Below are 119,395 nucleotides of genomic sequence, written 5' to 3'. Positions count from 1 at the left end.
AAAATAATTTTAATTTACTTTTTTCAAATTCAGAAAATGATAATACAAACAGAGGAAGTTCAGTCAGTGAACTGACCTGAGAGCCTCCAGTCTGCAGTTTGGACTCTTCAGTCCAGAACTCAGCAGCTCCACTCCTGAATCCTTCAGATCGTTGACACTCAGGTCCAGATCTCTCAGATGGGAGGGTCAGACTTCAGAGCTGAGGCCACGACTTCATAGTGAGTCTCTGAGAGTCCACAGTTAGCAAGTCTATAATAACACATATATTACAACGTGTGTTAAAAAAGAGGAAACATAATAACCTCAAGCATTTTATGGAAAACATATTTGACATGTTGTGATTGAGATTTGCTGTTAGTCCATTTTATATATAATAATATATGATAATAGAGTTAATGTGTTGTCAGTGTGATCTGATCACATGTCTGTGCTCCTGCTGTCACTGACTGTTACCAAGGAAACAGAAATTAAATAAATCACTTGACAATATTAGAGATGTACATATTTAAATTTTAATTCATATTTAGATGTTAATGAATATTTAGATGTGAATGATGGGCTTCTCTGAGCATCTGGAAATGTATTGCGCACACAAACACAGTTAACAAACCAATAAAGTTTCAATATTTTAAACTGAATACCATCAGATGTTCTCACTGTATGAGCATTAAGACATAACTCTGGTATTGGTGGGATAAGATATAGATCTGATTTTAAACTCTAAAACATTGTGATAAAAACGTGTGTGTGTTTAATGATAAAGAAACTACTACAAAGTAATAATAACTGATAACTGTAAGTCCTGCTGTGTGGTGTGATCACATGCTGAGAAAGCTCTAAAGTCCTTCATGTGTTTGACATGTCGCCTCCATCACTCAATATGAAGAGAGGAACGCTTCAGTTTAACTATTATTATAAATAAATAGAAGAACAGTGTTGGTTTATTTTGCTCTCAGTATTTAAACAGCAGAAATGTTATAGTGTTTATTTTAATAATTAAAATTCTGATCCACATTAGTTTATAAAGTTAATCACATCTGGACTTACTCAGCCTTCCTGCAGTTCCTCACAGCTGGGATCAGTCTCTGTTTTCCTTCATCTGATGTTTTGTACTTGTTCAGGTCTAACTCATCCAGAACCTCCTCTGACATCTGCAGCATGTAGGCCAGAGCAGAGCAGTGGATCACAGAGAGTTCCTTCTCTGATCTGTTCTCTGACTTCAGGAACTCTGTGATCTCCTGATGTACTGAGAGGTCCTTCATCTCTGTCAGACAGTGGAAGATGTTGATGCTCCTGTCAGGAGAGATTGTTGTTCTCATCTCCTTCAGGTTGCTGATGGCTCTCTGGATGGTTTCTGGTCTGTTGTCTGTGCGACCCAGCAGGCCTCCTAACAGTCTCTGGATGGTTCCTGGTCTGTTGTATGTGCGACCCAGCAGGCCTCCTAACAGTCTCTGGTTGGACTCCAGAGAGAGGCCGTGGAGAAAGCGGACAAACAGGTCCAGGTGGCCATTTCTACTTCTGAGGGATTTCTCCATGGCTCCCTTTAGGAAGACATCCAGGGATGGGTAATCCTGATCACTGTTATTACTGTTCTCATAGTCCCAGTCTCCCTGCAGGAAGTCCTTCAGTACCTCTGTGTCTCTGTTGGTGTAACAGTGGAATATGTAGACTGCAGCCAGAAACTCCTGAATGCTCAGATGAACAAAGCAGTAGACTGTTTTCTGGAAGATCACTCTCTCTCTTTTGAATATCTGTGTACAAACTCCTGAGTGCACCAAGGCCTCGGTGACACCAAGACCACAGCGCTGCAGGTCTTCTTGGTAGAACATGATGTCTCCTTTCTCCAGATGTTCAAACGCCAGCTTCCCCAGCTTCAGAAGAAGCTCCCTGTCAGCCTCCGTCAGATGCTGTGGACTCGTCTCATGTCCCTCTTCATACTTCTGCTTCTTCCTCTTGGTCTGGACCAGCAGGAAGTGTGAGTACATGTCAGTGAGGGTCTGGGGCAGCTCTCCTCTCTGGTCTGTAGTCAACATGTGGTCCAGAACTGCAGCAGTGATCCAGCAGAAGACCGGGATCAGACACATGATGTGGAGGCTCCTGGAGCTCTTGATGTGAGAGATGATTCTGCTGGACAGGTCTTCATCACTCCATCTCCTCCTGAAGTACTCCTCCTTCTGGGCGTCAGTGAAGCCTCGTACTTCTGTCACCCTGTCCACACACTCAGGAGGGATCTGATTGGCCGCTGCAGGTCTGGAAGTTATCCAGACGAGAGCCGAGGGAAGCAGCTTCCCCCTGATGAGGTTTGTCAGCAGCACGTTGACTGAGGACTGCTGAGAGACATCAGACACAACCTCATTGTTTCTGAAGTCCAGAGAAAGTCTGCTTTCATCCAGGCCGTCAAAGATGAGCAGCACTTTGCAGACAGCCAGCTGCTCTGCTGTGAGCTTCTGTAAGGTTGGATGGAAAACATGGAGCAGCCTGAGAAGACTGTACTGCTCACCTTTGATCAGGTTCAGCTCCCTGAAGGAGAGCGGGATCACCAGACTGACATCTTGGTTTCCCAAACCCTCGGCCCAGTCCAGAGTAAACTTCTGCACTGAGAAGGTTTTTCCAACTCCAGCGACTCCGTTGGTCAGGACCGCTCTGATGAGAGTCTGTTGGTCAGGTGAGGCTTTAAAGATGTCCTGGCACTTGATTGGAGTGTCATGGAGGGTCTCCTTCTTGGAAGCTGTCTCCAGCTGCCTCACCTCATGTTGGGTATTAACCTCTTCACTCTGGCCTTGTGTGATGTAGAGCTCAGTGAAGATGCTGTTGAGGAGGGTTTCACTTTGATCAGTTCCTTCAGTCACACGTTCACATCTCCTCCTCAGACTGAGCCTGTGTTCATCTAGAACCTCCTGCAGACCACTATCTGCTGGAAGAGAAGGAAACAGGAGAGAATCAGGAAATGCTTTTGAGAATATAACAATAAAACTAATAAAAACAGACTGAGTTTAAATGTTTTATAAACATTTTAATGTCTTTGTTCTTCAACAGAATACCTGATAAAAAACAAATGAACCAGGAAGAGGAATAAGACGCTGCATGAGTTCGGCCTCTCACCTCGTACAGAGCTGCTCTGACTGGCTGTCTGCAGGCCGGCTCTGGTTCTCGATCTTTCTCCACACTGGGGACAGGAGGGGTCTCCTGATGGAGGGCTGTGCTCCCAGTATGAGGTGATGCACTGTCTGCAGAACCAGTGTCCACAGCTGGTAGAGACTGGATCCTTCAGGACGTCCTGACACAGAGCACAGCTGGACAGCTGCTCCTCCACAGGAACATAACTCTTCCTCTTCCCTCTGTGGAGAGGAACACATCCTTTACAGCACTTTACTTCAGAGGGGCTGATTCTCACCAAAGCTACAACAAGGGGGCACATTCTAGTTTGATCTTTAAAAAAAGGTCTATATAATATATCCCCTTGTGATCAGGTAGATAGCTTACAATTCACATGATCATGAAACCAGAGAGCATCCTCTCTGGATTCATGACCCAGAGGAGCACATGTTCCCTGAATCTACACACAGCTGTATTAACCTGGTTCACTATAAACCCAACTTGCATAGAATCTGCTGTGAATGAATAGAAATAAACAAATGGAAAGGATGCCTAAATAACAACAGAATGAGACTGATTTGTAAAAAGCCTGATTTAATGCTTTGTCAGGTCTGTCTCCAACACAACGAGCATAATTTATTTTGGTTTTTTTCTGAAGAGATTGGTTTGATTAAAGCTAGGCTAACATTAGCTGCTCCATCAGCACTCAGAGTAACTTCATGAAGTCATACGTACAGCAGTCACTATATTGTAAGCACCACAGACAGTCTCTGGTTAATACAGGAACATGAATAACCCTGATTGAATATGAGCTGCTGTAGAGCTCTGTTCTCCTCTCTGATTCCCCTCAGACCGTCAGAGACCACAGGAGCACAATCTCAACACTGACAGCTTTTTGTAACGGAGCGTCACAAACTTTACACTCAAGTTGAAATGTGTCACGCTGCACGAATACGCAGGTGACATGAATTTAACATCTTCACTTCCTTCGTGTTGCCAGGCACGGATCTGGGTCTTTGCATTGACTCTACATGTGATTTCACAAAACACTGTTTTATCTGCTAATGCTAAACACAACCAGCTCACCAGGTTATCACTATTATTAATAAACATCTTAAAAAGACATATCATAGATATGCCCAAGTAGTTCAATAATGTTTTGGACAATATATATAGTTTTTAAATCAGTATTTATCAACATTGTTGCTATTTAAAACCATTTTATACACAGATACAATGATAATATAATTGCATATTGAAATATCCTTAGATAATGTTAGCTTACTCTGCTGCGTTTTCCCTTTACAAACTGCTCACATGATATCATTAAAGAACAGTTTAATATATTAGATTACATCAAAACTGGATCCTCTTCAGGTCAGTTTACAGTAGAGACTCTTACTTTGTCTCTGAGGGTCCAGGTTCATTACTGAAGACTGGAAGACGACCCATAGACCGGTTACTCTTCAGAGACAGACAGCTGGAGACTGAAGATGTGTCCTCTTCCTCATCTTTTAAATCATTCATCTTCTCCAGTCTGAGAGATAAACCAGTAACACACACAAACACACACACACACACACACACACACACACACACACACACACACACACACACACACACACACACACACAGTTAAAATACATTAAATCAGTCAGGCTTCAGACAGGCCGCTCTCCTTTTTGACTGCGCTGGGCTGTCACATGTTATGTAACTCTAATGAATCAGAAAACAGGAAATAATAAAAGTGTACAACACTTGCAGAAGTCTCATTGGACTCTAGGACGCAGATTGTTAACCAATAAGTTATTTTCTGACATCCAGTTTGACAGAGTAAATAATAAATGTGTTAACACTCACCCTGTTGTTCTCCTCGTGTCGAGCTGTAAAATGGCGTCTGGCAGTCTGACAAGTCTGACTTCATACTTTCACTTTCAACTTCCCTCCCTGTCTGCAGCTCCTCCTCTGATTCATAACCAGCCCCCACAGGAGGGCTCCAGGGAGCGCATCACCCGACATGAGCACAGTGCATTAACAGTAGAAAATACGATGAGTAAAGGCAAATCAATTGATTTAAAGTTCAGGGAGGCTCCACACCAGACACAGGCACATTCCTACATCCCAACAATAGTGACACTGATGGTTTAAAGTTGTTTCTGCGGGAAAAAGAGTGCTAAAAGTCTGATTGTTTCAGAGACCCATAGTTATGATACAATAAACCATTTACATCTAAAAGTATTGATAACAATTCATTTTTTAATGGGGAAAAGTGCAGATGAGGTATTTTTGGTATTTTGGGCAAAACACAGGGTTGTACATTAGCCAAGTACATTAAATAGCTGATGTGATTTAATCATATTATATCATATTTAAAATAAGTCTTAATCTTTCTGTACTAATAAAACAATATGTTTTTTAAATGAACAACAGCATGTTGTATAGATCGATTCTAAACAATATTAGTTTTCTAATCTTATTAGCTGTGATTATAATAGTTTATATTCTCCTTCTTCCCCTAAAGCAGCCCAGATGATGTCCTACTGACCCCAGGTCAGCCCCTCCAGGTCCAGCAGCTCCGTGACCCCCCGCTCTGCTGAAATACACAATCAAACATTTTCTATAGCCTATTTTTTGTATTAATATGTTCAAACATCATTTAAGACAGTTTAATGACCTAGAGATATCCTATTATTCCACTGCTTATGGACACATGTTGTAAATAATGGTTAAAACCTCAGTAAATGAAATAAACAATGTGTTTAACAATTAATATTTTAATTCAATTTTGTATTTTCATCTAATCACAAAGTAGAGGTCAGAATATATCCATCCTCTCTCTGCAGCTTCATGTCTTCTATTATGAGAACTTTCATCGTTGAGACAAAGGAAATCAGTCGTGCCATTTAACATCAACAGCAGTAAGCTATAATCATTAAATATCTATTAAAAGAAAGGACACAGAAAAAATCTAATTCTGAAACTAAGACACAGAAAAGTGCAAGATAAAATATAGATAAATATAAACAAACACAATTTAGATTAAGTAATATAACCTTAATTCTAGATTAAATAAATTAACTGTTAACAGCAATGTAATAAGTATATACAGTATATGCAAAATGAGATGTTATGTATGGCACACAGATGAAAAATGTTAATCTGAAGTAAAAGTATGTAAGGCTGAAGTGGCAGCAGTGTTGAGCTCTACAGTTCTGCTCTCATACGTCTGGAGGACGGCGGTAAGCAGAGGTTTGGGTGGAGGATGTTCCTGATCGCCGTTTTGCTTTCTCCAGCACCACGGGGGGTCCAGGTGGATAGCAGCTCTGTCCTGATGATCTGACGTGCACCTTTCAGATCTATTTCTCCAGAATTGTCCTAATCACAGAGAAAAAGAAAAATGAATGAATTAAACACAGGGTTGCAAAATTATTATTGCAAAATGTAACTCCAAGCATTTCAGACGAACAATCCCTAAAGGATTATTTAAAATGATACTGTTTTGGTTTTAAAAACTAAAGAGATGAAGTGACAATCACACTTGCATCCCTTTGACAGCACTGCACAAACAAACATCAAGCAAAAGGCTGCTGTCCATTTGTGATTGTCTTATTATTATTATTATTATTATTATTATTATTATTATTATGGGTTTAGGATACATTAAATAAACTTTAACCTAAATAAAAGATGATAAAATCTGTTGGAAATATTTCAAATAGGCTTTTTTTTGCCCTACCTCAAAGCAGCATGAGCTGAACACAAAGGGTGTAATGTTGACCCAAAGTTTAATAAACAGTAAAACATTGCAAAATGTAAGAGAAATAAATAAAGCAAACAGCAGCTACACGTCAGGGTAGCATTTTATAAATCCCGCCGTGCTGTAGGCTATACCGGTCTAAATGTTTCACTTTGGTCTATTTATAGATGTCATATCAAGTATAACTTATCTACAACAGAGCCTCTGTATGACTTTAGTAAACTTCTGAATTGAATTAAAAGTAAGTGTAAAACAACAGTGCAGCACATCCAGCTCAAAGTAAAAGGTATTGATATAATCTGCTTTATTGTATGCATTACCTCTCTGTGAACATTTGGGCCAAATTTGACATTCTGATAATTAATTCCAGAGATACATGGGGTAAGGCCAACACGGCCCCCTTCAGAGGAGCCCACATTTTCACTTTTTTCGGTTATGGGAAAGTTCCAAACATCAACCAAAAATATTTGTATACAACCATCCGTTTCATAAAGTAGACATATTAAAGTAATGAAAAAACATGGTTGTGCTTTGTTCTACCTCGGGTAGGGGTACCTCGATAACTAAAGCCTTTTGGGGGGTTTGTTCCTCCACTATTAGTTCTGAAGAGAGAAACCTCAGTGGAAAATAAATGTGGCTCCTGATAAATCGCCCTAATCAATTAAAATAAAAAGAATCCTACCTGGGAAAAGCTGACTGCGTTGCAGGTGAAGACTACAACTCCCATGATCCCACGTTACCTCAAAACGTCACCAAACTCTGTCCAGGGTTCTTACACCTTTTCCAAAGTCAAATTCAAGCACTTTCAAGCATTTTCAAGGTGCATTTCAAGCTTATCAAGAATCTTACAGCTGTTGTAAATGACATATTTATATACACATACTTATCCTCAAATGATTATTTCAAAATGAGTGACCCATCTGTAAGTAGACTGGGCCTCCCATATGACCTGGCTGAGCCAATATACAACAATCAGCAATATAACTTCTCAATACATTCCTTATTAACGTGTTGGAGGTCCTTAGGTTGGCAGTGAACATAAGGCTCTCCCAGGTTAGGCCAAAGGGGGCATTATATGCACCAGGCCCGGCTCCAGGATGAAATGACTGAGGGGGCTGTTAAAAAATCAGAGGGGGTGATTTTTTTTCACAACAACGAAAAACACTGGCAATGTAATGAATTGACACACCAAGCTTTTTTCCTTCTCACTGCTTTACAATCTCTTTGCTTCTTTATTTTTATTCTGGATTTACCCCTCTCATTCTGTTATTTTCCTCAGGGGCCGTATTCACAAAGCATTTTATCTTTCCGCTAGGAGTGCTCCTAACTCGCGCTAAAACATTTTACGTAGGAGTTTTTTCTTAAAAGTTATTCACAAAGCCGCTGAGACCTACTCATACTAAGGATAAATCACTAAGAGTGAACTAAGAGTGACGCGCCGTTGCTATGGATTACGTCGATTCTCGTGCATGAGTTTAGAAGCGGTCAGTACGGTGATTGGTTGTTCAGAGCAGGCGGTCTCGGTGAAACTCATCCGCAACATCCCACAAACGAGCCCACTAAAACAAGGAAATAGCCTAGGCTAGAAATGTATTCCTATCAAATAGTTATGGACAGTGCAGGTAGCAGAATACACGCATGATGACAAGTTTGTGCAGACCACGATAATGACGTTGTATATGCACGTCAAAGAGAGAGAGCAAACAATAAAAATAGGTAAATTGCATTAAATCGAGGAGGCAATCAAAAGCACCCTGCAAACTATTATCCAATGAGCATATTTCCAGCACTTAAACACTTTCAATAACAGCCCATACCGCCGTTCAATTCCCCCTATTATGATGAATGAAAGTGAAGACAAAGTTAAACGCAAGTGACACCCAACTGGTACATGGTGCCTCTCAAAAAGCTGCCTCAGACCGCTCTCCATTAAAATACGCAAATCATGGGTAGATCCAGGCCACTTTGCAACAACATCAAGAATGTTAAAAGTTGCATCAAAAACAATCTGCGTGTTGATGGAATGTACTTTCTTTCTATTGACGAACACGTCCTCATCTTTTGATGGCGCAATTATTTGTATGTGCGTCCCGTCAATAGCACCGACCACACCGGGCATACCTGCAATTGCCATGAAGTTGGCTTTGATCCTGTGTAGTTGTTGATTGTCCAAAGGAAACCGGATAAACTGTTGGATGATATGTGGTCTAGAGAGCGCGTTGATGGTTTGGTTTATGGCACGGCTGACTGATGGTTGCGATATTCCTAAATCGTCGGCATTGCAAAGTTGCATTTTCCCTGTTGCTAAATATCGTAGTGTTGCCCAACATTTTATTTCCGGACTAATCGGGTTATTTCTGTTAGTCAGGGATGTTATTGCATCCCGCACTAATTCCACAACGAGTTTGATACCCTCACGATTTAGCTTATACCTCTTGATCAATTCACAGTCTTCCATTGTCTCCAAAACATTTCATCTCGCAGCCATTTTCAGATTCTTTGTGAATAGGTCTTACTGAGTTAGGAGTCCTCTCGAGGACTTTTAAGTTGTCCTAAACTTAGGTGCTACATTTAGGCCTAAAATATTTTGTGAATTGCTCTTAGTGAATAAAATTAGGAGTCCTAAATTTAAGACCGACACGCCCATTATGTTTAGGAGTTTCTCCTAAATTCGCCAGTTAGGAGCTACTTTTAGCCCTAAGATCCTTTGTGAATACGGCCCCAGATCTTTAATAACAGATAGTAGATATTTGATAGATAGATACCTTCACTTTGGTTAACAGACTAACATTGATTTCCTCAATTTATAAATGGACAGGCTCTGTACTTATACCATAACCTTTTCTCCTCTATCCCTTAACTCGTCTTCCTATACAGATTTACTTACTTACTATCCACTCTAGTCAGGTCAGGATTAAAAAAACATTAATGTGGTTGATTTTTTATTTTCAGGATTGAATGTTCAAATCAAGGCCTAAAACCTGGCATTTCATAAGAAAGTGACTAATATATAAACCAAATGTAATATTGGATCTAATATTGGATCAAATGGACAGACACAGATTAAAAATAAAAATAAAGTCCCCTGGTTTGTCTCTAGTCTAACTGCCATGAGAAAAATCTAATCAATGTTCCAAAATCCATCACTAGATGTCGCTCATTGTACCAATACGGTTTATAGAATACATAACATATCATTATTCTAGTAAAAGGGCTCGCTTTGGGGCAGTATGATCCATACAGGCAGCCCTAAGTAACCATCATGTGTGGTGCTATCTGTAGTTGTCTGTCTTATTTTTTGTTGATGTCAAACAACATGGATTTCAAGTCAATATACAAAAGTAAATCAAGAAATGAAGTAAACAAGCTGATCTTCAAGTTCCTCAAAAACACTGGTCTGAGGACAAGGATTTAATATAAACATTTAATAAATCAACAGTAGGTGGCGATATATGCTCCAAGGGGAAGCGATTTGCCATTAAAGACAAAGGAAGAAGAAGTAGTAGTAGAAGAAGAAATACGCTAACGCTACAAACAAGCACAACACTGTTACTCTGTTTTTACTGACATTTAACATTTGATTTCACCTTGCTCTATTTTTTTTAACACACGTTCAAAAACGGGAACATTTTCGGGAGTTTCAACCGGGTACCAGCCACCGAAAACGGGGACTCTGCCCGGAAAACGGGGACGTTTTGGTCACCCATCCGACTGTGTTTACACGCTAACATTAAGACTACAAGCTCACTTGGGGCTGAGGCTTTTTTACACGTTGCTTGACTGCCTGCTGTCAGAAATTAAAATCAATGTTTTGATGGTATAATGTAGCTTAAACATACCGTCAGTTTAAACGCTCTTTTATACTGAAAAACCAGAAATTCTTGTGCACAAGCAGTTAAGCTTTTATTCTGAAAATCCTTCATCTACGGTTAGCATTTAGCATGCGGCTAATATACGATTTCCTAAAGAGGTGAATTGAGTAGCGAAATGACATGGAGTGGTGCAAACCGAAACCTACTGATTTAACACTACAACTATAGATGTCGAGATACTACCATGCTGAATATTAAATGAAAGTAAAGTTTATTTGAATACACTATTGTTTACAGACGAGAGTAGCATGTGACAACATCCGGAATGACCGGAAACCAAACCAGCCGTGAAGCATTTTCTGTATTTTTTAGAGTATTGATTACAGCGTTTAGAATGTGTTACATGAAAAGTGATGAAAGAGAATATGAGGAGAAAAGGCGTGTTAAGCATATGTTGAAGGTGAAAAGTACCAATCCTCTGTTTAAATGCAACAACGGACATTAGAGGCGAGGCGAGCCGGCTGGCGGGGAGGAGCCAGCAGAGGATATATAACGGCACCGAACGGGGGATTCGCGCTTCTCTTCTTGCTCAGGAGAGCCAGTTCACAGCTGTTTTCTGCCGGAACAATATTCTGTCTGTAACACTACCGCGCCTTTTTTAATTAAAGTATCCCATTTTAATCTTTTCAGAGACTCCATTTAGTCTCATTTTAAAGCTTCTCTCCTGGACGCGAGAATAAAGAACATATTTAACACTGCCCACATATCTTATCCAAACATAGTAACGTGTGTTGGGGGAAAATAATGATTTAAAGTTATTTAATAATTGTGACATGTATTGTACTTTTTGATGGATGAATGATGCTCAAAGTGAGGGGGCAAAGAATACAACTGAGGGGGCAATGTCCCCTTTTGCCCCCTCGTGGCGCCGGGCCCGATATGCACACATATACTGTATCAACTCAAAGGTGAATTTTCCGTCACATTGAATCAGCAATCAGAAATTATGCAAATCAAATCAACTTTCAATCAGTCTTTGAGCTCCTTGAGTTGAAAAAACAAACAGAAAACCTTCACAGAACACTGCACTGAGTCATTCAAGGTAAGGCTGAACAGCATACGGCCTGTTAGGGAGGGTCTTTCAGTTCCTTGAGTTTGTCCGTTAGCTGTCTCTCCAAAGTCTCCAGATGTCTTTCCTTTTCCTTAGCAGCTCTTCCAAGGCCATTGGGCTTGGAGATGAAGCTTAGTTTTCTTTTTATGCAACTGTGTACTACTTCTACTCCACTACAGTTCAGAGGTAGATGGTGTACTTTTCCTCCACTACATGTATTTAATCCCTTTAGTTACTTTACAGATCTGGATGAATGATGTGAAATATAATCAAGTCTTAAATCAGACTTTAGTTCCACCTGGAGTAAATCCACAAGCTACCCTGCAGAATACAAAGTTATTCAAACTAGCTGCACCTTTACCAGCTTTGAGAACACTTTCATGATCAATCATTATAAAACATATCATATATATTATTCTGAAATGGAGCCTCAGTGACCTTTGAGATATCACCCTCTTTCAATCCCAAGAAAACATTCCCCTTCAAAGACACGTTCACCTCCGACAGACTTTCCCTTGTGGACTAGAGTTATCCTGTGGATGAACTCAAGAAACACTATCTCCGCCTACGAGGCCTTCCCTTTCCCTCTTTTCCAAAGTGCAGCCTCTCCTAGACCCTCCAGAAAAACGCGATCCTGCGATCGCAGAATTTACCGCATAATCAGCAAAATGGCGCAGATTTCGAAAAGGCCGCATATTTATCAAAAGGCCGAATATTTATCAAGAGGCTGCATAATCCCTGCATTTTTCCACACAAAGTTGAGGAAAAAAAAGTTAACTCGTCTTGACGTGAAGTAGTGATGATGATGACGTGACATCATCAGCTCGCGCATCACAGAAGGTAAACAACACCGTAGAGTGAACGTGTGGAACTCACACGACGAACATTTCTGCTAAAGACTGGGCAAAGCAGAACCCCGATGTCTTTCACGAAAGTGGGGGGAAACTATTCTGCACCCGTGCAACTGTGTGTTGGAGCATACGTCTTAGAGAAAGTCGACGGTGACGACCCACTTTGATTCATTCAAACATTCGAAAATGCTTTCTGCTGCTGCGGACAAGAAAGCCAAACAACTCACGTTCACCGAAGCATCAACCTCCAAAACTCTTTGGAGGGCTACAAGAAACGAGGTGAGTAGCCTACAAGATTGAAGCTGGTCAGATAACTAACGAGTAAATGAAAACAGAATGAGGCGGAGAAGTGTGTGTGTGTGTGTGTGTGTGTGTGTGTGTGTGTGTGTGTGTGTGTGTGTGTGTGTGTGTGTGTGTGTGTGTGTGTGTGTGTGTGTGAGAGAGAGAGAGAGAGAGAGTGTGATTAAAATAGCCCCATTGCTTTTACAATAAATAAACATTGAATGTGTTTAATTGAATAGGAAAAGGGTTTAACGTTAGTGGCAGGTTGTGTGTGAGAGAGAATAAATAAGACAGCCCAATATTTAAAAAAAATAATATTATTTTTCGCAACTTCCCGCAATTTCACCGCATAAAATCACAATCAAACCCTGCATGTTTAATCGCATAATCAAGGATTTTTTGCCCGCGGGTCTAAGGTGCAGATAACTTTCACCTCATTACCCCAACCAAAAGAGTCTCTTTGGGTCCACAGGGGGCACCAATAGCCCTCCAGCTAGGTTCAAATACAAGATCTCACTCCTCGCCAGTGTTGGGACTAACGCGTTACAAAGTTACTGTAACGCCGTTAGTTTTGGCAGTAAATAGTACTCCAACGCGTTATTTTTTAAATTCAGTAACTCAGTTATCGTTACTACATGGTGCGTTACTCCGTTATTTTTTGTATATAGTCTCGGCTCCCAGACGTTGGTGAGCGGCGCCAACAGCGAGGCGAACAGAGATGAGAACTGTGCTTAAGTACTTGAGTAAATGTACTGAGATACTTCCTGTGTCACATGCGGAGACGCGCTGTGGGCGTGTTTGTGTTTACTAACAAGACTATCGTGGCGGCAGCGGAGCTCAAGTCGAGTTCCTCCGCCTGGAGATTGTTATGTATGTGTCACATCAGGTGTGACTGTGCCTTTAAGATGGCACCGGGAGTTTTTGGGATGTGTGAACCGGATACAGTTGTGTTGTTGTGGTGTTGTCATAGGAGCGTATGCAACAACGTGTTCAATAAACGGTCAACCGAAATTTCGTAGTCTTATATATTCACAACAGAGATATTCTCACTATTTCACTTTTGTCGAGCACAAAGAAAAGAACGTTCTAGTTAAATGTAAGTTGTGTCTTGGCGGGTCAAAGATCCTATCTACTGCCCAAAACAGCAATTCAAATCTGTTGAAACATCTGCAGAAACAACATGCTGGGACGAAGCTAGTAGCTAAGACCACAGACCCAGACTCATCCGACGCCACCCCTCCTCCACCTGAGCAACAGCGGCTGGATTTTAACGGAGGGACTGCTAGCCAGGGAAAAGTTGATAAAGCCATTGCACGGTATGTTGTAGAACACATGCAGGCTATTTCTACTATTCCTATTTCTTGATCAACAGATTGTATTATTCTCCAATGCAATAACAGTACTGAAATGAAGGCTATAAGGGCATTAATGGGAGCCCTTTTTTTAAGTAACTAATGCATTACTGTTCACAGCTGTTTGATATAAGTAATCAGTAAAGTAACTGAGTTACTTTTGAAAAGGAGTAACTAGTAATGGTAACTAGTTACTGGTTTTCAGTAACTAGCACAACACTGCTCCTCTCCCATCAGGGCATCCACGGGAACGCTCCTTCATACCTCAAGGAACTACTCTCCTCACAAACCTCCACACCCAACCTCCATTCTACAACCAACCATCTGCTTCCCCCCCCAGGACCAAACTCCGCACCATGGGGGGGCTTTCTGTTCACCTGTGGAATTCCCTCCCAGACAAACTGAGGACTCCACAAACCACTGATTCCTTTAAGAAGAGCCTAAAACCCTTTCTTTTTTTTAAAGCCTTTTATTAAACTTGTGTTTCTTTAAAAAAAAAAAAGAAGTATATTTTGCCCCTTGTAGCACTTTGAGATTACTTTTAGCAATGAAAGGTGCTTTACAAATAAAATGCATTATTATTATTCTTATCATTAGGTTGGACACTCCAAGGGCCCCCCCTATTCAGGAGCCATCGGATGCCCCCCAGAGTCTCTCCTCCCCAACTGGAACCCCCGATGCCGAACTCAGTCCTCAGGTGGAAGAACTATGGCAGATAGGTGTCCTCCCCTTTCAGGAAGAGCAAGGCATCACCAGATCCAAGCGCCCCTCCAGTCCAGTGGACCCCCTTCCAGCAGCTCATTGACCGGGTCCTGCGTCCCACTGTCAGTATGCAGATATCCGGATGACAACATCGTTCAAAGTGAGATGTTGGGGCAGGTAAAGGCGGGGCTCCAAGCTAACCTGAAGAAGAGTGAGTTGGGGTATCTGGGGTCGATGGAGTCTCCTCTTTGGTGCCGGGATGGGTGGGAGGTGGTGGTAGGTAGCAGCAGGAGTATGTGCAACACATCTTTCTTCTTAACAAAAGCTTTTGATTGTTTTTGTTCATTTAATATTGAGGAGAGCTAACAGGAAGTCTCTCATCAGCTGCAGCCTTCTTCTTTGTTTTCCAAAATGCCTCCACGCTCCTCTGTACGTCTCAAACTCGCCCCGTGATGAAGAAACTGAGAACAAATCAAACCTGAGCTTGCAGATTTCTCTGGAACACCAGAAAAACGTGTTGAAACCTCAATAAATAAACTTCACACGGTACGACCTCTCACCTTTCTGTGTGTCTCCACTTCCTGTCACCTGAGAGGGGAAGGAGAGAGAGAGAGAATAATGATGATGATGATGAAACAAAGAGAAACAGCTCAAATGATAAAGAGAGAAAGAAGAGTGTTGTTTTCCTCTGAGGTCACGCTCCATTAAAGAGTTTCATATCTTGATGAATGGAGGATATGGTTTCAGTACTCACAGGTCTTCTGGATCGTGGTTCTGATCGTCTCATCATTGATCCTGTAGAGACGAACACAATCCAACAGTTTGAGATCCAGTTTAAAATAAGTGTTTGTTCTTTGAGTCAGCTTCAGAGTCCTGATCTCATGCTTTCCATCCCATCATATCTTCTCTGCAAACACTACGACTGCCTGCCACAGCTCTCAGCTGCATGACAGGAAGTAACCAGTCATTGGTCTAGAACAGGGGGGTCCAAACTGTTTCACCGAGGGCCGTATACAGAAAAATATATAAAGGTCTGGGCCGCTCTCTAGAGCAGTGCTTCTCAAAGTGTGGTCCGCGGACCACTGGTGGTCCGTGAGTATATTGGTAACATTTCACATTTAAAATAAATAAATACATTTAAGTTTTCCGCACTCTCGCGGGAATATCTCCGCAATGGAGCTAGGTTAAGTTTCACTCTCGATTGCATGATATAGCCCAGCGCAACACCTTCATCACACATGTTGCCACTTGTTTGTACCATTTTCAGGCGATTTGTAATCTGTTCTAGAAAAACGATGTGTTTTTTGATATTTCTGGAGTTACGTGGTCCGCGAGTGTTTTTTTATTGGTTAAGTGGTCATTGGTATGAAAAAGTTTGAGAAACACTGCTCTAGAGGTATGTTGCCTCATAAGTTCAGTTATAAGTCAGGAAACTCAATCAAATGAAGGAAAGGATGCTTGTTACTTGAAGATGCTTTAAGAAACAAACAGCTCTCAGCTCTCCAGAGGGTTTACTTTATTCTGTCAGCAGCTCATTCCTTAAAGCAGGAGCTTCAGATTGATTATAATTACAGGAAATATGAAGGGTTTATTTCACGCTTGTTATAACAATAAGTTATTGGGCTTTTTTCTTATCAAGTTAGATTTGTTAGAAAATGTTTTCAGCTTCAATTGACTGAATCTATTTTAAAGGTGGGCTCATTAACACATGAATACTACTGTGTAATAAATGTTTACATATATATTTAAGAAGTACAAGACAAGCAGAAGTTTCATGTGTGGGCCGTATTTCATTATACTTTCAGAATTTGCTGAGGGCCGATTCCGAGGGCCGCATTTGGCCCCCGGGCCGCAGTTTGGACACCCCTGGGCTAGAAACTAAAAGCATCCCATTAGAACAGACTACCTTTCCCGCTCTTCTGTAAAATCCCATATGTCTGTTAGAGAGTCGATTACTAAAGTGTGGCTTTGCATTTCCAGCTGGCCTTCTATAGTTGATGGAAGAATGAAAGAGCCTGCAGTCAGTGGGTAACATCTCTGATCTGTTTCCCCAGTGAGAGAAACACCTCCCTGTGTTTAATACAATACTGCTGAACCAGCAGAGACCCCTCACTGACCAGAGAGTCTCCAGTCTGCAGTCTGGACTCTCCAGAAGATCTCTCAGCAGCTTCTCTGAATCCTTCAGATCGTTGTCCCACAGGTTCAGAACTCTCAGATGGATGTTGGACTTCAGAGCTGAGGCCAGAGCAGAACAGCTGATCTCTGACAAACTGCAGTCCCTCAGTCTGAATAAAGAAAACATGATGAGGATAACAATCAGTTTATAATCAGATGTGTTACTCAACATTGAAATGAATGGGAACAAAAACATGTCTTCTTCAGAAAGTTAACTTTATCCTGTAAAACTAATATTACTTCAGATGAACTTTATTCAGACGTTATCGTTTACTAAACATTAAAAACATAGATTTACTTTTAACAACTAACATCTATTACAGTTCCTTTAAGAATCAGTCAACATGTATCTCTGCAGTTCTTACTGTAGTACCTTCAAATGAAAGTATGAATAAAAGAACATTTACAACTTAATGGATGTAAGTTAATGATGTAGAAGAATCAGGTTGAATAACTAATGAAACATGAGATCTCCAGCAGTAACAGAGAGTCAGTGAACTGACCTGAGAGTCTCCAGTCTGCAGTCTGGACTCTCCAGAAGATCTCTCAGCAGCTTCACTCCTGAATCCTGCAGAGCGTTCCAACTCAGGTCCAGATCTCTCAGATGGGAGGAGTTGGACTTCAGAGCTGAGATCAGAGCAGAACAGCTGATCTCTGACAAACTGCAGCTCCTCAGTCTGAATAAAGAAAACATGATGTAACTTTAGAAAACTATGTTCCCGTTTGAAATGACTCCAGGTTTAATAATCTGTTCAGAGTTAAACAGGGTTTTAAAGGTCTCATATCATGCTGTCTTTAGGCATATATTATGGGTCTCACATATATACAAATATATAAAAACATGTCTATGATGTGTTTTGCTCAAAATACCAACCAGATCATGCATTTTAGGAATCCCTCATATCCCTCTGTTTCAGCTGCTTCTTCACACACATACTCTCTCCAGTACAGGTTAGCTTTGAGTGTTAGCATGCTAATATAAACACAGATCATTACTTCCAGAGCACGTTTCATTGTTTCTAACAGCAACTTTTCTGATTGGCCAGTTGGTGTAAAGCCCGCCCACATTTTAGTAATGCCGTCATGACGCAGCAAATCTGGATCAGCTCCGTTGTTCCCCCGTTTTTAGAGATGTGGGCAATGGCGAACGGCCCATAGGGGCGCTAGGGGCGCCGCCCCCCCTCTTCCCACATGTTTGATTGTCATTAAAAATTAAAAAATATATATATTTAAAAATAATAATGTTTTTTATTTTATTTTTAATGAACAAGGTAAATATTATGTAGTTGGTATCAGTAAAATGTATAATCTACAATAAAATCTCGTTTAAAATTGTTTTACGATGTCTAAGGTTATTGATAAGTCACATGTTTCCTGCCTGGCCGCAGCGTGTATCATTACCCTCTCTCATCCGGGCGGTAGAAAGGAGCCCTCAGCCAGAGCAGCAGCAGCCAACAAGCTGACTGTTGCTATCTGTAAACTATGCCGCCCAAACATAATTTCAGCCAATCAGCGTCGTCAGATCTGATGCTCAAAAGGCGCCCTGTCAGCTACAGTAGTTGTCGAGGATGGCTGCGTCTGCAGGTGGAGACTCCGGTGCTAGTGGATCGCCGGAGCTTTAGATTAACATTGACATGCTTATTGTAGTTGTAAGGGCAATGCCTGTAGCACCATGGAGCATATGTGTGGGCTGGACCTGTATTTTATTTCGACAGACGGTCCAGTTGTCGATTCTTGCTCAGTTTTCTCCCGCGAAAATCGGTGGGGTTGGCAAGTAACACACACACGCGAGTGTTCCCAAAGCACCAGTGTTCTGCAGTTTGTGTGGGCATACTGTACTGTTGCACACAGTTTTGGAAGCTTCATAGCTAACCACACTGAAGATTATGGATTATCTCATATTTTTAAGCCTTAATTTGTCCCCCCCCCCCGAGGGGTTTGTTTCCTGACACTTTGTGAGTCTCCTGACACCGGGGACACATGGTGATGTAGAGAAGACATCAGAAAGTGACTTTTGCATGATAGGTCCCCTTTAATGTCAGAGATGATGTAGAAACAATCCACTGATAATCTGGAACTTTAACTTTGATCAGATGTTCAACAACTCCTTCATCTCCCTCACAGCTCATCAGTACTGACAGCATCTCCACTGACTCATGGAGTACATTGTGAGTCTGAGGAAGCTCAAACTCTCTCCCTCACACATTCACCTTCTCTTTGTTACTCTGATCAATATTCAGTCCTTAGAAAAAATTGAACAATAATTTTAATGTATTTTTTTCAAATTCAGAAAATGATAAACACAAACAGAGGAAGTTCAGTCAGTGAACTGACCTGAGAGCCTCCAGTCTGCAGTTTGGACTCTTTAGTCCAGAACTCAGCAGCTCCACTCCTGAATCCTTCAGATCGTTGTAACCCAGGTTCAGATCTCTCAGATGGGAGGGGTCGGACTTCAGAGCTGAGGCCACGACTTCATAGTGAGTCTCTGAGAGTCCACAGCTAGCAAGTCTATAATAACACATATATTACAACATGTGTTAAAAAAGAGGAAACATAATGACCTCAAGCATTTGATGAAAAACATATTTGACATATGTTCTGATTGAGATTTGCTGTTAGTCCATTTTATATATAATACTATATGATAATAGAGTGTAATGTGTTGTCAGTGTGATCTGATCACATTTCTGTGCTCCTGCTGTCACTGACTGTTACCAAGGAAACAGAAATTAAATAAATCACGTGACAATATTAGAGATGTACATATTTAAATGTTCATTCATATTTAGATGTGAATGATGGATGTTTTGGCTTCTCTGAGCATCTGGAAATGTATTGTGCACACAAACACAGTTAACAAACCAATAAAGTTTCAATATTTTAAACTGAATACCATCAGATATTCTCACTGTATGAGTATTAAGACATAACTCTGGTATTGGTGGGATATGATATAGATCTGATTTTAAACTCTAAAACATTGTGATAAAAACGTGTGTGTGTTTAAAATAAAGAAGCTACTAGAAAGTAATAATAACTGATAACTGTAAGTCCTGCTGTGTGGTGTGATCACATGCTGAGGAACCTCTAGAGTCCTTCATGTGTTTGACATGTCGCCTCCATCACTCAATATGAAGAGAGAAACGCTTCAGTTTAACTATTATTATAAATAAATAGAAGAACAGTGTTGGTTTATTTTGCTCTCTCAGTATTTAAACAGCAGAAATGTTATAGTGTTTATTTGAATAATTAAACTTCTGATCCACATTAGTTTATAAAGTTGATCACATCTGGACTTACTCAGCCTTCCTGCAGTTCCTCACAGCTGGAAGCAGTCTCAGTCGTCCCTCAGCTGATGTGTTGTACTCCATCAGGTCCAACTCATCCAGAACCTCTTCTGACATCTGCAGCATGTAGGCCAGAACAGAGCAGTGGATCACAGAGAGTTCCTTCTCTGATCTGTTCTCTGACTTCAGGAACTCTGTGATCTCCTGATGTACTGAGAGGTCCTTCATCTCTGTCAGACAGTGGAAGATGTTGATGCTCCTATCAGGAGAGATTGTTGTTCTCATCTTCTTCAGGTTGCTGATGGCTCTCTGGATGGTTCCTGGTCTGTTGTATGTGCGACCCAGCAGGCCTCCTAACAGTCTCTGGTTGGACTCCAGAGGGAGGCCGTGGAGAAAGCGGACAAACAGGTCCAGGTGGCCATTTTCACTTCTGAGGGATTTCTCCATGGCTCCCTTTAGGAAGACATCCAGGGATGGGTAATCCTGATCTCTGTTTTTACTGTTCTTATAGTCCCAGTCTCCCTGCAGGAAGTCCTTCAGTACCTCTGTGTCTCTGTTGGTGTAACAGTAGAACATGTAGACTGCAGCCAGAAACTCCTGAATGCTCAGATGAACAAAGCAGTAGACTGTTTTCTGGAAGATCACACTCTCTCTTTTGAAGATCTCTGTCCAAACTCCTGAGTGCACCAAGGCCTCGTTGGCATCAAGACCACAGCGCTGCAGGTCTTCTTGGTAGAACATGATGTCTCCTTTCTCCAGATGTTCAAACGCCAGCCTCCCCAGCTTCAGAAGAAGCTCCCTGTCAGCCTCCGTCAGCTGCTGTGGACTCGTCTCATGTCCCTCTTCATACTTCTGCTTCTTCCTCTTGGTCTGGACCAGCAGGAAGTGTGAGTACATGTCAGTGAGGGTCTGGGGCAGCTCTCCTCTTTGGTCTGTAGTCAACATGTTGTCCAGAACTGCAGTAGTGATCCAGCAGAAGACTGGGATCTGACACATGATGTGGAGGCTCCTGGAGCTCTTGATGTGAGAGATGATTCTGCTGGACAGGTCTTCATCACTCCATCTCCTCCTGAAGTACTCCTCCTTCTGGGCGTCAGTGAAGCCTCGTACTTCTGTTACCCTGTCCACACACTCAGGAGGGATCTGATTGGCCGCTGCAGGTCTGGAAGTTATCCAGACGAGAGCCGAGGGAAGCAGCTTCCCCCTGATGAGGTTTGTCAGCAGCACGTTGACTGAGGACTGCTGAGAGACATCAGACACAACCTCATTGTTTCTGAAGTCCAGAGAAAGTCTGCTTTCATCCAGGCCGTCAAAGATGAGCAGCACTTTGCAGACAGCCAGCTGCTCTGCTGTGAGCTTCTGTAAGGTTGGATGGAAAACATGGAGCAGCCTGAGAAGACTGTACTGCTCACCTTTGATCAGGTTCAGCTCCCTGAAGGAGAGCGGGATCACCAAACTGACATCTTGGTTTCCCAAACCCTCGGCCCAGTCCAGAGTGAACTTCTGCACTGAGAAGGTTTTTCCAACTCCAGCGACTCCGTTGGTCAGGACCGCTCTGATGAGAGTCTGTTGGTCAGGTGAGGCTTTAAAGATGTCCTGGCACTTGATTGGAGTGTCATGGAGGGTCTCCTTCTTGGAAGCTGTCTCCAGCTGCCTCACCTCATGTTGGGTATTAACCTCTTCACTCAGGCCTTGTGTGATGTAGAGCTCAGTGAAGATGCTGTTGAGGAGGGTTTCACTTTGATCAGTTCCTTCAGTCACACGTTCACATCTCCTCCTCAGACTGAGCCTGTGTTCATCTAGAACCTCCTGCAGACCACTATCTGCTGGAAGAGAAGGAAACAGGAGAGAATCAGGAAATGCTTTTGAGAATATAACAATAAAACTAATAAAACAGACTGAGTTTAAATGTTTTATAAATACTTTAATGTCTTTGTTCTTCAACAGAATACCTAATAAAAAACAAATGAACCAGGAAGAGGAATAAGACGCTGCATGAGTTCGGCCTCTCACCTCGTACAGAGCTGCTCTGACTGGCTGTCTGCAGGCCAGCTCTGGTTCTGGGTCTTTTTCCACACTGGGGACAGGAGGGGTCTCCTGATGGAGGGCTGTGCTCCCAGTATGAGGTGATGCACTGTCTGCAGAACCAGTGTCCACAGCTGGTAGAGACTGGATCCTTCAGGACGTCCTGACACAGAGCACAGCTGGACAGCTGCTCCTCCACAGGAACATATCTTTTCCTCTTCCCTCTGTGGAGAGGAACACGTCCTTTACAGCACTTTACTTCAGAGGGGCTGATTCTCACCAAAGCTACAACAAGGGGGCACATTCTAGTTTGATCTTTAAAAAAGATCTATATAATATATCCCCTTGTGATCAGGTAGATAGCTTACAATTCACATGATCATGAAACCAGAGAGCCTCCTCTCTGGATTCATGACCCAGAGGAGCACATGTTCCCTGAATCTACACACAGCTGTATTAACCTGGTTTGTTAAATTAACTTAACAAATTGTGAACAAAATTAACATTGCTTTTTTATTTAAATTAAATAAATAATATTTCACATCAAAAGAAACAACAATGTTTTAACAAATCGTATTAAATAATCTGCTGACAGAACTGTAAACAGAATAGCTGAAACTTTAACAAAATAAAGAGTAACTCTGTTACCTCTAATCATTAACCCATGTTTGTATCATTGTGTTAACTGCGTGTGTTGCTGACGTGGAAACGTTACTCGTGGACGGGGGCGGGGCTACAGAGCTTCTAGAAAGACAGTCGAACCCGGTGCATTCGTCTGAATGTGGAGCACTTTTGCTAAATGTTTAGAAAAATTGCTCGTGTTACCGCCCTTACATGCTAAACAATCTTGGCAAAGAGCATTGTCCACCTCAAGACGGGTAACATTTAACCACACCTTGGAGTGTGTGTGTGTGTGTGTAAACTGCCCCGCCCCCTCGCACACAGACGGGGGAGAGAGAGATCTCGTCTCGATTGGATAGATCGAAAATACACCGACCATAGATGTATTTGTTTGTCTTTTTGCATGTTAGAAACGAGTTGGCGACACTAAGACTGCGAGATAATGTTTTTGTAGCAATAATACACAACCTTTCTCTTTCTCAACTCGCTACTCGGAGGGAAGTCGCTGTCATATGCCTTGTGAACGCTCCGATAATGCCTCTCCACCAGGGCCGTCCCTAGACTTTTGGGGGCCCTAAGCGAGCTTTGGCTTAGGGGCCCCCCTCGCTCTAGCGCATTCTCACTTCACACAACACGGAACCGACTTTTGTCTTATGATGTTAGTATAAGCACACATATTGTATAAATAAGATTATAAACACCTTGGACCTAACATCCTCTAGGGGGGTCCTCACCTCCTCTTGGGGGGTCCGGGGGCATGCTCCCCCGGTAAGATTTTTTTTTAAATATTGAAGTTAAAAGCATCAATCCGGTGCCCTTTGAGAGCAAAATTAAGAGATCTATGGATACATCTCTCAACACCCATATGAAACAGAACTGTAAAAATATTTTTCTTTATGGATATTTTACAAATCACTCCCCTTTCAAACTGTATTCTTGCTTTGTCATATAGTATTTCATAACTGTTTTTCATTTATTCTCTCTGGCTGTACATCTCATAATGTTCACATAAAAACTAGCTGTCAATAGGAATATCATTCAGAAGAATTATAATCTCATGCAAAAATCTGTCACAAAAAGAGGTTGCACATTTACATTCAGGTGTTGTTATGGCAACGTCAGTGGCCAAACAGCCACATTTACGTCTGCAAATACGTTCAAACATGCTGTCGATACGTAAAGCAGTGGCAACTATGCCACCATTTCAGCTGACTTTTTCACAACACTGTCACATAAGATCCATATATTTCAGTGCTAGGTTGATGCTTAGCTAAGCTAACTATGAAACACTTTAACTGACAGGACTCAGGATCAACTGTGTACTGTAAGGCAGAGTCCTGCACGGGTCTGATTTTCAAGACCCGCTCCCGCCCCGCACCCGCGACGTGCAATACCGAACCCGCCCCGCTACCCGCACATATTGCCAATTAGTTCCGCAACCCGACCCGACCCGCCGGCCCAAGATCCGCAACCCGACCCGAACCCGCATATATATAAGCAGTGAAAACGTGCAATTATTAACACACGCAGTTGCATATTTGGCTCAAAAAGCCTGGGATGTTGGTTATTTTCTGCATCTAGGAGGACACCAAAAGCCTCCCAGACGTTGGATTTCGCTCTTGAGGAAGAGTTATTGAAAATGCTGTATTCTCCGCTAGAGAGCTTCACCTCAACCATTCAGAATGTGTTCAACTAGTGTTCATTTAGTTGACTAAAACTATGACGAAATATGTTCGTCAACGACCTTTTTTTCCATGACGAAAACGAGACGATGACGAGCCGGTGTTACAGTATAAGTTGAGTCATGACAACTGGCGACATTCTATTATTTTCGTAATAGGAATCCGGGGCGTGTACATTGAGGACCCATTGTTGACTTACCAGGAAAGAAACATCGTTTGTCGTTTACGTTCATCTTTTGCTATATCTGCCTCCATAGGATCACTTTGATGCACATTCAGTACTCGGATGTGAGGTTGTGGGGCAGAGGCCGATATCGTGACGCTTACTGGGAGGTATCGAACATTTCAAAGTAGGTGACTGTGTGGATGCCTGTTCAAAACATTGCAAACTTCAATAAATCATTTAAATTATATATTTGTGTCCGACTTTCATTTGTTCATCGTTCTTAATGTGATGTATAGTAGCTTTGATAGCTGTCCATACCTTCAGACAGCCTAAAAGTAAAACACAAGTTGTTTATTCACAGCCTGAACGCTCATCGAGATGACTGGATCAGTCATGACAACTTGTGATCAGCTCCGATTAAATTGTGATATCAATTCTGTAGCTAACCTCCAGGGAGCACGTTTATTTTATGAAATACCTGTATCCCTCTCATCACAACACGACTCTACACTGTGCAGGAAAAACAATTACATACATGAAAATAATCTTGATGCATGGGAATTAAACACACAAACTAACAGATAAATCATCAGAAGAAGGCAGAGAGGAAGTAAATAACAAAAGGAACACGGAAGGCAGACAGAATTGCTTAGACACGGGTGTCACATGAAATTTAAAGGTTCTGGAAAGTTCCTTATACAGATTCCTCATGAGATTTTTCTATCTCATGAAGTCCCTAAGTGACACACACTGAACAGTCTGGGGTCATGGTCCTTGTCATTTGCTTTTGTCTTCCCATAACAACATGTCCAAGATGTCCATGTGTCAGGCTAAAACATGTGACAGAACTAGCTAGATTTGGAAAGGTTTTTTGTTGCTAAAGTTAATATTCAAGCCATTTAAGAATAAAAATGCTTACATGAGATGTCATTTGTTAAACATTAAGCTGTCTTCGGCTCTTTTCTGCTGTAACAAATGTAAATTTCCCCTCTGTGGGACGAATAAAGGTATTCTGATTCTGATTACATTTAACCTGTTGTGGAAACATTTCTTGATGAAATTGATATGAAACAAATGCCATAAATATTGCTGTGACACATGGTGTCACATCGGGACTTTAACCCTAAACATTCACAGTAAACCCGGAGTGACATATATGCACAATTAGAAATATGAGTATGGTCTGGTCAGTTAATTTAGCTGATTCAATTATATTTAGTTAACATATGCTTTATTCTTCAATTCATAGTATGTTCAAACAAATGCAAACCAAAACATCATCCTTGTTAATTAAGTTATAAATAAGAGTTACTTTACCATTAAAGCCCAGATATTTGACACTAGGGGGGGTTACTTGTCAGAAATGTGTCTATTTAGTCTAAATGACGTTCCCCTTAATTTCCCCAAAAGTAGAAATGGGTCCTGGTTCTTATGGGTTAAACGTATAGGCTTAAAGGCATAATAGAACTACCGTATTATATGTATTCAACTTGTGCCCCGCTGGACTTATTTTTCTGTGGTTTACCGTTACTGTGACATATCAGTATAGCCACGGAAGATAGTTTGTGTGTTTAATTCCCATGCATCAAGGTTATTGTCATGTATGTAATTGTTTTTCCTGCACAGTGTAGAGTCTTGTTGTGATGAGAGGGATACAGGTATTTCATAAAATAAACGTGATCCCTGGAGGTTAGCTACAGAATTGATATCACAATTTAATCGGAGCTGAACACAAGTTGTCATGACTGATCCAGTCATCTTGATGAGCGTTCAGGCTGTGAATAAACAACTTGTGTTTTACTTTTAGGCTGTCTGAAGGTATGGACAGCTATCAAAGCTAATATACATCACATTAAGAACGATGAACAAATGAAAGTCGGACACAAATATATAATTTAAATGATTTATTGAAGTTTGCAATGTTTTGAACAGGCATCCACACAGTCACCTACTTTGAAATGTTCGATACCTCCCAGTAAGCGTCACGATATCGGCCTCTGCCCCACAACCTCACATACGAGTACTGAATGTGCAGCAAATGGATCTTAGGAAGGCAGATATAGCAAAAGATGAACGTAAACGACAAACGATGTTTCTTTCCTGGTAAGTCAACAATGGGTCCTCAATGTACACGCCCCGGATTCCTATGACGAAAATAATAGAATGTCCCATAGCACTCAGTAGTAATGATTTTATGTGCTTTTTTAACGATAAAATTGTTACTCTTAGAAACAAAATCAATGACCTCTTGCCTTTGACCAGTATAGTGTTATCAACAGCTCCCGGAAACGTAAGTTCTAATAATATTACACTAGATAGTAAACTAGAATGCTTTTCAGCCATAAACCTTGAACAATTAAATTCAATGATTCTCTCTTCTAAACCATCAACGTGTATCTTAGACCCGATTCCAACTAAGCTGTTAAAAGAAGTTTTTCCATTAATTAGCACTTCTTTATTAAATATTATGAATATGTCTTTATTATCAGGCTATGTTCCAAAATCATTCAAAGTCACAGTGATAAAACCGCTTCTTAAAAAGCACAACCTCGATCCAGAGGTTTTAGCCAACTATAGACCTATTTCTAATCTTCCGTTCCTCTCAAAAATTCTTGAGAAAGCAGTCGCAAAACAGCTGTGTGATTACTTAAGAAACTATGATTTATTTGAAGATTTTCAGTCTGGCTTTAGAACACAACATAGCACAGAGACAGCTCTGGTTAAAGTCACAAATGACATTCTAATAGCCTCTGACAAGGGACTTGTCTCTATTCTTGTCTTACTCGATCTTAGTGCTGCATTTGATACTATCGACCATGATATCCTATTGCAAAGACTAGAGCACTTAGTTGGCATACAGGGAACTGCTTTAGGCTGGTTTAGGTCTTATCTATCTGAACGCTCTCAGTTTGTACGTGTCAACGATGAATCTTCCATGCAAACCAAAGTTAGCCATGGAGTGCCACAGGGCTCAGTGCTTGGACCTATTTTGTTCACCCTATATATGCTTCCGTTAGGCAATATTATAAGGAATCATTCTGTAAACTTTCATTGTTATGCGGATGATACTCAACTATATTTATCAATCAAGCCTGATGAAATTAATCATCTAAATAAAATTCAAGACTGCCTCAAGGACTTAAAAACGTGGATGACCTTAAATTTTTTGATGTTAAACACGACCAAAACTGAAGTTATTGTACTTGGCCCGAAGAATCTACGAAACAAATTATCTAAAGATATATTAACTATGGATGGCATTAATTTGGCCTCCAGTGAGACTGTAAGGAATCTTGGTGTTATATTTGATCAGGATTTATCCTTTAACGCCCACATAAAATCAATTTCAAGGACCGCCTACTTCCATCTACGTAACATTGCAAAAATCAGGCATATCTTGCCTCAAAACGATGCAGAGAAACTAGTCCATGCATTTGTTACTTCAAGGCTGGATTATTGTAACTCCTTATTATCAGGGTGTACCAAGAAGTCAGTCAAGTCGCTTCAGCTGATTCAAAATGCTGCAGCTCGTGTACTAACCAGAGTTAGGAAAAGGGACCACATTACTCCTGTTCTGGCTGCCTTACACTGGCTCCCTATAGAACACAGGATAGAATTTAAAATTCTTCTTCTCGCCTACAAAGCCCTTAATGGGCAGGCGCCATCTTACCTTAAAGAACTCATTATACCCTATTGTCCTACTAGGGCATTGCGTTCCAAGAATGCAGGGTTGTTGGTTGTTCCTAGAGTCTCTAAAAGTACAATGGGAGCCAGAGCCTTTTCTTATCAAGCTCCACTTTTGTGGAATCAGCTTCCAGTTTGTGTTCGGACGGCAGACACCCTATCCGTTTTTAAGAGTGCGCTTAAGACTTTCCTTTTTGATAAAGCTTATAGTTAGGGCTGATTAGATTCAGCCCCTAGTTTTGCTGATATAGGCTTAGTTTGTCGGGGGACATCTTACTTCTTCCTTCTCTCTGTCTATACCTGTGTACTCTCATGTTCCGATTAACCCAGCTTCCCCAAATTTCTTTCTTTTTGGTGTCTATATACGCCGGGATCCGGAGTCATGGATGATCCTGCGGTCCTGTGTCATGGATTGCGAGTCCTGGATCTTGAGTCGTGGCTGCGGTCCTGGATCATAAGTCCTGGATGGATATCCTCGTGGATTCATCTTCTTATTATACACACATGCATTTCAAAACATTTGGACTACCTATGTTGCAAATGTATTATCTTTTCAATTTACACACGGCATCTATTGCACGTCTGTCCGTCCTGGGAGAGGGATCCCTCCTCTGTTGCTCTCCCTGAGGTTTCTCCCATTTTTCCCTTTAAACTGTGGGGTTTTCTCTGGAAGTTTTTCCTTGTACGATGTGAGGGTCTAAGGACAGAGGGTGTCGTATTGTCATACTGATATTCTGTACAAACTGTGAAGTCCACTGAGACAAATGTAACATTTGTGATATTGGGCTATATAAATAAACATTGATTGAATGTCGCCAGTTGTCATGACTCAACTTATACTGTAACACCGGCACCGACGGCAGTAAACAATAACTGTAACAAAATCATCATGCAATATCGTTGACGAAAAGTGACGAAACGAAAATGTAGTTTACTAAATAAAAACTATGCCAAAATCTCTCTTTACTTTCGTTGACGAAAAATGAGGAGACGAAATATTATCAAAGATAACGTTACATCTCTGATAGTCAGTTTTTCTCCCAGCAGTTCCATTTCCGGTGCTGCGGCTGGGCAGCAGCTGTGTGTCTTTGCTGCGCGCAGCGGTTCATTTGAATTACACCGGGCACATACTTGTCAACCCTCCCGATTTTCGCGGGAGACTCGCGATTTCATTGCCCTCTCCCGGTTTCCTCCCGGGGTCATATTTCCCCCGTTTTCTGACAAAATCAGATTTACTCAGGACTGCTTCCACTCGGACTTTAATACAGCTACACCATTGTTTGGTTTCCATGGTAACAAGAATCGACAACTACTCTACTCTCTGCTCACTCCTTTCCTGACCACACATATGCTCCCATCAAGGATGGTGCTACAGGCCGCAAGGCATTGCACTTAGTACTACAATAACCATGTTAATGTTAATCTAACAGCTCCGGCGATAAACTAGCACCCCCCCCCCCTCCCCCCCTATTTTGCATTTTTGAAATGCTCCCGATTTCTGAGGTCTCAAGGTTGGCAAGTATGACCGGGCAGCGGCACACTGTGAATTGTCAGGAAGACTTGGGTCTAACGAGCCTTATTTAACAGAAAATAAAATGACAACAACAGGGCTTGGGAGCAGTGGTCGTGTTAACCGAATAACACCCACCCCCCCCCCCCCCCCCCTCATCAGCGCGAGTGAGTGATAAATTGTGCACTCGACGGGTAATAATGGATTATGACGGAAATTTTACAATCCTGTCCGTCAAAATGACTGACAACGAAAAAGTCTAAAGCCACCACTGCTTGGGAGAAAGAAACGATGTGATATTTGAGCCCATGTTCACTCCCATGAGGCGGAGGAAAAAAGCGAATGCATTGTTTTATCAGAAGGGAAGCAATGTGGCCATAACACAGCTGGTAAAAACACCACAACCTGACCAGATACTCTCTGCAAAGCTGCATTCTTAATCAACCTGTGTTTTTCATCAAATAAGGACAAGATATAATCTTATTGTGAAATAAATTTGACTAAAATGACAAATTATTGGTTTTGGCTAGACTAGTTTGACTGAAATGTTCTATATAATCTGATGACTAAAAAAGACTCAACAGTTTTCATTGACAAAAAGTAGACTTAAAATAATTCGTTTTCTTTGACTAAAATATGACTAAAATGCTCAGACTTTTAGTCGACTAAATCTTGACTAAAATATTTACTGTTTTAGTCGACTAAAATAAGACTAAAATGCTCAGACTTTTAGTCGACTAAAACTTGACTAAATAAAAACAGGATGAAGGTGACTAAATATGACTAAAACTAAAAAGGAAATTTAACACAGGACTAAGACTAAAACTAAATAAAAAAATAGCTGACGAAATTAACACTAACGTCAACGTAGCGGTAATTTATGCTTTGCTTACATGTTCGCATAACTTGGAAGTTACTGACATGTACATACCTTGTTTACCTGGCTCAAGTGGTGGCTCTGGGGTTGTTGTGTGAACCACCACTTGAGAATTGTCGTCTTTTTTAAGGACGAATGTTCTTATGTCCATCTTCAAAAACTCTGAGTCTGACAGTTTATTTTAAACATTGTCACAGCTCACAGGATAGGTACCTGTCAGCCAATATATAAGACAGATGTTTATTTCCATTCAACTCTCTGGTTGGTCTGGTGCCTTGCCTCTGTTGCATTCACTGAACACGGGAACATCAGGTTTCATAGAGCTAAAACATTTCAAGTGCTACTCAACTGGCTTTAGATAAGCCAGCCCTTTATTAGTATATAAGTGCTTTGTTAGTAATTCAATCGCTCAAAGTGGAGTCGAAAGAGATGAGTTTTCAGTCTGCACCGGAAGATGTGTAAGCTTTCTGCTGTCCTGATTTCAATGGGGAGCTCATTCCACCATTTTGGAGCCAGGATAGGAAACCCACGTGTTTTTGCTGATGGGAACTTGGGTCCCCCTCGCAGTGCGAATTACAATATATTCAATAATATAATACATGACTTTGAGAGTTGGCAATCTAGGCTTATTAACAACATTAATTAAACATACTTATCACGGCGACGGTGTACTGAGATAAAAAAAAAAAGTTTGCTAGGGGGCCCTTAGTGGCTGCGGGGCCCTAAGCGGCCGCTTATGTCGCTTAATGGGTCGGGCCGGCTCTGCTCTCCACGTGACCTTTCTTTGGCAGAGCGACGCCTGCTTTACAAATAAGGCAAATAACCTTTCAATGTGACATCACAAAAAAATATTCTTTCTCCCATTCTGGGTGGAAGTGGTATGTCTTTAGCTTTTTGCTCGGTCCCGCACTCATTTTGTTGTTTGTCTCTTGTTTGTCGCTTTAACTTAATTTGAGTTTTCCCGGCCGGCCCTTGACTGATTTTGTATCGCTTTGCATTCTGGGTTAACAGACTGGAAAGCGATAGGTCGCTTTTTCTGTCAATCAAGTAAACTCCTGAATTAAGTGGCAGGGAGGCCAAGAGGAGGGATCAAAACCTGTTTTGTCTATTTTAACGGAGCTGGATTTTTTTTGTATGAATGACTCGTGATCTACCAGCATTGCCCCCGTGGTCGACGTACTGGGCACCTCTGGATTAAAGCTAGGCTAACATTAGCTGCTCCATCAGCACTCAGAGTGACTTCATGAAGTCATACGTACAGCAGTCACTATATTGTTTGCACCACAGACAGTCTCTGGTTTATACAGGAACATTAACCCTGATTGAATATGAGCTGCTGTAGAGCTCTGTTCTCCTCTCTGATTCCCCTCAGACCGTCAGAGACCACAGGAGCACAATCTCAACACTGACAGCTTTTTGTAACAGAGCGTCACAAACTTTACACTCAAGTTGAAATGTGTCACGCTGCACGAATACGCAGGTGACATGAATTTAACATCTTCACTTCCTTCGTGTTGTCAGGCACGGATCTGGGTCTTTGCATTGACTCAATATGTGATTTCACAAAACACAGTTTTATCTGCTAACGCTAAACACAACCAGCTCACCAGGTTATCACTATTATTAATAAACACCTTAAAAAGACATATCATAGATATGCCCAAGTAGTTCAATAATGTTTTGGACAATATACTGTATATAGTTTTTGAATCAGAATTGATATAACATTGTTGCTATTTAAAACCATTTTATACACAGATTATCTGTGTATAAAATGGTTCTGATCTGTGACAGATACAATGATAATATAATTGTATATTGAAATATCCTTGGATAATGTTAGCTTACTCTGCTGCGTTTTCCCTTTACAAACTGCTCACATGATATCATTAAAGAACAGTTTAATATATTAGATTACATCAAAACTGGATCCTCTTCAGGTCAGTTTACAGTAGAGACTCTTACTTTGTGTCTGAGGGTCCAGGTTCATTACTGAAATATGGAGGATAGTCTTTAGACCAGTCACTCTTCAGAGGCAGACAGCTGGAGACTGAAGATGTGTCCTCTTCCTCATCTTTTAAATCACTCATCTTCTCCAGTATGAGATAGAGATACACACACACACACACACACACACACACACACACACACACACACACACACACAGTTAAAATACATGAAATCAGTCAGACTTCAGACAGGCCGCTCTCCATTTTGACTGCACTGGGCTGTCACATGTTAACTCTGACGAATCAGAAAACAGGAAATAATAAAAGTGTACAACACTTGCAGAAATCTCATTGGACTCTAGGACGCAGATTGTTAACCAATAAGTTATTTTATGACATCCAGTTTGACAGAATAAAGAATAAATGTGTTAGAAAGCAGATCCTGGTGTTAACACTCACCCTGTTGTTCTCCTCCTGTCGAGCTGTAAAATGGGGTCTGGCAGTCTGACAAGTTTGACTTCATACTTTCACTTTCAACTTCCCTTCCTTGTCTGCAGCTTCTCCCTCTGATTCAAAACCAGCCTTATCAGCTGAACCAGTTCACACACAGGGACTTTGTTCAGTCAGATAGAAAAAGACATGCAGCTAAAAACAAGCTCAACAAAGTTATCAAAAGGACACAACATCCACACATCAGCGTCCATTGATTGATTGAAAAGTTTATTAACAGCTTGTATATTGGGTACAGTACAGTACAGCTCAAAACATACAATTGTTAAGGGGATGCAGACCAGAGAAAGACTTTCGTCTTGTTTACATCAGGGTCCCCCATTTCCAATTCATCATATCATTTAAGACATATAAGACATATTTGACATACAGATGGCTTATTTACAATTTACATACAGGTGGTTTTTTACATACAGATGGCTTATTTACAATTGTCATTTTAGACTTCGTTCTAATACATCCTAACCGGACAGTTAAGACATACCAAGTCTACAGATATACAGTTAGTAACAGAGTCTAAAATGCGAGTATATACATAGATGGGGGGGGAAGCTGTCCATTGTACGACAGGTTGAGATTTGTACCATTACCGGAGCCAGTTTTGCAATGCTCTCCCCCGAAGGTGCTCTTTAAGAGAGGTTTTGAAGGTAAGTATAGTTTTACTTTCCTTTACAGTAGTGGGAAGAGCGTTCCACCTTGATGTGGCATAATTGCGAAACGTGTATTCCCCCTTTTTTGTGCCAAATCTGGGTTTTACATGATTTGTGGAGCTCCCTCTGGTGTTCATGATCATGGTATTCCTTGACCTTTGGGAAGAATTTTGACATGTACATGGGTACCATAGAGGTGTAGTGGATCTTGTGGACCAGGCCCATTGCAAGTAGCTGTACTCTGTCATCTACTCTAAGCCATCCTAGGTTGTCAAAGTGGGCAGGGGTGAGGTGGGTTCTAGATGAAAGGTCAAGCAGTAGTCTGACCAGTTTATTTTGTGATGTTTGAAGTTTTATTTTTAGCGCCTTGGAGGTGCTATGATACCATGACGTGCAAGCATAGTCATAGTACCCTTGAATGAGTGCTCCTGCCAGAGTCTTCAGGGTGTTGCTGTTTACCAGAGAGGAGATCCGGTACAGGAATCTAGTTCTTTGATTGACTTTTTTTATTACATTGGATGCCATTTTGTCTCAGGAGAGGTTTGCCTCAAGGATAGATCCTAGGTATGTAATTTCCTTCTTACTTGTGACAATAATGTCACCCACTGCAACTGAGAAGTCGTCGGATTTGCTGAGATTATGTTTCGAACCGAAGAGAATGGACTCGGTTTTACCCAGGTGTAATGATAATTTATTCTCGGCGAGCCAGGTGCAGATTCTGCCGAGCTCAGAGCTGAGGGTTTTTTCAACCTGCAATCTGCTCCTGTCAGAGACCAGCAGGGCTGAGTCGTCCACGAACAGGAACAAGTTGCAGTCACATGCTGATGACATGTCATTTGCATAAATTAGGAACAGTAACGGACCTAATATGCTTCCTTGTGGAACACCACAGCTCACTGGGAGGGGGGGGGGACAGAGTACCGTTTACCTCCACCATCTGTTCTCTCCCCTCCAGGTAGGATTACATCCAGCTCACCGATAGTTTATCAAAACCAATTGCTTTTAGCTTGTCAATCAGAATGGGGTGATTGACAGTGTCGAAAGCCTTTTGCAGGTCCAGCATCACCATGCCGCAGTATTTGCCCTCGTCCACCTCTTGTTTGATGTGGTCGTTCAAATAAAGAAGGCATGTGTCAGTGGAGTGGGATGTTCTAAAGCCAGATTGAAATTCACAGATTAGTTTCTTTTCCGCGAGGTACTTTTCGACCTGTTCATATACTATTTTTTCCATGACTTTCGAGATGGAGGTAAGTATAGAAACAGGGCGGTAGTTGCCTGGGTCCAATTTGCTGCCCTTTTTGTGCAGGGGGGTTACTCTTGCAATTTTGAAGTCTTTGGGTACTTTTCCTTGTTTTATGGAGAGGTTAATTATGTGAGCTATGACTGGAGAGATGGCGGTTGCTGTGTCTCTGAGGAATTTGGAGGGGATATTGTCGTGGCCAGTGGCCTTGTTAGGTTGGAGGGCGCTCAGTTTAATGAGTACCTCTGCTGTTGTTACCCTTGCTAGACTGAAATCATCTTTGCGTACCCCTAGGTTTTTGTAGTAGGTCATGATGTGATCCACTCCAAAAAGCCCTGAGTGGGAGGGTAATTTATTTACAAGAGTTGTGGCTATGTTTGTGAAAAAAATTGTTCAAGTCCTTGGCCACGTCCAGTTTGTCTGTGATGAGCCTGTTATCTGTCTTTATGTTTATGTTCGAAAATCTCGTTTTGAGTTTTTTACTGCAGCCAAGCTGGTTATTGAGTAATTTCCAAAGTTCACGGGGTTTATTTCTGTTTTCCTCAGTTTTGACAATGATGAAATTCTTTTTGGCAGTTTTGATCATGGAGCTTACGTCATTTCTTAGTCTGTTTCTTTCAATTTTTAGTTCAGTCACGTGGGCCAGGAGTTCACTGGGAGTTCACTGCTCTCCAGTTCTAGGTTAAAGGCCTCGCTAGAGTAGTTTTTGAGTTCTCTAGATATGACTGTTTTGTGACAGCTGGCCTTTTGTTTTAGCTTTTTGCGGGTACAGAATATCATATAATGATCACTTAAACCGCATGCTATAACCCCTTTACTGGAGATCTTGGACTTGTCAGAGGTCAGAATGAGATCAATGGTAGTCTGTGTTGTTTCACATACCCGGGTGGGTTGGGTGATTAGCTGGCTGAAGCCGTGCATATCACAAATCCTACTGAAGGACTTGAAGACGGACGTGTCTTTACGTTGCATATCCGTGTTCCAGTCTCCAATAATAATTGTCTCTACATCCCCCACCTCTCCAAACACCCATCTAATGTATCATAAAAGTTACTCTGTTCCGGTGGTCTATAGATTGTCCCGACTATTACAGATTTAGCATTGTCAAAAATAATTTCAACCCACACAGATTCAATATTTTCATGATGCAGGTCAGTACGGTTTTTGAAATTGGTGTCTTTATGTATGTACATGCAGACACCACCTCACGTTCCTGTCCCTTCTCACTACAAGATAATCTTCAATTTCAATCTCTGAATCTGTAATGGAATTGTCCAATTTGGTCTGAGAAAAGCATAATACGCTTGCCTTACCGTTCATGAATAACTGCCTGAGTTCAGCCAGTTTGTGTCTCAGGCTGTTAGTGTTCAGATGAAAAATATGTAGTCCATTTTTGTTGCTTAAATGCACAATGTCGTCAGCTTGCAGATATTTGTCTTTGTCCGATACAGCAACCGGCTTGCGGCCTGCCGTGTTGCTTGGAGCGGTGGGGTGGTGGGGGGAGGGAGGCTCCGTTGTAGAAATACAAACAAGGGAGATTTTGGAGCTTTCTTAAAAATCTAGACCACATTAGACCAGGTCCTGATCTAAAACCACTAGACCTAGACTCATCAAATCTGGAGTGGATTATCCCAGAGAGTCTAAAGATTATTTATAACACAGTTTCAGATTTGTGAGACCTTTATTCTATTTTTGAAATTCAAACAAGGGAGATTTCAGTGCTTTTTTCCTATCCTGACCACATTAGACCAGGTCCTGATCTAAAACCACTACACCTACATTATATTGCATTTTTTTACTAACCGATGGGTCACCAGACCCTCCTTTCACCCACACACTAACCTCCTTCTCCCTTCTCTCTCCAAGTGAGGTTCTTACCCTCATTACCTCTGCCCGTCCTACCACCTGTCCTCTGGACCCTATCCCCTCAAACCTCCTTCAGACTATCGCTCCTGATATTCTACCGTTTCTCACCCATTTCATCAACACTTCTCTAACTTCTGGTCACTTTCCAAACAGTCTCAAGGAGGCAAGAGTAAACCCTCTCCTAAAGAAACCCACTCTCAACCCGTCTGATGTTATAAACTACAGGCCTGTCTCTCTCCTCCCGTTCCTGTCCAAAACACTTGAACGAGCTGTCTTTAAACAACTCTCCTGTTATCTCCATCAGAACAACCTTCTGGATCTGCACCAGTCTGGTTTCAAGGCAGGTCACTCCACAGAAACTGCCCTCCTTGCTGTCTCTGAGGAACAGCACACGGCTAAAGCAGCATCCCTCTCCTCTGTCATCATCCTTCTGGACCTGTCTGCTGCATTCGACACGGTGAACCATCAGATCCTCCTTCGCACTCTCCAAGAACTTGGAGTTTCAGGCTCTGCACTTTCCCTCCTCACCTCATACCTCAAAGACCGCACCTACAGGGTTACTTGGAGAGGGTCCGATTCCGACCCTTGTCAATTAACTACAGGGGTCCCTCAGGGCTCTGTTCTTGGTCCCCTCCTCTTCTCCTTGTACACAAACTCGCTCGGATCTGTCATTAGCCCGCATGGTTTTTCATACCACTGCTACGCTGACGACACCCAATTCATTCTGTCCTTTCCCCGCTCAGAGACCCAGGTCGTCGCACGCATCTCTGCTTCTCTAGCAGACATCTCTCAGTGGATGTCTGCTCATCACCTCAAGCTCAACCTTGACAAGACTGAACTGCTTTTCCTTCCGGGAAAAAGATTGTCCCACTCTTGACCTAACAATCAACATCGGCCCCTCTGTTGTTTCCCCGACTCAGACTGCAAGGAGTCTGGGTGTGACCCTAGATAACAAACTGTCCTTCACTGCAAATATAGCTGCTACAACCCGCTGCTGCAGATACACGCTTTACAACATCAGGAGGATACGTCCCCAGCTGACCCAGAAAGCGACACAGCTTCTGGCCCAGGCTCTCGTCATCTCACGCCTAGACTACTGCAACTCCCTCCTGGCTGGTCTACCTGCATGTGCCATCCGACCTCTGCAGCTCATCCAGAATACAGCGACTCGTCTGGTCTTCAACCTTCCTAAATGTTCCCACACCACGCCGCTCCTCCGCTCCCTTCACTGGCTTCCAGTAACTGCTAGAATCCACTTCAAGACACTGGTACTTGCGGATCATGCTGTGAATGGATCTGTCCCTTCCTACATCCAGGACATGGTTAAACCGTACACCCCAGCACGTGCACTCCGCTCTGCATCAGCCAAACAGCTCGCTGCACCCGCACTGCGAGGGGGACCCAAGTTCCCATCAGCAGAAACACGTGGGTTTGCTATCCTGGCTCCAAAATGGTGGAATGAGCTCCCCATTGAAATCAGGACAGCAGAAAGCTTACACATCTTCCGGCGCAGACTGAAAACTCATCTCTCTGGACTCCACTTCGAGCGATTGAATTACTAACAAAGCACTTATATACTAATAAAGGGCTGGCTTCTCTAAAGCCAGTTGAGTAGCACTTGAAATGTTTTAGCTCTATGAAACCTGATGTACTTATATGATTCTGTTTTCTTCAAGTTTGTATCTTGTTGGTCGAATGTGCTTATTGTAAGTCGCTTTGGATAAAAGTGTGAGCTAAATGCAATGTAATGTAATGTCTCCTTTTTATTGCGAGATGCAGGGTGTACAGGAGGTTGTCCACTGTGCAAGTGTTTGTCATTGACACAGTTTGCTGTCCAATTGTTCCCTCTCCTCCCCAATGTGGACAGCATCCCTTTTGCTTTTCCCTTGCATCTGTTTCAGACAGTTTATACTTTTTTCTCTGAGCAGTTGGAGTAGGGGGGCTGAAGTACTTCGATTTTCTTTTCTGCGTTTTACTTTGCTTCCTCCATGTCTCCTCTTGTGACAGAGGAAGTGTCTCTGGTCCCTCAGACTGTCTTTTGTCTTCAGCGTATGGTTTTGAAGGATGCACCTGTTTTTTCATTATTACAACGCCCTTCAGTCTTCCAACCACAAACTCTTGCTGTAGCTGGAGAAAGTCTCCTGCTCTTCTGTGCAATTTTGATGAAAGGATCACTTTTTGTTGTTGTGCGGAACCAGTTCTCTACAACAGCATTACTGTCACAGGTTTTGCCAAGATGTTTAAGCATCAGACCTGTCCACAGAGACACAGTACCAGCGTAATGGAGAATTATTAAGTGTCTCACAATAATGAGGATTTGTCTGGCATGCGCCGTTTGCTTCCTCCTTCCCTGCTTCCTCCTGTGCTTGTGTGACCACCTCTTTGATAGGAGCAAAGAAAGGGGATGATTTTGTGAGAGATCTGTGCATGTCTTCAAAATCAGAAGGTGTGTGGTCTTCATCTTCATTTTTGAAATGGATATTTTCTGACTTCTGTGTCTGTGTGGCCTCCTGCAGTGCTGAGAGATGTTTCTTGCACCCATTAGTTTCAGTCTTTGATGAAAAAAATGTACCATACACCTTGAAATTGACAATACCTGGCCAAATACAGTAGCATTTTGAAGGAGGGCAAAACAGTACACAAAAATAGTTTAGTCTCCTTTCTGCACTGAACCGTGGACAACTTCATACTGATCAACTTCAAACTGATCAACTTCATACTGATCAATTTCATACTGATCAACTTCAAACTGATCAACTTCATACTGATCTGCTTCAAACTGATCAACTTCATACTGATCAACTTCATACTGATCAACTTCATACTGATCAACTTCAAACTGATCAACTTCATACTGATCAACTTCAAACTGATCAACTTCATACTGATCAACTTCATACTGATCAACTTCAAACTGATCAACTTCAAACTTCAAACTGATCAACTTCAAACTGATCAACTTCATACTGATCAACTTCAAACTGATCAGCTTCAAACTGATCAACTTCAAACTGATCAACTTCATACTGATCAACTTCATACTGATCAACTTCAAACTGATCAACTTCAAACTTCAAACTGATCAACTTCAAACTGATCAACTTCATACTGATCAACTTCAAACTGATCAACTTCAAACTGATCAACTTCATACTGATCAACTTCATACTGATCAACTTCATACTGATCAACTTCAAACTGATCAACTTCAAACTGATCAACTTCATACTGATCAACTTCATACTGACCAACTTCAAACTGATCAACTTCATACTGATCAACTTCATACTGATCAACTTCAAACTGATCAACTTCAAACTGATCAACTTCAAACTGATCAACTTCATACTGATCAACTTCATACTGATCAACTTCAAACTGATCAACTTCAAACTGATCAACTTCATACTGATCAACTTCAAACTGATCAACTTCATACTGACCAACTTCAAACTGATCAACTTCAAACTGATCAACTTCATACTGACCAACTTCAAACTGATCAACTTCATACTGACCAACTTCAAACTGATCAACTTCATACTGATCAACTTCAAACTGATCAACTTCATACTGATCAACTTCATACTGATCAACTTCATACTGATCAACTTCAAACTGATCAACTTCATACTGATCAACTTCAAACTGATCAAACTGATCAACTTCATACTGATCAACTTCATACTGATCAACTTCAAACTGATCAACTTCATACTGATCAACTTCAAACTGATCAAACTGATCAACTTCAAACTGATCAACTTCATACTGACCAACTTCAAACTGATCAACTTCAAACTGATCAACTTCATACTGACCAACTTCAAACTGATCAACTTCATACTGATCAACTTCAAACTGATCAACTTCATACTGATCAACTTCAAACTGATCAACTTCAAACTGATCAACTTCAAACTGATCAACTTCATACTGATCAACTTCAAACTGATCAACTTCAAACTGATCAACTTCATACTGACCAACTTCATACTGATCAACTTCATACTGATCAACTTCAAACTGATCAACTTCATACTGATCAACTTCATACTGATCAACTTCATACTGATCAACTTCAAACTGATCAACTTCATACTGATCAACTTCAAACTGACCAACTTCAAACTGATCAACTTCATACTGATCTGCTTCAAACTGATCAACTTCATACTGATCTGCTTCAAACTGATCAACTTCATACTGATCTGCTTCAAACTGATCAACTTCAAACTGATCAACTTCATACTGATCAACTTCATACTGATCAACTTCAAACTGATCAACTTCATACTGATCAACTTCATACTGATCAACTTCAAACTGATCAACTTCATACTGATCAACTTCATACTGATCAACTTCATACTGATCAACTTCATACTGATCAACTTCAAACTGATCTGCCTCAAACTGATCAACTTCATACTGATCAACTTCAAACTGATCAACTTCAAACTGATCAACTTCAAACTGATCAACTTCATACTGATCAATTTCATACTGATCAACTTCATACTGATCAACTTCATACTGATCAACTTCATACTGATCAACTTCAAACTGATCAACTTCATACTGATCAAATTCAAACTGATCTGCTTCAAACTGATCAACTTCATACTGATCAACTTCAAACTGATCAACTTCAAACTGATCAACTTCAAACTGATCAACTTCATACTGATCAATTTCATACTGATCAACTTCAAACTGATCAACTTCATACTGATCAACTTCATACTGATCAACTTCATACTGATCAACTTCAACCTGATCAACTTCAAACTGATCAACTTCATACTGATCAACTTCATACTGATCAACTTCAAACTGATCAACTTCATACTGATCTGCTTCATACTGATCAACTTCATACTGATCAACTTCATACTGATCAACTTCATACTGATCAACTTCAAACTGATCAACTTCATACTGATCAACTTCATACTGATCAACTTCATACTGATCAACTTCAAACTGATCAACTTCATACTGATCAACTTCATACTGATCTGCTTCATACTGATCAACTTCATACTGATCAACTTCATACTGATCAACTTCAAACTGATCAACTTCATACTGATCAACTTCAAACTGATCAACTTCATACTGATCTGCTTCATACTGATCAACTTCATACTGATCTGCTTCATACTGATCAACTTCATACTGATCTGCTTCATACTGATCAACTTCAAACTGATCAACTTCATACTGATCAACTTCAAACTGATCAACTTCAAACTGATCAACTTCATACTGACCAACTTCATACTGATCAACTTCAAACTGATCAACTTCATACTGATCAACTTCAAACTGATCAACTTCATACTGATCAACTTCAAACTGATCTGCTTCATACTGATCAACTTCATACTGATCTGCTTCATACTGATCAATTTCAAACTGATCTGCTTCATACTGATCAACTTCATACTGATCTGCTTCATACTGATCAACTTCATACTGATCAACTTCAAACTGATCAACTTCATACTGATCTGCTTCATACTGATCAACTTCATACTGATCAACTTCAAACTGATCTGCTTCATACTGATCAACTTCATACTGATCTGCTTCATACTGATCAACTTCAAACTGATCAAACTGATCAACTTCATACTGATCAACTTCAAACTGATCAAACTGATCAACTTCATACTGATCAACTTCATACTGATCAACTTCAAACTGATCAACTTCATACTGATCAACTTCAAACTGATCAAACTGATCAACTTCATACTGATCAACTTCAAACTGATCAAACTGATCAACTTCATACTGATCAACTTCATACTGATCAACTTCAAACTGATCAACTTCAAACTGATCAACTTCATACTGATCAACTTCAAACTGATCAACTTCATACTGATCAACTTCAAACTGATCAAACTGATCAACTTCATACTGATCAACTTCAAACTGATCAAACTGATCAACTTCATACTGATCTGCTTCATACTGATCAACTTCAAACTGATCAACTTCATACTGATCAACTTCAAACTGATCAAACTGATCAACTTCATACTGATCAACTTCAAACTGATCAAACTGATCAACTTCATACTGATCTGCTTCATACTGATCAACTTCATACTGATCTGCTTCATACTGATCAACTTCATACTGATCAACTTCATACTGATCAACTTCAAACTGATCAACTTCATACTGATCAACTTCATACTGATCAACTTCATACTGATCAACTTCAAACTGATCAACTTCATACTGATCAACTTCAAACTGATCAAACTGATCAACTTCATACTGATCAACTTCAAACTGATCAAACTGATCAACTTCATACTGATCAACTTCAAACTGATCAACTTCATACTGATCAACTTCAAACTGATCAAACTGATCAACTTCATACTGATCAACTTCATACTGATCAACTTCATACTGATCAACTTCAAACTGATCAACTTCATACTGATCAAACTGATCAACTTCATACTGATCAACTTCATACTGATCAACTTCAAACTGATCAAACTGATCAACTTCATACTGATCAACTTCAAACTGATCAAACTGATCAACTTCATACTGATCAACTTCAAACTGATCAAACTGATCAACTTCATACTGATCAACTTCAAACTGATCAACTTCATACTGACCAACTTCATACTGATCAACTTCAAACTGATCAACTTCATACTGATCAACTTCAAACTGACCAACTTCATACTGATCAACTTCATACTGATCAAACTGATTAACTTCATACTGATTAACTTCAAACTGATCAACTTCATACTGATCAACTTCAAACTGACCAACTTCATACTGATCAACTTCATACTGATCAAACTGATCAACTTCATACTGATCAACTTCATACTGATCAACTTCAAACTGATCAACTTCATACTGATCAACTTCAAACTGATCAAACTGATCAACTTCATACTGATCAACTTCAAACTGATCAAACTGATCAACTTCATACTGATCAACTTCAAACTGATCAACTTCATACTGATCAACTTCAAACTGATCAAACTGATCAACTTCATACTGATCAACTTCATACTGATCAACTTCATACTGATCAACTTCAAACTGATCAACTTCATACTGATCAAACTGATCAACTTCATACTGATCAACTTCATACTGATCAACTTCAAACTGATCAAACTGATCAACTTCATACTGATCAACTTCAAACTGATCAAACTGATCAACTTCATACTGATCAACTTCAAACTGATCAAACTGATCAACTTCATACTGATCAACTTCAAACTGATCAACTTCATACTGACCAACTTCATACTGATCAACTTCAAACTGATCAAAATGATCAACTTCATACTGATTAACTTCATACTGATTAACTTCAAACTGATCAACTTCATACTGATCAACTTCAAACTGACCAACTTCATACTGATCAACTTCATACTGATCAAACTGATCAACTTCATACTGATCAACTTCATACTGATCAAACTGATCAACTTCATACTGATCAACTTCATACTGATCAACTTCAAACTGACCAACTTCATACTGATCAACTTCATACTGATCAAACTGATCAACTTCAAACTGATCAACTTCAAACTAATCAAACTGATCAACTTCATACTGATCAACTTCATACTGATGAACTTCAAACTGATCAACTTCATACTGATCAACTTCATACTGATCAACTTCAAACTGATCAAACTGATCAACTTCATACTGATCAACTTCAAACTGATCAAACTGATCAACTTCATACTGATCAACTTCAAACTGATCAAACTGATCAACTTCATACTGATCAACTTCAAACTGACCAACTTCATACTGATCAACTTCAGACTGATCAACTTCAAACTGATCAACTTCATACTGATCAACTTCAAACTGATCAAACTGATCAACTTCATACTGATCAACTTCAAACTGATCAAACTGATCAACTTCATACTGATCAACTTCAAACTGATCAAACTGATCAACTTCATACTGATCAACTTCATACTGACCAACTTCATACTGATCAAACTGATCAACTTCAAACTGATCAACTTCATACTGATCAAACTGATCAACTTCAAACTGATCAAACTGATCAACTTCAAACTGATCAACTTCATACTGACCAACTTCATACTGATCAAACTGATCAACTTCAAACTGATCAACTTCATACTGATCAACTTCAAACTGATCAACTTCAAACTGATCAACTTCAAACTGATCAACTTCAAACTGATCAACTTCAAACTGACAAACTTCATACTGATCAACTTCAAACTGATCAACTTCAAACTGACCAACTTCAAACTGATCAACTTCAAACTGATCAACTTCAAACTGATCAACTTCATACTGATCAACTTCAAACTGATCAAACTGATCAACTTCATACTGATCAACTTCAAACTGATCAAACTGATCAACTTCATACTGATCAACTTCAAACTGATCAACTTCATACTGATCAACTTCATACTGATCAACTTCAAACTGATCAAACTGATCAACTTCATACTGATCAACTTCAAACTGATCAAACTGATCAACTTCATACTGATCAACTTCAAACTGATCAAACTGATCAACTTCATACTGATCAACTTCAAACTGATCAAACTGATCAACTTCATACTGATCAACTTCAAACTAACCAACTTCATACTGATCAACTTCAGACTGATCAACTTCAAACTGATCAACTTCATACTGATCAACTTCAAACTGATCAACTTCATACTGATCAAACTGATCAACTTCATACTGATCAACTTCAAACTGATCAAACTGATCAACTTCATACTGATCAACTTCAAACTGATCAAACTGATCAACTTCATACTGATCAACTTCAAACTGATCAAACTGATCAACTTCATACTGATCAACTTCAAACTGACCAACTTCATACTGATCAACTTCAGACTGATCAACTTCAAACTGATCAACTTCATACTGATCAACTTCAAACTGATCAACTTCAGACTGATCAAACTGATTAACTTCATACTGATCAACTTCAAACTGATCAACTTCATACTGATCAACTTCAAACTGATCAACTTCATACTGATCAAACTGATCAACTTCATACTGATTAACTTCATACTGATTAACTTCATACTGATCAACTTCAAACTGATCAAACTGATCAACTTCATACTGATCAACTTCATACTGATCAACTTCATACTGATCAACTTCAAACTGATCAACTTCATACTGATCAACTTCAAACTGATCAACTTCATACTGATTAACTTCATACTGATCAACTTCAAACTGATCAAACTGATCAACTTCATACTGATCAACTTCATACTGACCAACTTCATACTGACCAACTTCATACTGATCAAACTGATCAACTTCAAACTGATCAACTTCAAACTGATCAACTTCATACTGATCAACTTCAAACTGATCAACTTCATACTGATCAACTTCAAACTGATCAACTTCATACTGATCAACTTCAAACTGATCAAACTGATCAACTTCATACTGACCAACTTCATACTGATCAACTTTATACTGATCAAACTGATCAACTTCAAACTGATCAACTTCATACTGATCAACTTCAAACTGATCAACTTCATACTGATCAACTTCAAACTGATCAAACTGATCAACTTCATACTGATCAACTTCAAACTGATCAACTTCATACTGATCAACTTCAAACTGATCAAACTGATCAACTTCATACTGATCAACTTCATACTGATCAACTTCATACTGACCAACTTCATACTGATCAAACTGATCAACTTCATACTGACCAACTTCATACTGATCAAACTGATCAACTTCAAACTGATCAACTTCATACTGATCAACTTCAAACTGATCAACTTCATACTGATCAACTTCAAACTGATCAAACTGATCAACTTCATACTGATTAACTTCAAACTGATCAAACTGATCAACTTCATACTGACCAACTTCATACTGATCAAACTGATCAACTTCAAACTGATCAACTTCAAACTGATCAACTTCATACTGATCAACTTCAAACTGATCAACTTCAAACTGATCAACTTCAAACTGATCAACTTCATACTGATCAACTTCAAACTGATCAACTTCAAACTGATCAACTTCAAACTGATCAACTTCATACTGATCAACTTCAAACTGACCAACTTCAAACTGATCAACTTCAAACTGACCAACTTCAGCATGTGAGCAGCACAGAGGTGGATTACTGTCAGCTGCACTGACCGCTGCCCTTGGAATTAAGATAAGGTTTTAAGGTATAAGGTTTTATAGAATAAAGGTCTCACAAATCTGAAACGGTGTTATAAAGAATCTTTAGACCCTCTGGGATAATCCAGTCTAGATTTGATGAGTCTAGGTCTAGTGGTTTTAGATCAGGCTCTGGTCTAATGTGGTCTAGATTTTTTTTTAAAAGCTGCAAAATCTCCCTTGTTTGTATTTTCACAAATAGAATAAAGGTTTCACAAATCTCAAACTGGGTTATAAATAATCTTTAGACTCTCTGGGATAATCCAGTCCAAATAAATCGGCTATGCAGCGATTTAAGAGGTTCAAACACGGAGGATTGTTCGCTCAGCGCTGTAAATTAAGTGTCCCTTAACTTTCCCCTTAACTGGCGAATCGGATGCTCTGAATCGGAAGCCAACTTCAGCGTCGTGTTTTTAAGACCCCGCGGACACCCTGTTAAAACGACTTTCATTTAAATCTTCAGTGGATCCCTTTCGGTGGCAAGAGACACGTCTTAACCACAAATTAAAAAAGACTAACAAATATGCAGGGCCGTGGGAAGTAGGGGTGCTGAGGGTGCTGCAGCACCCCCTAATGGAGGATAGGGAATCTGCACGTCCACAAGATTAAATGGAAATATAATACAAAAAAACGAATTTTCAGCCCTGATGTAACAACATTCATAATTAAGTAAAGATAACACCCTTTTCACCCCGGTTACAGTTTCCATTTGCCCTGTACGATGAAAGTGGGGGATGTTGGCTTATCAGGTGCCCGCAGCTCACACACAGGACAGATATCAGCTGTCTGGACAAATATTGTTTAAATCTCGAGAGATTTAAGAATATGCATAAATAAATAAATGTTAACTGGTAAAATAAGAAATAAATGAACAACAAAAATAAAATAAGTTACATTTACTTGTTATTGGCTATGTTTGGTTATTGGTTATGTCCACACACTTATTTGATTATTAAAATGTAAACCGATCTTTTCGATATGGGTGTTTAGAGTTGTACCCCTTAGATCCAGTCTCTGGCAATTCAGCTCAAAGTGCACCAGATTGAAGCATTTTACTTTATAATGTTGCAAAAAAATCTTCCCCCCTGACCCCCCTAGAGGATGTGATCCCCACAGCACCCCCCATTTGAAACATGTTCCCACGGCTATGCAAATATGGATTGAAGCAGAAAACAAATCAAAAACATGTAATTTTTGGAAATGCTTATTCCTATTTTTCCAATATTATTTGTTTTACTTTTGGTCTTAACGCTTATTGGAAATCACACGTTTGGTTCACACCCATCACTGGAAAGCCCCATGAATGATAACACAGCCACACAGACACCTGAGTAATAGGTCTTTTTTATTAACAGACATCATGAAAATGTCGACAGTAACAAAATTGTTTTAGTCCATTAAAAAAAAAGTGGGTTTGGATTGACAAGACTCCTCCCACAAAATAACTTAATGAGGGGGAGGGTAAAAAGAAAGGGGGGGAGGGTTGTGCTCCAACACGTAAATGTATCTGATATTTCCTCCTTTCCTTGTATTTAACTCATCTTAATGCGTTAGGAAAGACCGGCTTACAGCAGCTCAGTCCCATGTGACCCTCAGACCCAACCCATATCCCACACATTTCACACAGTATTAAAATGGGGGCGTGCCACTAAGCAGGATCAGAGTTCCTGCATGATCTGAAGAAGACTTCAGAGATGAGAGAGAAAGAATATCTGACTGCACGGTTACGTTTGTCTTTGTTCACTACCACACAAGCCACACACACCTACGTTTCGTGTTTCACTGGCATCACTAAAAAGGGATGGTTTGAGTTTTAAAGTAGGGTTGTATAAAAGTGTATTACCTACAGTAGATGACGCTATTTTCCCAAAGCATTTTGTGATGCTCTCGCCAAAGCAAGACGCCATCGATGAAAGCAGTGATTTTATAAATCGCAGAACAAAAAGGCGTAGCTGTTCTACTTCTTCCTCTATCAGTTAGTTATTTTGTGTAAATCGTGTGACGTCAGTGAATCCAAACTAACTATTTTAAACACCAAAGTCACAAAATACCACCAAAAAAACCCGTACTAATTGAGGTAGCAGAAGACGGGAAACTTCTGTGTTCAGCGATGTAAAAAATAATTTCTGACGATGGAGTTTGGTAGCTTTTAGAGAGCAGTTACTGTCGGTCATACCTGAACTATGGATATGCACACAACCCCACACACAATCTGAACTATCCCTTTAAGTCAGCAGGCTAATTCATTGATCCATTTCATAGGACCACCCCCCCGAAAAACAGGCTGGTCGGCAACACAATAAGCGAACAGAGAAACAGAAGCAGACACGAAAAAGTGAAGCACCATCAGAAAACATGATAGTGAATTAAGAGAGAGGGGGGGGGGGGAGGGTTATATACAAAGGGAGGGGCTGTCAGCGTGTGCCTTTGTCAACAATACAGGTCACCATGATTACATTTTTGCAAATCCAGCTGCTTAAAGAACATTAAAGGTAAAAGGGGTTTCCCCAGGAGGAGGAGTGTGAGAGCAGGGGCTGCACCGGGACCCCCAGAGTGGATCTGAACACACAGAGCGAGAGGGAGGACGATAGAAAACGTCAACTTGTCCTGCAGGCATAGCTGACCTCTGCTCCCGCTACCCCTCACTTCCTTTGAGATAGACACAGGTGACAAGGGTGGAGGGACATGGACAGTGTTACGAGACAGGAGCCTTATTGTAGACACTGTAGTGTATATATACATATATATATTATATATGTGTGTACTGTGTATGCAAGGTGTGTGAATGTGTCTCCTCATGTCATGTGTGTGTTACATGTGTCTCCCTTTGTGGCAGCAGTGTGTTTAGGCCTCGCTCTCCCCCGCTGACGAGGTGTTCTGCACCTCCTCCTCCAGGATGGGCACGATCAGATTGTCCTTGGACATCAGGTTGTACTTCATGACGAAGCGCGTGAACCGGTGACACAGGAATGTCTCGTTCTGTCGGCAGAAAAACAGATCAAAACAAGGTCAATCTGGCGTTCGGATTTTTAACAAAGTCATTTATGGCGCTTTTTCCACTGCAGGGGTTTAAGCTTTTTGCTTTTCCACTCGGGCTAGTTCCGGCTCAGGGCTACTTTTTCACCTTTTTTCTGGCCCTCCAAAATCGAGGTTCTTACCGGGCCAACAACCGGGCTGAATATGCTAAACTAGTATCGTAACCAGTGTTGGGACTAACGCGTTACTGTAACACAACTAACTTTTGCGGTAACTAATAACGTTACTAGTTACCTATTCCCATTCAGTAACGGCGAATAGTTACTGTGATTGAAATGGGTGCGTTACTGCGTTACATTATGTGATCCAACTGAACCGAATCTCCCTGCGGATGTAACTTACAGGCGAATACAGTGATGTCCTCTCACAGCACCATGGAAAAGTGAAATTGACCAGAGAGGAGTGATGATTGGTTAACGCGGGGTAACATTTCAGGGTAAGCCAATCAGAGACAGAGTTGGGCGGGTCTTGCCTTATGGGGAAAATACACAGACACACAAACACTTGCTAACACACACACACACGGCAACGCCCACCACCAGCCTTACTGAAAAGCATCTCAAGGTATTACTTATACGTTTATCCACCATTATTGATTTTGTTTATGCTAAATGGCCAGATGTGAGGTAAATTATTTCACTGTTAGTTTGTTTTTGTGAGGCTGAAAATAGTTTGTTTGTCTTCAGTGTCAGTCTGACAGTTTATTATTTATTTAATTGTTACTGCCAAAAGAGTGTAGTTGTTTTTATTTCATATTGCACTACTTTGAACTAGATTGTTGAGGCTACAAAAAAGATGCCTGTCAAAATGTCTAAACACATCTTTTGTGTTTTATTGTTCCACTACATTTCAGAATGATAATTGCTACAATGATGGAGAGTTGTCTTTTCTCTTACTGGGCCACAGAACAACACAAACTTGTATTTGTATTGTTATTATTTTTAAAGTAAAGTAACTTGTTACTAGTTACTTTTATAATTTAGTAACTAATAAAGTAACTAGTTACTTTTTTGAGAGCATTAACTATAACTAGTTACTTTTTAAAAGTTAGTAACTTGCCCAACACTGGTCGTAACACACGTAAACACTCTCGACTGCTGATTGGTCAGAGAGAATCGCTGGTAAGAGGGCTACAACTACAACAAAATGAACATATTTGACCGTGATTTATTTGTAATACACGTTTCTAAATGATGCCGAAGTAACCACATACTGATACCGGTTAGTAAAAACCATGAATTAATGCTTTGACAAGTCTGCAGACAGACGGCAGGCGAAAAACCTTTTAAAATGCGTGTTTTCTAAATCTAAGCTAACGCAGTATATGCTCCGACCGTCCACACTCACAACAACGGCCTACAGACATAAATAAACCAGCGACTGTATTCTCCATGACACAGACAGTCTGTGGTTTGGACTTGTTTAACTTCTGTCTAGTTTCTGAACAGATATGAGGAGCTGTGAGCTCTGAGGGCTAACAGCTAACAGCTGATGTTGGTTTTGTGGTTCGCATTGAAGATGACGTCACGGCTCCGCCTACACTGCGTTACTATAGTTACTGCCCCAGTTGCTAAACTGTAATGGAAACGCAGCTTAAAGTGAGCCAGGCCTACCAAGGCCTAACTATACCGTACTAAGCCGTGCGAGGTCCTGCAGTGGGTTAACTTTCAATTCTCACTGGTATCATTGTCCATGTTTTACTGTATTTTTTTGTATTGTTTTATTTTAACATATTATCACTGTAGATGTTTTATCTTGTTCTGTATTAGTTTTATATTATTTTAATATTGTTGTTATATTTTCTGTAAAGCACTCTGGGCTGCTTTGTGCATGAAAGGTGCTATACTAATAAAGTGTATTATTATTATTTGTACCTCAAAACAATCCAGAATAGACACAGAAACAAAAGCATTCTAGGTGTGATTGGTTGATAAGATATTCTCAAGGAGACTTACCTCATACTTGTCGAATATCTGGCGATGATGGAAGTAGGCATGAGAGAATATCCTATAGATGCGACGACAGACGGAGCCCAGCTTGGCCACCGATGACTCCTTTATGCTCACCCTGCAAACACAAAGAGACCCATCAGACGGGGGTAGATCTATGAAATGATATCTCATGGATGGTGTCTGATGGTGTATCTACAGGTTGTAAATGAGGATGACTGACCTGCTGGGGAAGTATTTGTTGCTATTGAGAAGACAGGCAGCTCCGTCCAGCGTGTGCCTGGTGTAATCAATGGCAGGGCACTGTGGAGGAAGCACAAAACACAATTAGAAACTTCATTAGGCGCTTTCACACCGGAGTACTTTTCCCTTTTAGTTCCGATAGTTCCTGGGATTTTGCGTTCACACCAAAAAGAGAACTTAGTTCATGAGAACTTTTACCCCCTTTTTAGTGCCTGCTAGAGAGCAGGTACTATCCTGGGCAGAAAGAAGTTCCAACTTCTGATTGGCTGGGCGAATTACAAACCACGCCCCGTAAAACTCTGAAACGTTTTGTGAAGCCGCCATTTTATTTGCTGGCATTAGCATTGTTAGCATTAGCCCCGCGCACCAACGGAGAGAGACTAATTTATGGCAACACAAAGGAAAACATGGGAGCAGTGGAGATGAGGAGGTGTCGGCGTTCTGGCGATTTACTCTGAAGGCTTCGGTAGAAGCTGCTGGGAGTCCCAGCAGGTTCTACTGAAGCCAGTCCCCAACTCCGGGGACTTCGGGCGGCAGTATACGCCGTGAAGTTGTTTGCGGCCTGCCAGTAAACCCAAAGCAGAAGAAGAAAAGTGACGGCTTCATTTGCGTAATCCTCCCTCAGGAACTTATTCCGGTGTGAACGCGATTGACTCTCATGGCGCATTTCCACTACAGCGCGGAGCTCGCTTTAAGCGTGCCGTGCCCTGCCCGTTTTTGGTTGCGTTTCCACTTGGCGTGGTTCCGGCTAGCAGGTACTATTTCAAAGTTTTTCTGGCCCCATAAAATCGAGGTTCTTTCCGGGCCAACAACCGGGCTGAGTCGGGCTGAGTTTCCTAAACTAGAGAGAGAATCGCTGGCAAGGGGGCTACAACTACAACAAAATGAACTAGTTTAAAATTCCCCCACAATTGAAGAATGGATAGATAACAGATAATAGTTAATAACATATACATAATGGAAACAATTACTTTTTCTCTTCGTCTACAGATGAATAGATTTACTGAGATATGGTCGGATTAGGTTTCCTTTATTCGCCAGAAACGGCCACATTTCATAGAATTAACAAACTACTGATGAGCTGATCACCAATTCTATCACCAAAATAAAAAGGTTGCTTGGTCTAATTACCAAAATATTGTAATTTATTGTTTGTTTGACTGGTATTACACCTGCAGGAATGTCAATTAAGCCTTTGTTACGAAACATCCCTTCTATTGTATAAAGTTCATGAACATTATATAAAACTAAATATAGAATTGTAATAAAAGACACCCAAGTGAACATTGAGTAACCCACGGTCTTGACTGACCTCTTTGGGTGTCTTGTGGGCAGCACATAAAAAGATCCACTGCTCTGTGGCTGTCATCTGGGTGCAGGTGTCTGGATGGCACTCACTCTGAAAAGCAAAGCAAAGATTAAATGAACACACCTTAAAAACACTCCTTAAAAACACTCCTTAAAACAAAGGTTAACCGGTTCTTTATACAGCTCTACCAAATAGTTCCTGATTAAGATTTTGCTTTGATATGGACACATGAATGGGGAAAAAACCTTCCATCAGACATGTTTGAAAATTAATAAAAGGTTGTATATCTTCGGAGTTGGATCACGTACCTGCAGTTTTACAGCTAGTCCGTTGAGCTCCAGACAGAACTGCCTACATGAAGGACAAAACACGAGCACAGTTAGAAGAAAAGACAACTACATGAGCATGAGTGATCCTACTAGGACTGCCGCTTCAATAACTTATTCATTTTCAAGCTTAAATTACTTTATCAACATACCTGAGGTGTTCATACTTCCACACGCCCTCATCCTGACCCTCTGGAGGCTCAAGGATTTTGTCGATATTAGAGCAGTCTGATCTAATGTTCTGCTGGATGTACTGAAAAACAAAAGCAATCACACAACACATGTTAGTATCACATTTTGTATGGCGACAATACTCTGGTAATTCAGAATGCCCAATATGTAAACTTTGATTAAAGTGAAATAGGGAGAGAGTGTACCCAGAGAACAGGATGCAGCACCACACTTTCTAAGCCAGGAAAAGTGTTTAAAATGCAGGGGAAAGTGTTCCAAATGTCGGGAATGTTTAGTAATATTGATATATATTTGTTGCTATTAGTATGTTCAGTTGTTGTGTGTGTTACATGTGTTGCTGTGTATACATATGTTGGGCAGCAGCTGTGAAGCAAATATCCCTCTAGGACAATACATCTAAATGTAATGAGTACTTTGATTTTTATACAAAATTGTTGTGCTTTTAATTCAATAAAAGGATTTTAACTTTTAACAAAAGGTTTTATTTCTACAATTTGGTGCTTCTTCCATCCTATATATGGGGGGGGGGGGGGGGGGGTCACACACAAACAGACAAACGTCAACACACCTGTTGGACAGCCAGGGTGCTGTCCATCTCCTCAAATGACTCATCCGGCCAGTTGTAGAAATCCTACACATGGAGGGATGGTACATTTAGTCCAACGTTATACACTCAAAGTGACAAAGCTAGCATTGTAGCACAGGCTGTTTAAAAAGCATCTTTATTGTATCATTGAGAATGCTAACCAGCTACATAGCTGTCATCTGACGTTAACCAACAATCACAACACATAGGATAGACAGACACATAAAACCGACCGACAGACAGCATTTTGACAGTAAATCAACAAGAATTACAAAAGCGATTTAAAATAGAATAGCAAAATATAAACATCACACAATTAAAACAATATATACATATTCTGAGTAAAATTCAGAGGAGTATCTACACATAAACATCGATAGAACTAATAACATAAGGGCGTCGAAGTGGCAAAGGTTAGCCAGCTGAAGTTTGGTTATTGGTAGAACTTTGCTGGGAGAATACATGTAATTGTAAAAGTTGGGAGCGTTTCTACATTATTACACAGCTACTAAGCTAACTTGGCGTTAGCTACTTAGATAACGTCAACTCGGGGTGTGACTACTTCCCGCAAAGCTAACAGCTAACTAGTAACATTTTTAGCAACAATAACTGAGGAAATGTTAATAGTCTCTTGTGTAAACCTGATTCACTAAAATGTGGCTGTGTGATTATCCAAGCACCATTGATTATCACAGGGAGCTCCGAAATGTATAGTAAGCCACTGTTAAGTTAGCATAACTCCAGCAAGTAGACGGTGCCGAAATGCTAACCAGCTAGCTGGCTATTTCCAGGTCAGGCCCTACTTCTTATGATTTAGTTATCGTTAAAAAAAACGTGAGTTAGAACAACTCGACTGAAGTGAGACAGCATTGCAGAGTCGTGGAGGTCTGTTTGCAGGGATGTAAGGGTGTTTATTTGGGGTGTAAACGCACCTTTGCCTTGGTTCCAGGCCGATTCCTCCTGAGAACTGCAGCTCCCTCCGCCATGACCATCTCGACAGAATACCCGGATGTTCGTCAGACGCTGTGTTGTAGCAGCAGTGTGAATCACACACCGTGTAAAATATTAATACTTTGTTATTTTACCTTTTTATATAATGCAAATTTCATGCAAGTGACGGAAAGTAACTCCATTTAATCAAGTCCTTTAAAAAAATATATATATATATATATATATATATATATATATATATATATATATATATATATATGTAAGAGACGTGTTCCGTTTTGTGGAAGAAATAGCCTATCATTTTTTATTTGTATTTTATTCAAAGTAATTTAGTTATGCTTGTAGATTGAATGTCAAAATGCTGCTGGGATAAATAATTGTATTTAATCTCAGACTGTGTAAAAAATATAAACACATTTTTATTTTACCTTTTTAATTATTTTTAATAAATACATGATGTATTACAAGTGATAGAAAGTAACAACATCTACTTAAGTAATTATTTTTAACTCAAATGTAAGAGACTTGTAACTTTTTGTTGAGGGAGTGGCCTATCATTTACTTAATTAAAGACCTGAACTGTTGAAACAACATCCACAATATTCATCTGGATGCTACTTAAGAATTATTTATCTATTTACCTTATATATCATATTTCAATGACTTGCATATATTTCTTATTGCATTATTAATAATGGATCAAGAGTCTCTTTAAATAAAGCTGATGATGATGATGATGATGATGATGATGATGATGATGATGATGATGATGATGATGATGATGATGATGAAGTGTTTGGCTCCAAACACCAAACAGATCATTGCAGCATCCCATAATCCCCTCTGTTTCCAAAGTGCTGATTCTCTGGCCGTTTCTCAATCTCGAGGAAACTGGCTTCCAAGCCAATATTTCAAGGATACTACGTCATCGAGTGCCGCCGAAGGACTGTTCCAATCTCCAGCATACTTGGAATTGCACCGAGGCCACGTCCTTGGTTTGGGGGTAATTTCGAGGCTGCACATGGGTAGACTTCGCGTCCTTCAAATCCCCACAATGCTTTGCGCACGGACCAATTTAAAAAACCCTTGCGGAGAATGGCTGAACGGACGCAGCGCAGAACACATTTAAATGTAAGTATGTAGTGGCGTAGAACATGTGTTGGTAAATATGTTACTTTTTTGCATTTGTTATCACCAAAAATGTGTTCCGTGAAAGTAAAGCAAGTTCATAATTAGATAGACATCGTGAGGTATTTATTTTCGGTACAGTTTATGTTGAAACTGTTAGAGAGAGTGGCACACTTGTTAGCCTGTTCCATTCTTCTTTGTTTTCCGAAGCCGTGGCTTGGAAGTATACTTGCTTCGTTTCTGAAGGAAGTGACTTGGAAGTATGCGACTACCAAGCCAGTATCCTCGCGATTGAGAAACGGCCTCTGTCTGGTACTTTAGATGAAAATAAGGAGCCCCTCCCCACGCCCCTCTGAGAGATATTTGGTTAAAAAGATGTAGAAGAGACATGGAGAAGAGGGGACACATGTTGATGTAGAAGAGACATGAAGAAGAGGGGAAACATGTTGATGTAGAAGAGACATGAAGAAGAGGGGACACATGTTGATGTAGAAGAGACATAAAGAAGAGGGGAAACATGTTGATGTAGAAGAGACATGAAGAAGAGGGGACACATGTTGATGCAGAAGAGACATGAAGAAGAGGGGACACATGTTGATGCAGAAGAGACATGAAGAAGAGGGGACACATGTTGATGTAGAAGAGACATGAAGAAGAGGGGACACATGTTGATGTAGAAGAGACATGAAGAAGAGGGGAAACATGTTGATGTAGAAGAGACATGAAGAAGAGGGGACACATGTTGATGTAGAACAGACATGAAGAAGAGGGGACACATGTTGATGTAGAAGAGACATGGAGAAGAGGGGACACATGTTGATGAAGAAGAGACATGAAGAAGAGGGGACACATGTTGATGTAGAAGAGACATGGAGAAGAGGGGACACATGTTGATGTAGAAGAGACATGAAGAAGAGGGGACACATGTTGATGTAGAAGAGACATGAAGAAGAGGGGACATATGTTGATGTAGAAGAGACATGAAGAAGAGGGGAAACATGTTGATGTAGAAGAGACATGAAGAAGAGGGGACACATGTTGATGCAGAAGAGACATGAAGAAGAGGGGACACATGTTGATGTAGAAGAGACATGAAGAAGAGGGGACACATGTTGATGTAGAAGAGACATGAAGAAGAGGGGAAACATGTTGATGTAGAAGAGACATGAAGAAGAGGGGACACATGTTGATGTAGAACAGACATGAAGAAGAGGGGACACATGTTGATGTAGAAGAGACATGGAGAAGAGGGGACACATGTTGATGCAGAAGAGACATGAAGAAGAGGGGACACATGTTGATGCAGAAGAGACATGAAGAAGAGGGGACACATGTTGATGTAGAAGAGACATGAAGAAGAGGGGACACATGTTGATGTAGAAGAGACATGAAGAAGAGGGGAAACATGTTGATGTAGAAGAGACATGAAGAAGAGGGGACACATGTTGATGTAGAACAGACATGAAGAAGAGGGGACACATGTTGATGTAGAAGAGACATGGAGAAGAGGGGACACATGTTGATGAAGAAGAGACATGAAGAAGAGGGGACACATGTTGATGTAGAAGAGACATGGAGAAGAGGGGACACATGTTGATGTAGAAGAGACATGAAGAAGAGGGGACACATGTTGATGTAGAAGAGACATGGAGAAGAGGGGACACATGTTGATGTAGAAAAGACATGAAGAAGAGGGGACACATGTTGATGTAGAAGAGACATGGAGAAGAGGGGACACATGTTGATGTAGAAGAGACATGAAGAAGAGGGGATACATGTTGATGTATAAGAGACATGAAGAAGAGGGGACACATGTTGATGTAGAAGAGACATGAAGAAGAGGGGAAACATGTTGATGTAGAAGAGACATGAAGAAGAGGGGACACATGTTGATGCAGAAGAGACATGAAGAAGGGGGGACACATGTTGATGTAGAAGAGACATAAAGAAGAGGGGAAACATGTTGATGTAGAAGAGACATGAAGAAGAGGGGACACATGTTGATGCAGAAGAGACATGAAGAAGAGGGGACACATGTTGATGCAGAAGAGACATGAAGAAGAGGGGACACATGTTGATGTAGAAGAGACATGAAGAAGAGGGGACACATGTTGATGTAGAAGAGACATGAAGAAGAGGGGAAACATGTTGATGTAGAAGAGACATGAAGAAGAGGGGACACATGTTGATGTAGAACAGACATGAAGAAGAGGGGACACATGTTGATGTAGAAGAGACATGGAGAAGAGGGGACACATGTTGATGAAGAAGAGACATGAAGAAGAGGGGACACATGTTGATGTAGAAGAGACATGGAGAAGAGGGGACACATGTTGATGTAGAAGAGATATGAAGAAGAGGGGACATATGTTGATGTAGAAGAGACATGGAGAAGAGGGGACACATGTTGATGTAGAAGAGACATGAAGAAGAGGGGACACATGTTGATGTAGAAGAGACATGGAGAAGAGGGGACACATGTTGATGTAGAAGAGACATGAAGAAGAGGGGATACATGTTGATGTATAAGAGACATGAAGAAGAGGGGACACATGTTGATGTATATCTAGGAGCTTATTTAATAGTTATCCTTTTATTTTATTGTTATTTTTTGTCTTCCTTTTAATTATTTTATCAAATAAGTTGTACTATGCCTCTGTTTTTTGTAAAGGCAGCCTTTGGGCACCGGGGGACGGGAGACCTGCTCATTATAAATCTGGGAAACAGGTGGTAGTGAGCGGCGCACCCGGTAGGCTTATGGTTTTTTACCATCGGGTAAGAAGGAAGAAAAATGCTTGATGTGTATAATAAATTGCACTGAAACGACTTTTGCTCGGACCTTGATTTTTGCCCATGCGTAAGATTCGCTGACGGGTGCCTCAGCGGCACTTTGCGTTATATTTCTTTCTTATATTTTTATGATTTTGGCCGCTTTAATCTATATGTTTATGTATGTTTCATACCCAGATTATACGTTTTCTATACTTAACATCCTGCTGTTATATTGCTGTACTACTGAAGAAACACACTCCTCAATGTCAGTTTCGGTAATTGATTGACAAGGATGACGACACCCTGAAACAGAGTAATGCAGCAAGATAAGCTGACAACGTATTACATCCATGCATGTCATCAACACAAATAAATACCACGACACAGAGTATAGACACACCACACAATAGTGGAAACAACCTTACATGAATGAGTGGACGAACGTCTCAACTCAAGGCGGAGTGAATGAACAATGTTTGAACTAAAATGGCCGCTCGGCAATACCCGGTCAGAGCACGGCATAACCGGGCAGCGACAGCTGCGACGCTGCCCTCTAGTGGCCGGCGATAAACTCTTCATCCCCCCCAGACCGGAAAGCTATGGGCCGGAATAGGTTAACGGTCTAAATCCCGTATCCAGCTGCCGGACTCGGGCTCATAACGAGCAGGCGGCCTCCTCACGCGGCCCGGCCGAGTAGGTTGGGGCAGCGTCGGCGGCGACTGCGGCACCGGGATCGGTTCGCCCAGGAAGGCATCCGTAGGAGCAGTGAGGTCAGAGGACGCCTCATCAGTAGGCATCGGTGGGGAAGCGCCCATAGCCGAGATGGAACAAACCATCTGAGTCAGGTTAGTAATGCTCCATCACATGTTTCTATTACAGGCTGAATCTTAAACTGAAGCTTGACTTTAAAGCAACCCAACGGAAGTTTCATGTAAGTTTAGTTCTTTCACTCGTAGCTCGGGCTGCGGGGGTGCTAGAGACGGGAGCATGTTGATACGACCTTCCTAGCCGGAGTTATGGCCGCATTTTACAATAAACTTACGGTGGGTCGCTTAAAAACAAATATCGCAATTCGAATCGCAATCGCAATATTTGTCAGAAAAATCGCAATTACATTTTTTCCCAAAATCGTGCAGCCCTAGATGGCACCACGCCACTGGCTCGCCGTATGGCACGCGTACAATGACCCCAAGGGCTTCGTCCCGCAGGAGGTCATCATGGACCCTCCGCTGCCAGTGTAGAGGCACTGTAGCCGCGGTGTGGCATGCCTTAGGCGTAGCTGCGGGGTCCACGTGCATCTCGATAGGTGGTCCATGCATGGTAGTACCCGATGGGGGCAAGTTTTGAACGTCGACGAGGCAAATCTCCAGAGTAGTCAACCTTTCATCCGGTTATTGTTCTCTGGCGTACAAGGGAACGGCAGTTCTGCGGGGCGCGCCGGGGGGACCGTGCGCTGAGGACATGAGCACTGGGCGTCCCGGGGGTCACCTGGCCCCACGCAGCCGCCGTTGGTTGACTTCGTCGCATTGACGGACAGGGGCTGGACTGGCGTGTCAGGGCTACGCCTGTCCTTGGGCCCCCCTGCGACGTCGTCCGACGGGAAGTTCACGGGCAAGAGGCCGAGGTTGAGCAACGACTCGTAGGAGAGGTACATGGCCCGGACTGAGCTGCTCACGTATACCATGGAACGGCAGGATGTAACACGCCCCCCGCTGCAGGTCGTCGAGAGCCTAGCGAAGAACGCTCCCTCGATGGCTATATGGGAGGGGTTGGCGGCCGACAGGCTGAGGCTGACGGGTCGCAGGTCGTCCCGCGCGAAACCGCAGGCCAGGAACTCCCCCAGAGACCAAAGGTCCGACTGCGCGCCAGTGTCCGCGACGGCGGATATCCGAGCTCCGTCGGCCGAACCCCGGTTGCTGGCGCCATCCCTCAGCCCGACTGGCATGTCCATCGAGATGGTGATTAATGCTCGGGGGTGGTCTCTCAGCCTGGCCCGCCTCCATTCGCCCTTGGAGAAGATGTGGTGCTCGAGTCTGATAGGTGCAGGCCTGTTGACACAGCCGTGCGACGTAGGGCCGCGGCGTCAGCTCCCGTGATGTCGGCCAGGGCGGGCTCCAGCTTGCACCGACGAGACCTGGGAGACCAGCTCCAACCCCATGGCGGCCTGTTGACTATCGGATGACGGCTGTTGACGCCTCTGTTGCCTCTGCCTGTAGCAGCCGATGCACACTTGGTGAGGCTTAGGATTCCACCCGCGAGGCCCCTCCGTGAACACGTTAAAGACGCTCTTACATTCCAGGCACGAGGCACGTTTAGCCCCGTCCTTAGGGCTCGGGGCGGGGCTCGTCTGTGGAGTCGTCTTCAGGCGCCGGAATGACGACATGGCTGATAGGGAGGACGACGGGAGAGCGTTACGGGCCATCTTAGTTATTGTAGCTAAAACGGCGATTTCTGAGAGATTTTAAAATCTCAGATCTGCTCTAGTCCAGCAGCTGTAACTCAGGTCTCAGTGAGTCACGCCCCTCAAGTGTGCATTCCAAGAGGTTGGAAGACTCTGCTGTCGCCCATCAGCAGAAAATAGTTAACTAATTACAGCGGCGTGCCCCCAAAGCTGTGAGAACTGAGCAATCAGGTATCCATCTTAGGTTGCGTTTTCCTGGAGCGTCAGCTTCAGCGTCAGCCAGACGAAGACTGACAAAGACATTAAGAGTCCTGTGGGAGCAAGACTGACAAAGACATTAAGAGTCCTGTGGGAGTCACGTGGGAGGCAAAGAGGAGGCAAATCCTACTCTGATTGCGCCAAGTATCGCTGGTGTTATTTAGTTTTATTCAATTTAGGGCTGGGCGATATATCGAGTTTTGAATTTATATCGATATATTTTCATGCGCGATATAGGATTACATCATATCGTATATATCGATATATATTAAAACAAGCTGCAAGTTGCTGCAAACTCCGCTGCAAACTCTCTCTGCCCCGCGGCCCGCCTCTCTGTATCTCCAAGCAGCAGCAACGGCGCCCTGCCGCCTCCCCCTCACTACCCCCTCGCCCTCACCCCCACCTCCCGACATTTGCATGAAGAAGCATGGCAGCAGCAGCGAACAATCCGGAGATAGAGGAGGAGACAGAAAGGAGAGAAGGTGATACAGAAAACGAGGATGAACTGGTTGTTAAGAAGAAAACAAACGGCTCTCTCATTTGGAGATGGTTTGGTTTTCAAGCGGCAGACGTGGAGCAGAAAAATGCACTTTGTAGACAATGCCGGAAAAAAGTTGCAACGAAAGGGTCGAGCACAACAAATCTCTTCCACCACTTACAACAGAAGCACAAAGTGCAGTATGAGGAGTGTATTAAACTGCGTGCTGCAACCCAGACCGTGAAGACTTGTCAGCCTCCTGCCTCAAAGCAAATCACGCTACACAACTCACTCACACGTGGTGTGCCTTATGAAAAAAAAAGCGAAAAGTGGCGTGAAATAACGAAGGCAGTGGCATATCACTTAGCCAAAGACATGGTCCCCACGTCGACTGTGGAGCAGACCGGCTTTGTAAAGCTGCTAAAAGCTGTTGACCCCAGGTACGAGTTACCTGGTCGAAATTACTTTGCAAGAGAAGCCCTGCCCTGCCTTTCCAAAACTGAGCTGCATAGCCAAGAAATTCCTCTGTGTGCCAGCTACCAGCTCCCCTTCAGAAAGGGTTTTTAGCTGCAGTGGAAACATTGTAACCTGCCACAGGGCTTCTCTGAAGCCTGACACTGTTGACAGGCTAGTTTTTCTGGCACAGAATCTGTAAGATATACAGTAGTAGTTGGTCTGGCCTGTTATTTTTCATCTCTTATGTTATTCGTTATGCGAGATTTGCACCCAGATAAAAGATGCACTAAGTGATTGATTTATGTTCAAATCTGCTAACATGTTTAGTTTACAAAGAACTGTCTACCTCAGTTACTTTAATTTACAAAGAACTGTCTACCTCAGTTACTTAAAAGAACAAACCAGTCTTATTTTTGATCTGTATGTGCACATTTTGCACAAAGTTATTTATTTTAATTTATTTTATTTAAGTGGTAAGGCACTAAAGACGCAAGTAAGGTGTGGGTGAAAGAAGGAATTGAGGGAGTGATGGAGGAAGGAGGGAGGAAAGGAAGGTCAGAAGGAGTGAGGGGAAGAAGGAAGGGTTTAAGGAAGGAAAGAAGCAAGGAAGGAGGGGGAGAAAGAAAGAATTGAGGGAGGAAGGATGGAAGAAAGAAATCAGGGACAGAAAGAATATGAAATGAAGGTAGTAAGGAGAAAAGAAGCAAGGAGGGAAGAAATTATAGAAGGAAAGAAGCAAGGAAGGAGGGGGGGAGAAAGAAGGAACAGAGGGAGTGAGGGAGGAATGAAGGACAGAAGGAGGGAGGGAAAGAAGGATTTGAAGATTGAAGGAAGGATGGGGGAGAGAAGGAAGGAAGGCAGTAAAGAAGCAAGTAAGGCGGGGGAGAAAGCAGTAATTGAGGGAATGAGGGAGGATGCAAGAAAGAAGGAAGAATGGTATCTTTATTTATTTATGCTGGTAGTTTTTGTTCCTGAATTATTTCATGCATGTTGATGTGCAGCTTCTAAACGTTAAATAAAGTGCCTGTGTGAGGTTTGGCTTCAAACTAGGACTGTCTGTTTTTTTTTTACTTTACGGAAAAAATATCGAGATATATATCGTATATCGCCATTCAGCTAAAAAATATCGAGATATGAATTTTGGCCCATATCGTGCAGCCCTAATTCAATTCTCTTGGGTTCTCTAGCCCCTCATGCTATAATCATGTGTATTTTCTGCATTCCTGTTCATGTGTCTTCTCGCAACTATCACTGGCCCCGTGTTTCTCCTAATCGATTTCACCGGCCTGCTCTCGTCTATCCCACATGCTCCACTGAGATCCAACATCTCGTTTCAGGGGGCCTGTGGAACTGCCAGTCAGCTGTCCCTAAGGCTGACTTCATCTCTGGCTACGCTTCCCTGCAGTCTCTGGATTTCCTTGCTCTCACGGAGACCTGGATCACTCCATCCAACACATCCACCCCAGCAGCTCTCTCCACAGCATATTCCTTCTCCCATACACCCAGACCCTCTGGCAGAGGAGGTGGCACTGGTCTCCTGCTCTCTCCCAAATGGAGCTTTTCCCTCTTCAAGCTACCTAATTTCACTCCTTCCACCTTTGAATTCCATGCCGTCACAGTAACCCATCCTATACAATTAACCATTGTTGTTCTCTACCGTCCACCAGGCGCCTTGGGGGACTTCTTGGAGGAGTTAGATAATCTCCTCTCACACATCCCTGAAACTGGCCCTCCCGCTGTACTTCTCGGAGATTTCAACCTCCAGACAGGGAAGATATCTGAACTAACATCTCTGTTAACCACCTTTGCTTTCTCACTGTCTCCATTCCCACCAACTCATAAAGCTGGCAATGTCCTTGATCTCATATTCTCAAGGAACTGCTCTACTTCTAACCTCTCTGTAAACCCGCTCCACACATCCGATCACTTCTTCATTTCATTCTCTCTACCCCTTTCCAAACATAACAACCTAATCTCTTCTAACTCTGCTCCTGTCCGCCGTAACCTCCGTTCCCTCTCCCCCTCTACCTTTGCCTCATCGGTGCTCTCAGCCCTCCCTTCCTCTGACTCATTCCAACTCCTGCCTCCAAACGCTGCTGCAAAAACTCTCCTCTCTACTCTCTCATCCTCTCTGGACTCTCTCTGTCCTCTCACATCGCGGCCGGCTCGTCAGTCCCCTCCTGCTCCCTGGCTAAATGACGCACTGCATGCTAATAGAACCATCCTTCGGGCAGCAGAGCGGAAATGGTGGAAATCCAAACACCATGACGACCTCCTAACCTATCAGGCTCTCCTCTCCTCTTTCTCTGCTTCCATCTCTCAGGCAAAAAGCACTTTCTTTCAAGATAAGATCCAATCTTCCTATTCCAATCCCAAAAAACTATTTTCTATCTTCTCCACCCTCTTGGACCCTCCCAAAGCACCTCCCCCCTCCTCCCTTCTGTCAAGCGACTTTGTTAACCACTTTGAAAAAAAGGTTGATGATATTCGCTCTTCCTTTTCTGACTCACCTTTACTCACCGCTGGGTCACCAGACCCTCCCTTCACCCACACACTGACCTCCTTCTCCCCTCTCTCTCCAAGTGAGGTTCTTACCCTCGTTACCTCTGCCCGTCCTACCACCTGTTCTCTGGACCCTATCCCCTCAAACCTCCTTCAGACTATCGCTCCTGATATTCTACCATTTCTCACCCATTTCATCAACACTTCTCTAACTTCTGGTCACTTTCCAAACAGTCTCAAGGAGGCAAGAGTAAACCCTCTCCTTAAGAAACCCACTCTCAATCCGTCTGATGTTATTAACTACAGGCCCGTCTCTCTCCTCCCGTTCCTGTCTAAAACACTTGAACGCGCTGTCTTTAAACAACTCTCCTCTTATCTCCATCAGAACAACCTTCTGGATCCGCACCAGTCTGGTTTCAAGGCAGGTCACTCAACAGAAACTGCTCTCCTTGCTGTCTCTGATGAACTGCACACTGCTAAAGCAGCCTCCCTCTCCTCTGTCATCATCCTTCTGGACCTGTCTGCTGCATTCGACACAGTGAACCATCGGATCCTCCTTCGCACTCTCCAAGAACTTGGAGTTTCAGGCACTGCACTTTCCCTCCTCACCTCATACCTCAACGACCGCACCTACAGGGTTACTTGGAGAGGGTCCGAGTCCGACCCTTGTCAATTAACTACAGGGGTCCCTCAGGGCTCGGTTCTTGGTCCCCTCCTCTTCTCCCTGTACACAAACTCGCTCGGGTCTGTCATTAGCCCGCATGGTTTTTCATACCACTGCTACGCTGACGACACCCAACTAATTCTGTCCTTTCCCCGCTCAGAGACCCAGGTCGTCGCACGCATCTCTGCTTGCCTAGCAGACATCTCTCGGTGGATGTCTGCTCATCACCTCAAGCTCAACCTTGACAAGACTGAACTGCTCTTCCTTCCGGGAAAAGATTGTCCCACTCTTGACCTAACAATCAACATCGGCACCTCTGTTGTTTCCCCGACTCAGACTGCAAGGAATCTGGGTGTGGTCCTAGATAACAAATTGTCCTTCACTGCAAACATCGCTGCTACAACCCGCTGCTGCAGATACACGCTTTACAACATCAGGAGGATACGTCCCCAGCTGACCCAGACATCAGCGCAGATTCTGGTCCAGGCTCTCGTCATCTCACGCCTAGACTACTGCAACTCCCTCCTGGCTGGTCTACCTGCATGTGCCATCCGACCTCTGCAGCTCATCCAGAATGCAGCGGCTCGTCTGGTCTTCAACCTTCCCAAATTCTCCCACACCACACCGCTCCTCCGCTCCCTTCACTGGCTTCCAGTAACTGCTAGAATCCACTTCAAGACACTGGTACTTGCGTACCATGCTGTGAATGGATCTGGCCCTTCCTACATCCAGGACATGGTTAAACCGTACACCCCAGCACGTGCACTCCGCTCTGCGTCAGCCAAACAGCTCGCTGCACCCGCACTGCGAGGGGGACCCAAGTTCCCGTCAGCAAAAACACGTGGGTTTGCTATCCTGGCTCCAAAATGGTGGAATGAGCTCCCCATTGAAATCAGGACAGCAGATAGCTTACACATCTTCCGACGCAAACTGAAAACTCATCTCTTTAGACTCCACTTCGAGCGATAGAATTACTAACAAAGCACTTATATACTAATAAAGGGCTGGCTTTCTAAATGCCAGTTGAGTAGCACTTGAAATGTTTGGCTCTATGAAACCTGATGTACTTATATGATTCTGTTTTCTTAAAGGTTGTATCTTCCTGGTCGAATGCACTTATTGTAAGTCGCTTTGGATAAAAGCGTCAGCTAAATGCAATGTAATGTAATGTAATGTAATGTAATCTCTTTGTTCTCGACGAGTGCAATTACGTCGTTAACTGGCTTAACCAGGACGTCAGTTGTCCCCAGCACCTCGCGGCGTATGTCCGAGTCATAGATGCCATTGAGGAGAACATCACAGATAATGTGGTCGGTATAGTCCACGTCCTTACCACACTCGCATACCGCATTATATGCGCATGTCTCTGCTTTACCCCGCACTCTGGCAGCGAATGCGCGGAACGTCTCGTCGCGTTTCCTGGCGTAACTGAAGTAGCTCAGTGCGCAGGACGCATGTAGCGACTGGGATGACAGCTAGGGAACGCATGACGGTGATTAGGTCTGGCAAGGGTCCGGAAGCGGCGTCGGGGACGGCTTTCAACAGGCTGTCTCCAAGTACAGGCCCAGCGCACTGAAACAGCTGGAAGGGGGCCTGGGCATCCCCTATGCCTGAGCCGGCGCGGAATACGTTCCAACGGCGGATGAACACGTTCCATTCCTCTATCGACACGCCCACATCAACTTTGGGCCGATCGAGTCTCGGGCCGTGAGGGGCTGGGGCCTGGGCTGGCACGGCCATGACAGGCGCTGCGTGCTGGTGGCTACATCCATGAATCGTCAATAGAGCAATGACGAGTGCTTCAGACAAGTCATCGGATTCAAACTCGCAGCCGGGGACAGGGCGTCCAACAACGACCATGGTGTCGTCATGAAGAAACACACTCCTCAATGTCAGTTTCGGTAATTTATTGACAAGGATGACGACACCCTGAAACAGAGTAATGCTGTAAGATAAGCTGACAACGTATTACATCCATGCATGTCATCAACACAAATATATACTACGACATATACGACGAGTATAGACACACCACACAATAGTGGAAACAACCTTACTTGAAGGAGTGGACGAACGTCTCAACTCGAGGCGGAGTGAATGAACAATGTTTGAACTAAAATGGCCGCTCGGCACTACCGGGTCAGAGCACGGCATAACCGGGCAGCGACAGCTGCGACGCTGCCCTCTAGTGGCCGCCGATAAACTCAACTACTTTATATTATCAGGGTATATGCAGGAATCCTGAAGTCAGATGTAATTCCTTTTAAGACCTTTTTAAAGACCCTTTCCATACATTTTAAGACCTCATGGCCACTTCAAGTTGTAACCGGTTACATTGGCGACACACTTCACCTCACATTTACTATACACAGTATTGATTGTCCTTCCTCCTTATCTTCCAACCATTTGGACGCAGACTTGCATTTCCCCATAACGATGTTGTTTAGCAACCGGCGTAAACGGACCTTCGCGCGCCATCAAGCAGTGAGCGCGCGATGTCCTGTTCAGATGACGTCAAATACAACGGGATGCCATAAATAAACTACACAGAATCACACTACACACCTACGCAATGATTACATTCAGGCAGACTGTAGAATAGAACCTCTTTGGACAATTTATATACTTATTGAAAAAAAGCTACAAGTGTAATACCTTGGGAAATGCCATTTATTACCTTTTAATAGCCTCAATTCTCTTAATTGATTTATCAACTTTTAACCCCGCGGACACCCTGATTATGTCCTTATGTTACATGGATTCTCGCGTTGTATTTTATAACACATTTTGTCTTGATTTCAATATAAACCCTATTTTTGCTGACACACACACACACACACACACACACACACACACACACACACACACACACACACACACACACTATCTCGTTACCTTGACATTTGTGTTTCCATATGCGCTTGTGCAATTTAAATCCCTTTTTCCTTTCTCCTACTTTTTATTGTTCCTTCTCTATTCGTGTATATGAAATTATCTCCTTACGTCGTACACAATCAAAGCTACTAAGAAAGGTAGTAAATTAAACTTCTAAAATATTAAAGAAGGCCACAAGACAACAATCAATGGTTCACCTTTATTATTGTAACAAAATTGGATTAGAATTATTTACATTTGCAATAACACGTTGGAAAAAAAAAAAGTAAAGAAAAACAGACATGAAAGAGGCAACTTAATTTCTTCTCTCCAGGTTTTGGGACTTGACATGATCTACTGCGACAAATTTTTTTTTACGATTTACTCGACGTATTTCCCAAGGATATCTCCGTCACGGAACAGGAAATAGTCCTGGGGGAAAAACAACACATTAAAACAAGGAAAGGCGCGGGAGGATTTGTTGTCGTGTGTTGTGATGTTTTTGTTTTGATGGCAACTTTAAAAAAAGGGAGAAGCTTTTCTGTCTTTCATTGTACATGCTTTTCTATTCAATAATGGTGATTGAGATTAAACTGTATTTTACCTTGTCGTCCAGACTGATTTTAGTTCCTCCGTACTCTGGCAGCAGGACACTCTCTCCCACCGTCACACTGACTGGCAGCAGGTTACCTTTCTGGAAAACAAAATATCACACAAAGACTTACACAACAGTCTTCAGAGGCAACCAGAGTTTCCGTTAGCCGGTAATTACCGGACTTTGACCTGTAAAATATGCTGAAGACCGGCAAATCTAAATCTCTCCGGTCAAAATCATTTCCCCTTGGCGCAATGCCGCATCAGTTGCGCCACTTATGTGACAGACAAGAAGAGTCAATTCTAATGTCTAACAATTAAAGAGGAGAAAGAGATCCTACAATGGGTTGATTGTGCGTTGATCTGTTGGTAATGCCTCGGGGTTCCGGTGGGCATGTAAACAAATGCATAATACTGCGCTATACTTTGTGGCCTCACCCGGTTGCATAGCGACGCTTATTGTTTAGGTGTCTTTTAATAAGCAGGTAGTTATATCATTAGCTAGATAGTTAGGGGGGGTTGCTGATTGGCTAATGGTTACACAAGCCAACACATCGTTATGACATCACAAAGTGGCCAAAATCTGATCAGCTCATTTTCGGACAGGTTTTTATAGAAATGGATCAAAAAGAGAGAGAATCTTTGTTCCTGAAACTTTCAGAGTCTCTTTCGACAGAGGGGACACATGTTGATGTAGAAGAGACATGAAGAAGAGGGGACACATGTTGATGTAGAAGAGGGGACACATGTTGATGTAGAACAGACATGGAGAAGAGGGGACACATGTTGATGTAGAAGAGACATGAAGAAGAGGGGACACATGTTGATGTAGAAGAGACATGAAGAAGAGGGGACACATGTTGATGTAGAAGAGACATAGAGAAGAGGGGACACATGTTGATGTAGAAGAGGGGACACATGTTGATGTAGAACAGACATGGAGAAGAGGGGACACATGTTGATGTAGAAGAGACATGAAGAAGAGGGGACACATGTTGATGTAGAAGAGACATGAAGAAGAGGGGACACATGTTGATGTAGAAGAGACATGAAGAAGAGGGGACACATGTTGATGTAGAAGAGACATGAAGAAGAGGGGACACATGCTGATGTAGAAGAGACATGAAGAAGAGGGGACACATGTTGATGTAGAAGAGACATGAAGAAGAGGGGACACATGTTGATGTAGAAGAGACATGAAGAAGAGGGGACACATGTTGATGTAGAACAGACATGGAGAAGAGGGGACACATGTTGATGTAGAAGAGACATGAAGAAGAGGGGACACATGTTGATGTAGAAGAGACATGAAGAAGAGGGGACACATGTTGATGTAGAAGAGACATGAAGAAGAGGGGACACATGTTGATGTAGAACAGACATGGAGAAGAGGGGACACATGTTGATGTAGAAGAGACATGAAGAAGAGGGGACACATGTTGATGTAGAAGAGACATGAAGAAGAGGGGACACATGTTGATGTAGAAGAGACATGAAGAAGAGGGGACACATGTTGATGTAGAAGAGACATGAAGAAGAGGGGACACATGTTGATGTAGAAGAGACATGAAGAAGAGGGGACACATGTTGATGTAGAAGAGACATGAAGAAGAGGGGACACATGTTGATGTAGAACAGACATGAAGAAGAGGGGACACATGTTGATGTAGAAGAGACATGAAGAAGAGGGGACACATGTTGAAGTAGAAGAGACATGAAGAAAAGGGGACACATGTTGATGTAGAAGAGACATGAAGAAGAGGGGACACATGTTGATGTAGAAGAGACATGAAGAAGAGGGGACACATGTCGATGTAGAAGAGACATGAAGAAGTGGACTTTGCATAATAGATGACCTTTAATATCAGGTACATTTGGGTAATCTCACCACGTTGCGGGAGCCCGGCCCGACTGCCACCACCGTGGCCTGCAGCACTTTGCTCTGAGCTTTCTCCGGCAGCATGATGCCACCCTTCGTTACCGTCTCTGGGGTAAAACGCTCAACGAGCACCCGGTCGAACATGGGGAGGAATTTCCTGAAAGCCTGTGAAGTGACCAGAAAAGAGAGGAAATCATTAGCAAATAATATAAATTACTATCAAATAAAATGTTAGGTTTAAAAGAGGCCATAAAGCACTTAAAACTAGAGAAACGTCCACACTACAGCTTCGACAGCTTCAAAAACGGTTTCCAACGCGTCTGCCCATTCACTTTGAATGGGGTGACGTCACGTTGCCTCGCTTTTCGCCGAACTGAATTGTGGGTAGCAGAGCGGAGCTTTCCTGGCGTTTCAGGCTGCAAAAGTTGAGCGATGTTCAACTTTTGAAGCTTCTGAAGCTTTCGGTGGAAGCGTCAGCCAATCAAATCATATGCCAGTACAAGCTCTAGCCAATCAAACCGCTGCTTGTGTGTCAGGGGCGGGAGATTCATGTGATTGGTTGTTGGTCGAGCTTCAGACACGCCCGCCGGCAAGCTTTTTTTGAAGCTGTAGTGTGGACGGGCCGTTATATGTAATTAGTAGACATACAGTCAGTGTATTATTTAAGGACACGCTGCATAATGAAATATTTTAAAGTGTAATGGGAGGCTCTGGCTCAGTGGAATAGTGCGCTGAACCAATCAGGGGATAGCAAGTTCAAACCCCACTGCAGTCAGCATGTCGTTGTGTCCCTGGGACACTTCACCCAAAATTGCTCCTGTGGGGATTGCCCAGTTCTGAAAGTTTGTAAGTTGCTTTGGATAAAAGCGTCTAACAAGTGAAATGTAATGTAATGTAATCCTTGAAAATGTTACACTAGCCTTGATGTTGTTCTTTAATCCTTTAACAAATATCCCCTTTTTTTTGTCATATTAGCTTTTTTTGGTTTGAGGAAAATGTTGTTTGCATTCAACTTGTCTGTAACACTAGACAACTAATAAACACAGTTATAATAAATTACATTTGATCTTGTAACATCAGTAAATAAAAACCTTTATTTTAATGTTAAACAACCCTAAAGACACCTAGGACCCCACTGAGGTTAGAGTGAGTTTTGAAACCAAAAAAAAAAAACAGACTAATCAATAGCATCGATTATTTTACAGTATTTTTACACAAGAAAAACAAAAAAGGGGTTTAGTAAAATGTGTTTAAGAGGGGGGATTAATTCCCAGTTGTGGCTGATCTATTTGGGAAAGGGGGAGGAAGATAAATGGAGGAGGGGGGGAGGTGGAGTAAACCTTCACAGAGCTTAATTAAAGACAGTATCTAAACACTAAGTGAGCAGCTCATCCACAGAGGCAGCATTTATTCATTCACTCTATTAATATAGGAGAAGCAGCAGCTGAATAAGGGACGACAAGATTTATAACACCAGCTGCAGCAACATGTCTGATCGCAGCAGATGTACCGGTGACCTTGGTTGAAGGTTGTTTTTGAACAAGGTGGTGGAAGTGGGAGTTAAAGGAGGGGGAGGGGGAGGGGGGAGGACAGGTCACAGTTTGTGGACTGATCAAAAAGAGGTGGGGTTACTCATTCATCGTGGCGGTTTAACCCGAGGACAAGGACAGCTGATAACATACTTGAATGGTAATTTAGTGGATGATTCTTTGGAGTATTGGGGAATCACTCAAGTCAGAAACAGACTGTGTATGTATGAAACAAAAAACCTTGACTGGTGATGCAATGTCCTCCAGGTTTTTAAAATGACAAGATAACACTCGAGGCCGGCTGTACAAATGACCAGAATGTTCTCAGTGCAGTATTTCACAAGGTTGTAGGCGCACAAGTTGCATAAAATGGCTACGATTAACCACACAGCCTATTTTTTTTGTACTGCACCCCAGTGTTGATAAAAAGAGTAACCCCTTTTGGTTTTCAACAGCACCACAAACTGAAGTCCCCGTAGCTTTTTTGATAAGCTGTAGCTGATAAAGTATATCAACTGTAGGATGTATTACAAAATATACCTTGTGAACCGGCACATTTAGGGCTATTTTCCTATTTGTATAATATCATCTGCATTTCCTGTGGGACTTAGTTCTTTAAGATTCAATCATCCCCACAGCTGTACTGTAATAAAACCAGAATATTTGACAAATATGGTAATGCGTTTTCATTTATAGACTAAAATAGCACAAATAAGTTGCTAATTTAGTCAATTTTAGCTCTTACTAAGAGGACCTCGCTGTTTTATCAGATATATAATGGATTTAAAGTGTATTCTCCTAATCAATTCTGCATATAATTGCTATAATGAATAATTATTTAATTTACTTGTTGGGAAACTGGCTACAAATCCTATAGATAAACACATCTTGAATTATTATTTTGGCATTATTGTATGGTCTCAGGACCTTACAAAGTTAAGCTGTAGTGTGCATGGACATGTGAGGTCAGAGTCGACGTAAACGGAAGCCGGAAACGATTTAACCGAGCATGCAATCCGTATTTTTCACCCACCAAGGGCATGCATAGCGCAATATGACAAATTGTATATGACAAACATGTAATAAATACGCAGTTTTAAGAGATAATAGCCGGAAATTACAGTAAAAACTGGACTTTCTGTAGGATCTCTGACACTTCATTCATTCACAGGTGACTGCTGCTGCAGGGATGAATGAATGAATGTCAGGATCAGTAAACTATGACACTAAATTACCTGCATTTATATCCCCATATGTCTGCTTTGATGACGGATAATAACTAATACTACACAAGAAAAGCAGAAATATATCGGTTTAAAGCTCCATTTGTACGTTAAAGCTAGTCAGTCATCTCCTATAACAGTTAATACAATGCATTATGAAGATAAAATATGCCTTTGTTTAGTAAACGCATCCTTCTCTCAGCTTTTAATCGCTTGACCTTGTGAAACCATGTTAAAGGCAGCTAACACAACATTAGCTAGCTGCGTATTATAACACAGCAGCAACATGCAGACAGTTTTATCCTGTATTTAAATCCTTTATCCGTCTTTAGTTTGAATTATTAACATCCACAGTGGTTTAAAGCTGAGTATCTTACCATTTCTAGATGTGTGAGAGGTCTGGAGACGACGTGAAGCTGCAGGTTTTCTTGCTGTGACACAGACTGAAGGGGGATATCTGTACTCCACGTGAAATGTACTGCGCATGCGCATTAGGGTGTAGAAATTTGCACCGCATTCTCTGCCTTCCAGAAGATTCCACAACACCTAACTGCGAATAACAACAACTGTTTTCATTCATACATGTTGTATAAGGGGAATACAGTGTGTTTTTAAGGTGTCTTATTTAGTGTTTTAATGTCGCAGCAATGTTGCACAATATAAACTTTGACCTCTATTTTTTCCTCCAATGGCACAGGAGAAGCTTCTAGAAACGCCAGCCCCGGAACGAGCATAGAGAGATATTCTGAATTACACAAGTGAACATTACCTTAAATATTGAATGATGTATATTGTGTTGGTTGTGTTGGTTTTTTAATGTGTAATTATTTATATGTATAAGAAATGGTAGGTAGGTAGATAGATAGATAGATAGATAGATAGATAGATAGATAGATAGATAGATAGATAGATAGATAGATAGATAGATAGATAGATAGATAGATAGATAGATAGATAGATAGATGGATGGATGGATGGATGGATGGATGGATAAATAGATAGATAGATGGATGGATGGATAGAGAGAGAGGGGGGGATGGATGGATGGAGAGTGAGAGGGATGGATAGAGGGATGGATAGAGAGAGAGGGATGGAGAGAGATGGACGGACGGACAGACAGACAGAGAGACAGATATAGAAGATGGATGGATGGATGGATGGATGGATGGATGGATAGATACTTTATTGATCCCAATTTGGGACATGTTTGCGTTGCAGCAACATAAAAAGGCAATGTACATAAGAGAAACTAAGACACAGAAACTAAGACACAGAAAATAAACAGACACAGAAATAAACAGTATACAGTAAACAATATATTTTTGAAATAGAAATAAAATAGCATTAAAAAGTTAAAGAGTTGTTTAACATCTTTCTTGTTTAAATTATTTATTGTTGTATTCTATACATGTATATACTTACTACCACAGGTATACTCCATGTATTACATGTATTGAATATGCTCAAATACTGTAATCTTTGCTGTTTTGTAAGTCCCTTTTTTCCAAAGTGTTCTGCAGTTATTCATGTTCCGGGGCCCGCCGGTGAATGCCCCGGATGTGAAAAGCCCATGTGCAGCTCCATCAGATCTCATTTGCAGCACACGGCTCGTCCTTTTACTCCGACCGTCTCTCATTCAGACCTGCAGACCTGCACCAAGAAGCAGCTACACGATCTCTAATACCTCACAAGTAAGTGCTGACATCTTTACTAACTCCTTAAAAAACGAATGTGACTAATACTACAAGCTTAATGCACTTTCGTGTAACATTAAAGGCGGATTTCTGCTCTAGCTATGAGGCAACTATACTAGCTTTAAATACTCCTAGCATACAGGTTTTTCTTTCGTAACTGCAAGGACATACATGATTGAATCTAACTACATTCTACATCTAATTTTAGGTAACTGTCTTTGTATGATATACCCTGTTTTAATTGAATTTAATCAGAAATGTCATGATGCAACATTGCCTGTCATACTCCACCACATTGCAGCTGTGCATAACCTTACATCCAATGCAGGAAGCATGTCTTTAATATGAATTAATTATTATTTAAATACATTATAACCATATATTCCTGCTGTCAGACAGTAGGATGGAGTTTCATTTATGGTCAGGCTGTTTCCGCACATGCTTTTTTTACAATATGACCTTGTGACGCACGACCTGAAGAGCACACGTGGGGGTGGGGGGGAACCCGGAAGTGGATTTTTTGGGGGGGTTGGGTTCTTTTCATAATCCAGTCACGATTAATGACAGATGGTAAAATAAACCAGATTCTTTATTATTTATAGATATTGTGAATTAGGATTTTTTTTTTGGGGCAAATTGAAAGATGGGTGGTTGTGAGATCATAGTGACGCCACTATATTTACCCAATTACTGTAATTAGGTACACATTTGAGTTAGTATTTCTGCTTTATGCTACTTTTATACTCTTAATTTGTCGATTGTATTTTAACATGTGCCTTAAATATCAATATTTCTGAGATAATTAAAGGGCGACCCTCATTTAAAAGGATATTTCGTAATCAAGGAAAAGGAAGAAACAAAGACATTTACTAACAGACACGCAGCTATACAGTTATAAAACAGTGAAATAAAAGCCATTAAATTGTTCCAAATGAAGGATAAACAGTCGATGGGTATATTAAAATCATTAAAATGTTGAACTTAATACAGGTAGTTTAAAGATCTACACGAACAAGTTTAAAATCAAACTAAAACGGGTGATTTTTTTAAATTCAGGATTGGATTTAAATTAGGAAAAAGCAGTGTAAGAAATAATATTGAAGTGCATTTACTCGAGAGAAATAAAAGTTATTTTCTTTATACAGAAATGGCAAAAAAGCACTAAATTGAATGCAGTGCTGAAAGTAACTAAGTACATTTACTTAAGTAATGTGTTCAAGTACAACTTCAATGTACTTTAATTGAGTAGTTATGTAGCTTAATACTTCTATACTGACAATTTTTTTTAGAATGAGTTTGAGACAAGGCCACTTTTTTCAATATTGACGTAAGGGATTTCTAATTAACGAGACAATTATTCTTATATCAACATGAACATGGCCCTAAAGCTTTCAAATGTTGATTTAAAAAATAATATAGTATCTCAGTAGTTAACTAACTGATACAAATAAGAAATGGTTGCATCCTAATTTGATTGGATCCCCTCAGGTAGCTGGTCAAAATTTGTAGTTTGAATTAAACTACTCATTAATTAGTAATAATAACTAGTGTGACTTTATATCCATCCCCTGAAAACACAAGTTAACCTGTGACATTATATTTTTGTAATAAATGTAACCTTTTTGTAGAAGATAATTCAGAGAACTTTGAAAATATTTGACTTAGAAGTGGATATTCATTCATTCATTAACTGGTGTCATGCGATACCACTATAGACCACTAGGGAGCTCAGTTAACCTTTGTAACACATAATTCTGTCCTCATGTGACATCTGGGGGGGGGGGGGGGGGGTTTGAATGATTATTATTTAGGATGTACCAATACTACAGTGAATAAATACTCTTTGAGGAAAAAGTCATGCCTTTTTAAATGCATTTAATGTATAGTTTTGCAGAACAGTGTATTTGATCTAATTGTATTATGAATGTATGAATGTGTAATGTTGCAGCTGGTATATAATTTAAACATCAACAGTTAACATCTACTTCAATAAATGTACTTAGTTCCTTTCTACCACTATATTTTGGGGTGTTTTTCACCAATTAAATAAAAACTATTGGGCTAAATTACTGTGAATTAGGACTATTTGGCAGATGGAAAAATGTGTGGTTCTACTGGTTCAATATATATTTACCCAATTACACTAATCGGGTACACATTTGAGGTAGTATTTCTGCTTTATGCTATTTATACTCTTAGTTTGTGGAGACTGCATCTTAACATTTGATGAGAAACTTTCATTTATTTTGGTGAACATGTGTCTTCCCATGCATATTAGATTATTGTGACTTCCCAATAGCTCTGCGGGTTTAATTGGACACATCACGATGTCCATTAGTGTCTCACATGTCGGCTAACTCCTCCTCTTTCTGTCTCTTTTCTCCTCAGAGATGTTCCGCCTCCCGACCATCATGAAGCAGGTGCGGCCCGTGTGCCGTGCGCTCGCCCCTCACCTCACCCGGTCCTACGCCAAAGACGTGAAGTTCGGAGCTGAGGCTCGAGCTCTGATGCTGCAGGGAGTCGACCTGCTGGCCGACGCTGTGGCCGTCACCATGGGCCCCAAGGTGAGAACTCATATTGAAGGTCGCCTATTATGCAAAATCCACTTGTTCATGTCTCTTCTACATCAGCATGTCTTATTTTCATCTAAAGTAACAGACAGAGAATCAGCACTTTGGAAACAGGGCTGAAACAGAGGGGATTATGGGTAATGCTACAATGATCTGTTTTGGGTTTCAGCCAATCAGAGACAGGCTCTGTATATATCTGAGACCTGTGATATATTGATGAAAAACAGTATAATAGGAGAACTGTAAGTAATGAGTTACACACTTTTGTGTCTGTCGTTGAAAATGTCCTCGAATAAAACCCTCAATTCGGACAAAGTGATTAATTGGATTAGCCTTTGTTCTTTAAATCAGATTAGCATTCAAGGGTTTGAAAGCAGGAATTTAGAAAATACTTAACTCACCACTGGTTCTGGGTAATTTTTTAATACCTAAAATAAATGCTTTTAAAACAGAAAACGTGAATAAAATCCTGAATTTTACAAACTCATTAATCTGATTAAATCTGTCTCTTTACTTTTTTTATAAACATTTTAAAAAGGTTTTCCAACCTGGTCATTTATGCTACGTCTTTTTATAGTCATTGTCTGAAAGCAAGTACTATTAATTGTGGCAATATATGGAGCTTTTAGATAATACAAATGTTTGCTTCCATTGCAAGCGGGAGGTCAAACCCTTATTTTATTTTTTTAACACAAACAAATGAGGATGTGGATCACACGTGTGAGAAGCAATCCTACAGATAGTATAATATAAGTGTTTCTGTGGGGGGGGGGACTTCTGAAGCAATTGGAGTCAGGACTCAGAGAGAGATACGATGAGAGCTAGAGCTTTGATGGCAAACACTGACGGTTTATTTGGAGCTTCGGCCGGAGAATTCACAAGACATGTCACGGGCCACGATCTGACCACACGGTTGAGATGCCACACCTTTTACATTACATTTAGCTGAGGCTTTTATCCAAAGCAACTTACAACAAGTACATTCGACCAACAAGATACAAACTTGAAGAAAACCGAATCATAGAAGTACATCAGGTTTCATAGAGCCAAAACATTTCAAGTGCTACTCAACTGGTTTTAGATAAGCTAGTCCTTTATTAGTATATAAGGGCTTTGTTAGTCATTCTATCGCTCAAAGTGGACACCTTCCTCTCCTATGAGGTTCTAACGGGTAAACAACTTTCTTCATTCGTTAAACTAAACAGCTGAGGACACTGAATCAACTTTAGTTGTCGGTTATGGCTCGGGGTCATTTACACCCCGAGAAGGATGTGTCCCAGGTGTCCCACAACAATGACTATCTCTGATACACAGCTGCCCGGTCACAAACTGGTAACATCAACTTGCTAGGGCAGCCCCTCCTTAAGCGGGATAACTGCTGCTCAAGGTTGGAGCATCTGTGTCAGAGGGTGAAGGAGGACACGAGGGCAAATGATTCCCTAGCATTAGTTAATTCAAACAGATTTTTAATGAAGCCTCAAACTCTCATCTACGTCCCCTTTGTAATGGAATCCAGATCCCCGTTTTATATCTAACCACTTCCTGTCTCTGTTTCCAGGGTCGTAACGTGATCATCGAGCAGAGCTGGGGCAGCCCGAAGGTCACGAAGGACGGAGTGACGGTGGCCAAGAGCATCGACCTGAAGGACAGGTACCAGAACATCGGAGCCAAGCTGGTGCAGGACGTGGCCAACAACACCAACGAGGAGGCGGGCGACGGCACCACCACCGCCACCGTGCTCGCCCGCGCCATCGCCAAGGAGGGCTTCGACATCATCAGCAAGGGAGCCAACCCCGTGGAGATCCGCAGAGGAGTCATGATGGCCGTGGAGACCGTCATCAAGGAGCTGAAGAACCTCTCCAAGCCGGTCACCACGCCCGAGGAGATCGCACAGGTGAGACATGATGAGAGGTTGATTTAGAGACATGATGAGGGAGTGCGGGGGGGGGGGGGGGGAGATGAAGAAGACATGCTTTATTAATCCCACAAGAGGGTATTCCGTTTTTACTGTGTTCGGGTATACACCGTCCAAACCATGCCGGTAATACTCACATGCACAAACACTTTAGGTACATTTGCTCAAGTACAATGAAATGTGCACGTTAATGAAGAAGTAATATTCATCCAAAATACGGAAAACGTGGAATATCTACTATGGCTGCACCCGAATATTCGTTTGTTGGAGTACTTTCAGTTTTCAATTTCGTTATTCGTTTTGCTTTTTTTTTCAAATTGAATTTATTGAAATCTCCAATATCAACGTAAGAGCTTGTGCCTCTTCGGGGGGTGCTAACACTTAACCATAAACGTTATCGTTTACTTTCTCTGTCTTTATATGTAGATATTACTTTTCTCCGTTAATCCCAGTCACGTTGTTTCCATAGCAACAACAACTTCCTGTCAACTGCGCTAACTCTCCTTCAAAATAAAAGCATGTCCATAAATAGAAAGCCAAATTACACGTAAGACATATACAACTGCAACGAAAGTAACAAACACAATGCGATATACTTTTCAATTTCAAAGAACACAAATTGGGTTATATTAACAAATAACTATAAAACCTACTATCTACTGCACAATCAATAACTCCTTTAAGTACAGTATGCAGATTATAGTTTCACTTTAGGCTTTTGCATTTTTGAAATAACTTTAACAGTAATTAAGTAGATTAACTCAAATCCACTACTTGTACTTCACTTGAGTATTTCAATTAAATGCTTCTAAGAAAATCATGTTTTTTACTCGACTCAATTCATTTTAAATGTTAGTTAAGTTGTAGATACAGGTTTTGGACTATGTATAAAAATGATGCATATTATTAATAATGATTATCTAACCAGTGGAATAACTATTTAAGGTAAAATAATCCAATATATTACAAAAACATGTGTATCAGAATTTCGTTTCTCTACGACAGTAACCCGCTAATTGATGATTAATGGCCCTCGATATATATATTTAAATATCACATATGGAGCCAGTTTCCTGCAGAATGAGTACTTTTGATACGGTTCGTTGACGATACTTCTGAACTTGAATGCATGACTTAATGAAGTATTTCACATTAGTGTAAGGGTAAAGGCTTCTTCTTCCACCACTGTCGCTACGAGACATCCTGAAGTCCTCATGAAATGCTTTTTGTTTTAAAGGTTGCCACAATCTCAGCCAACGGAGACGTGGAGATCGGTACCATCATCTCCAACGCCATGAAGAAAGTCGGCCGCAAGGGAGTCATCACTGTCAAGGTTAGGATCAGAACTTTAATACCTACACACACTTCCCACACACACTCCCCACACACACTCCCCACGCACACTCCCCACGCACACTCCCCACGCACACTCCCCACACACACTCCCCACACACACTCCCCACGCACACCCCCCACGCACACTCCCCACGCACACTCCCCACGCACACTCCCCACGCACACTCCCACACACACTCCCACACACACACTCCCACACACACACTCCCACACACACACACTCCCACACACACACACTCCCACACACACACTCCCCACGCACACTCCCCACGCACACTCCCCACGCACACTCCCCACACACACTCCCCACACACACTCCCCACACACACTCCCCACACACACTCCACACACTCCCTACGCACACTCCCTACGCACACTCCCTACGCACACTCCCTACGCACACTCCCCACGCACACTCCCCACGCACACACACTCCCCGCACACACACTCCCTGCACACACACTCCCCGCACACACACACTCACACACTCACTCTCCAACACACACACACTCACACACTCACTCTCCAACACACACACACTCACTCTCCAACACACACTCACTCTCCAACACACACTCTCCCACACTCACTCTCCCACACACACTCTCCCACACTCACTCTCCCCCACACACACACACTCTCCCACACACACACTCTCCCACACACTCACTCTCCCACACTCACTCTCTCCCACACACACTCTCTCCCACACACACTCTCTCCCACACACACTCTCTCCCACACACACACTCTCCCACACACACACTCTCCCACACACACTCTCCCACACACACACACACTCACTCCAAACACACACACTCCAAACACACACACTCCAAACACACACACTCTCCAACACACACACTCTCTCCCAACACACACTCACTCCAAACACACACTCTCCCAACACACACACTCCAAACACACACTATGTTACTGATGTCTCGGTATCCCCTGTAGTAAATAATATTGAACATACAGGTTCAAAACATTTGCTTTAATGATGTCTCAATAAGTCTGTAATAGTGTGTGTGAGCTAATGAATGCTTTTCATCTCAGGACGGGAAGACCCTGCACGACGAGCTGGAGATCATCGAGGGAATGAAGTTTGACCGCGGATACATCTCCCCTTACTTCATCAACTCTGCCAAAGGTAAGGGAGCTCACATTTCTACAAACACCTCCCATGAAGAAATGAAGAAGCTCCAAGCTGAGTGTGTTTGTTGGTGTTTCCAGGCCAGAAGTGCGAGTTCCAGGACGCCTACATCCTGCTGAGCGAGAAGAAGATCTCCACCGTGCAGAGCATCGTTCCCGCTCTGGAGCTCGCCAACCAGAACCGCAAACCTCTGGTGATCGTGGCCGAGGACGTGGACGGAGAGGCGCTCAGCACCCTGGTGCTCAACAGGTACACGTGAAGAGGAGATGCTCTGGTCTCATGTGGCATGTCTTAATGGTCACCTATTATGCAAAATCCACTTTTTCATGTATTTTCCAAATCAACATGTTAATCTGAACTAAACATGGCATTTTGAGATTTTGAGAAAAAAAATCTGAATTTTGAGAAAAGTACGATTTTTGAGAAAAAGTCAGAATTGAGAGAAAGTCAACATTTTGACACAAAAAAAAATCTGAATTTTGTGAGAAAGTCAGAATTTTGATATTTTGAGGAAAAAAAGTCAGAATTTTGAGAGAAAGTTAAAAAAAAAACTTTATTTTCAGGATTTTGAGAAAAAGTCGTTTTTTTTTATTTTGAGAGAAAGTCAGAATTTTGAGGAAAAACATCTGATAATTTCAGAAAGAACAAATATTCTCTCTTTTTGTCCTGATCCATTTCTATAAAAACCTGTCTGAAAACGAGCTAAATGTGTCCCCGTGTTTCAGGGAACTCACACAGGAATGAATAACTTTGTGAACCTCCTCCTGGAGCTAACTTCCTGCGACTCATTCTCGCCTGTTCAGTCCCCACATGGCTGCGTCAGGGCTAGTATGTCGCTAGATGAACACCAGCACGAGAATTATCAGAGAGGGTCTCCTTGCCTCTCTGTTCTCACCCTGCACCCGTTGGTTACATCTGAGTCATCTGCTTTTTCTCTGAACTGACAGAAAAGATCCTCAGTTTCCTTCTCTGACCGTCTCTTGTGTTTACAGACACTAATAGTCATTACTGCACCACACAATGTATACCGTAATTTTCGGACTATAAGCCGCGCCTTTTTTCCCCATTTTTCGACGCTGCGGCTTATATAACGGTGCAGCTAATCTATGGATTGTTACAGCTAGCGGCCACTAGGGGACCTCCTAAATCTATGGATTTTACAGGTTACAGTCCACCACCTTTAACTCTATGGGCTCTATGGCCGGTCCGCGCCCCCCACCTTTAAGCGGCGGGCTCCAGCAGGAAAAGCTGGAGGCCGGAAAAGAGTGAGACAGGTAGCGCGCAAAAGTAAAAGTGGAACCGAGAGTGGTACGAGAGACAGAACGAGAGCAAGACAGACAGACATTACGAGAGCGAGACAGTTTGTCCCCGTACCACTGGTTGAAAACCACTGCTGTAGATCACTGCCGGTACGTGCGCTGGGAGCGCACCGTTTAAGTTTGAAAGTTGAAAAGTTTGTGTGTCTGAAACGCTATGTGATACAGTACAGTTTACACAGCACATGTTCTGTAGCTACTATTGCACTAAATGGTAACACTTGAATACGTTATGCAAATATGCAACTTGTTTGTTGAAATGTTAATAAATGGGAGCTTCCTCAAACAGCCATCTCTTTCCCGACAATCCCCTCTGTGCACGAACCCTTACATATGGTAATGAAACATTAAAACACCTGCGGCTTATAGTCCAGTGCGGCTTATATATGTACACATCATTCAATTTAGCTGCTGCGGCTTATATTCAGGTGCGCCTTATAGTCCGAAAATTACGGTACTTAAAAAACACAAGTTGCTTCAATCAGGAATAACATGGAACGTTTGTTACAAAATTGTCACCTTTTTAAAGGGACCTAAAGATTCTCTCTTCTTGTCCTGATCCATTTATATAAAAACTTCGAGGTGTTTTCTGTTTCAGACAATAATACAGTACAATATATCTTTCATATTCACATTTTCAGTTCCATATCAATACAATCCTGAATAGGTTTCAAGTATTAGACAACCAGTAACAGAGTACCACCCCAGGGCTCAAACACATACAACATGTAATAAAGATGGCCGACTTTAGAAAATAAGAAAGATACATAATAATGGAGAGAGAATACAAGTGACATACAAGATTGTTAACAATGCTTACTGTATTGGTAGACTTGGAGGTGTTTTATAGAAAATATTGATTTTTACTCTGTTTTTCTATAAAAAAAAATACAATTGAAATTCAATTTTCTTTGAAAGATAAGTGACAGAAGTGTTCGTATGCCGTACATTTAAGTTCTTTCTCTAGGAAATCGTTAGTTCAACTCAAGTAATTACGCTAACCTGCCATCACTGCATCTCGTTTGATGTTCTTGGCCTTTTAGTAAATAGTTTCTTTCTCACATCTTGACATGCAGGCTGAAGGTGGGGCTCCAGGTTGTGGCTGTGAAGGCTCCAGGGTTCGGAGACAACAGGAAGAACCAGCTGAGGGACATGGCCGTCGCCACCGGAGGAACCGTAAGTTCACTGCTTTCTCTCATAATTACGTAGATTGTAAGCGTGGAAGGTCAATTACTTTTCTTTAACTACATCATGTCCATTGTATGCCGTCTTAAACCTCTACTGCAATAACCATGGTAACGACATATTTCACCTTTTAATTCAAATACAAGTATTTCATAACTTTAGTTTGCAGATTCAGATTAATAATACAAAATGGTGCAGCCTTGTCAAATTCAGTGCTTCCTCCTCTGTGGATGCCACTGGCCAAAATGGCTGCCACAGTGAAGCTGTAGTTCATGGGCCCCACGGTGCTTCATCACGGCCCCTGGGGATAAAAATGTACTACACACAGACGTGAAGTTAATTGAGTGCGAATACCCTGCAGGTGCAAGAAAGAAAGTATTTCCATCGGCCAGTCTTTAAACACTGCCAGAGCCCAAACCGTGTTCCTCAGGGTGGTCCTTCGTGCCATGCACATTTTCAAATTAATTTATTTTAAGCTCCAGCCACCGGTGGTCCTTAAAGTGGAAAGTAGGAAACTCTAATGGCGCATTTCCACTGCAGGGCCTCGCACAGCTTAGTACGGTATAGTACTTTATGCTGCGTTTCCATTACAGTTTAGTAGCTGGGGCGGTAACTATAGCAACACAGTGTAGGCGGAGCTGTGACGTCATCTTCAATGAGAACCACAAAACCAACATCAGCCGTTAGCTGTTAGCACTCAGAGCTCACAGCTCCTCATATCTGTTCAGAAACTAGACAGAAGTTAAACAAGTACAAACCACAGACTGTCTGTGTCATGGTGAATACAGTCGCTGGTTTATTTATCTCTGTAGGCCGTTGGTGTGAGTGTGGACGGTCGGAGCATATACAGCGTTAGCTTAGCCAAGCTCCATTTAGAAAACACGCATTTTAAAAGGTTCTTCGCCTGCCGTCTGTCTGCAGACATGTCAAAGCATTAATTCATGGTTTTTACTAACCGGTATCAGTATGTTGTTACTTCGGCATCATATTGAAACGTGTATTACAATTAAATCATGGTCAAATATGTTCATCTTGTTGTAGTTGTAGCCCCCCCTTCCCAGCGATTCTCTCTCTCTAGTTTAGCATATTCAAATATCAAGACACAACACATGAAAAACAAACATTTAACATAACGGTACGACCACTGAGAGAAAAGAGCCTTCAGCGATTGATCTGGATTTATCTCTTGTTAAATGTTAAACTTATCTTGGTATCTCGTCCTCCCTGCAGGTGTTTGGAGACGATGCTGTGGGTCTGGCTCTGGAGGACATCCAGGCTCATGACTTCGGTAAGGTGGGCGAGGTTCAGATCACCAAAGACGACTGCCTGCTGCTGAAGGGCGGCGGCAGCACCGCTGACGTAGACAGACGAGCAGCTGAGATCATCGAGCAGCTGGAGAACTGCACCAGCGACTACGAGAAGGAGAAGCTCAACGAGAGGCTCGCCAAGCTCTCTGACGGAGTGGCCGTGCTCAAGGTGCGTCTCAACACACAGTGACTAGAAAGCTAATCTAATGTTATGCACAGAGAGGGCAAAAGTAAACACATCCTTTACTCAAGTAGAAGTACAGATACTCGTGTTTAAAAATACTCTGGTGAAAGTAGAAGTACTGACTAAACTTCTTTCCTCAAGTAAAAGTAAAGAGGGTTTGAAATGTACTTCAGTAAAAAGTACCCATAACTAGCAGCTGTTTTAAAGAGTACCTGACCTCCCTTTATATTAATAGAACAATAATGTCATTGTTAGCTAATGAATGTTTCCATGGTGACCAACGGCAACATGACAACGTTTCCATTGGTCCCTCTTCTTTAGAGAAGACCAGGAAATGATGGATACACGGATCGTGTTCAAATCAATAGGCACGCAATGACTCTAAATAATAATGAACACAGTACAGTAACGAAGTATTTATACTCCACTACTTCCCCCCTCTGGTTATTTATATTTAGTCAAACTACAATTCCACATTTGCCTTGGGGGGGTTTTACAGTCTGTACAGATTAACCAACTATGAAGAAATGACAGATTAAAGAACATCTGCTGTCTGTATTTCAGATTGGAGGAACGAGTGACGTGGAGGTGAACGAGAAGAAGGACCGTGTGACGGACGCTCTGAACGCCACGCGGGCGGCGGTGGAGGAGGGCATCGTGCCGGGCGGCGGCTGCGCTCTGCTGCGCTGCATCCCCTGCCTGGACTCCATCCCCACGGCCAATGCTGACCAGAAGATCGGTCAGTACACACATACTATGCTCAGTTATTGTACACAGTTAGAGATAGTTTGGCTAAATATATTTAGGGCCTGAGCTCGACGAAGTTGGAGCGAAGACCTATTGAAATCCTAGGAATTATTTGTATTCTTTTTTTTCTACCAAATTAATTGCCTTTTTGAGAGCTGCTTAAAAGATGGATATTTTTTTGAGCTCTTGTCGGGTCAGGTGTAAATATATTTCTATTGGGGGGTTTCATAATTGGCGCAAACACACAATGGCTCTATAGCTCCCCCTAATTCTATATTTGCTTTTCTGAATCTTTTACGTGATTTAAGATATCAAAAGGCGCTTTCACACCGGAGTACTTTTCCCGTTTAGTTCCGATAGTTCCTGGAATTTTGCGTTCACACGAAAAAGAGAACTTGGCTCACGAGAACTTTTACCCCCTTTTCAGTCCCTGCTAGAGAGGTGGGACTATCCTGGGGACGAAAAAAGTTCCAATTTCTGATTGGCTGGGCGAATTGCAAACCACGTCCCGTAAAACTCTGAAAGGTTTTGTGAAGCATTGTATTTGCTGGCATTAGCATTATTAGCATTAGCCCCGCGCACCAACAGAGAGAGAATAACTTATGGCAACACAAAAAAAACATGGGAGCGGTGGAGATGAGGAGGTGTCGGCGTTCTGGAGGTTTACCGACTCCGGGTAGCAGTATACGCCGTGAAGTGGTTTGCGGCCTGCCAGTAAACCCGAAGCAGAAGAAGAAGAAGTGACGACAGCGGCTTCATTTGCGTAATCTTCCCTCAGTAACTCATTCCGGTGTGAACGCGATCGGCTCTTTAGTTCCATGGGGGACCTAAGTGCTGGGAAAGTACTTAGTGTGAAAGCGGTCATCGTCATATATTGGGTTAAAAGAAAAATATATTTCCCACCGAGATATAGTGGAGTATTAATAGCAGAAAATACAAATACATGCATAAGTTAATAAAGTCGCGTAAAATTGTACTTCAATAAAGCTTTTGATGAGATGTAGTAAGTTACTTTCCACCACCGCTGTGAACGTGACACGTCTTTATAGTTTGGGGGTGTCGACGAATAAAGAAATACAGAATCTTTGCTTTAAAAGTGTATTTTTGACCTTAGAACGGGAACAATATCAATCAATGAAGTAAATGTACATCTAATTTACTTACTAATATTAGTTGGTTTAATATAGAGCTACTCTTTAAAGGTTCGTTTTATATTTAGTATAATAACAAATGAATATGATATCCTTTTGTAAAGTTGTGAAAAGCACATTTACAGTGTATTTAATGTTTCTTGAGCGACCACATGTGCTGCTTTATAATGTGTTTAAAATCCTCCGTCCCTGCCAGGTGTGGAGATCATCCGACGGGCGCTGCGTATCCCCGCTATGACCATCGCGAAGAACGCCGGTGTGGAGGGCGCTCTGGTGGTGGAGAAGATCCTGCAGTTGGGAGGCGAGATCGGATACGACGCCATGCTGGGAGAGTACGTCAACATGGTGGAGAAGGGCATCATCGACCCCACCAAGGTGAGAAACACACATCACTTCTACGCTTTATTTTAAAGCTTAATATGAGATCTATACCGGGTCTACACTGCCACCTAGTGGTTGGGAGGCTCACTTTTAGGTCTGATATTCACAGTAGTTTAGTTTGTTACGGTTTCTAGAATATTTCTAAACTGCAGGGAGATAAAGGCTCCACTTTGGCTCTTAACTTAAAGGTGACCTATTAAGCAAAATCCACTTCTTCATGTCTCTCCTACATCAACATGTGTCCCCTCTTCTCCATGTCTCTTCTAAATCAACATGTGTCCCCTCTGTGGAAAGAGACTCTGAAAGTTTCTTTACACAGAAAGTTTCAGGAAACCAGTCTGAAAACGAGCTAAATGTGTCCCCGTGTTTCAGGGAACTCACACAGGAAGGAATAACTTTGTGAACCTCCTCCTGTAGCTAACTTCCTGCGACTCATTCTCGCCTGTTCAGTCCCCACATGGCTGCGTCAGGGCTAGTATGTCGCTAGATGAACACCAGCACGAGAATTATCAGAGAGGATCTCCTTGCCTCTCTGTTCTCAACCTGCACCCGTTGGTTACATCTGAGTCATCTGCTTTTTCTCTGAACTGACAGAAAAGATCCTCAGTTTCCGTCTCTGAACGTCTCTTGTGTTTACAGACACTAATAGTCATTACTGCATCACAGAATGTATACTTAAAAACCACAAGAGTTGCTTTAATCAGGAATAACATGGAACGTTTGTTACAAAATTGTCACCTTTAAAGGGGACCTATCATGCAAAATGCACTTTTAAAAAAAAATGTATATAAAAACCACTGATCAGATTTTGGCCACTTTATGATGTCATAACGATGTCTTGTCTTGTGTAACCATTAGCCAATCAGCAACCAAGGTAACCCCCGCCCCTTATCATCTGAATCTCCTCCTAGAGCACCATTGAGTTCTTAGTAACCAAATCTCTCTCAGAGGGGCGTGGGGAGGGGCTCCTTATTTTCATCTAAAGTAACAGACAGAGAATCAGCACTTTGGAAACAGGGCTTCACCATAGGAGTGAAATAAAATGACTGCTGACACAAAGCTATAAACTAATAGCGTCCTCTCTCTCCCTTCAGGTGGTGAGGACGGCGCTGCTGGACGCCGCAGGAGTCGCCTCTCTGCTCTCCACCGCTGAGTGCGTGGTGACGGAGATCCCCAAGGAGGAGAAGGAGATGTCCGGAGGAATGGGAGGCATGGGAGGAATGGGAGGCATGGGAGGAATGGGAGGTGGTTTCTAAAGCCTGCCCTCCTAGCTGTACAGACTAATACAGGCAGAGCGGTGCAGGGTGGGGGCTTAGAGGGAGAACATCCTCTGAGTAAACTGCACCCACCCCCACCAGACTTTGTCCAAACTGACTGGCCATGAGTGTATGTTGGAGCCCTCCCCGAATTTCCACAAATCACACGATTCTGCCTCTGGAGGAGTCCAAAAAACGATGTGAGGATGAAGTTACTACACCTCCACTCCACTGTAATGGCTACGACAGAAAGATTATTCACATTTATAAAGTCCATAGTGTTGATGCTCGATTAGCGCTAAGAGAAACGTTGCCTAGCCATGATTGTGTCAGTTGTTTTTGTCATAGTATTTTGTTAATTCTTGTTTTTTTTTATTATATATATCTGTTGTTTCTGTTTCCCCCCCCCCCCCCCCCCCCAGCTAACATTATGTGATTTAATTAAACCCATTTTCATACAGAGCTTTTTCGTGACTCTTTTTTTCCTTCCGTACAGTAAGGTGACGAGTGCCTAAATTCCCAGTTTAAGACGCAAAGTAATGTTTACGCAGATGTGTGCAAGTCATTTTCATGCATGTGAGTTTCTCTTCCTGTGTGTTGTTGCTGACTTAAAGTGAGAGGAAGTGGGATCGAGTTGCAAAGTCTAAATGTGAAATGCTGTGTGTCTTTGTGCTGTTGAACATTGGCCTTCATCTCTCCTCATGCGCTCTGCTTTAACGTCACTCACATCCAGAAAACTATACATACATTAAATACTTTATTTCCTGTGTGAAAACGGCATATAGCAGTGCTCACTCAACTTCTGTTTTGTACAATGTAGACGTTGATTAATGGTGATTTTCTTTAATTTTTTTTTATTTAATAAAGTCAATATTTCAGATGAATTTGTCACTCAAGTTATTTTAAAATGCTTGCTGTTTAAGTCAAACAGCATTTAAGATGACATTAAAAACCACTCTTCTGGAGCTTGTATAGGCACTTCATTCAGTCACAGTAATAGAGGAAAAACAGGGGGGGGTGTGTCTTTATTAAGAACATGTATTGCCACCCCAAAAAAATAATTTTAAAGGGGCCCTGTTCTGCTCATTATTGGCTTTATATCAGTATGTAGTGTCTCTACTTTAAAGAGTCCTCTCCTGCTGATGTTCAGGTGTATATCAGTATGTAGTGTCTCTACTTTAAAGAGTCCTCTCCTGCTGATGTTCAGGTGTATATCAGTATGTAGTGTCTCTACTTTAAAGAGTCCTCTCCTGCTGATGTTCAGGTGTATATCAGTATGTAGTGTCTCTACTTTAAAGAGTCCTCTCCTGCTGATGTTCAGGTGTATATCAGTATGTAGTGTCTCTACTTTAAAGAGTCCTCTCCTGCTGATGTTCAGGTGTATATCAGTATGTAGTGTCTCTACTTTAAAGAGTCCTCTCATGCTGATGCTCAGGTGTATATCAGTATGTAGTGTCTCTACTTTAAAGAGTCCTCTCCTGCTGATGTTCAGGTGTATATCAGTATGTAGTGTCTCTACTTTAAAGAGTCCTCTCCTGCTGATGTTCAGGTGTATATCAGTATGTAGTGTCTCTACTTTAAAGAGTTCCCTCCTGCTGATGTCCAGGTGTATATCAGTATGTAGTGTCTCTACTTTAAAGAGTCCTCTCCTGCTGATGTTCAGGTGTATATCAGTATGTAGTGTCTCTACTTTAAAGAGTCCTCTCCTGCTGATGTTCAGGTGTATATCAGTATGTAGTGTCTCTACTTTAAAGAGTCCTCTCATGCTGATGCTCAGGTGTATATCAGTATGTAGTGTCTCTACTTTAAAGAGTCCTCTCCTGCTGATGTTCAGGTGTATATCAGTATGTAGTGTCTCTACTTTAAAGAGTCCTCTCCTGCTGATGTTCAGGTGTATATCAGTATGTAGTGTCTCTACTTTAAAGAGTTCCCTCCTGCTGATGTCCAGGTGTATATCAGTATGTAGTGTCTCTAGTTTAAAGAGTCCTCTCCTGCTGATGTTCAGGTGTATATCAGTATGTAGTGTCTCTACTTTAAAGAGTCCTCTCCTGCTGATGTTCAGGTGTATATCAGTATGTAGTGTCTCTACTTTAAAGAGTCCTCTCCTGCTGATGTTCAGGTGTATATCAGTATGTAGTGGCTCTACTTTAAAGAGTCCTCTCCTGCTGATGTTCAGGTGTATATCAGTATGTAGTGTCTCTACTGTGACATGTCTCCATGCTTTAATATTCAAAAAGCTCTTTATTTTTCAGCAGCACCTCTTTTCACCCTCTGTCTGAAACCATAGCCCAGTCTGCTCTGATAGGCTAAGGGGCGGGACATCTAACCAATCACGTACAATGTGTTGGGAGTGTAACATTTTTTGACTCAGGAAATTAAGGAACATTCATTTGTCTGTATTACAATTGTTTTAATCGGTTTAATATTTGGGCTTAATAGGGAAGGTATCAAGTATTTGAGTCAAAAGGCTCAACTCCAAGGCTGTTTAGATGTCAAGTCTAAAGTGTTTGACATAACATTTGACTTTTCTTCACTAAAGCAGGTCAGAGGTCACAGAGAGGCCATTATTTACCCCCTGCTCTTTGACAGCAGTGACATTTGTAAACTGTTCGGACTCAGCGAGCTTCATGCCGCTCTATTCTTACCGCTCACATGATGACACTATTCCTGTCCCCTCACTGCGACCATGAACACACCTCAGTATCAAGTGTTCAAAAACACAAAATAAAACACAAGTCAGGGGTTTTTTTTGTTGAAAAAATAGTTTATAACTCATGCAGTTGGTACATCTTTCTGAAGACAATCAACACATTGTTTTCATCCCCTTCCCATGAAACACACACTACCATTTCTATTTAAAAGCAGTGTTTTCAGTTCTTCAAACTAACATTTACACTTAAACTAGGTAATAAATATGATAAAATGAGTATAATGTTTAAAAATAACGAGATAAATATGCTGTTAGGAGGAGGCACAGGTGGAGGTTTCATAGCTGTAGTCCAGCCAGGTTGGGCCCTTTGTATCGACAGTGGGTATACATGCTTTCTCAGCATTTAAAAGTAACACCTATATACTGATATATGCTGATATTGCACAAGTTATAGTTTAATTTATCTTTAAATCTTATGGTTTGTTCACACCAAACCCAAAGCTTTCTTTTCATGATGTATTTAGATTGAGTCAATGACACGTTTTCCAATTTAAGCGCGAAATTAGCTTGAAACCCTACCGGGAAAAGCATTTTATTCAATAAGAAACATCTTAAATGCTGGTGAGTTTATCTAATGTAGAAGTTAACATCAGCCTATAGAGATACCCATGTGTATAGTTGATAACAAACCTGCCATATTTATACCTAATTTAGAAGCAGGGGCGGACTGGGACTACTTCGACCGGCCCACTTCGGTACCGCTAGTGACTTATCCGAACGGCTCACCACGGTACCGCTAGTAAATACCGCTAGTAAATTGTCAACAGGGGGGGGCGGGGTGCTAGTGACTTATCCGACCGGCCCACTTCGGTACCGGTCCATCGGGTTTCGTCCTGAACGTCCCGATGGCCAGTCCGCTACTGTTTAGTAGACATCAGTATTTTGAGTGTTGATTGATAAGCTACTTTGTTAGCCTAGCCATGAGTGATCCAAACTCCATTTAGAAAACAAGCATTTTAAAATTTGTTTTTCCGTCTCGCAAAACAGACTTGACAAAGCATTTATTCACATTTTTTTCAAGTTAGCATCAAGATATAGTTAATTCATCCTCTTGGATTCATTCCCTGCAATAAAATGACATATCGCTTTGTGTTTGGTGTGAACCAACTTTTTGTCCAGCATGGCTCCCTGAAGGGTGATGAGAGCACATATTTAACACAAAGAAGAAAAAATAATCACCGTCTTCTACTAAAGCAAAATAAAAGTTCAGCACCCTTTGAATGGTGTGTGTATTTCTGATAGTTTACAGTACATGAAGTACATCTATCTGCCGCCATTTGTCCTCACTGCATGATTCCAGAGACCTGGCCTGGTGGAGGTTTGTAGAAGGAGTTTACATATGAATGTATTGAGTTGCTTTGAGCCCTTCACGCTCAAGTAACCACAGAAAAACATGGAGGTTTTATTATCAATCTGGACCCGCTCTGAGATACTGCTTCTGCTTATATAAACTCGTCATCTGTAGCTAACACAATGATTGTTTCCCTCTCTCTTTAACCTCTGTAACAAGATCCATAACGTAATCTGTGAGCTGTAACCTCAGACTTTCTACATCTTCAACCCTTTTTTCCACTGCAGTAAACAAGCTTTCATTAGCCTCCTGTGTTGCTTTAACCAGTGTTTGTTGGACCCAAAATAGTCCTTTGATCAATGAGTGTTTCTTTAGAAAACAACCTGTAACTATATTATATTATCAAATACATGTTTCAGTCATTTTTAAACCAAAAAAAAGCCATAATATTCTCTGGTTCTAGCTTTAAAAAATGGCTTATTTGCAGGTTTTCTTCATCACATGTGTTTATAAATTCAATATTTTCTTGCTTATGAATGTTACTGAGAGAGAACAAGACAGTTTTAATACATTATCTTGCCCTCTGATATATATCGAGGGCCATTTTTGCATAAAAAAGGACTTTAAGTGGCCGATTATTATCTAATCATTGCAGGATGTGATCAGACCCACAACACACTCGTTTTACCCCGTGATCTCAAGCTTCATAACCAGGCACCGGTTGTTTAATTAATTCCCATAATGGAAATGAGTTGAAATGGAAACAAGTCTGCATTTGTTTGTAGCACCGAGATGAAAATGAGCTGGTGGATCCACAACAAAAATATATAATTTATTAAAAAAATAAAAAGGGAGAGATGGGAAACTGTTGGGAATTAACTTGGTCGATGCTGTGAGAAAGGCATCAGTGCGAGTCTTTACTTCCTGTCTGACTTTGGCGTTAGGCGTTGTGTTTCCTGTCTGTTTTCTGTCTGTTTTCTGTCTGTTTCCTGTCTATTTTCTGTGTGTTTCCTGTCTGTTTTCTGTCTGTTTCCTGTCTGTTTTCTGTGTGTTTTCTGTGTGTTTCCTGTCTGTTTGTTTCCTGTCTGTTTGTTTCCTGTCTGTTTCCTGTCTGTTTCTTTCCTGTCTGTTTGTCTGTCTGTTTGTTTCCTGTCTGTTTGTTTCCTGTCTGTTTCCTGTCTGTTTGTTTCCTGTCTGTTTGTCTGTCTGTCTGTTTGTCTGTCTGTCTGTTTCCTGTCTGTTTGTTTCCTGCCTGTTTCCTGTCTGTTTGTCTGTCTGTTTGTTTCCTGTCTGTTTCTTGTCTGTTTGTCTGTCTGTTTGTCTGTCTGTCTGTCTGTTTCCTGTCTGTTTCCTGTCTGTCTGTTTGTCTGTCTGTCTGCTTCCTGTCTGTTTGTCTGTCTGTTTCCTGTCTGTTTGTCTGTCTGTTTGTCTGTCTGTCTGTTTCCTGTCTGTTTGTCTGTCTGTCTGCTTCCTGTCTGTTTGTCTGTCTGTTTGTCTGTCTGTTTGTTTTCTGTCTGTTTCCTGTCTGTTTCCTGTCTGTTTGTGCAGCGCTACGTGTGGTGGATCTCGTGGAACATGAGCTCTTGAGGGATGGCCGTCTCGGCTCCGTGCAGCTTGGAGGTACGACGAATGAACGCAGAAACCATCTGCTTCACCACCTCGTCGAAGAACACGTGAGCCAGCTGGGAGTGGAGGAGGGAGCGAAACTCGAAGGAGATCTGAGGACAGAGGAGAGGAGCTGAGTTTAATTCTTATTATAATGCTTATTTTTTTATTTAACAATATTTGTATTGAAGTTTTCAAATATAACAAACATTACACATACATAACATGGTCAGTCCAGGTGGCAGATACAGTGCACAATCAAATGAATAGGCATGTAAATAAACACAGGTCAGTATACAGATGATACACGGATAACAAAGTACAGAAATCTGAAAGAATATGACGTGGGCTACGACACTTTATAATCTAATTCCCTCCCCGCCCCGGTCTTTGGTTTTACTGATCATTATTTTTCAAAAACTCCAAGAAGCACCCCTAGATATTTTCAAAAACTGCCAGCTTTCCTTTAGTAATGTATGTTAGTTTTTCTAAAGCAACACATGCTGACAGATCCTTAATATATTTCTTCATACTTGGTTTGTTTCTTATGATGCTTCTTGGCATTTGAGGGGTTTGTTTACTTGGGTCACTCAAGCTAGACGCACCGGAGAGGAGGCGGGGCTTACAGTATCTCCATGTAGACGTTTACATACCAACAATGCTTTATACGTCATGACAGAAATAACCCCTTTTGCTTCTTTGTGCAAGTTGTGAGAGACGTTTAGACACCAAACTGCGTCGTGTTTGGGTTCATAACATCATCTGTCTGGAGACACACAGCGCAGTGAGAGCTGTAGATATTGTCTCTAGCTAGTCACAAGTCTGATGAATTAATCTGGTAACTACAGTGGTATGAAGCCAGAAATACTACTCACAGAGAAATCCACCGTGCAGGTACGAGGGTATCCTGGGAGTCCAGGGCTGAAACGCCACACCGTCTCCAGGTGGTTGAACAGTTTCCCATCAGAACAGGCCGCCTGCCAACAAAAAACAATATACTTGTTAATGCAATCAGTTTGCTGCAAATAACTAGTATTTAAGGTTGAATTTGGTGGGAATTTTGTATAAAATGAAGTACAACACATGCATCATATTACCATTTTGAGGACTGTTACTTTACACTGTATGTTTTTTCAAATATTACGGGTGGATTTCTTGGACTTTCTCACAGAGCATCATGCTTTATTTAATGAAAAGTAGCAGGACCATGGCTTTAGAAAATAACCTCCACTTAAATGTATGCAAGTTTCATAAGCAAAAGTAATTCAGATGCTCATGAGCAATGCCTTCCATGGGCAATTAAAACATCAAGCTTTTTCTCTACCATGCAAACCAAGAGAGTGGATTTCAGAAAGTATGCATTTAGTGATATCGGCCTGTGGTGCAGTACCTCACCTTGACCAGGTGGGGGCGTACTGAAGTGACCAGAGAGGTGTAGTTCTCCATCATAGGTGGAAAGCCCACGGCTACTTTAGCCTTGCAGAACCCGGCGCGCTTGAACACAACATCGGACTTCTTGCACCAGGGAACAAACAGGCGGTAGTTCTCCACCCCGTTCACCACGTCATAGATCTCCTGCATGGAAAACCTGGGGGGTGAGGGAGGAAATGAGTCATAAGCTGTGTGTGTGTGTGTGTGTGTGTGTGTGTGTGTGTGTGTGTGTGTGTGTGTGTGTGTGTGTGTGTGTCAGGAAGCAGGAGTAGGTCAGGACATACTTAAGTAAGTCATTAAGTAAGTCAGTAGGTACTGTAGTGAGTTGGTAAAGAAGTAAGAAAGCAAATACCGAAATTAGGTAGATGAGTCGGAAGGAGAGAAAGAGAGAGAGAGTGTGTGTGTGTGTGTGTGTGTGTGTGTGTGTGTGTGTGTGGGGGGTGGACAGGACAGGAAGCAGGTTAAGGTCAGCGACTGTGAAGTAACAATAAACACTAAACAAGGCTGGCATGCAACAAGATGAATGACTCATTTATTTTAAGTAGTAGTATTTAAGTAGGTCGATCAGGAACAGAGATAGAGGGAAGGGAAGAAAGGGACACAGTGCAAGAGAGGACACTTAAAGGTCCCCTATTATACTGTTTTTCATCAATATATTACAGGTTTCAGATATATCCAGAGCCTGTCTCTGATTGGCTGAAACACCAAACAGATCATTGCAGCATTACCCATAATCCCCTCTGTTTCAGCCCTGTTTCCAAAGTGCTGATTCTCTGTCTGTTACTTTAGATGAAAATAAGGAGCCCCTCCCCACGCCCCTCTGAGAGACATTTGGTTACAAAGAACTCAATGGAGCTCTAGGAGGAGATTCAGGTGATAGAGGGGGGGGGGTTACCTTGGTTGTGATTGGCTAATGGTTACACAAGCAAGTAGGTTAAGAAAGTTATTCATTCCTTTGACACACGGGGACACATTTTTTGCTCATTTTCAGACAGGTTTTTATATAAATGGATCAGGACAAAAAGAGACTTTCAGAGTCTCTTTCCACAGAGGGGACACATGTTGATGTAGAAGAGACATGAAGAAGAGGGGACAAATGTTGATGTAGAAGAGACATGAAGAAGAGGGGACACATGTTGATGTAGAAGAGACATGAAGAAGAGGGGACAAATGTTGATGCAGAAGAGACATGAAGAAGAGGGGACACATTTTGATGTAGAAGAGACATGAAGAAGAGGGGACACATGTTGATGTAGAAGAGACATGAAGAAGAGGGGACACATGTTGATGTAGAAGAGACATGAAGAAGAGGGGACACATGTTGATGTAGAAGAGACATGAAGAAGAGGGGACACATGTTGATGTAGAAGAGACATGAAAAGAGGGGACACATGTTGATGTAGAAGAGACATGAAGAAGAGGGGACACATGTTGATGTAGAAGAGACATGGAGAAGAGGGGACACATGTTGATGTAGAAGAGACATGAAGAAGAGGGGACACATGTTGATGTAGAAGAGACATGAAGAAGAGGGGACACATGTTGATGTAGAAGAGACATGAAGAAGAGGGGACACAGATGGAGAACTAACTTCATCTCACAGCTGAGGGAAATGTCTGCAGTGTTCTGAGCTAATGCTATTTATACAAGCACTTATCTTTAAACTCTTTATCTCAATGGAACACTTTGTGCGTCATACAGAAATGCATACGTAGAGAGATAAGGCATTAAAGCAATCATTCAGACATTAGTGACTTTTGTAAAGGGTTATGATAAGGTCACAGCTTTCTTTAAACCATATACCTCTACAGAGATTTAAATGTAAAACCGTTTTAATACACATCTGTGGTCCTTACAGGTAACTGTTTGGTGTATAGTTTGTATTTGCACCTCACAGGTAACCAGTTTATATTTAGGACTTACTGTTAACTTGTTTACATGTCTGGCATTGTTTACAATTGAGAAGTTTATTTTATCAACATTTTTATTTTTGTATTGTTAATAATATAATGTGCTGTTTGTTGCTTTCTGTAAAGTGTATCAGGACTAGGATTGTTCTGCATTATTAGCCCAACCAGGACATTTCAAGCTCAAATAAACACTGTGTTCGTATTCGCGGTTTTAACTTGTGCAAAAATGATCGCGATACACTTCGATCATTTTTGAATTAGATTGAAAGAGAGTATTAAGAAGAAATCACAATCCCATAAGGACCCACCGTGACACGGGGGTCGCATGAACTTTAAATGTTCTGGAAAGTTCCTTATACAGCTTTAGCCTTGTTGTTATTTCATGAAGTCCCTAACGGCCCGTCCACACAGCGGCGTGCGTTGACGCTTCACCATTCACTTTGAATGGGGTGACGTCACTTTTTGCCGAACTGCATCATGGGAAGCGACGTGACGCGTTGCTGGCGTTGCTGGCGTTGCTGGCGTTGCTGGCGTTACTGGCGTTGCTGGCGTTGCTGGCGTTGCTGGCGTTGCTGGCGTTGCTCGCTTCAAAAGTTCAGCAATGTTCAACTTTTGGCGCCTCGGCAGAAGCGTCAGCCAATGAAATCCCGTTTATTCAAATTTGCCAGTACAAGCGCTAGCCAATCAAACCGCTTGTATGCTGGGAGAGACTACGCAGGTCATTTCCTCATATTCCAAAAAATGTAGGAAAAATTCCTTATAGCGGTAGTGAATCATCCGGTGCTGTATGATCAGTCTCTGTTCATCTACCGGGATACAAACCGGAGGAACCAGGCATGGAGGGAGGTGGCAGAGACAGTGGGTGAAACTGGTAGGTTTTTCGCCTGTTTGGGGAGTTTATATCCAGTTTACTTCGTTTTAACATTGCTATTGCTTTGTATGTCGGGGCGGGAGATTCATGTGATTGGTTGTTGGTCGCAAAAAATCCCCAAGCTTCAGATACGCCCACCTCCAAGCGTCAACGCACGCCGCTGTGTGGACGGGCCGTAAGTGACACACACTGAACAGTCTGGTGGGTCATGGTCCAGGTCATGTGACTGTGTGTTCCCATAACAACATGTCCAAGAGGTCCGTGCGCCAGACTAACACATGTGACATAACGAGCTACATTTCAAAAGCTTTTTGTTTGTTGCTAAAGGTCAAATTCAAGCCATTTAAGAATTAAAATGCTTACATAACATGTCCTTTATTACATTTAACCTGTTGTGGAAACATTTCTTGATCAAATTGATATGAAACAAATGAGACAAACATCACGGTGTCACTGGTGTCACATCGGGACTTTAACCCTAAACTTTCACAGTAAACCCAAAGTCACATATAGCACAATTAGAAATATGATTATGATCTGCTCAGTTAATTTAGCTGATTCAATTATATTGAGTTGATATATTCTTATTCTTCAATTCAAAGAATGTTCAAACTCATTTAAACCAAAAATCATCCTCGTTAATTAAGTTATAAATAAGAGTTATTTTACCATTAAAGCCCAATTTGACATATATGTCACATTTCAGATATTTGACACTAGGGGGGGTTCTTGTCAGAAATGAGTTCTAGGTGGTCTATTTAGTCTAAATGACGTTCCCCTTCATTTTCCCAAAAGTAGAAATGGGTCCGGGTTCTTATGGGTTCAAATGGATTTCTATATTTTTTTAATTGCTCTGGTTTTCAGCAATATTTCAGTTGGTGCTTTTTATATTGTGTTTTACAATAAATATTTACTTTCCTACTCTTGATAATTGCTCTAATGCAGAGGTGGGAAGTAGTGGAGTACAAATACTTGGTATCAGTACTTTACTCACTACTTATTTTTCAGACGACTTTTTACTTTGACTTGTTACATGTTGAACCCAAATACCCGTACTTTCTACTTCTCACATGTTGAACACAAATACCTGTACTTTCTACTTCTCACATGTTGAACACAAATACCTGTACTTTCTACTTCTCACATGTTGAACACAAATACCTGTACTTTCTACTTCTCTCATTTTCCAAACAGGCTGGTTCCTTTAGTCTGAATGTGTGTTTGGTGGCGTGATCATTATTATTTAGAGTCATTGCGTGCCTATTGATTTGAACACGATCCGTGTATCCATCATTTCCTGGTCTTCTCTAAAGAAGAGGGACCAATGAAAACGTTGTCATTTTGCCGTTGGTCACCATGGAAACATTCATTAGCTAACAATGACATTATTGTTCTATCAATATAAAGGGAGGTCAGGTACTCTTTAAAACAGCTGCTAGTTATGGGTACTTTTTACTGAAGTACATTTCAACGCCTCTTTACTTTACTTGAGTAAAGAAGTTTAGTCAGTACTTCTACTTTCACCAGAGTATTTTTAAACATGAGTATCTGTACTTCTACTTGAGTAAAGGATGTGTGTACTGTTGCCCTCTCTGCTCTAATGTAACAGCTGTGTAATGCAAAACCCAATAAACAGAAACACTGTTGTTTTTTTAAACGTAATTTTCCTGCATCACATGACCATGGACTCACCCGATGACACGTCTCTCGGAGTACTCCTTCCTCTTGGAGAAGGTGTCGGCCAGGTTGAAGAAGGTGCGGACGGGTAACGTGACGACGGGCCCCAACATGGCTGCACCCGGGCGGGGGGGCACGTGAGTGTTCAGGACCCCACATGACGACAGGTATCTGAGCACAAAACACACAATATTCACACAAACTGGGGAAAAGGATCACCAGGCCATCCAGTTATATTAGCCGGGCCGGCTCAGATGATTGGTCGTGCTTTTTACAGCGCTATGGCTTCCACTGAGGACATGTTTGTATGGATTTATTGTCAAAGCATTTAATATATTCATTGCTATCGGGATGTTAAGAGCATTCCATGGAATATAATAAAAAGTGATAAATAAATTACATACCCCACCTTTAATGCCTTGTGTTTGATATAATTAATATGTTTCAATGCCCTTAATTTAAAGCACTTGGAATCTCCTTGTGTCTGAGTCTTGTTTTCTGTATTTTCTAGCCTCACACATAAACCTGAAACCCTTTTCTCTGTGACGGTACACTCATTGATAAAGCCTGGTGTTAATTACCCTACAATACCTGTAAATCAATGTGAGAGCAACAAGCTGCCACTCACACTCCTTGGATATTTCCCACAGAAAACCTTCTCGCAACACCTGCTGAATTGATTCATTCACATTTACTGTGACACATTAAATCAAAATCAAATGAGGTGTACAAGGGCACTAACCCCGCCCGGCTTCTACTTATAAAGTATACAGTGCATATTTTCTGTTTTGCCTGGGGGACTAGAGACATGATTAGGCTACACATGGCTCCAACGTTTTAATATCAAGTGCCACAAATGTGTTGGTTTATCAGTTTGTCTGTGGATGGAAATATATGTTTCCTACATCTTTTTTCAGTCATGTATTAAGAAGACAATCCAAGCATTTTCTGGGTCAAGTTTTTAAAATACAGATGAGGGTTAGGGGCATAAGATGTGATTTTAATCCAACCAAAAGTGTTTTTCGTTCTGTGATTAAAGTCAGAATTCGGAGGAAAGAAATTGTACATATTTTTTCCGAATATATCAGTTTTATTTTGTTTGTCCCCCAAAAAATCTTTGCAATTTCTACCGTAGTTGACTATGAATCCTCTTATATCGTATGTGATTCTTTTTCATTTCTGAAAATGTGAAAAATTGATTAAAAATCTTAATGACTAAAAAATAAGAATCCACTACTAAACGATCAATCATCAGGATCATAAATGTCCCAATTCGATCCCTTGCTTTCCACAGTGCAGTTTCCTGATTATATGGATCAGTGGGATCATGTTCTCTAACCCTGAAGTCCTCAGAGACTCCATGAATGTGAGGACTTTTAATCCTGGATGGTTCGTAACTTCAATATGACCATAAAGCTCAGCTCAGAGACACACACTTTGATGTCTCCCTGTTCCACAATGTCCCTGGCATAGACACCCAGGGCATGTGTTTGGATTCACGCAGCTCTTATGTCACCACTTAATGTCATCTTAATATCATCATCAGCTTAACCTATTCTGTGCTTCTCGTGACGCACTGCTTGGGATTCCTGCTCCATTATTGGCCTGCAGGGCACTACTACCTGAAATGTGATACATCAGACACATGGGCAGCGACCTCAGACTGACAAGACCGATCAAGTTTATAGGTGCAGAAATGTGGGCAAAGGAGGAGGACAGTGAGTGTGCACATCAAAGACCAAAATAGTGCACGGATGTAGGACAAACAGGGGGGTTAGCACTGTGAATATCACAAGTTTAATGGAAACATTTTGACCTAAAAAGGCAAAGAAACTGATCAAAAACTTGCCAAATTGTTTGTTTTAAGAGTGTATAGACTACTTCTCTTTTAATCATGGAGCCAACTTCCAGGACATTGTGTCAGAGGTTGACTTGGATCTTTTTTAAAGTTTCAAAAAAGAGAGTGCAGCGTATATATATAAAGAAAACTGGATACAGATAGGTAGGTAGGTAGGTAGGTAGGTAGGTAGGTAGGTAGGTAGGTAGGTAGGTAGGTAGGTAGGTAGGTAGGTAGGTAGGTAGGTAGGTAGGTAGGTAGGTACTTTATTGATCCCAATTTGGGAATGTTTTGGGTTGCAGCAGCATAAAAAACAAGGCAATAAGAGAAAATAAGACAGAGAAATAAACAATCCAAAATATTTCTGAAGTAGAAATAAAAAACAGCATTAAAAAGTTTAAAAAATATATACATGTGGAAAAATGCATGAAATACAAATTACCAGTAACAAAATATAAGAGACGGGGTATAAGAAGAATTGCTCAGGCGTGCATGAAGCCATATTGAAACCAAATGACTTGTGAATTAATTATTACTGGAAGGTTTACCTAAATCTGATTATTAACAGACGTCTCTTTCCTGATGTTAGTCCTCATAAGCAACATGTCTCTTTGGCCACATGGCCCCACAGACTGACACGGAAGATGCGTGTCCACTGTTTGGCCACTACCGAAAGTGGTTTCAGAGTCTGGTGCTCTTCCTGGGGGCTTAGTGCAGGGGGCTTATCTTAAACTAACACTTGTCAGCTGGCATAAAACACCTGTTCCTGTGCAGGGTTTTAAGCCCCAGACAGAAAATGTGTGTCCAGAGATATTGCAAAAACTCAGTGCAGTTGCAACAGCTGACACAGGTTCTAAAAATCCTGACAAATATAGCTACCACTTTGTCTTTCTTGGAAGAAGGGTCAGGCTGAAGTAGTAAGAAATGCTCCCATAAATATCTAGAGCTCAGAACCAAATGCAGAATGGCCCATTTTTAAATAAAATATGTATATCACAGGATGCGCATTACTTTTATTAAATTTGAGCAATTGTTGGTATATTGATCTTGTGTTTTGTATAAAATTGTGATTTTTAGAATACCTTTACTTATTTGCTCGCTAGCTTATGAATTTTATTTTAATCTATGACAATAATTCATAATTTATTTTGGTCATATTATTTATACGAATATAAACCAACAAATAAATGTTGTGGATTGAAGTAGAAGGAGCCATAACCAGAGTGTAGGAATACTCCGTTACAGTAAAAGTCATACATTCAAAATGTTACTCAAGTAAAAGTAAAAAAGTATTAGCATCAAAATATACTTAAAGTAGTAAAAGTACTCATTATGCAGATTGGTCCATTTCAAAATAACATATATTTAAGCAATAGCTCACGACAGGCCCTGGTTAAGGCCCAGATACACCGGCCCGAAATCGGCAGTAAATGGGAGTCGGGCCGAACGTGAGCGTGGGCACGCCCTATTCGGAGTGGTGTGCGCCGCACCGTCGGGTCTTTTCTGCCGACCTGACGCCTTTTCATGTTGAATCGGCGCCGGGAACACCACCGGAAGTTGGACAAAGGGATAACACTGATTGGCTGTTCAGCTAGCGAATCAGTGCATGAGAAGCGTTAACGGAAGTGAGAGAGGTAAACAAATGAATTAAAATGGAAGATGGAACACACACGGACGGCTATTTCACCTCATTGGTTTATAGAGCTCCTTGTTCGTTCATGTTTTCAATGGACGAGAGTGAAAAACGAGAAAGAAAAACGCTATTTTTTGTTTGTTTATATCACGGAGTCTGTACTTCTTCTGTCTTCCGGTTGTTCCGGTTGTTGCCTCTTTTGAATGATGAATACACACTACCGCCGCCTGCTGGTAAGGAGAGTTATTGCCACTCACGCATACGCAGTTCATACGTGCTCGTCTCGGATTTGCGGTGTGTTCCAGTGCGCAAAGTCGGCAAATACGCAGGAGAGTCCGGCGACGCAACAGTCGGTGTCGGCGTCGGTGACTTCTCAGGTGACTGGCCGGTGTATCTGGGCCTTTATGGTCATTACATCACAGCTAAATCGCGTCGGGCCGACAACTATCACGGCCTGAAGTGAGCTATTGCTTTTATAAAAAAAGAAAAATACACCCTCCAATTTAAATAGTTGTTATTAGTAAATCATGATGTTAAAAATAAAATAGTCCCTCCGTTGCCTTCTGCACAAAACATAGTGCGAGGTGGTTGCTATGCAACACAGCGTCGCGTTGAGGTTGAAGCTTGCCGGTGGGCGTGTCTGGTGCGTGACCAACAACCAATCACATTAATCTCCCACCCCGGACACACAAGCACGCGGTTTGATTGGCTAACGCTTGTACTGGCATATGATTCGATTGGCTGACGCTTCCGTCGAAGCTTAAAAAGTTGAACTTTTCTCAACTTTCGAAGCGAGCAACGGAGGCAAAGCGAAGCGACGGAACCACAATGCAGCTCGGCAAAGCCTGACGTCACCCTTCAAAGGAATGGGAAGTGTCTCCGTTGAAGCAACACACGCTGCCGTGTGGACAGGCCAGCTAGCGAGCATATTACACAGACGGCGTTGATCGATTATTTGGCTGTTTATTTACATTCATTTGTATTTTGCTGTTTATTGTGCACCCACTGAAAAACTGTCCAGCATCAGTAGAATGGCTTACGAGGTTACTTGTACTAGGTTGAGGTTGTTATATAGGCTGTTGCTTGGCGTGGCGAGAATATTGCTCCACTTTCTCCGGTCCCCGAGATTCGGCTTCCAGTAGCTCTGGAGAGAGCTTTTGCACCTGTGGCCACTAACGGTCATCATTTATCTGCTTTGTTTCAAGACCCACATCAGAAAGCTTATGGTGGTACTTTTCCAGTTGGTACCTGCTCTTCACGTAGCTCTGCATGTCGTCGTTTAGGTGCTTTCTGAAGATAGGCACTGACTGCTCAATCCACTCCTCCATAGTACCCCGGAGGTCGAAGTTAACCTTTCCATCTTAAGCTTTGTTAGACGTGGAGGGAGGGATACATTACTGACTTGTGAAAAGTAACTACAATTCTACCCGTGATGTACGCTCATTATATCAGATTGCTTGATTTGACTTTTTTATAAGATCATGTTTTATAATGATTGATCATTAAAGTGTTATCAAAGGTGCAGCTAGTTTTAATGACTTTGTATACTGCAGGTTAGCTTGTGAATTTGCTCCAACTAAAGAACTAAAGTCTGATTTAACACTTGATTATATTTCACATCATTAATCCAGATCTGTAAAGTAACTAAAGGTATTAATGTAGTGGAGTAAAACAAGTACACCATTTACCTCTGAACTGTAGTGGAGTAGAAGAACACAGTAGCACAACATTGAAATACTCAAGTTAAGTACAAGCCTACCTCAAAATTGCACTTAAGTACTTGGGTAAATCTACTTAGTTACTTAACACCACTGATAACTCATTCCCAGCTGGATATCTTAGGTGTTATGGCTAACTTTTTGTTTTTCTCAGCGGTGTGTCCTCATTTGACACTTCCCAGTTTTAACCCAGATTAAATATATAAAATACTTTACCTTACGCTGTTCCTTAAGTGTGTTTCCCTGCTGGCAGCAGAAGGAAAGTGTCTGATGCACTCCGCTACTTTCCTCAGGCTCCGACTACCTTTCGCCATCTTCCCTTTTTTTCGCTTTGACGGACTTCTTCACTCACTTTCTGCCAGTGGCAAAATTGACATTTGTCCCGCCCCCTCTACAATTGTCGGCCTAACATTGGTTGACGTGTGCCCCACCGATAGATTTCATTGGCCAGTCCCATGCCTCGTCAACTGACATTGGTGACGTCTGCGCTTCACGAAAGAATGTCACGAGTGTGTAACATGAGTCACCGTTTCACTGGAGTTCAGTGCACTCTGAGGTTATACACACACACACACACACACACACACACACACACACACACACACACACACACACACACACACACACACACACACACACACACACACACACACACACACACACACACACACACACACACACACACACACACATACATAATGGGTATATTAAGGAATTCATAAAGAAATTAAACAATAAAGACATCAATTTAGAGATGTTTGCATTTAATTATTGCATTAGCGTGCAATTTCATTGGGAAATAAATACAGTTGCACAGTTTATTCCTAGCATTCGGTGCCATTTAGGTCCCCACCACATATCATATATTTTGCATTTTAAAGGTCTAATGCTTATTTTTTAAAAGCTTGGTTTTAAATGTTTATACCCTCTACCATCAAACAACAATGTTATTTAGCCAGGATATTCAACGTTTTTAAATAATTACTCTGATTTTAGCGCAAGTAGGCAAAATTGCTCAACTTCTGTAACAGATATACAAAAAGAAATACAAACACATTCTACATTTTTGTCACTGTTGTATAACCCTTTTGCTAATATTCCTCACCAAATTGAAATTGTTGTTATTAATTCATTTTTATTGAAAGTAAAGTGTGTGTGTCCTGTTTGAATGTTACTCTGATTGGAATCCCTCTGGACACGCCCCTTTACTATTCTACTATTTGTATGACTCAAGAAGAAGAAGGATACATTTTGAGTGGGAAAATCATCTTCAAGAAGCTGAGTGAATGCGTTCTTCCTTCAACGTTTTTTTAATGTTTTAAATAACTTAACTGTTGCGGTAAAGCATAACATGTCCACCCTGTTATGCTCATTTTTAGTGGAAACTGATCATTTGTTTTACATTTAGAAAATATGGTGAATATATCTATCAAATATATGTTGATACAGATCGGGCAGGGGGACAGATCGGGTATTGACAGTCACTATCCGATCTGCAGCCCTGCCCGATCTGCATTGCTCATGTGCGAGATGGTCCGCCCAGAGCCCTAACTCTAGTGTGGACGGGCCGTTAGGACACTCGCATAGACCTCCGTTGTAAAAAATGGCGGCGCCTACTTCCGGACATCGAAATAGTTAAAAATATTGTCATTTGGGCGTTGGACGTCATTCACTTACATTACGGCGCGTCGATTAGTTCCAGAGGTAAGTTGCTGAAATATCAAACTCTTTTGAATTGTCAACTGTCTATATTGTATCAGAGGCCCTTTATGATGCTTATACTGGTCTTCATTTGTATATGCACAGCGTAATTATCTATATTTTATCTTGCTTGTTACAACTAATTTTTCTAGCATTGCCTGCTAGTTAGCTAGCGCGACTTCGTCAGCTTTGAAGGTAAGATTTCAGTAATGAATCGCTAGCAGCTTATATATCAATGATGCTGGGTAACTAACAAGCAGGATTTAGATTGATTGTGTTTTTTTTGTTATTTTGGTTTTTATCTGCTGAACCTGACCGTGTCAGCCATCCTTAGTCGGCTTTTTCTGTATGATATGACTTAATTGCTAGCACTAGTAGAAATGAGGTGGCGTTTGTGATAAATATTTCATTTAATATTTCATTGAATTTTGGGATATACTAACATTTCATTATGTGACATGTTGACTGTACTTATTTTTTTTTGGTACTGTTCCGTGTTCACTCATCTGTACTGTACAACTAGCCTAGCGCTACTTTTTAATGCTTGATGGCATGCTAGGATAGATGCCTTTGTATTGTAATATACACACTAGTTTAATGATTGTTCTTCAAAGGTATTATTCAGTGTTAAAAAGATTATAGCCTACTGAACAGGCTACTCTACAGCAGTGAATGAAGGATGAGCCTAAAACATGGTCATGCATTCAAAATGTTTATTTTTAACAAAATAAACACTTTTTTTAAAAAAGCACTTTTTTTTATTCAGCCTCATATGTCAGCCATGGCTGTTGCTGCTGCTGCTGGCGGAGGCTGCTGCTGCTGAAGGAGGCTGCTGCTGCTGCTGAAGGAGGGTGCTGCTGCTGGAGGGTGCTGCTGCTGGAGGAGGGTGGTGCTGGCAACGGCTGCAGGTGATGACTGCTGAAAGAAGAGGAGGCTGGAGGCTGCTGACGGTGGACCGGGAATGGAGATGCCAAGTACATCGATGGCAACGAGTAAGGTGTTTGGCAGTGGCCTAGATGTTATGACCTTCGGTGCAGAGGTCTGTTGGGTCTTCTTTGCCTTCTTACTCTGACTTTGCTGCCAAGATACCCTTTATGTTTATCCTTCCTCTCAGCCCTGACCCTGACCCAGCCCTCTTTAACCCTAACTCTCTTTGTTCTCCTTCTCATTCATTTGACTTTGTTTTGTTCTAACACACATCACTTTTTCAATACACTGTTCTTAATGCTTGTTCACACATTTGTTCGTCCCTTTTACTTTGTTCTTCCTGTTGTTCTTGTTCAAACACATATATCAATTGTTCATCCACTGTTGTGCTAAAAATGATATTCATAGTCTTAACATGATCATGCTACCCATGCTAACATGAACACAAGCGTTTCCCTCCAAAAATGTAAAACGTATCTAAGTAATAGGCTACCAAGCTTTCCGTTGTCACCCTGCCTCTCCAAATGCAAAACTGTCAATAAAAAGTATGCAATTACAGCTGAAAAAGTACTTGGGTGTGTGTGTTTTTTTTAATATATATTTACCATTCAATAATGCAATCGCTGCTGCCTGTCTGTGACAGTCGCAGTTTGATCTCAGTGTGTCTTATAAACTGTAGGGGCAGGGGAAAAGGTTAATACATGTAGTTTAGAATGAAATGAAAAATCTATGATGCATGTGTATTATCCTCGCAACTACAGTCATTAAATGTCCACTTTTGTGTAAGGTTTGAGGGTGTGGTTCTGCAAGCCTCATTTGCAGATTCACCTGTCGCGGCGCGCCCAGAGGCTTTTTAGTGGGCGCGTCACCGGGATGCCAGGGGTGGTTCTCACGGGAGGAGGAAGCGTATGTGTGGTGAATAAGGGTATTCAGCGGGATATTTAAGTTTCCTCAGCATGTCTATATATGTTAAAATGTAACGGGGGAAGTAACTGAAAGTAACCGTATGTGGATATTGCATCGACCAACCTCGAAGCACGTCTCTCTGGAGAGGACGCGCACAGTGAGAGCGATTCTCTCCAACACAGGGTGAGATCGCTCCTTTGTGCCACGCCGATCATCGTGTTTTCCTTTTTTGTGGATTATAGCCTGAAAAGGCCTACAAACATTTCTGTTTTTGCCGCCGACGGGCGCAGGAGCAACATCCTTTTTTTGTATCAATGAACTACACTATGATAGAGATTCTCTCTATGACTCTGGGTCCGCCATATTGGACAACACCGTACGGCAACCCTAATAGGACACTTGACGCCTAGACGGCTGACCAATATGCATTGCGCATTGTTTTTGCGCATGCGATTTGCATTGCATCTGACAGAATGAAGACTTTTGAATTTTACAACAATTTGAGAGAACACAGGTGATCAAAGGTGATTACTGATCTAATAACAGAGATTTGTTCTTGAATCAACTTTTTATGGAAAATCTTTTATGTAATTTTGTTTAATTTTAAAGTGGACCTATCATGCTATATTTGAATAATATAGTGTAGGACCATACATATATAAGGCATATTTATACTTTTTATTTTTCAAAATACCAAACAGCTTTTTTAATTTAACACTGTCTTTGCATGGGCTGATTCTGTGAGAACAGCACCATCTACAGGCCTGGCATATGTACTACAGCGTCTCCAGCACTTTTGAACGGCAATGTCCGTGGCTGTCTCCTCCTGATTGGTGGAGTTGGCCCAATAGCCGTAGCGCCACTTCTGTGACGTCACAGAAGTGTTCCAATCTGGATCAGTCTGTATCAGATCCGTTGCAGCCCCTTTTTAAGAGATTTGGGTATGGAGGAAAATAGAGAGGGCTGTGTTTTCTGACACTTGGTGAGTTCCCTGGAACACTGGGGACACATATTCATGTAGAAAAGACGTACAAAAGTGCATTTTGCATGATAGGTCACCTTTAAATACAATGAAAGACATTCAAAGTTAATGTAATTAGATATACATTATTAATGCCATACATTCCGCCATTTGCATGTATTCACAGTAAATATTTATTCAGTATGATAGCTGTCTAACAGAAGTTAAATCCATTTCTCACTTATTCTGACAATGTACTTAACCCCAAATAAAAGAACCCAATAAAAAGAGTTGTTAAATAATATAAAGTCACGTTGTAATAACAATAACTGACGTTGTAATAATAATAATAATAATAACTCATCTCTCTCGGTTTTTTTCTTGACACAGTGGCGTTTGGCAAAGCAGAAAAAGAACACTCAAAAAACCAGACAATATTAATCTGAACGAGAGAGATGAGTTATTGTTATTACAACGTGACTTCACTATTATTTATTAAAATAACTCCTTTTATTGGGTCATTTTGTTGGGTTAAGTACATTGTCATGGATTTAACTTCTGTTAGACAGCTATCATACATACTGAAGAAATATTGACTGTGAATGTATGCAATATGTATGGCATTCATAATTTATATCTAATTGCATTAACTATGAATGTCCTTCATTTTATTTCAAATAAAATAAAATAACAAAATATTTTTGTATAGATATTTGAGACGTTTATGACTCGCGCATGCACGATGCAAATCGGGCAGCCGCCTAGATGTCAAATGTCCTATTAGAGTTGCCGTATGTAGTTGTCAAATATGGCGGACCATCTCGCATTATGCGCACTGCAGATAGGGCAGGGCTGCAGATCGGGTAGTGACTGTCACTACCCGATCCGTACCCCTGCCCGATCTGTACTTGACTAGTTGACACAGTGGCTTTTGGCAAAGCTGAAAAATAAAACTTGAGAGAGATGAGTTATTGTTATTACAACGTGTCTTCACTATTATTTAACAACTCTTTTTATTGGGTTCTTTTATTTGGGGTTAAGTACATTGTCAGAATAAGTGAGAAATTAATTTAACTTCTGTTAGACAGCTGAATAACTGAATAAATATTTACTGTGAATGTATGCAAAAATGTATGGCATATGGCTGTCTAACAGAAGTTAAATCCATTTCTCACTTATTCTGACAATGTACTTAACCCCAAATAAAAGAACCCAATAAAAAGAGTTGTTAAATAATAGTGAAGTCACGTTGTAATAACAATAACTCATCTCTCTCGAGTTTTATTTTTCAGCTTTGCCAAAAGCCACTGTGTCAAGTGTCCTTCCTGGGTTGCCGTCTGGAGTTCTCCAATATGGCGGACCATCTCGCACATGCGCAGTACAGATCGGGCAGGGGGACGGATCGGGGAGTGACAGCTGCAACGGATCTGATACAGACTGATCCAGATTTGAACACTTCTATGACGTCACAGAAGTGGCGCTACGGCTATTGGGCCAACTCCACCAATCAGGAGGAGACAGCCACGGACATTGCCGTTCGAAAGCGCTGGAGGCGCTGTAGTACATATGCCAGGCCTGTAGGTGGTGCTGTTCTCACAGAATCAGCCCATGATGCAAAGACAGTGTTAAATTGAGCAAAATGAGGAACGGCTAAAATGCATGATCTGTTTGGTGTTTTGAAAAATAAAAAGTATAAATATTCCTTATATAGGTATGGTCCTACACTATATTATTGAAATATAGCATGATAGGTCCACTTTAACACAATAAAGAAACAGACCGTATAGTACAGCACAAACAACACAAATGATCAATAAATACATATATTTTCACTAGTAGTATATAATTGAAATGCTGGTTCTTCTGGGGGTGTGAGCATATCTTCGCCCTGATGGCAACAGACGAAATTCATGTGAAAGAACATGACCTGGAGAGGCCAGAATATTGTCTGCTTTCCGCAGAATCTGTTGTTTATACAGAAGGAATTTAAGTCTCTCTGTTTCACGCCGATGACCTATAGAGCAGGTTTTAAAAATGCTGTTCAGGCTGTTCCTGTCGTTCAGTGTAAGGCTATGGAACCAGCTGATGAAAGAAAAACAAATAAGGCTCTCAATGAATGCTTGGTAAAAAGGACAAAGAATGAAAGGCCTGACAGATAAAGAGTTCAGTTTGCGAAGAAGGTGCATTCTCTGTTGACCCCGCTTCACACTCAGTATTCACATCAAATTTGAGGGGGTCATCGAAAATGGTGCCCAAGTATTTGTATGATGTGACAATTTCTACCTTGTCATTGTATGATGCACTCCTTAGGAACATCCTTGTGACGTCTAAAATCAATGATCAATTCCTGGGTTTTAGAAACCAGCTCGAGTGCGCTAGAACTTGAAAATACACAACCGGAACAAATCTGCCACTTCCTTACAGAGCCCCTCCTCCAACACACACGAACGCGCACATGACCAATGAGGGCACGAGATAAGTTTGAGCACAGATAAAAAAATGTTATGGATTTTTGTCAAATATTCATTGCTATCGGGATGTTGAGAGCATTCCATGGAATATGATAAAAGTGTATCTCGAGCCGGTTCCTCAAACGTACCTATCCCACCTTTAAATCCAGAAAACTGTCATCAAACCAGGAAATAAAATCAGCAAGAGCACTCGTGGCCTGATTCTGAGCCGCTAAGGAGGGCGGGATCATCAGAGAATTTAACCAGGTAGCTGTTGTCTTGCATGCCTCTGCATTTATCAGTGTACATTATAAAAAGTAGGGGCGAAAGAACGCATCCTTGAGGCGAGCCCGTGGAAGTGATGACAGAGTCAGAGAGGCGTCCATTGACAGACACCTTCTGCTCTCTAATCGTTCGAAAGTTTAAAATCCATAAAACAAGTTGATCGGGCAGCTCAAAATGACATAATAGGCTCTCCACCAGGGGATGCGGCTGCATTGTGTTAAATGCTGAAGAAAAGTCAGCAAACAAAAGCCTAGCATGGGCTTGTGGCTTTTCAAGGTGTTTGTGGAGGGTGTGCAGTATAAAAAGCTTTGCATCCTCTACGCCTCTTCCTGCCTGATACGCAAATTGTAGTGGATCAAGATCACCACCACCTACTGACATGACAAGGACTTTAACAATTTTCTCAACATTTTTCACATTACCAATGACGTTAAAGCCACCGGTCTGAAGTCAATTTAGGAGTTTAGGATGAGGTTTCTTAGGGATGGGAATTACAGTTGAGGATTTCCACATATCAGGAATTTGGCTATTCTCAAGGGACAATTGGAAGATATGCTGGAAAATACCACAGAGTTCGCTAGCACAATACTGGAGTGTACGCCCATAAATATGGTCTGGACCTGGGCCATTGATTCGTTTTAAGAGATTCCTAACATCATCCTGTTCAATTACTATGTCTGAGATAGGGGAGAGAGACTCTCTAACCCCCAGTTTCCACTGAGTCCGTCTGCGCCGCGCCATAACCCTCCGTACGTGTCCCAGAAGCGTTTCAGAAGCGTAGCGTCGTGCGTGCAGGCTCGCAGTTTTGTTATTGATTCGGGTTTACTTTGGGTATAATTTAACTTTAAAACATTAATATGTAGTTGTTACCTTCCACTCCACAAACTGCAGCGACTAAAAACCAGACCTTGTCCTTTCTGATGTTGTCCTTGTAGTAAGCATTGGTTACATCATATAAAATAGTGTGTTTTTCCACTTCCATGATGAAAACCTCGTCGTCCATTGTGCGTATCGTAGTGGAGGTGTTGTGATGAAGGAGGGGGGTCTGCTACATTTGTATATGTGGGGGATGGGCCTGGCCCGGATGCTCACCTTTAGGGTTGAGGTGTTTATGGAGAAATCCTTTTTCTCGAATCGAGAATAGAAAATGTTACCCTGGGAGATGGAGGACATTGATTTGATTCCCCTCCAGGCTTCCCGAAGATCTCCACTGCTGTATTTGAGTTCCAACTTATCCCTATAAGCAGGGCCGGCCCTGACCAATTTGCCGCCCTAGGCAAGATTTAGCTGGCGCGCCCCCCCCCCCCCCCCCCCCCAAAATGCAGACACTCACTATGATTTGCGTATGTATGCACTGTGGCATCACCAAAACAGAAAGATATGGACACAAGCTGTGTGCAAATGTATTTAGTATCCTATCCATTTGAGCATGATTTAAGTGGGGGGTGGACCTCACCTCCTCTAGGGGGGTCCGGGGGCATGTTGCCCCAGGAAGATTTTTATAGCTATAATGATCATATAAAGGTGTGCCTTTACCTCACTGAGCTGAGGTTATCAGAGCCTCTCAGTCTTTCAGGAGAGAGCTCTATAAAGCCCCCCCGCGGCCGCTTACACAGTAAATTCCAATGTTAATAAAAGCTGTATACGTTTTTTGGGAGTTTGATTTATTTTAAATTAACACAAATACAACATTTAAAACCTATAATTGCACACTAAAACCATTTTTTCAAAAAAGAAGTATTTCACACAAACCTCTGGTTTTTACTGGGGCTGGGGCGGTTCAACTTGATTTGGGGGGGGGGGGTGTGCCATAGTTTATAGGCGCTGTACGGAATATAGGCGTAGTTCTGTTACTATAAGATAATAAGATGTACTTTGTTGATCCAAAATCGGGAAATTGTGTTATGAAATAAAAAATTAAAAAAATTAAAAAAAAATCTAACTTTTTATTTTTATTTTTGGCGCCCCCCATTGATTGATGCGCCCTTAGCATTCGCCTATACTGCCTATGCCAAGGGCCGGCCCTCCCTATAAGCTTTTCTTATCTCATTTCTTAATTCTCTGTTCATTTCTTTTTTGTCCAGACTGTTACCAGTATAAAAGATAAGTTTCTTTCTATTTATAACACTCTTTAGTTCCTTCGTGACCCACGGCTTATTATTAGGGAAGACGGTAATGTCTTTACAAGGGATGTTAGACTCCACACAAAATGATATGTAAGATGAGACAGTTGATGTCAGTTCATTGAGATCAGAGCATGATCCTTTTGCTACCTTAAGATTCATAACAATGCTAGCTAAGTAGCCTAACAGTTAGCTACATAGCTAGCAGTGAGTGAGCGTTCAGACACTGCCGCACACACTCAAACGGGCTCGTGTGCCTGACTCTACCAACAGGCTTGCATGATTCTGTTTAGATATGCAAGTATAAGCCATGATAGCTTATTTTATTAAGCCGCTAATTTGATATGAAAATCAATGGAGGCTGAGTTTTAAAACCTACCGTCCATGATGCCCCTGAGCTGAGTTTTATTTGTTAACTTCATATTTTTCATTTCCTAAAACATTTATTTTCCTCTCATATTGACAGTGTGGATCATTGAGACAGCGTGGTGTCCAGAGTCTTCTCCATAGGTCTTCTCCCGTTTCCCCACTTCCTCTGAGGGGACAGCACGGAGGGGGGGCTTGAAGAGAGACCTGCACCAGCTTCATCCACGCTGGCGTTACTGTTATCACTTGCTCAGTGTCATTTAATTTTACCAAATGTCTTCTTTACATATACATTTAATAGATTGTATTATTATCCACCTTTTTGTTTTATGTTCTTTTACTTAAAACATTATTTGAGACTTCATCTTCTGGTTCAAATTTCAATGAATGTAATTTGTATAATCACTCTTTTGTCTTTATTCTACATGAAAATGTTAGAGATTCCATTCAAATCTGTTGATTATTCATACCTTCCTCAGGAATAGTATGTCGCATTTTTAATGCTAAATCTATATCTTTTTCTCACAGGATATAGAAAGAGACAACACAGTTTGTATACATTGTGTATGAATGCTTCAGCTCTTCAGACCAACATAGTAAGATGTGAGCATGTTCCTAATTGCAGCCTAGGTCTGCTCTGTTTCATAAAGCAAATCTGCCACTTTTATATTGTAGAATGTGTTAAATTAAAGCAGTCTTTAATTGTTTGTCCTAAACATAGCAATATATGCTTTTGAAAAGTAACATGTCTTTGAAAAAATAAAAGTATACAGTTTATATTGTGTATCACCTTTAGCTTGAAAATACTTAGATGTGTTTTTTTTATCTATAAAATAAATAAATAGACACTTTATCAATCTCAAATTGTGAAATTATTTAACAGCAGCAGTGTGTTCAGGTATCAAAATATTTAAAGTTGGAATAAAGTATAAACTGCACGACACAAGTATAATGCACAGCAATCCATAAATTAAGTCCGATATTTCCATGAAAACTCAGAGACACCAAGGGTGTTTCTCAATCTCGAGTATGCTTGCTTGGTAGTAGATGTCTTCCGAGAGTCTTGCTTCAGAACCGAGGCTAGAATACTTCCTTGCATTCGGAGAACGAAGAGTGGAACAGGCTAGCAAGTGTGCAGGTGTGCGTCATATGAGAGGCCCCGCCTTACATGTTCCGCCACAGATTTGGGGAAATTGGTCCGTGCGCAAAGCATTGTGGGAACCCCCCGGGATCTGTCCTACTTCGGCACCCTGCTGGGACTGGACTCTGCTTCCTCTGTGCAGAACATCTCCAACTCTGATCATCACTCACACTGACAGACTAAAACTGGACCTTTAACGCACACATTTTAATTGAATAAGAACTGAAGCTACAGTATTCACTAGTGATGGGCAAATAAAGCTTTTTTCGAAGTATCGAACCACTTGGACAATTGTTTCGAAAATAGGTTAATTTCTCAAAGCTTCAGTGACAGTGACCTCTCCTGGCGAAGTGCAAGGCTGCAGTTGGTTTAACGTAGCCTATCTTTGCCTTGAAAAATATTCGATGCACGCACACACTAATACTGAATATCATGTTCTATTTGCAATTAAAGATGGATAATTGTGTGTAATAATAATAATAATAATAATGATAATGGGTTTAATTTATAACGCACTTCATATCTGAGTTCAGATCCCGAAGTGCTACAAGCATGGAACAAAATAACAGTAGGCCTACACAACACGGTAGAATGAATAAAAAGCAGTAAAAAACAAACCAAAAAATAAATAAATAAAAGGGTAGTAATAAATAAGATAAAAGGTCTAAGAAAAGGCTCTATTGAACAGATGGGTTTTGAGGCCTTTTTTAAAAGCCTCCACGGTCTGTGGTGCTCTCATGTGCTCGGGGAGAGCATTCCACAGTCTGGGGGGGGGGGCCGGCAGTTCCATGGATACATGTATTGGGTTAT

The 119,395-nt window shown here is 41.5% G+C and overlaps 6 protein-coding genes and 1 long non-coding RNA gene across 10 annotated transcripts; 2 read left to right on the top strand and 5 right to left on the bottom strand.

Annotated features, from left to right (window-relative positions):
- Positions 1–5,852: 5,852 nt before the first annotated feature.
- On the bottom strand, positions 5,853–33,428 carry LOC307028723 (protein NLRC3-like). Of its 2 annotated transcripts, none has more exons than XM_079663990.1 (10): positions 33,399–33,428; positions 32,956–33,080; positions 22,439–22,674; positions 20,439–22,251; positions 19,473–19,646; positions 17,642–17,815; positions 17,081–17,248; positions 15,718–15,758; positions 15,524–15,551; positions 5,853–6,471 (listed from the first exon to the last, which is right to left on the bottom strand). In XM_079663990.1, the coding sequence occupies exons 2-10, from the start codon at positions 33,078–33,080 to the stop codon at positions 6,453–6,455; spliced, it is 2,778 nt and encodes a 925-aa protein (XP_079520116.1). In that variant the 5' UTR covers positions 33,399–33,428; the 3' UTR covers positions 5,853–6,452. The 2 variants fall into 2 exon arrangements, with proteins under 2 accessions (XP_079520116.1, XP_079520115.1); XM_079663989.1 differs by lacking the exon at positions 5,853–6,471 and adding an exon at positions 14,262–15,424.
- Positions 33,429–48,802: 15,374 nt separating this feature from the next.
- On the bottom strand, positions 48,803–56,179 carry mob4 (MOB family member 4, phocein). Of its 2 annotated transcripts, XM_079666863.1 has the most exons (9): positions 56,048–56,179; positions 55,098–55,160; positions 54,490–54,590; positions 54,320–54,362; positions 54,015–54,101; positions 52,683–52,762; positions 52,466–52,577; positions 50,290–50,453; positions 48,803–50,123 (listed from the first exon to the last, which is right to left on the bottom strand). In XM_079666863.1, the coding sequence occupies exons 1-8, from the start codon at positions 56,105–56,107 to the stop codon at positions 50,319–50,321; spliced, it is 681 nt and encodes a 226-aa protein (XP_079522989.1). In that variant the 5' UTR covers positions 56,108–56,179; the 3' UTR covers positions 48,803–50,123; positions 50,290–50,318. The 2 variants fall into 2 exon arrangements, with proteins under 2 accessions (XP_079522989.1, XP_079522988.1); XM_079666862.1 differs by having other exon boundaries at positions 48,803–50,453; positions 56,048–56,177.
- Positions 56,180–64,394: 8,215 nt separating this feature from the next.
- On the top strand, positions 64,395–67,888 carry LOC307029763 (uncharacterized protein; the record flags this gene model as incomplete). Its single annotated transcript, XM_079665846.1, has 3 exons — positions 64,395–64,431; positions 64,897–66,648; positions 66,886–67,888. 3 exons carry the CDS (start codon positions 64,395–64,397, stop codon positions 67,692–67,694), a joined length of 2,598 nt encoding a protein of 865 aa, XP_079521972.1. The 3' UTR covers positions 67,695–67,888.
- A 1,919-nt stretch (positions 67,889–69,807) lies between these two features.
- Positions 69,808–75,358, bottom strand: hspe1 (heat shock 10 protein 1). The gene is made up of 4 exons (XM_079666864.1): positions 75,202–75,358; positions 72,082–72,237; positions 70,204–70,293; positions 69,808–70,031 (listed from the first exon to the last, which is right to left on the bottom strand). The coding sequence occupies exons 1-4, from the start codon at positions 75,202–75,204 to the stop codon at positions 69,981–69,983; spliced, it is 300 nt and encodes a 99-aa protein (XP_079522990.1). The 5' UTR covers positions 75,205–75,358; the 3' UTR covers positions 69,808–69,980.
- A 1,012-nt stretch (positions 75,359–76,370) lies between these two features.
- Positions 76,371–91,922, top strand: hspd1 (heat shock 60 protein 1). Its single transcript, XM_079664239.1, has 11 exons — positions 76,371–76,515; positions 78,907–79,082; positions 80,647–80,982; positions 82,241–82,336; positions 83,419–83,512; positions 83,596–83,764; positions 85,908–86,007; positions 87,247–87,492; positions 88,072–88,246; positions 89,602–89,780; positions 90,881–91,922. The coding sequence occupies exons 2-11, from the start codon at positions 78,909–78,911 to the stop codon at positions 91,040–91,042; spliced, it is 1,731 nt and encodes a 576-aa protein (XP_079520365.1). The 5' UTR covers positions 76,371–76,515; positions 78,907–78,908; the 3' UTR covers positions 91,043–91,922.
- A 3,932-nt stretch (positions 91,923–95,854) lies between these two features.
- LOC307027346 lies at positions 95,855–96,332 on the bottom strand. 2 transcript variants are annotated; one of them, XR_013804603.1, is made up of 2 exons: positions 96,296–96,332; positions 95,855–96,253 (listed from the first exon to the last, which is right to left on the bottom strand). It is a non-coding gene; the product is annotated as an uncharacterized lncRNA (long non-coding RNA). The 2 variants fall into 2 exon arrangements; XR_013804604.1 differs by having other exon boundaries at positions 95,855–96,237; positions 96,296–96,325.
- A 20-nt stretch (positions 96,333–96,352) lies between these two features.
- Positions 96,353–108,101, bottom strand: coq10b (coenzyme Q10B). Its single transcript, XM_079662475.1, has 5 exons — positions 107,942–108,101; positions 102,553–102,708; positions 98,044–98,236; positions 97,524–97,625; positions 96,353–96,761 (listed from the first exon to the last, which is right to left on the bottom strand). Exons 1-5 carry the CDS (start codon positions 108,037–108,039, stop codon positions 96,594–96,596), a joined length of 717 nt encoding a protein of 238 aa, XP_079518601.1. The 5' UTR covers positions 108,040–108,101; the 3' UTR covers positions 96,353–96,593.
- Positions 108,102–119,395: the final 11,294 nt, after the last annotated feature.

The sequence above is a fragment of the Notothenia rossii genome (assembly GCF_949606895.1).
Source record: "Notothenia rossii genome assembly, chromosome: 2".
Lineage (NCBI taxonomy): Eukaryota > Metazoa > Chordata > Actinopteri > Perciformes > Nototheniidae > Notothenia > Notothenia rossii.
The sequence above is the reverse complement of the archived record's forward strand: the minus strand, read 5'-3'. Positions and strand labels throughout refer to the sequence as shown.

What these genes read in the sequence shown, in the direction of transcription:
- coq10b (XM_079662475.1), bottom strand. Translation starts at nt 108,039, where the DNA reads ATGGCGAAAGGTAGTCGGAGCCTGAGGAAAGTAGCGGAGTGCATCAGA. An exon ending in TCCGAGAGACGTGTCATCGG is followed by an intron (nt 98,237 to 102,552) that starts GTGAGTCCATGG and finishes CTCACCCCCCAG; the next exon opens with GTTTTCCATGCAGGAGATCT. An exon ending in CCTGCACGGTGGATTTCTCT is followed by an intron (nt 96,762 to 97,523) that starts GTGAGTAGTATT and finishes CTCTGTCCTCAG; the next exon opens with ATCTCCTTCGAGTTTCGCTC.
- LOC307028723 (XM_079663989.1), bottom strand. Translation starts at nt 33,080, where the DNA reads ATGAGTGATTTAAAAGATGAGGAAGAGGACACATCTTCAGTCTCCAGC. An exon ending in TGCAGACTGGAGACTCTCTG is followed by an intron (nt 15,759 to 17,080) that starts GTCAGTGAGGGG and finishes TCGTCTCTACAG; the next exon opens with GATCAATGATGAGACGATCA. An exon ending in AACCACGATCCAGAAGACCT is followed by an intron (nt 15,552 to 15,717) that starts GTGAGTACTGAA and finishes TTCCCCTCTCAG; the next exon opens with GTGACAGGAAGTGGAGACAC.
- hspe1 (XM_079666864.1), bottom strand. An exon ending in GGCCGGGCTCCCGCAACGTG is followed by an intron (nt 70,294 to 72,081) that starts GTGAGATTACCC and finishes TTTGTTTTCCAG; the next exon opens with AAAGGTAACCTGCTGCCAGT. An exon ending in AAATCAGTCTGGACGACAAG is followed by an intron (nt 70,032 to 70,203) that starts GTAAAATACAGT and finishes TTTTTCCCCCAG; the next exon opens with GACTATTTCCTGTTCCGTGA.
- mob4 (XM_079666863.1), bottom strand. Translation starts at nt 56,107, where the DNA reads ATGGTCATGGCGGAGGGAGCTGCAGTTCTCAGGAGGAATCGGCCTGGA. An exon ending in GACTAGCTGTAAAACTGCAG is followed by an intron (nt 54,102 to 54,319) that starts GTACGTGATCCA and finishes TTTGCTTTTCAG; the next exon opens with AGTGAGTGCCATCCAGACAC. An exon ending in AACAAATACTTCCCCAGCAG is followed by an intron (nt 52,578 to 52,682) that starts GTCAGTCATCCT and finishes TTGTGTTTGCAG; the next exon opens with GGTGAGCATAAAGGAGTCAT.
- hspd1 (XM_079664239.1), top strand. Translation starts at nt 78,909, where the DNA reads ATGTTCCGCCTCCCGACCATCATGAAGCAGGTGCGGCCCGTGTGCCGT. An exon ending in CCGTCGCCACCGGAGGAACC is followed by an intron (nt 86,008 to 87,246) that starts GTAAGTTCACTG and finishes TCCTCCCTGCAG; the next exon opens with GTGTTTGGAGACGATGCTGT. An exon ending in ACGGAGTGGCCGTGCTCAAG is followed by an intron (nt 87,493 to 88,071) that starts GTGCGTCTCAAC and finishes TCTGTATTTCAG; the next exon opens with ATTGGAGGAACGAGTGACGT.